The sequence below is a fragment of the Artibeus jamaicensis genome, unplaced genomic scaffold, assembly GCF_021234435.1.
Source record: "Artibeus jamaicensis isolate MK-2021 breed Jamaican fruit bat unplaced genomic scaffold, CSHL_Jam_final contig_373, whole genome shotgun sequence".
Classification (NCBI taxonomy): domain Eukaryota; kingdom Metazoa; phylum Chordata; class Mammalia; order Chiroptera; family Phyllostomidae; genus Artibeus; species Artibeus jamaicensis.
Window position 1 is genome coordinate 8,993,987 of NW_026521807.1, and position 144,179 is coordinate 9,138,165.

Consider the following 144,179-nt stretch of genomic DNA (forward strand, 5'->3'; position numbering starts at 1 on the left):
ATACATGTTTTGACCACAATACACATATGACAAAGATTCACACAGACATCAGTAGAATCCTTTCTGGCTTCCCGTCTTCCCTAATTCCTTGACTAAACAATGAGTTCACATGTCCTTGTCATGATCTGGAGAAAATATGATGTGGAACACATTTCCTCTGAGAGGCTCCATGACACTTCCAATACAAAAACCATCACGAGAACCAGGACTAATGAGCCATATTTTGAGAAGACTCAGCAGAATTCATGCATATAGAAGGCAAACCATCTTTCTGTCTTCCTTTGATAATTGTCTATTCAGGTTTTTTGCCCATTTTTAATCAAACTAATTGTTTTCTTGCTACTGAGTTTTTTTGAGTTCCTAATATATTAGATATTAACTCCTTATTAGACATATGGTTTGCAAATATTTTCTCCCACCCTGTAGGTTGTCTTTAAACTCTGTTGATTGTTTCCTTTGTTGCACAGAAGTGTTTGCTCTGATGCAATTTTAATTCTCAATTTTTTAATTGTTGTTCAATTACAGTTGTCCCCAGTTCCCCCCATGACTCTCCCCTGCCCTACCCACCCCTACCTCCCACATTTACTGCTCCTTGGTTGTCTAGTGGTTAGGATTTGGCACTCTTTCATTTCTCTGTTTTTGATTTTGTTGCCTGTGCTTTTGGGATTATACCCCAAAATTCATTGCCCCAGTGAATATTAAGAAAACGTTTCCCTATGTTCCTGCCTAGTAGTTTTAAAGTTTGGGGTCTTATGTTTAAGTCTTTATCCATTTTTAAGTTAGTTTTGTATGTGACATAAGAGAAAGGTCCAATTTTATTCTTCTGTATGTGTATCTAATTTTCCCAACCCCATTTTTAAAATTTTATTTTAATTGCTCATTTTTTAAAAGACAGTTTTCTGTCTTTTACTCCCATCCCAGCCCACCCCCCCACAACCCTCCCCATGCCCCTCCCTCCCATTTCCACTCCCCTAGTTTTTGTCCATGTGTCCTTTATACCTGCTCCTGTAAATCCTTCCCCTTTTCCCCTGAAATTCCCTCTCCTCTCTCCTCTGGACACTGTCAGCCTGTTCTCTATTTCAGTGTCTTTGGTTATATTTTCCTTGTTTGTTTATTTTGTTGTTTAGGTTCCTGTTAAAGGTGAGATCATATGGTATTTGTCTTTCACCACCTGGCTTATTTCACTCAGCATAATGCTCTCCAGATCCATCCATGCTGTCACAAAGGGTAGGAGCTCCTTCTTTCTTTCTGCTTCATAGAATTCCATTGTGTAAATGTACCATAGTTTTTTTATCTACTTATTTACTGATGGGCACCTAGGTTGCTTTCAGCGCTTGGCTATTGTAAATTGTTTAAAGAGACTAGTTTCCTCATTTTATATTTCTGGCAATTTTATCATAGAGCAATTGACTATAAATGCATGGATTTATTTCTGGGTTCGTAATTCTGTTTCATTGATCTCTGTATAGTATCTGTTTTTTATGCCAATGCCAAACTCTTTTGATTACTAAAGCTTTTCAGTATATCTTGAAATCAGGTAGCATGCTACCTCCAAATTTGTTCCTTTGTTCAAGATTGCTTTTGACCATTCAGGGTCATGTGTCTTCCATGTGAATTTTAGGATTGTTTTTCCCTTGGCTATTGGAATTTTGATAAGGATCACATTAAATTTGTAGATTGCTTTGCATAGTATGGCCATTTTATCAGTATTAATTCTTCAAATTCATGAAGATAGAATATCTTTTCATTATTTGTATATTTTCTAATTCTTTACCAACGTTTTATAGTTTTCAGTGAGATGATCTTTGACCTCCTTGACTAAATTTATTGCTAAGTATTTAATTTTTTTCTTGAAGCTTTTGTAAGTTGGGTTGTTTGCTTATTTTTTTCCAGATAGTTTATTGCTAGTGTATAGAAATGCTACTAATTTTTGTATATGTATCTCTTCTGAAATTTTACTGAATTCATTTATTGGTTCCAACAGTTTTTCATGGATTCCTTAGGGTTTTCTATATATAAGATCATGTTATCTACTGACAAAAGTACTTTCATACCTTTTTCCGATTTACATAACAGTTTTTTCTTGCACAATTTTTCTGGCTAGTACTTTCAGTAGTGTGTTGAGTATAAGTGGCAAGAGAGGACATCCTTGCCTTGTTTTATCTGGAAAAGCTTCCAGCTTTTTACCGCCGAGTATGACGCCAGCTATGGGATTGTCATGTATGACATTTCTTACATTGAGGTATATTCCTCATAACTCAATTTTACTAAAAGGTTTTATCATGAAAAATGTTGCATGTTTTTAAATGCTAACTTCTGCACCTATTATGGCAATTATATGATTTTTTTCTTTATTGATGTGGCATGTCACATTAATTGATTTGTAGATATCAAACCATCCTTTCATCCCATGATAAATCCCACTTGATTATGATGTAAGATCCCTAATGTATTGTTGAATTCACTTTTATAATACACATTTTGTTGGATATATTTGCATCTAAGTTCATCAGGGATATTGGCCTATAATTTTCTTTTCTTATGCTGTCCTTGACTGGTTTTGGTATCAGAGTGATGCTGGCCTCATAAGATGAGTTTTGGAGTATTCTTTCCTCTTCAATTTTTGGAAGAGTTTGAGAAGGATTTCTGTTAATTTTTACTTAAATGGTAGATAGAATTCACCAATGAAGCAATCAGATCCTGAGGTTTTCTTTGCTGGGAGTCTTTCAATCAATGATTCAGTCTCCTTCCTTGTTATTGGTCTGTTTAGGTTTTGTATTTCTTCATGATTCAGACATATAAGTGGCCAAAAAGTACATGAAAACATGTTCAACATTATTAATCCTAAGTAAAATGCAAATCAAAACCACAATGAGATATTACCTCATACCTGTTAGAATGGTTATTATCAAAAGATAGAGGATAGTTGTTGACCAGAACATGGAGAAAATGAAACCCTTCTACATTGTTTGTAGGAATATAAAGCAGTATGGCTGTTATAGGAAACCACATGGAGATTCCTCAAAAATTGAAAAAAATACCTTAAAGAATTACCATATATATGATCCAGCAATCCCACTTCTGGGTATATATCCAAAGGACATGAAATCAACATATGAAATAAATACCACACTTCCATATTCATTGCAGCATTAGTTACAATAGCCAAGATATGGAATCATCCTAAAAGTCCATCTAAGATAAAGAAAATGTTATATATATTATATATTGTATATGTGTGTGTACATACATGCAATGGAATATTTCATCCTTAAAAAATAAAAAATCCTGTCATTTGTGAGAATATGAATGAACCTGCAGGGCACTATGCTAAGTAAAATAAGCAAGACACAGCAAGACAAATACTGCATGATCTCACTTATTCATTTATGTGAAATCTAAAGAATTCCAACTCATGGAGGCAGATCATAGAATGTCAGGGTGGCAGAGGTTTGTGTGTGGTGGTAGAAGGGTAACGGGAAGATGCTGGCCAGGGGACACAAGTTTTCAGCCAAGCAGGATGAATACGTTCTGCAGATCTAAAGTGTACCACGATGACTACAGTTAATAACATTGTGTTGTACACTTAAAAGTTGCTTAGACTGTAAATCTCTAATGTTCTTACCACAAACCAAAAAATTAAGTATGTGATGTGATGGAATTGTTAATTAACTTACTCATGCAATCATTTAACTATATATATATATATATATATATATATATATATATATATCAAAACATCACATTGTATGCTCTTAATACATATAATTTTTATTTGCCAGCTATTCCTTGATAAAGCTGTGGGAAATTTTCTTTAAAAAGAAAAAATATTTAAAAATATGCATGCAGTCTATTTGGAAAGACATATTAGGGAGATTTTAAAAGATGCTTTAAAGTTACTTTCTTCAATGTTATAACTTACTTTATAATTTTCTTAAAGTTCTATAATGTGTCATACATTAGCTTTATAGTGAGTACACTACATAAAATAATCCTCAATCAAAAAAATTCTCTGTTGTTATTTTTCTTGATTTACTTCTCTCAATTAAACAGCATTAACAGGGGGGAAAATCCCAGGGAAGGAAGGAAGGAAAGAACAAAGGAAGAAAGGGAGGGAGAGAGAAAGGGAGGGAGACTGGCCAGAGTAGGGGTGAAGGTGAGGAAAGAAATGGGAAAAGTGGGAAAAGACCAGAGTTGGCCCGAAAGGGCAGGAGGGCCCTTGAGCCCATAGCTCACATTCCCACAGAGCTTCAAATGTATATATTTTAATGTTCTCTCCAAATGAAGTTTTAAATCAGACATCATATTTTTAAAATTAAAGTATTGACTTGATAAATAGAAATATTGAAAATATGCCATAGTCTCTAATGCATTTCAAAGTTTCTTGTGTTGTCCTTGTCCTCTTTCTCTTTCTTTTTTCTCCTTTTTTAAAACAGGAACCTAAAAAAAAAATGGAAGTGCTCAGGACCTGTTTTAACTTTACAGACTCTATATTTATAGCATAATGTACTAATGTTCTTAAGTAAATTTTTCCACATCATATATTGGCAAAAACTAAAACAAAATCAGAGCTTTGAAGAAATCTTCCATTTTTCTTCAGGTCTTCCATCAGCTCTGGAAAAACCGTATTAGAGAGTGGGACTAAGAGGTGGAGAAAATTAAGTAAATTACAACTTACATCAAGGAACCACACATAGTAATGAATAGTGTGGAGTTCAAATTGAGTGGGGGAAATAGCTGATTTACTATGTTTTAAGATATTAAGTTCAAAAAGAAGGCCCAACATAAACAAGAACATTTTGATATACCACTACACATTTCACCTTAACAAACTGATTTTGCACTTATTTACTATAATTTATCTGTTGCTTTTCATCATGGTCAGATAAAAAGAAAAGCTGGTCTGAAACTGATAAAAGAAAATGTTAGCAGATGTAGCGGCAGAGAGGCCTACATTTCAGAGTGAAAACCAAGTTTATACTATATCATAGCATTTCACCAGGGACACACAGATTTTCTCATTGCTTATAGCATGAAATCCTGTAACTTTAAAAAGAAACACAAAAACTTGTTTTATTTTTTTCCAAAGACAGTTACAGAAGTTTGCGTGTTTTGCATGTACCTCGTGTTGCGTCAAAGCAACATTTCTACACACAGAGCCTCCTGTCCTGATAGTATATAACCATGCAGTGCATGGCTGTGTATCTGCAGTGCAGTGTTGGTTCATCAGGTGACACTTTGTACACTCATCACTTTAAGCAACAAAATGATGAGTCAAACCAGAACTGTTTTTGTCAAGGCAATTTTTTTAAAATACGGACAGTGTTTTCATAAAAGAAATCTTAGGTGGTTTACATGTCTGTAAATGGTAATAGTAATATTTTCAAATAATGCTTTCCAGTGCTCCAACTGGGGTTAATTCAACTGGCTCCAGGAATGAGGATGGAGTTGCTCAACATGACTGTAAATTAGGGAAGATGCTGAAGTTATCAGGACTGAGAGTCCTCCCTGCTTCCCTAAGGACAAATGTCACAAGTATGCTTCTCTAGTAAAACTGAGCATAACTTGCTTTTAATTAATTTTGTTCAGTTTTGGTTTAGAGGTAACAACCCTTCCACTATTCATCCCTGGTCAAATATGTCAGGAAGCAGTATTTAGTTATGAATAAAGTTTTCAAAAATCGATGTGCTCTAGAAGCAAACATCGTTGATTTGGGATCAAATTGATTTGATTTGCCTTCCTGTTACACACTTTCCTGGCTTACAAGAATAGTAGAAATTGATCTTAGGCCTCAGCACAAGGATTAGGTTACATAATACTTAAAACTGATAAATTTTACCTATTTTCTTCAGATACATGAAAGCACAAATTTTGTCAAAAACTCATCTCTGACAACTAGAGCGCAGGTGGCAAACACAAGGCCCGCAGCCCAGTCTGGCCCTCCACCTTGTTTTTACCTCTCAGCAGCGCCGAGCTCTTGCTTAACTCCTAAGGAGTAGTCACATTTATACAGCTCGAAAATTACATTTGGCCCCTTGAAGGCAACCTCGAGGCTGATGTGGCCCCGGTGAAAATGGGTCTGACACCCTGAACTGGAGCAAACTGCTTAACAAGGTATTTTTGTGCATTAACCCTTAGCTTTAATTTACTTTCTCCCTTGCTTGCTTCTTACTCTAATTTTCTCATTTATTTTGTTATGTTAAAATAAAATACATTTTATTATTCAACAAATATATAGTGATTCAAAAAATTTATTCATACAGTAAGATCAAAGGTAGAAATAAAAAGACCCTTTCCCAACAAGCTTTCCAATCCTACCCCTAAGCAGTAATACTGTTCACCATTCTAATTTACCTCTCCAGAATTCATCTATGCATTTATAATATGTGTGTGTATAAAATATTTACTAACAATGGGATCACATAGTACATATTGTACTGTGATATGTTTTTATATTTATTAAGCATCTTCCAAATATTTATATTTCTATATCACTTTTTAAGTTAGCTACTTAGTCTTTTGTGGTATAGATAGACTATAATGTATTTAAGAAATCCCCATTCAAATATTACAGGTTTTTATTTTTCAAATAATTCTGCAGTGAGTATCTTTGTATTTAAGTTGTTATTTCAATTCTATAGTTATAGAATTCTACATTGAGATTTGGTTTACAGTGAGATTCTATATTAATAGCAGGAAGTAAAATAAAAGGAAGCTTTAGCCCGGAAAAACCAAGTGGTAAACATATAAGGAGGGAAAAATCAGGGTTTCTTTTTAGCTTCTATACTTGTTATTAATAACAGTGATGGCTCTCAAACTAGAAAAGGTAAAAATAAAGAAAATACATTGCAAAGGAATTCAATAAAATCTTTCTCCACATTTACTGGTTTTGATACTCAGAGAGCCAGTGACATTTTCAGCAAGTATCAGAAAAAGGATCTGAGGTGCAGGACTGAAAGCTCCGGTCAGAATTTGGAGTTTATAGATTCTTGACCCTTATTTCTCAAACGATTAAGACTGAAATTGCTTGTCGCCTTTTCATTTGATAATAAATGGAGGTCAATTTTGATTCCAAGTTTCTCTTTGGAGTTAATAAGCACAATAAATTTGAAAAACAGAATGGCAGAAATATATACTATTGATAAATGATTGTCTTAAATTAATCCATAAGAACTCCAAAAAATGCCTGCTCAAACTAAACTAAAAGCACTCGAAGCCCTAAAGATTCCATTGGTATAGTGCTGTTTTCTTTTACCTGGGGCCCTTTGCAAGGGCCCACTGGCATGCGAATCAATTGTCGGACCTCAGTCTTTCCTTCCCGATGATGAGGCTTTTTTCAGGTCTTTCCTAAAATTCAACTACCTGATGATGAGCCTTTTTTCTGGTACTGGTGTGCACTAAGTCCTTCCTTATTTGCCCTTTCTAAATCACCCAGTTTGGACTTTAGCAAACAAAAATACATGCACCTCATCATTTCGCCCATCCTACATGCTGCCATGTGCACTGCCCCAAATTGTAACGACTTCTGGAAAGAAGGGGGGAACCCCTCCAAAGGGCAATCATGATTTTGGTGTTTTGGCACTTTTTGATGGCCAAACGATTTTCAATTATTTGAATAAAACTGAAGGAGACCTAATAAAGTATTCAACTAATAGTTTATTAAAAAATAATTTCAGATGAGAAGCCACTATAGGATTAATGCATAGATATCCATTGGTTTATTTTTGATAACATTAAAACTATAAAACAAAAAAAACAGGAATAGAATTGCTTACTAATACTCATTAAAGGGAACAATATAAACTTTCTTACTATTGAAAGAAAGTCTGTATGTATTATGATTTCTCATCTACAAAATGAAGGAATGTAATTTCATATTAGATTTCGTGTACTATCTTCTACAAACACTGTTTATTTCCCTGAATGCATAGAGACATTTTGATTACATCATTATTGAAATAGCCAGTTCAGTAACTGTTCTAAACATGGAAATATAACTAATTAATATGATTTGACAGTAATAATAAAAATGTCACTGATTGAAAGCTTACTCCGTCAGCTGCTATATTTGATTCTACTTGCATTTTCATTTAATCACCAAGTTAAAGATATTACCTTAAACATATTTAAGGTAATATTATTAAACATAATTTCTTGTATTTTTCTCCCAGGACATTTCTTCCTTTCAGCAAGGATTCATCCAGGCTTTTGCTGTCTTTTTTTTAAATTTTTTTATTGATTATGCTGTTACAGTTGTTCTATTCCCCCTTTCATTCCCCTCCACCCTACCCCCCCATCTCCACCATTACCCCCCTTTAGTTTATGACCATGTGTCTCAAGTCCTTTAGATTCTATATTTCCCATGCTATTCTTGCCCCCCCATCTATTTTCTATCTACTGTCTATGCTACTTATTTTCTGTATCTTCTCCCCCCATCTCCTCCTCCCACTCCCCTGTTGCTAACCCTCCTTGAGACCTTCATTTCTATGTTTCCACTCCTGATCTAGCTGTCCTCAGGCTCTTGCTGTCTTACTTCAAGAGTATTGGTCGGTGTTGCAAGGGTTAAAGCAGAAGTTATTGAACAACAGCCTCATCTCTCCACCTGTTTCTAAAAAACTAATTCATGTAAAAGATTAAGCCAGTTCATTTCAGATAGGGATAGGAGAGAGACCAGTCTTTGGAAAGTAAAAGGAAATTTGGGGAGAATAGACAAAAATGCAGAGAGCTGTGAAAATAAAAGTTTCCTTCAGACTTTAGAAGAATGTGTGTACAAGATGGTGAGCGTTATGCTCCTGTGTGCAACCTAGGGAAAGAACAGGACTTCAGAAGGGGCGGCTGCAAGGTGCAGCCATGGAGGCTAGACAACTGGCCAAAGCTTTTAGCCCCACCTCCATCTGACGTTATCTCCAACAACCATGCCCAAGCTAAGCACTAAAATAGCAAGAAAAGCCTATTTTCTAATGGATCACATGGAAGTGGACAATTTTTTTGTAGTTGTGACCATGATATAGGGAAGACTGGAAAATCCAGCTTTACTTTCAAGGTATCTATAGGATGAAAGCGCTTTGGTGCGTTCTTGTGCAAATGTAATAAGATAAATGCTGCTCTCCTTCCAACCCCACCAAAATCAAGATGATCATTACATTACTACTCACCAGCTTGGGCATTGGTGCCCCTGGATTAGATTTAAATTAATTTAGAAAACAAAAGTACTATGGCATTTCATATAAAAAATACAAGATAGCTATTATAACAGATAGCTATATTATAGTTAGATAATATTACAAGAGATAACTACTACAATTTCTATTTTCCAGATAATATGGTAGCCTTCTGTACTTTTACTAGGTATTTTTTTATATTTATTTACCTTTAGAGGGGAAGGAGAGGTGGAGAGAAACATCAATGTATGGTTGCCTCTAGTGCGTCCCCTGCTGGGAACTGGCCTGCAGGGAATAGGCCTGCAACCCAGGCATGTGCCCTGACTGGGAATTGAACTGTGATTCTCTGGTTTGCAGGCCTGCGCTCAATCCACTGAGCTACACCAGCCAGGGGTAACTGGGTATTTTTTATTCTCCTCCTGAGTGTGGGGTAGGTTTCTACCTCCCTCCTCCGATAGGCATTGCCATGTGACTTGTTAGCCCAGTCACATGAGTGCAAAGGTATGCATCACTTCCAGGTGTAAGCTGTTATCGTGTTTACCATTCCCACAGAGTTTTCTCTCCTCTCTGCCCCTGTAATTGGCAACACTTCAGATGGTGTCTATTCTGAGGCTTGAGTTCTGGAGTGAGGACAGCATGGAGACGGTCCACCATCCCCCACAAAGACATGAAATGTGAACAAAATGTAAGTCATTTTGATTCAAAACTTCAAAATTTGGGGGCTTTCAATAGGGCATAAACTGGTTTGTTCTGACTAGTGCAACAATGAGCCTGAGAGTTAAGTAATTTGTGTATATTTCTTGGTGAATTCATGTTAATTTCAAATACAACTTTTCTTTCTATGTGGTCAGTTAAATATTGAATAAATATTTATTAGGTACCTACTAAGGACACACCCTGTTAAGGAACTTCAGAACTGGATGTTGAACGATTTAGATGGGTTCTTTCCATCAAGGAAGCTACTCACAGTCTGCTTAACCATTGTTCAAGAATTTGACCAAGAGCTTACACGAAGTTTATAATTTTTAGAGGGGATAACACTTGTTCATCTCTAGACTTTGGGGACTACTTTTTCCCCATGTTTCTTAGAGTTTAATCACAGCTGTTGCTTGATCACATCTGCAAGTTGTTTAAATACTCTGGGATATAATTTATCTGGGCCCGAAGGCGTGAATTAATTTAAAGCCGAAAAGTAGTCTCTCATTATCTCTGCACCTCTCTTGCACTTCAATTCCCTACTAATAATGTTTATTCTAGATTTGCCAGCTTGAAAATTATTTCCCTTGATGGAGAAAAAAGAAACAAAGCAGAATACGAATGAATCTACTCTCTCTGTGTTGTGGCTTAACATTACATATTTTGTCATAAATTGCAAAATTTTTGAGGGGTATGGGTTGTTTTGAGCAAATGTCTTCTGAAGTATAGCCAAGAAATGTTACTTATCTGGAATAAAGACCGGCTAATAACCAGTGAAGCTGAAACTAAAATTTTATACATAGGTGTTCAAATTGCCGAGCTAACTTGATGAGATTAATCTGTGTTTGGGAGAACTCAGTGGAGGAGCACCTGGGATGTTTTAAGTTCAGTTTAACACTCCAGCTAAATACAGTAGTTTTAGTCTGAGGCAGCCTCAGGTAGCACTTCCTCATTTTAATGAGCACAGAGTAACAAGTTTAGATAAAATCTATGAAGCACCTTTTCTGTGTTCAGCCCTGTTACTATATGGTTGCTATTACTCCAGCATGGAAACAATGGTTTAAAGTGTCTCCAGAATATGGTAGAATTCAGTGCTCTCTTTTATAAAAACGTTGTGTGCACTGTTTGGGCCAAGTAAAGCTTCATTCCTCTCAATGGATTGATTGATTTGTTGATTGATAACTTCATCAGATTTTTGTACAAGGTCCTCAGTGCTGGCCTTTGATTCTGCTTGATGTCCTTTCTTATTGTACTTAATCTATTTAAGAGCCCTTGTTATTTGGCATCAGAACTTTCAAATGTTCCAGGTCTTTGTAAACTTCCTTTGGCTTTTCTCCATCTTTGGTATTCTTGCATCTTCACAACTTTAACATGTGAGCGCAGGATACATTCAGCAATGAAGATTTTATCTTTGATTAACAAATTTGGTCAGGATATCACATTAAGTTTATAGTGAGTTAATCTCTGATTTTTTCTGACTATATTCCAGTATGTATTTGTGTGTGCATGTATGCATATATGTGTGCATTGGGTTGGCAAAAAAGACCATTCATTCTTTTTCCATACACTGGGTTAGTAGTGCTTAATTACATTTAATTTTATTTGACACAATTCTGGTAGATTGTGACAGTCGTCATATCAGAGTGCATTTAAAAATTCTTATCAAAATTGGTGAATTTTTGTATAGCCATTTTAATATTGAAGATGGAAGAAAATAAGCAATATTTTTAGCATATTATGCTTCATTATTTCAAGAAAGGTAAAAATACAGCTGAAATGTGGATAAAGACTTGTGCAGGGTATAGAGAAGATGCTGTGACTGATCAAACATGCCAGAAGTGGTGTATGAAGTTCATGCTGGAGATTTCTCACTGGACAATGCTCCATGATTGGGTGGACCAGTTGAAGTTGATAGCGATCAAACTGAGATATTAATTGAGAACAATCAACATTATACCATGCAAGAGACAGCCCACTTACTCAAAATACCCCATCAGTAAAGTTATTGGTGAAAATGAAAAACGTGTTTTTACAGAAAAAAATAAATTGATTTTTGAACAACATAATGTGTCTGTACGCATGTATTTATCTGATCCTCAACTAAGGATGTGTTTTTTAGTTGCTTTTAGAGAGAGAGGAAAGGTGAGAAGAAAGGAGAGACAGAATCAGTGATGTGAGAGAGAAACATTGATAGGTTGCCTTCTGTCTCCACGCAGACCAGGGTGAACCCACCACCTAGGTAGGCGCCCTGACTGGTAATTAAATTCACAGTCTTTCCATCACAAAATGACACTCCAACCCATGCAGTCACACCAGCAAGGGCACCGACCACATTCTTTACAGAACTTCTGACCCAATGTACAATCCCATCTATCTCGGAACTTTGAAAATGTTTTTATAATATAAGCATGGTGTTTGGCTTTTCTCTGACTTTCACTGCTAGCCTTTTATGAATTCTAAGATGACATGGTTACTATCTCCCATTGTTTCTTTGTTGCCTCTATGTTCTTAGCCCTTTCTTGTTAGACAATAAGAAGTAAGATCAAATTTTTTTTGCTTTTTTACCTTAGAAGTCTTTTATTCTCAATCTTTCATGTGTATTACAATTATTGTGCAAACATCTCAATCAAAATCACCTGCACTGGGTGTTTAAAAGGCAGGTATGCTCCGGAGTGCCCATTCCTAGAAACAGTTACATACCGAAGCAGGGCACAGTGCAAAATGAGAGTATGAAGCCCATCGCACAAAAGTCAGTGAAAAGTCTCAACATGGTGACAGCAGACCATTGCACTGAATGTGCTGCTCTCCTGCGCTGGTCCATGAAGCCAGTCCCAGAGATCATTTGGTTAAGTTTGGAACAGTGCTAGAAGGCTGCATTGCTAGCAAGGTCATTGGGTTTTCTGCTATAGGTTGGTCTGTAGACCCCTGTTTGAAAACTGTGCTGTATAATGACCACAGCCACATGCTATACAAATTAAGACAATAATCTAGGTTGCATGCTTTCGGAAGGCAAACATTTTACTGATAGATTTTGCCTTGGTGCATATTTTCTAAAATATTTTACAAAATCATTATTTGCATAATCTGACAGAGTTTGTAATATTATTACACATGGATATCCCATCTAGTCCTCTTCCTTTTTAATCAAACAAGTGCTCTTTTCAGATGGTTCAGTCCTCAGATTCTTGGCTATATATTTTTCCTTTTTGCATGGATATAGATGAATTGATGTGGAAACATGCTTATAGTTATGGAAATTTGTATTCACATACTCCAAATAGCATATACTTCTAGACTGTTCTTTTGAAAAAGGCAAAAGAAAACAATATATTACAAACAGGGAAATTGGGGGGGAAGGGTTAAAACAAATATTAAAATGTCTCTAATGAATATAGAAATCCTAAAATATTCTTTTTTTGCTCTACATGAGTATAAAATATTTGTTTACTTTTAAATCATAACATTTTTAAATTTAAAAACTATACATTTTTTAAATTTTTATGTTTGAAAACTATATGTTTTTAAATGTTAGATACATAGAGATATCTTGGTCAAGCATAAAATAAATATACGAATATGACCACCTATGAAATCATACTTACCAATACATACTAATAGTTTTCTTTTTTATTTTCAAAAATTTCAATACAACTGTTTAAAAATCTTTTACTGTTGGTTATAAATACATGGGAAAATTAAAAAGTAAGTAACACTGACATTTATTTATTACAATGCAATTTAAAACACTCAGATTCAAGCTTTCTTTGATCAAACTTTTATTGCTTCTAGATTTTATTTTTTATTTTTATTTTCCATTACAGTTTGCACTTAATATTATTTTTTATTAGTATCAGGTATATGGCCTCCTGGTTAGACAGTCATGTACTTGACAGAGTTGTCCCCCAGTGTGTCCAGGAACTGCCGGGCGCCATCCATAGTTACTACAATACTGTCGACTGCATTCCCTGTGCTGGACTGTGCATTCCCAGGAGGATCCTGTAACTCCCGATCTGTACTGCTCAGTCCCTTCACCTTTTTCACCCAGCCCATCAAACCTGTCCCCTCTGGCAGCCATTAGTCTGTTCTCTACATCTGTGACTTTGTTTCTATTTTGTTTGTTCATTTATTTTGTTCTTTATATTCTACATATATATAAAATCATAGGGTGTTTGTCTTGCTCTGTCTCATTTCATTTAACCTAATGCCCTCTAGGTACCTCCAATCTGTTACAAATGTGAGATTTCATTTCTTATGGCTTAGTGATATTCTGTTGTATGTATGTACTATAGCTTTTTTATCATCTCATGTATTGGTGGGTTCTTGAGTGTATGTTATTCATTAAGTGGACGTAATACAAATTGTAAGAGAGGCATCGTTGTTTGCTGTTTGTCACTGGATCATATTGCTTAAAATAGAGAAAACAAAAGCTCCTAGGTCCTCATTATTTAGTACAAGATTTAGAAAAACACTATTGGAGGATCAAGTCATAGGCTCATATCTGTTTACTTTATAAGATTACAAAAGTCAATGTGTCACCGACAACCTCTAACCTGGTCAATACCCCCTATTCAAACTTAGGAAAGAGACATTTGAACTCTGGGAATCTCACTGGCTATGAAGGTGTTATTGTCAATTTGGGGGCAATGTGTATTTTAAAAAATATACTATAATAATGGTCATTGTATTCCTGTGAAATCTACACCATTATAACTATAAAAGATATTGCAGACAATGTTGCTTCCTGAATGTAAATTCTGCAAGCATTGGGTTCATATCAGAAGTAATCATTTGGTTTAGCTAGGATTTTTTTATTAAATTCTATCTGATATACAATATTAGTTTCAGGTGTATAACAGTGGGTCTATACTTACATATACCTTATGACATGACCACCACGACAAGTCTAGTAACCATCTGTCACTGTAGAAAGTTATTAAGAAATTATTTCTAAAGGTTAAAAGTTATCTTACACTGCTATTATTTAAAGTAAATTACTACTGTATTTCCTGGACCAGCTTCAGGAACCTAACATTGTATTCTTTTAAATTTTACTTTTCACATAAAATAATAGACTCACTATTTCTCAGAAGCATGAAGAAGTTTTTCTTTCTAAATATAAAAATGAATTCACCAGTAAAACATTCTTTCTTTAAAGCGTGTTTTCTTTATTACTTCCACATTTAAGATGATATCATGGGAGGGACAGTTATTGCCTTGTTCATTTTGATTTATTTGGCTCCACACCTCCCTACCTTGCTAATGAAAAATAAACTGTTCTACATGGGTCATTTATGATGTGTTTTAATAAGATGCTTTTTGTATTTCCAGCCTGCAGCATAATATATTAGTTTAAAACCACCTCGTAGGAAAGAATTTGTCTTTTTTTTCAGTTCTGTATTTTAATCTAGTGGGTAACTTAAAACAAAGATATATTTATCAGCATTATAAGGACTGTAAGATTCAAAGGACAAATGATGGATAGTGTCAAAATACAACTTTTGCTTAGTGATGGTTTCCTACTTGCTAATTTCCCGTGAGTCCTGCTATGTGCATGAAATCTTACTCTTGCTCACTGTATCAAACTGTCCATATGTTCCCTGCTAGGGCAGACTAGTTACTCACCAGTAGGTCAGGTGACTACCTTATTTCAACAGAAATGTGTAAATGTGGGCACTTTCCCACTAAAGGAGCAGATGTCTATGAGCATAGATTTAAGACACCATGGAATTTTTGCACAGACAACTTCTATCACACAAAATATAAATTTATACTGAATGTCCTCCAAGAAAAGTAAAATGACATATTAGCCAATTAACAGGATCATTTTGTACCATGGTCTGTTGTTATCAATATGGATGAGGCCAGAAAATGGTTTCTCTGAATATGAATCTTGACTTTACATTGAATGGAAAAGGATACATAATAGTTTAGTGGCAAGACTTTATCATCCCCGTGGAGTTAGCTTTTATATAAGTAGCTCCATCTTCATCCTTAGGCCAAGAGTTGATTCTAGGCCCATAGTGGATGGCTCACTACCATCCTTTTTGTTCATATGTGAGCCAATATCGTTAGATGGAAAGACTGTCAGAGCAAAAACCAGAACACAGAGCCACACACTCCTGGGGCACAGGCTGCTTCAGGCCAGGCTGGGACCGAGGGCTGTGCATGGAAGGGAGATGTCGGGGCCTCTTGTCTCTCAGAGGATTACTGACAACCGCATCTAAAAACATGCCGGGACCATGTGAAAGACCAGGCAGTTGCTGGGTTTGTTTTGTGTTGGTTTTAGGTTTCTGCATCAAATGTGTGAAAATTTAAAAGACAAAATTGTGTGTGTTAGACAATATGATAATAAAGATGAAAGAGAAATATCAGGTTAATTGGTTAGAAGAAGGAGTCTTAGCTTTCTCTTTCTGAGTCAGTCTAGAACAGGCCTTGGCAAATTATTTTGTCAAATGTATTTTTATAGCCAAATTAAATGGGAGAAACTGATTTTTCACTTTCCAAAAGTCACACAACTTTCATTAGTGCCTGTTTTCGCTAACCAAAAGAAATCTAAAGAGGATTTTCACCTTTAGGAAGAAAAGCCTTTACAATACTAACACAGGTCCTTTGTAAAAGCAAAGTGGCATAATACAAACTTTTGGAAAGAGGGAAATATATATAACACAAAAATAGCACAAATACAATTTATATTCTTACACCAATTCACAGGAACTAATTACAGCTATTTTAACTTACATGGCTCATTTAATGTTTGTTTTATTTTAACTTTGTGTTTTTTTTCTTTATGTACATGCCATGCCCATTTTTAAAAGACATTGGTGCAGTCAAGGTCATAGACAACAAAAATATTTATATATATTAACTAAAGACTGTAGTAAGTCAGTCCTCATTTAACATTGTCAACAAGTTCTACGAATTTAAACAAAACAATAAATAACAAAACCAATTTTACCATAGGCTATTCATAAACAAGAGTTAAGTTTCTGTGGAATCTCATCAATGGTATAATGAAATGACATTGGATGAAATGAAGTTAGTCAAGTACCTGCTCATATGGTTTTTATTCCACTCTTTCTCTTTAGGCACACTTGTAGAAAATCTTTTTAAGCATTAGTAATTCAAAACTTAGTTTCAAGCAGTCTGCCTACTGTGTTCTGATTCCAGTAAATACAGATTCTATTTTTTCTTTCTTCCAAAGACCTACCAAAATAAACTTAAAGTTCATTGTTTTTTTTCCCAGATCACCCTCTCTTCCTAGGTTTTCATAGTTTCTGTACAGCTTTAAGACGTTTCACAAAGGCGAGAAACACAACAAATGAATACAAAGTATTATATGAAAAGAAAAGATATGCTCTCTCATTATTCATGAACTTTATAATTTTATTGAGAATGATTATTTGTAAAGGAGGGATTGCTTAAAGATACCCACATGAATACATGCACTATAGTTAAAATAATCTGTAATTATTTAACACTCTTTTGTAGCAAAGTGCCCCCCTCTCTGCTTTGTTGGGTTGCTATTCATTTGTCGATGTTATCAGTCGAAAGGCTCACAGATGGTCATTATAACCTGACATGCTCTGTTGTGGGAAAGCTTCATAAATTCATTAACCTTATATAAGAAGACGTAAAAAAACTAAATCACAAAATTTCCTTCTGGTCATTTTAGAAATCAATAATACCTCCCAGTAGTAATCCCTTTTGAGTATCTGACAAAAGCAGTACATATTCTGGGAATGAGTAGTCAGTTATAGGGAATTTAATACTCATGGTGATAAACAAGGAGAAAACTAAAAATCTGCTTATTTTAATTAGTATGGCAGCATTAGAGAAGGCCAGACCGCCAGAGCAGTGGAAAGAGCAGCCTTGACAGCAAATACTATGTGAAGGAGAACAGCTACATTTGTAAAGAATTCTCAGAATTGAAACTGTAAAAATCAATGGCAGCAGTAAACTAAAGAACTAACTCTAGCAATGCACAGCATGAAAAGACCTCTAAATACAAAAGCGAACAATGCTATCATGTTTGGAGAAGGATATCAGCTTTCTGATGTGCTCTCTCCTAGAGACAGTCTTCTTTTTTGTATCATAAAAGAGATTGTCCCCAAGCGCAAAGCAACACATATCCATAGTTTTGAATTGAGTCTGGGACTGATATTTTACCACTGTCTGTGAATTCAACATGCTTGATGACTGAGTGCATAGAAATAATCACGAGGAACCTGATAGTCTTGATCTTTGCTAATATGCAACCAACTCAATTCCTCAATATGTGATATAGAGAAACATAAGAGTATTGAGTTGACATAAAGTGCCTCAAAAGCAAAACAAGATCATCATGGCAAATTATTTATTTGAAAATAATGCTGGATGGAGAGGACACGTTTTACTTGGGGCCCCGTAGGTGATAAGCAAATGGTTGATTTGACTGTGACAATTGTGTCATTTTGCAAATACTTGAAAAATGTCTCAGGAATGTTATGAAAGGCTCTACATTTGTAGTTGCAGCAGGATCTTAATTTTAAGGCAAATTCTTTTTGAAATACAGTTTAATTTCTCAGTTTACCCCAACTCAGGATTATGCCAATTCTTAAACTGCTTCCTAATTTAAAAATAAATTAAAGTGAAATCAATATAAATGTATTTAAATATCTAGTAATTAAAAAAATTTAAGTAATCAGAATGAACAGATTTGAACTGAAAGAGAAAAAGAAGAGCAGGCATATATAGAGAGAGAGAAAGGACGAGGCGGGGAAACCAAGATTTCTTGAAAATACACACTCCATGAAGGCGGGCAGAGAAGAAGTGGTTATCTGGCAACTCACAGAAAACTTTCCTTGTTTTGATTTTGGCAAATATACAGGGATCCAGCTTGCTCTCCCCAGCCCCGGGTCTCACTCTCACCACATCTATGATTTGCCCTTGACCCTGGAGACTACCTCCCCTCATGCTTCTCAGCTTCATTCCCTTTTTGCTTTTCTCCATTTCTCCCTTATTGGTAGAAGACATTTCATGATATGTATACATGGAAACTTTGGCATCCTTCATCTGGCTCAGTGGCATATGCCGTTTTACATACCTTGCCAACATCATGGGACAGTGTTTGTTCTAAGAGCCATGTGCTGCCTTTCTGTTGGAGAAGCAGGAGCCAGCTTGTCTGCAAAGCTGAGTTCCAGTCTAGACTCTCATTGTCTTTAGCTCTTTGACCTTGGACCATCAAGTCTTCATTCCTTCTCTCTGAGGTGATTGTATTAGATTACGAAGCGAGCTCTATCCAATGAAAATTTAGTCCAACCTTCCCATTTTAGGGATAGGGAAGTTAAGCCATAAAGAGAGTTATCAACAGTCAACCATATTTATTTTGTAGAAGTGATTATTTGTGCTTATATTTGGGGCTTACACAAAATTGTTTCTATAGATTTTTATAAGTATAATATAAAACTATTGAGTATCCCCCTTTAAAAATAGCAAATATTAACCTTTTAAAACTATTATTTCAAATAATACCTATGTATACTATACTACCAACCCAAATCTTCTCAAGGTTGTTTTTCTTTTAGATTGGAGAATAAAATAAATAATTCAGTAGTATAATTTGGAGGCTTGGGGTTTTTACTGCAGATTGAGTTATCTGGGGAAACAGGAGTGGCTGGAATTGCAAACTTTCTGGCATAGGCAAACCAGGGGTAGTTCGGCCACTGTTATAAAATGACCATATATATATGTATTATATGCTTTGTTTATTTTGTTAATGGCAGGATAACAAAATCCCCAGGTTTGGAAATATTAGTTATTCTATTTTGTAGGATTCAATTTTATACACATGAAGTTAAATGCATATACACATTTACATTTATTCAGGTGTATTTATTCCCTAATAATTAACTTTATCAAATGTCATTTAGACATAAACTGGTGATGACTTTTTCTAGCACAAGTTTAATATTTAATTGCAAGAAGTTCTCTGTTAAGGGCTAGAAGAAACTCAAAATAGAAAAAGAGCTCTTGGAAAAAGAAGTACCACAGAGCCTGACTTATCTATGTTACCTATCCTCATTAACATAATTAAAAGGAGAAATTATTTTTGGTGAAGAAAAACAACCAAAGTTCATCATATGAGGAACTTTCAAAACTGCATTTTATTTTAAAAAAAGTTTCCTGAAGTTGAGACAGACATGGTAGAGGGTACTTTTGTCGACAAAAACTAACTTGCTATTATTATGATCTATGACTATATTTCATAATACAACCTGTGCTATTTGAGATTTGCCCTTTAGTATTTCTACATTGCACATATTGTGTGTGTGTGTGTGTGTGTGTGTGTGTGTGATGTTTGTGCAATGTTAGTGGCAGCTGGCAAATAAAAGCAATTTATATCTTAAATGTATGAGGTTCCCAGTTCATTTCCAAAGTACTGCCCTGCTGAATTTTCCTGGTAAATATCGCCCCCTTCAGTTCATTCCGAGGATGTTCATGGTAGTAAATAGAGAAGACAATCTCCCTGGGCTGTTAAACTTGGCCCTAGGAAGGCTCCCAGATCCCACAGCCAAATCCACAGGAAGCTGTCAGGACCTCATTACTCCCACGCACAGCGTGGTTCTTTCCCAAGCGTTATTTCCACATTAGAAAAGCCTTCGCTGTGTCCGAGGAAACCAGAACCAAAACCAATGTCCACATAAAGGAAATCTTTGACCATTAAATTGCCTTTAGTGACAGGGAATGATTTTGAAACTTGTGTAAACATTTTAAAGATATCATATGGGCCTATTTAAATTAATACAAATAAAAGAATTATATACATGGAAAATATAGAATATATAAATATCTTTCCCAAAGGCCATTTAAGGTAGAGGCTAAGATTGTGAGAATCCTATTGCTTTAGGGGCAGAGAGGTAGGTAAGACTGAGAGCATTGAACTCAGCCAGCCTTCATTATTGCCTTAATATGTTTAGTGACACTGAGTTATTTCCAAGTATTCTGTGTATCAAGGAAGCCAGGGTATTACAGAAACTACTTCTGGTTTGTAGGAGGGCTGAGTAGAACTCCTGAGAAAATTTCGGTTAAAAAAAAAACTGCTATTGTAAAGAATATATAATTGGGTATTTTGTTTTTAAAAACTATTAATCCTTTTTAACAACCAGAAAATACAATTGTAGGCATTTTGAAGTACTCTTTATAGGCCTAGGAAATTAGAGATTTCATAAAGCATTCCACAGACTTATACCAGCCTTGAAAGTAGTTTCCAGAAGGCTAAAGGCTCTCACACACACAATTTGTCACTAGGCAACATTGAATTGCATAAGCGCTAATTCCGTCAGCAGCTCTGCTGGTCTCTTCCTACAGAATTCAGTTTCAACAGACTAACAAAATATAAATGGTGCTCTATGTTTAATTCTAGAATTTTCCAACAAACACAGATTTTTCAAAGAAATAAAGCCAACACTGTAGACAGAGGATATTTAAATAATAGATGAATATATAGAAACTTTTATTTTTCACAACAGATACAGACAGTAGAAGGAAATGTTAAGCCACTTTGGCCTGTACCGCCTTCTATCGACTTCGATGACTTGATTATCTTTGATCACTGAGCTGGTTGCAGTTTGTCCACTGTTGCAAAATCTTTGTTATGGTGGTTTTTGTGAGGTTTTTTAAATAATAGAAAATGACAATGAATGTTCATATTATTTGTATCTGCATTTTTATTTAGGATAGCCCACAAAAGAAATATGACCTAAATTTAATATCAATGGCAATTTTTCTCTTTAAAAACCTCAATCACAAATTAATTACTTAAAAATTTATTGGAGCAACCAGAATATATAAAGAACTCACACAACTCCACTCCAGGCAGACAAAAAACCCAATTATAAAATGGGCAAAAGACTTGAACAGACACTTCTCCAAGGAGGACATACAGAGGGCCCAGAGACATATGAAAGGATGCTCAGCATCACTAGCCATCAGAGAGATGCAAATTAAAACCATAATGAGACTTCCAGCCAAGATGGAGGCGTAGGTAGACACACTGTGCCTCCTTGCACAACCAAAATTAAGGACAACAAAAATTTAGAAACAAAATAAACAACTAGAACTGACAGAAAATTGAATTGTACGGAAGTTCCAAAACCACTCATCCAGACTGGTAAGGGGAGTGGAGTCAGCAGCCAGCAAAGAGGGGTCTCAGCAAGAAAAAGTGGTGGCTGGTGGACCCGGGCATGTGGAGGCAACAAGCAGACCCAGTGAGGTGTGCAAGGCAGCTGGCTGACCATGGTCACACATTTGTGCACAGATAAACCAGACAAAAATAGGCAGAGAGACAGACCACACAACCTAGGGCACCAGCACTGGGAAATAAAGCCTAGAAGCACTGATTGAAAACATTTGTGGGGGTTGAGGTACCAGGAGAGACTTCCAGCCTCACAGGAGAGTTCTCGAAGAGACCCACGGGGTCCTAAAACATACACAAGCCCACCCACCTGGGAGCCAGCACCAGAAGGGCCCAATTTGCTTGTGGGAAGCAGCAGAAGGGACTGAAATCTGAGAGAGAATGGAGCAAGCACCATTGTTCTTTCTCTGACCCCACCCCAACATACAGCATCACAACCCAGCAACTGGGTTGCCCCCAACCCCTGTGAACACCTGAGGCTCCACCCCTCATACGTAACAGGCTTGTCCAGACAAAAACAATAGCTCAAACAGAAAAACAGATCAAAGGCCCAGAGCCAATACTTCTAAGAGACCAAGAGATAGCCAACCTATCTGATGCACAGTTCAAAACACTGGTGATCAGAATGCTCACAGAACTGGTTGATTTTGGTCACATACTAGATGAAGAAATGAAGGCTATGCTAAGTGAAATGAAGGAAAATGCACAGGGAACCAAGAGTGATGGAACGGAAACTGGGACTCAAATCAATGGAGTGGGCCAGAAGGAAGAAAGAAACAACCAATTAGAAAAGAATGAGAATCAAGAATTCAAAAAAAATGAGGAGAAGCTTAGGAACCTCCAGGACATCTTTAAATGTTCCAACATCCGAATTATAGGGGTACCAGAAGGGGAAGAAAAAGAGCATCAAGTGGAAAACTTATTTGAACAAATAATAAAGGAGAACTTCCCCAATCTGGCAAAGGAGATGGACTTCCAGGAAGTCCAGGAAGCTCAGAGAGTCCCAAAGAAGTTGGACCCAAGAAGGAACACACCAAGGCACATCATAGTTACATTAGCCAAACTTAAAATGAAGGAGCGAATTCTAGAAGCAGCAAGAGATAAGGGGACAGTCACCTACAAAGGAATTCCCATCAGACTGTCAGCTGATTTCTCAAAAGAGACCTTACAGACAAGAAGGGGCTGGAAAGAAGTATTCCAAATCATATAAGGCAAGGACCTACATCCAAGATTGCTTATCCAGCAAAGCTTTCATTTAGAATGGAAAGGCAGGAAAAGTGCTTCTCAGATAAGGTCAAGTTAAAGGAGTTTGTCATCACCAAGCCCTTATTATATGAATTGTTAAAGGGACTTATCTGAGAAAAAGGAGATAAAAAATATGAACAATAAAAAGACAGCAAACTCACAGTTATTAACAACCACACCAAAAACAAAAGCAAACAACTACAACAGGAACAGAATTACAGAAATGAAGATCACATGAAAGGTCAGCAACAGGGGAGTGGGAGGAGGAGAGAGAGGGAAAAGGTACAGAGAATAAGTAGCATAGACAGTAGGTAGAAAACAGACAGGGGGAGGGCAAGAGCAGTGTGAGAAATGTAGAAGCTAAAGAACTTATGACACATGGACATGAACTAAAGGAGGGGAATGTGGGTGGGAGGGGTGTGCAAGGTGGAGGGAAATGAAGGGGGGAATGGAACAACTATAATACCATAATCAATAAAATATGTATTTTAAAAAACTTCCAAAAAACCCCACAATGAGATACCACCTCACACTAGTCAGAATGGCCAACATAAACAAATCAACAAACAAGTGTTGGAGAGGATGGGGAGAAAAGAGAACCCTAGCGCATTGTTGATAGGAATGCAGACTGGTGCAGCCACTGTGGAAAACAGTATGGAATTTCCTCAGAAAACTAAAAATGGATCTGCCTTTTGACCCAGCAACTCTGTTCCTGGGATTACACCCTAAAAGCCCTGAAACACTAATGTAAAAGAACCTATGTACCCCAATATTCATAGCAGCACAATTTATAATAGCCAAGTGCTGGAAGTAACCTAAGTGCCCATCACCAAATGAGTGGATCAAAAAACGATAGTACATTTACACAATGGAATTCTATGCAGCAGAGAGAAGGAAGGAGTTCCTACCCTTTGCAACAGCAGGGATGGAACTGGAGAGCATTATGCTAAGTGAAATAAGCCAGGCAGTGAGGGACAAATACCGTATGATCTCACCTTTAACTGGAACATAATCAACAAAAGAAAAAAGCAAACAAAATATAACCAGAGTCATTGAAATTAAGAACAATCTAACATTAGCCAGAGGGGAGGGGGAGGGGGAGTGGAAAGAGGGTTCTTCAGGAACTACTGTAAAGAGCACTTGAACAAAACCAAGGGAAAGGGTGGAAGCAAGAAAAGGAGGTTGGTTTGGAGGGAGTTGAGGGGAGGAGTGGGGAGAAAATACGGACAACTGTAATTGAACAACAATAAAATAATTTTAGTTTTTTAAAAATATATATTTTCCATTAAAAAATTTATTGGAGCAAGTTCCACAATTTATTTTGGAATTTTTCTTCTCCTTTTTTCCTTTGTAGTTATGTGTACATGAATGAATGTGGTTTTTTTCCATTAAAACTAAGATATTCTGACTCTAAATATTTGGAGACTACAGGGAAGTAGACTAACAGGAAAGGAAAAAAATGGTTCACTTTTCCTATTTATATTCTACATTTTGCTTTATGCATGCCTTCTTGTTCTTTATTATATTTTATAAAAACTATGTCATGTCATATTTCTTGAATTCATAGCATTTAAGACACTTTGTCCCTAAATCTATTTACTCAGAAGAAAAGTGTTCATTCTAAACAAATGTTAGGTCTGTAAGTCTCTGCCTAATCATGGTCCACCTCACTATCCACATCCGTTCTGCTCCCTCAGCAGGCTCCAGATGCAGGGTCTTGATTCAGTCTCTCAAATGCTCTTTCATACTCCACAGTATTTAAACTCATTGCACAGCTATCTCCTCATTCTGCAAATTTTGGTTTGACACCTCCTTAGAGAGGGCAGTCACTTGACTTGGATCCTGTTTCTTAAAATTTTTCTCTTAAGACTTGTGCTTCAAAGATAATTGATAATTTTTCTAAGATAATCTTAAAATCTTATTTAAAATGAACAATACCAGAGTGCGATTATCACTATTTTTTATTATTGTAATAATAATAGCCAGCAATGTACAGACCATGAACATTTTTTGTACTGTAACTGTATAATTAGTGGCTTCCACCATTAAAAACAAGGGTAAGTCATGTAAGAGCCATTAAGGATGGCTGAAATAAACACCCATACACCCTGTACTCTCCCAGGCTGATTGACAGGCAACCTTAGCCAACTCCAACTCATAACTGTATGCCTCAGACCTCATGTTGCCTTTAAGTGACATCACTTCCCTTATTTCCTGTCAGACGTTGTTCATCTTAAACTGTATTCGTGTTAAAATGGGCATAAGAACAAAGGACCTCACTGCGAAATCCATAATATGATACTTTCTAAGTCCCACCTTCCCATCAAAAGGACTTTCTAGGAATGTATTTTAAAAATGAATAACTTCTCAGAATGAAGCAGAAAAACAGATTGAACAGTGACATGCTGAATTTTTCATCATAAAACTGGCATCTTGGAATAGAAATCTGTCAGCAGTGAGAATTTACTATTTTCTCAATTTTAGGCCAAATGGCTAGGTTAGGTTACATATATATACACATACACATATTTATGTATTCATATGTTATGTACATATTATGTATTATGTACATTATGTACATACACATGTACATATTATACATATTTATATGCACATATGTGTATACTCACACAGCAATCTTGATGGCTTTTTAAAAATTGTTGTTCAAATACAGTTGTCTTCTTTTCTCCCCACTACTCCCCCCTCACCCCAGCCATCTCCACTTCCCACCCTTGATCTTACCCCTTTTGGTTTTGTCCATGTGTCCTCTATATATGTTCCGGAAAACCCTTCCTCCTTTTCCCTCCTGCTATCCCCTCCTACCTCCCCTCTGCCTATTGTCTCAAGAGATCAACTGTTACATCAGAATGAGTACTCCAGAACTCTGGTTGGTGTAGCTCAGTGGATTAAGCAAGGGCCAGCAAGCTAAGGGATCATGGTTCGATTCCCAGTCAGGGCACATGCCTGGGTTGCAGGCCAGTTTCCAGTGGGGGACCCACAGGAGGCAACCACACATTGATATTTCTCTCCCTCTATCCTTCCCTTCCCCTCTAAAGATAAATGAATAAAGTCTTTAAAAAAAGAATGAGGACTCCAGATGACTTCTCAACTACTGATCCTCCCAGAACGTCACTAGAGAAATGACCTATTCCACCACCCAAGGGGTACAGTATCTTAGGGAAAAGGCAGAGCCTTTGAGATTAGGTCCACCTGGAAGCAAACAGCAACTACATCACTCATTACCTAGTAAACTTGGACAGATTACTTACCCTTTTGAAGTTAAGACCTTTAACAGTATATTAAAGATCACAATATTTATAGCATTTCCAAAGAATGGTACTAACATGAAGTGATATATGTATAGACAACTGTGCATAGTTATGCTTCTAGATATTATTATTAGGAACTAAAGATTGTCATGAGGCATCATGGTGTCTACTGGTTTAAAGTATAAGCTTCGGAGCCAGATTTTCAAACTAGGTTTGAACCCTAGTTCTGCTACTATCTGGCTGTTCAAACTTAGGCAAGTTACTTAACTGGTTTAAGCATTATTTGTTTGTTTTTTAATAAAATGGAGATATGTATTACCTTATAGTCTTGTTATTATATTTATAGTAATGCTTATAAATAAGTTAACCCCTGGTTGGCTTTAAGTGGTTTATAAATAGTAATTACTGTAACTTTAGTTTCTCCTACCAGTGACCAGGCTACCACAAGACAGGCCATTAGTAAAAGAATAACTCTTTGAAGTATATATTGGGAAGTTAAAATTATTTTGGACCAGTTGGAAAACTAGCCATAATTTAAAAGATGGAATTAAATAGAGATAACTATAAAGTTCTACCTTTAGGTTTACCAAAAAAATGTTTAAAACATAAAGTGAGAGAATAAGCCTTGTAAACATCATGCTGTGTGAAAGGGATTAATCACAAAAGACTACATATTATATGATTCCATTTGTATAAAATTTTGAGAATAGGCATATTAATAGAGACAGAAAGTAGGTTAGTGAATGCTTAGGGCTCACGGGGAGACAGGTAGAAGAAATGGGAACTGACTGGGAATGGATGCCTGGGTTCTTTCCCGGTACAGAAGCATCCTAAAATCACAGAGCAGCGATAGTTGCACAACCCCGGGGCTTTGCCAAAAATACTGAATTTTTTACTTTAAGCAATAAATTGTATGCTATGTGGATTATATATCAAGAAAGCAGTTAAAAGGAGGTTTAGATAGAGGCCGTTTATCGAAAAATATATAGAGAAAGATATTTAATTTTACAGCAAGTCCAACAAGAGGCATTGTTCAATCCTCCTGAAATTTAGGGCTGTTCAAAGATGTAATGTGTTGCACAGGCTCGAATGAGTTTCCTGTCATAGGAAGCTTTCAACCCCAGACCCGCTGCCTGGCAGGGGTATCAACAGGGGATTTGAGCATAGGATGAGTGTTTGGTTTAGATGGCCTTCAAGATTACATTAAACCCCAAGATTCTGACTCAGCAATTCAGTGTTCAGTACTACAAGACTGACAGAAAAGCCAATGGAATCCAGCCTGTAAGCAGTGAAAGTGAAGTGTTCAATCCAAGGAGGTAAAATCTCATTGTAATATTTCTGTTCAGACTTCACTGAGTCCAGAGAGCAGGATGGATCTAGAATCTAGGGTGTGTAGAGTCTAAAACGTATACAATTTGCAGAGCATCTTTAAAAATTACAAAATTAATGTGAAATTAAATATAAAAGTTAATGGTTAGTTGAAAGAAAGAAAGAGATCACAAAATGATGAAAAGCTGACAAATGTCACAAATTTCACAAATCTAAAATGTGTGGTTACTCCAGAGGCCTTAGATCACCTTTTTATATAACAGCAGTTTTATAATGTCTTCTGTAGAGGAAAGAAATAATTCAATCTTCTAGCATGGTTCTTATTACTGATTGCTTTAAAACATTTTTCTATCTTCATTCTAATTGGTAATGTGACATAAATGTTTAGGATTATTGCTAACTTCAGGAAAACCATTCTCAAGTTTCTTTCATGTCTTAGTTATAGCATTTCAAGATCATTGCAAATTTTCTTAGGCATTTATTTTAAATACCCTTTGAACTTATGATACTCAGTAACCAGGTTATCTTCAATTTCCTCAAATTAGGATGCCAGGAATTGGCACAGAAGATAGAGAAAAATTCTTGCAAGCCATTCCTGGGGCAGCTAGTGTGATTACTTAGCAGTCATAGAGTGACAGCAAGCCCACAGGTCTGTCTCACTAACCCAGTGCAGGATACCCCCAACTAGCTACACCCAGAAATGCCTGTGGCTGATCCAGAGCCAACTGGCATTTCCACCTGAAGTCTGAAAAGTCAGAACAGTCTTTATGCATTGAGATTTAAATATATTGCTTTTACAAGATTTATAAAACATATTGCTATATAAACACATTGTTCAGTGCCCTGCAGAGGCTATCGAAGGGGCCCGTGCAGGTGAAGCCTTGAAGCTCTTACTTAGCTTCATATTAAATCCACCTCTGTCAGAAGATGATTTTTAAAGACAAACTGGCTACTAGAAAGCTAAAACCATACAGCATGAGAAATGTTTGCAGGAACTAGGGATTTTTAGCTCAGAGCACAAAAGACCCATAGGGACAATTACTGCCTTCAACTGTTCGAAGGACTTTCCTGTCAACATCTGTCCAGCCAGTCACTCCGAGTGGCTCTAGAGGACTAAACTACGAACAATGGGAAGAAATTGCAAGAAAGGATATTTAACAAGCTCTAAGAAAGCACTTTTTAACAATTAATGTTCCTAAAAAAATTGAGGGGGGTTGACTTACATTGCATTAGGCTCCCTGTCACTTGAAATGTTCTACAGAGGCCAAATGATTACCTGTCAAGAGGGGTCTATATCACTTCATCAGGTATAGTAAATGTCTAAGCACTGTGTTGTACACCTGAAACTAACATAATATTGTATGTTGACTGTAATTGAAAAATAAATTTTGAAAAAGAATGGTTCTTTGGTTAACATTTCTATAATGTAGAAAAGTTCAAGCTAAATGACTTCCAGGTTACACTTCAGTACATTTTGAATGTACTCAAAAGGTTAGATTATCAGGACAAAAATGAGCCTTTAATGTATCCATGATCAGATTAGCTTTTCAGCAAATTTCAAATTGAATATTGTACAATCAAGTCCAAGCTCACTACATGTGTGAGCAAGTTATTTAGCCTTTCTGCATCCCCAGTTCCTTGAGATATATAGAATTAACAGTTACATAAAATGAAGATAATACATATCCACCAGATTGCCATGAATATAAATGAGTTAAGGCCTATGAAAATGTCTGGCACATATAAATGCTCTGTAAATATTGCTATTATTATAAATATATGACATGCAGAACAGCTTTCTCAGTGTTGTAAGTTGTAAGAGACTTTAAAAATAATAAGCTATATCCCTGGCCTGGTGGCTCAGTTGGTTGGAGCATGAACCCATATACCAAAAGGCTGTGTGTTCTAGAGAAGCGGGCAAAGTAGCTTATGTTGACTTTTTCCAAACCTAGTATCATATACATATTTACAGGAGGCACTGACCAACCAGAATTGTATCCATTGTCTCAAATACAACCTTGGCATACTGAATTGGTCATCATTTGATTCAACTATAAAAATATACCCAGATCTATTTTTTAAAAAGTAGTCTAGAGAACTGGCAAATTAAGCATACACTGAGCTCAAAAATGCTAAGTGTGTGTGCGTGTGTGTGCACACACACGCACACACACTCACTGGTGTTCTGTTTTTAGGTATCTGTGGCTCAAGTGCTCCCATCAAGATCACAAAGTGTGTCTTGGAGTCTTGTCAGGAGTTGAGGACAAAGTTACTTTAGTGGAGAATAGAGAATATATTTGAAAATAATTTATGAATAAGTCAATAGCAAAAGCAGGATAACAAATGAAAACTTCCATGCACATGTAGATGCCATTTCCACTAGTTTTTGTATTTACATGTGGGACATGAGAACAAACAGCAATATCCCTGAGGACATGCAGACACACAGTTACAGCAACTACAGGTAAGTGCTGGCATCTCTGAGAGCAGTTTATTAGAGCACAGTCTTCCTGGACCGTCACCAGTGCTTCACTGTGGACTAAACCAACAACTGTAAATGAAAAATGAGGGAAGGTCACTTAGGAATAGATGAGTGGAATCGGGAGAAAAGGAAAAGAATGAAAATAATTAATTTTTTTAATGAAACCCAAATTTTGTTATGGGTTTCTATCTTGTCACACTTTTTCATGTTTCTCAGTTTTAACCAGTTTAGAGAAAAACAAATTTTTAAAGCTTTGTTTGAGGAATTGACATGATCAGAAAGAAATTACTAGTTTTTATATATTCTCAAGCCTTCCCAATACAACTGAAATCAGAGCATCTAATCCAGTCATTTTTCAATCATTTTAGGTGAATCATGCATTTACAATAGACTTTAACAGCTGACTGTCCCTAAAGATAAGAGCACAGGCATAATCATGATGTTTGCAAACACTGTTGTGATGAAAAGTCTTACTTAATTGCATGAATGCTTTCAGTTATTTCTTTTTTTCAAGGAGTTTTCTGACCCTATTCTAATTCTCCTCAGTTTTCTAGCTCTTTATAAGCAGTCAGAGCTTATCAGAGTAGACAAGCATGTAAACAATGCTATGTAGTAATAATTCACTGATGCCAGAAAGTTTGTTGCTTGATTTCCACATAGCACTGCTAGCCCTTCAGGTCCTGATTTTCCTTCAGTGGGATGTTGTCAAGAGTTTGTAATATTTTGAACTAACTAATTTTAGTTTCATGAACAAGTAAATGAATTTGTCATTTTTTCTAATATTGGCGAGGGAGGATTACATAATAATTGCTTAAGCAAAGAAAAACAGCTTTATTTTAGTTTATCTTAAACCTTCTAGAAACATGTTTTTTTAACTTTTTGTTCATTAGTTTCTTTACCAAAACTCCCTCTGATATCAGCCCAACTGTAGGTTCTAATGGCTTTTTGAATGGTTTGCAGTATTTGTGCGCATCACCAAGGAAATGATTATTTGGGGGATTTAGCCACATATTTTTTTTGGCAATTTTTTCAAACATTTTTTGCACAATGATTCCAGTCATGCAAGTGACTCAAATCTGTTGACAACGTTCAAGTTACCAGGGCAAACGTTTCCAAATCTCCTGTGGAAAAGTCACACAGGCTATCTTCCTGAGAGCCCCTGAGAATATGCTTTATGGTGCCTGAAACTCCCCAGGAATATGTCTGTTTTAATGAGACTTTCTCTTTGTTGGTCTCTAGACTCTCAAAGAATTGACAGTCTGTATTCCTTATATAAGTAAGTTGTTGAGACCACTTGATTTTGATATAGCAATTTAAATTTTGGTGTAAATGTTATACTTGAAATAAGAGTCTGATAGGCTTTGACATTGTCTGTTATCATAGCTGCCTGACCATTGAATGCCAGTCCAATCATTACAAGGATTATACCTGGCAGGGCCCCTAAACAGAAAGGCTGGGTAACTACAAGGTATGGGAGATATTTCACCCCACCCTCAGTTTCAAACTCTATCTGAAGTCATACAATCCATAATTCCTACTCTTTTTTCTACTCTTGATCAGAGAGCTTTTCTGTTCTTTTCATGGGGTCTCAGGAGGACCCACCTCAGCATTTGGATTTTTATTTTTCCCATTGTCAGTGTATAAAGATCCATGTCTTTAAATAAAAAAATAAGAAGAAAATGTCATGTACCTCTGTTTTTAAACCTCAAAAATTAACCTTTAGTCATACTAGTATATAGACACACAGCCTATTACTCTTATTAAGTAGTTTTCTTAAATTATGTTTTTTTTAATATTCACAATCCTAAAAATCTGGTATTTTCTTAGTAGATCATCATACAACAGAATTTGGCTCATAGTTACTCATGCACTATTGTGTTTACCAAATCTCCCAGGTAGACTGTGAGACTGAGAACTGGGATTTTATGTTGTGAGGCAAAATACACACACATAAACAGAAATATTAAACTTTATGACTCCTTTGAAACTATTAGAAACCATAGGAGAAAGGGATGAATCAAGTTCCAAAATGATGCTATAGAAGTGAATGAAATTGTGGCAGGAGAAACGAAACAGTTGGAAATAAGAGTATGTTTTAAAGAAAATTAAGTTTGGTACAAACAGCCCTGGCTGGAGTTACTCAGTAGATTGAGTGGGAGCCTGTGAACCAAAGGGCGGCTGGTTCAATTCCCACTCAGGGCACATGCCTGGGTTGTGGGCCAGGTCCCTGGCTGGGGGTGAGTGAGAGGCAACCACGAATTGATGTTTTTCTCCCTCTCTTTCCTCTCCTTTCCCCTCTCTCTAAAAATAAATAAAATCTTTAAAAAAAGGTTGACCTCTTGGATCAGAAAGAATGACATTAAACTTTGTTACCATTCACAAGTTGAATAATGGCAGTTAGCTCTTAAACTGGGTGACAATGTCCTAGTATTTTAAATCGTAAAGTACTAGTACCTACCTCAAACACTATTATAAAACAGATGTAATTTAAAAGGTACAATTAAAACATTGGCCTATGAAATGTGCTTTATAAAAAGTAGTCATGACTGTTATAATTATTGGCTAAACTGAAAGTCAGGAGGACAGTTATTTTCAAGGAATACAGGAATGTTCAGTGGTAAAGGGAAAGTGTGAGAAATAGCACCATCAAAAATCTTTTAGATATAGTGTTTGGCCATTGGTAACCAAAAAAGGTCAATTTGAATAAAGATGCAGTTATATTGTTAATTTTTCTAAATTCTTATCCAGGGATATTTTTTAATGGCTTTTGAGAGAGAGAGTAACAGACAGACAGACAGAAAGACTTCAGTGTGAGAGAGAAACACCAATTGGCTGCCTTCTCATATGTGCCCTCAGAGAGGATTGAACCCATAGCCTGGGTATGTGCCCTGACCAGGAAGTCAGACCTGTGACCTTTTGGTCTATGGGGCTTCTCCAACCAATGAAGGTATACTGGCCAGGGCAAGTTGTATTGTTAGTTTTAGAAAAGAAAACTTTTGTTTTTAACCTGGTAAATATTTTGAAAAGAGTGAGAGAACTTTTAAGTGTGTTGTGTGAAGTAATACGGGTTTCTATATTTCATCTCTGCTGATAAATATTTACCTCAACATTATTAATGATCCTAAAGGATATGTTTTTACAAACAATGTGCTGCTTGTATGTTCAACTATCTGAACAACAAGACTTTGAAATAGTGGAGAGTTTTATACAGCCAAAGCTAATATCCAAAGTCATCAGAACTCATGAGTTTTTCAGCTCATAATTAATTTCCAGCATATTCATATTTCACCCACAATGATTCATTTAGAAAAATTAGGCATCTGAAAGTGCAGTTTAAAAAATATCCACACCTATCATTTCCCCTCAAATACATTTTATATGGTTAGCCTTTATGGGCCATTGTGTTTGATCACTGATTCAGAGGCAATTAAGTAAGAGTTAATGGAGGAAGAAAGCTAATAACTCTGTATAATGCATAGAAAAGAATGACCTAAAATTATCTTCTCTTGTTATTTATTTTGATTCATGTGAGTCATTCAGGTTTTTCCTAACAGTATTTTAAAATCCTCAAGATCAGAGTACAGAATAGAAAATGTGCTTTGGCTTCTGTGACCTTAGTGGTGCCTAATTCAAAATTGTCCTTCAAAATTCACTTATTAATTCAAGATATTCCTCATCCTTTATATGGACCTCTTGGAACATGGAGCGGTGCCAGTTCTGCAAAGGCTAAAGGTACTGGGTCAGTCACGCACTGCATCATGGCACTTCAGTCATAATGGGCTGCCTGTACAACATGCAAGGGTGTTCTCACTGGAGTATAACAGAACTGAAAAATTTCTTATTACCTAGTGACTCTGTAGCCATCATGACATCATAGCACAATGCAGTACGTGTTTGTGGTGATGCTGACGTAAACATACCTACTGTGCTGCCCGGCATATAAAAGTATAAAAGTACTTTTCTACTCTGCACATGTAGTTATGTATACAGCACATACTACTTGACAATGATAATAAACAACTGTTATTGGTTTGTGTGTTTACTTTACTATATTTTTATTGTTATTTTAGAATTTACTCTTTCTACTTATAGTTTACTGTAACACCCTGCACTGTGTTACACCAGCAGCAGCCTCATACATCTCATGTTTACCGCATCTCCTTTGCACCATTTTATCCTGTGTTTGATTTAATCTCACATTGTTTGTACAGTAGCATGCTGTACAGGCTTGTGGCCTAGGAGAAATGGGCTGTACTATATAGCCTAGGTGGTTAATAAGCTAAAGAATGTAGATTTCTGTAGGTGCACTCTTTGGTGTCTGTGCAATAAGAAAACCACCTAACAATGCATTTCTCAGAATGTACCACTATTAAGCAGAGATAACTGTGTAACATATATCATATGTTGTGCTTAACCCTGTTTGTGCCCTATAAATGTCATATTCAATGTTCCTTTTCTGTATCTTCTCCTTTCTGCTTATAAGATGACTGCTTCACTTCAAGCACTCACTACTGTTAAACTTTCTCCATTACAAAGCCTACCTTCTTGAAAAGATGTACTTCCAGTCATTTTTCACCACAGTATGAATATACATCATTTTTTGCATTCCCAGAGGTATCTGCTTTACATATCTTATCTCCAATGACAGAATTAAAGAATTTTATCTTCTGTCAAAGATCCTTTTTAGTATTGAAGAGCAAGAAGATATGGGTTAGGTAAAGTACAAATCTCTGGCTCCATAAAATCACACCATGCTATAGACTCAAATGTTTGTACCCTCCCCCACCCCCAAATTCATGTTAAATCCTAACTCTCAATAGTATTGCATTGGGAGGTGGGTCCTTCGGGAAGAGGTTAGTTTATGAAAGCAAAGGCGATGTCACCATGATTAGTGACCTTATAAAGAGACCCCACTGAGCTCATTTGCCCCTTCTGGTACTTGAGGACACAGTCCTCTAAGAACCAGAAAGAGGGTCCTCACCAGACACCAAGTCTGTCAGGGCCTTGATCTTGGATTTTGCAAAGTTGTGAGAAATAAACACTTGCTATTTATAAGCCACCCAGACTATGCTAATTTATGACAGAACCCAAATGGACTAAGATGGACCACAAGTGCACATGGAAATATCTGTAGATGATGTGGACCCTGGTGTCGCTCACTTAGTCCTTTTACCTGCACTGTGCAGGTACTACATGATTATGAGCATGGAGAACAGACCTCAGGAGACTGTTTCCCCTAGTTTTATCATAAAATATTTAAATGTCAGTAGAAAGTCATACCAATTTAGATGTCAAAGGTTAGTTTTTGAAAAATAACCATGGAACAAATAAGCACTTATTAACTCTGTCTTTGGAGGGATCGATATATATATACAAAGATTTCAAAACTTCTATGAAAATAGAACACTACTTGTTTTATTAGAAGTCATTAGCCTATACTTGACCTCATTGAGATGCCTTCTGAGGCTTCCTTGCCCCATACAAGCACACTGGACATTTCAGTGTTTATACATCCTAGATGCCTTTCTCTCAACTCCTACTGGAAAGAAAATCAAATTTGCTCTCTGTCCAATATTTAAGAATTAAAGCAGATATTCTTGGCCACAATGAATTATGTAAAAAAGAACATCTTGTTATGTAGCTATGTTAGAAATGTCTGTGATGTGAAATTGCTTTCAAGGGGAAATAGGTTAATATGAGATCTTTAATACTGACTTAGCCAAAAAGTCTGTTAATCTTTTTTCAGTAAAATAAAAAACACATTTTTTTCTTTATTTTTACAACTTCCTCAATTGGGTATTTTGAGTATGTCAGCTATCTTCTGCATGGTATAATGTTGATTGTTCTGAACTGATGTCTTCATTCGATCACTGTCAACTTCAACTGGTCTACCGGACCAGGGAGCAAGGTCCAGCGAGAAATCTCCAACACGAAACTTTGCAAACCACTTTAGACTCATTCTATTAATCACAGCACCTTCTCCATACACTGCACAAATTTTTGTTTGTTTGCTTGTTTGTTTCAGTTTTCTTTTTACCTTTCTTGAAATAATAAAGCACAATAAGCCAAAAAGTTGCATATTTTCTTTCATCTTCAATGTTAAAATGGCCACACAAAAATTAACCAATTTTGATGTTTTTTAAATATATGCTGATATGACATCTGTCACAATACAATCTAATAAAATTGCTTCAAATGAAGTTAAAGACAACTAGAGCTACTAGAGCCATCTTATGGGGGGGAGTGAACTTTTTGACCAAACCAATACATATTAGTAACTGAGTTCTCTTTTGGATACAACCCAATTTATCATCGCCTTCTGTTGAATGTCACACATAATCAACAAACTTATACAGTGAAATCTCATTGAAATGTGGCCTAATTTAAAAATGACCCCTGTAATACAAAATTTGATCAGTCATTTAGGCTTTAAAGTTAGAATGCTATAAAAATTAAAACTAATTTAAAAAAGCTTAAATGGAAAAAATGTCAAATAACCAATAAAATAATCTAAGCAGCACATTGGATGTAATAATGCAAATACAGATTGTTAAAGATTTATTTAATCTTTGGGTACTTCTCCCAAATACTTTCATTTAACACCTTCACAGATTTATATTAATTTGTAATAAATTAGATAAAAATAAAACCTTTTTTTAGTTGTTCTATAATACTAGAAAAAAATTCTGTGGTATTGATAAATTTTTCCTTCAATGATCTTTTTTAGTGTTCGAACATTTGGCAATTCAATAAAAATGGTCTCAGGAAGGAGTTTATGAGGACAGTATATGGATTCATCTATCAACTGCTTCATGTGGACATATAAGTAATAAAGGCATAAAGATTAGAATCTGTTTTTAATAACAGTCATATATTTAACTAAAGAGAAGATCCAAAGAGTGGACATGTTCATTTACAGCTTTGGAAAGTACTATGAAAAAACAATTCATGTACCTTAATTATGCCAAGGAAGAGAGAAAATTTACTCCTTCTTCATAAATGACACTTAGAATTTAATTTTAGGTGTTCTGCTTGGTGGGTATTTGAAAATAAAGTTAGACAAAACTTATGGCTTGAAATTCACTCTAATCTTCCTGTGACCTATGTCTTGAAAATAAAAGTGAAAAGTACATTCCTATTCTCTTTTAGCTTGAGGGAGTAAGTGGCACATTTAGGAGCAACAGGAAATGAAAAAAAATTTAACCCACTCGGAATAGATGTGCTATGTTATCAATAATGACTTTGTCTGATTAAAGTAAAATGTATATTTTTGCAAGCTCTAAGGCTGAATGTGTGATTTTCATTTTAACCTAGTCTTAGAAAAACCTTTTAAAACAATTAAATGTCTCGATCTAAACAACTTTTTTTGTTCAGAACACTAACAGAAATCCTGTGTCTACAGATAACTCTACTCAGTTTTTAGTCTGCCCAATATTGTCATGCAGTGTAAAACATTATCAGTAATGTTCAGAATACAAGCAAACATTTTCTCAAGATGACAGTTCCACCCCTAGTTTAGAGAAGATGGTTATTAGAAACTCACTAGGAAAAGACCTGAAGGAGCAAGGTGACTTAAATAAGTACTTTGAAATAAAACTTGGAAATTCGAAAGCTGACTTATATAGCAACTTTTCAGAATCCTTTAACACACAATCAGACATTTTTATTTTTTTCTTCACATTCCTCATTGTGATATTCTCTGCAATTTAGAAAGCAAATCAGATGTAAGACACAAAGCCTGAATCAGACTAGGGTTAAGGTGACACTGTGCCATTGTCACAGGTATAGAGTCAGTGATTTCAGCATTTACCAAAACGCTGAAAGTAGGAAGTTACAAAATTACCAGATTCCTTTAACCCATACTTTTCTTAAGGACTTTGGCAAACCAAAGTTAAGAGAAACCTGGCAATTTCTGTCTTTTTGGGGGGGCGTGGCTGCGGGGAACAGAGTAGCTAGCAGTTTCTCTTTGATACAAAGAGAAAATGTGAAACACACAGTAACTTTTGAGACAACCCAACATGCTCTAATGAGTTTGTGCTCATTATATGGATCTTGGCTAGACCTTAAATGGTGAGTGCCTCATTATAGCTCTTCAGTAAAACTCCTGAAGAAGGATGTTCAGCGGCAGACTCTGCTGGCTCTGCAGAGTTCCAGGGCTGACATTAACTCTGTGGCTTTCTGGAGTATGTTCTGAAGTGACACGTTCACTGAGTAAACATAGGAGCACAGTACAATCGACAGGGCTTCTCTCTGCTGTAATATTACATCGAAAATAAAATTCTCTTGCTTTTTCTTGACTTAAGGTTTCTAGCCTAGAAAAGAGAAATGCATGTCTTAGATATAATCAACAAGACATTTGTGTAATTACTTCTGACAATGACTGGGAGTACTACTTAGAGAATTCAGAAGGTGGTTCTCTTAGTGAAAATTAACCCCAGAATTTTCTATAAAGCTTGCCCCATAAAAACACTAAGTCCTATAACTTGGCTGGGAAAGACTTATTGATTTATTAAAAAGTCCCTGATTCTGACACATTTAAAGTATCAGAAGGAGTTGGCTTGGAGGGTAATTGTTTTTTGTGGGCGGGATCAGTTTTGCTTCATAGTGTTTTCTGTATTGAGATTCTCGGGTTCCACAAGACAGGAATTCAGAGGACACCCCAAAGAAATTTTCAGACAGATTTTACTAAGCTTATGCTTGAGTACAAGGGAGACAGTGTAGAGGAAAGGAAGGTCCTCTGAACTGGCTAGGGGGCTGGCTGTGCTTCGCCACTTTTATAAGCTGAGGACAAAGTGGGCTTGCATGGAAGGGTAGGCTTGTTTGGTTACAGCGGCAGAGGTCAGGGTGACTTTCCCCTTTTTCCTGGTTGCTTATCAGCTATCCCCTCACCTGTGCTCTGGGAGTAAGATGGAGGTGTTGCTCATATCACCACCCTAGGAAAGTCATAATAGCAGCCACATTTTGATCAACTGTGCATGTAGAACTGTGGTTTCAACATCTGCTAGCGAGTAGGTGGTTAGAAGGGAAATAAGATCAGCCATGTCTTCATTTTTAGAAGGGAGTGGAAGGATGGTAATGTTCTTGAGGTTAGCTTATCTGGCATTAATTCTGACTACCTGGCCTTAACTTGGGTTTCTGGCCACCTGGCACTTCCTGTCCCAGGCCCAAGTGTCTATACTGTCTCAGGAGTGTCACCGATGTATCTCACTGTTAAATAGCCCAACCACACACATAATTGGTATTTATTGAGACAATTGGTACAGCATCTTCTTCACTTCTGACTTGCTATTTCATGGGAAGGTAAAACATAAAAGGATCTAGAAAGCAATGAAAATAGCATAGCTTTCAAGGACTTTTTTAGAAAAGGACAAAAAAGTCAGTTTAGGATAATCTAGAAGAGTTGACAAAGGTTCAGGAAATATCAGAGCTAGAGTCATCTCAAAGGTTGAATAGAATTTGAATAAAATAAAAAGTGGAAACAGAAGGAAAAAAATTAAAGTGGGAGAGTAGTATGAGTTTTAACTATACAAATAAACATGCCAGAAGAGGTAGAGAAGGTCATGAAGAAACTGGCCTAAGTGGACAGTCCAAATTGATTGCATGGATAATATGGGGCCAGTTTGGAAGTCTGAGGCTTGCAGTAGTTCCAGAATTTAGAATTGACACCATAAGAGGTGGAAGGTATTATAGATCCCTGAGCTATGGAATAACATCCCCTACTTATTTGTATTCTTGTCATCTTCTCCCCTAGCCTCAAGTAGTGGATAGATAGGTGGAGCAGAAAATAAATCTTAGATTGAATAAGTTGGCTCTACCTAGTAGATAGAAGACTGTGGGAGAACTCCATCCCTCAGAGCTCCCCCTGGCCACCGCAGATGAGAATAAGTCATCCCAGACACAATCTTGTTGTTCCAGCGGGGAAGGGGATGGCGATTCCCTCTAGTGGAGAATGCCCTGAGCCCTTCTCCCAATTGGCTTTTATTGGGAATGGTATGTGCGGGTGTATACAGCATACATGCATAGCCCATCAATCAGTGTCAAAAGGCTATAGTCGTACAAAAACAGGTATTATCTACAAATAACAATTGAAGGAACACAGAGATTTGTCATAGGTCAGGGTCTGTTAGCCATGCTGACACCAGAGGGTCTTTAAGATGTGTTTCATGAGATAAAGAGTTTACTCCTTAAGCCTTGAACTTAACATCTGGTTTATATCAACAGGGTTATGCTGGGCATAGCAGGCTTCAAAGGACAAAACATTTCAGGACTGATTCCTATTGGAACCCTCAGTGTTAGAGTTGAGTCATGCCTGCCACCTGCATTTTTGCCTGGTTTCCCAGGGAGACTTACTAGCCCCTCTCAGGGCTTACTCTCATGGGGCTATGGTCTCTAAACCATACAGAGCAGTCCCCAACAAAAGAGGTAACAAGTTCTGCAGTCAAATACAAAAAAAGCAGGGGGGGGATGGGGTTGGGGAGAGGAAGCACAATATAAGAGATAGGGTGTTAGAGGGAGACAGGCATTAGTTCCTATTCCAACTTGAACATTTTCTGTCTGTGTACTGGGAAAGAGGAGACCAAACTTTCCTGTATCTCAATTTCCTTTTAAGTGGAAATAAAAACTCTTAGATTTTGATAAGAATATTAAAAATTACCCTGGCTTGTGTAGCTCAGTGGATTGAGCGCGGGCCTGCAAACCAAAGGATTGCATTTTGATTCCCAGTCAGGGCACATGCCTGGGTTGCAGGCCAGTTCCCAGCAGGGGACACATAAGAGGCAACCATACATTGATATTCCTCTCCCTCTCTCCTTCCCTTCTCCTCTGAGGATAAATAAATAAAATCTTAAAAAAGAATAATAAAAAATTATGCAAGAAACCTGTTCTAGTGCCTGGACTCAAGCACACATAAATATTTATTATAATGATTGGTTTCTTTTCTAAACATCTCTCTCTTACATTTGCTGGTCTTCAAGATTGTATATGAGAAAGATAGTATTCTTGGCTGGACTAAGGCTATACTACATCACAAAGACCATGTAAGATAAAAATCTCATAAAAGTACTGAAGGGAGGGATGGAAGGGAGTTAGAGAAAATTGATTTATAACTGGCCTAGGATGGGCCTTTAAAACAGGATTGGGAAATGAGGTATTAACTGTGTCTGCTCCTTTTCTCAAGGTCTTAGTTCATTGAAGTCAAGAATTCATCTTTACTTTACAATTGAATTCTCTGCTAGAAAGTCATACAGAAAGCCCTGAGAACTTTAATTTTCTCATTCAGTCTGAGTATATTCTCCCACTGCATCTTACCCTTCCACTGATAAAGATTAGATCTATTTCTCACCCTCTATTGAGGATTTTGTCTTCAAAATTTCCTCTGGTCTGAGAAGACTGTGAAGGTAACAGATGGCCAGAACCACTTCTCACCTGAGTTTCCACCATTGAAGTCTTTCTCATATTTCCCATAGGAATACAGTAAAATCTCTGTCTCATTCATTTATTTATTCTTGGCAATGTGGAATCTGAGCCAACTCATTTCTTATCTAAACAGTTCATGATTTTGAAATGAAGAATTGCTATTGATTAATGTCTGCACTTCCTTTGTTTTAAAGATTGGAGGGTTAGGGTTAGGTTTTGGACAGTAGGGAGAAAGTTTGTGGGCTCACAGTAACTTTTTGTTGATTAACTGAGATTCCCTCAAGTATTCATTTAAATGTTTCCCTAATTCAAAATCTTGATTTGAGATGAAGCCTGGGAGTTCTGTCAAATTGTTGTAAAGCATTAAGGCTATGGTCTGAATATAATCACAACTAAATGTCCTTATGTAAGAAACTTCTTTTAGTGAGTTTCAAAGCTGCTTACCCTTCAGGATTCATTGTCAGGTTATTTTATGGCCCATCTTTTTATGAAAGAGATTTACTTGTGGGCAATACTGAAACAGATTGAGAAACAGTAAAGATTAGATTATTCAGATTTTTATTCTGCAAGTTTCTATTGATACCTTCCTGCCCCCCCCCTAGCTTTTTTTTCTATAGAACTCAATTGACAAATTACAAACATGAATTTGAAATTCACGGATTCTGTGAAGGTATAAGTATTTGATTTGTCTTCCATTTGTAAAACTAGCTTAATTCTCAATTCTCTTCTAGAAACTGCTCCTCTACTAACATTTGGTTTCTCTTTCATACTCTTGCTTCACATGATAAATATAAGACGAACTCAGTTTGAAGAATGCAACACTTTAGAATCACATATTTAATGCCAAATAACTCAGTTTACACATGGAGAAGCTGATTTAGAGACAATGTACGTGATACGCTGGAAATGTCAAATCAGTTTTTTGCCAAGTTTGACTATGGATGTCAGTCCTCTTGAATACTTTGGGTTCAGTGCATCTTCCCATCTCACTGTTTTTTTTCCCTCTTTAGGCAATGCAACTAAAAATATATATAATGCCAGTCTATAGAGGAATTATTTTAGTATGTGGCATTGAAAGCTACTGTAGGATATGAGGATTTCTCTACTCCCAAATATCTGTTTTATAATGCATCTCTTCATTTGAGATTCTACTAGTAAAGATTCACCCCTTAAAACATACCACATGAAAGATGCTTTTAAAATGCCAATATTCCCTTTAAAAACAACTAAAATTCTAGCACCTTGGCAAGAATTAGCTTGTTGCATTTGACCACTGTCCCAAGAAATACCGTAAGGAAATGAAATGTTGTCTTTGAAGGAAGATACCTGTGAGAAGTCATTTCAGAGCATGGGGGCATGTCTGCAGTGGGGAGGTGTGGTGTGTGCAAGTGTGTGCATGTGTGTGTGATTATAGTAGTGGTAATGGTACATTATCGTGAATATTGAGGAGAGGATTAGGGCATGGGAAACATTTAGAGTAGAGGGCTGCAGGTCTTATAAGTGCAGGTAGTATTTGCTAGATGCCTAGTTACTGTGACAGCTACAAGGGGAAGATTATGGAAGAATTTCTATAAGTATTACCTTAAATGCATCTGTGTGCATACATAATAACACTGGTATCGTGTAACTACAGATAAATAGCTAGAGATGGTTTAAAAATACTCTGAATTCTGACAGTTTTTCAAAGTTTAAAAATATACATCAGATTCTGAATTCTGTGATACATGCCCAAATTCACAAATGTAAATATGAACACAGATATGATGGAGGACAGAGAACTTCTTCTGAGAACATTCCCACATCAACGCCAGTGACTGCATTTCCAATGACATAACATGGACGTGGCACCACGAGCTGTAAGATGGCAATGGTCAGAGCCTAAAAGAACTTATTCAAGAACTTTGAGGAATCCCACATGCCTGCAAAAACCTGGATTTTTTGTAGCACATAGATTCTGCTGCCAGAGAAGTATGGCATATGTAACCAGCAAATGTACTACTGAGATTCTAGCTTTTTCTTCAAGCTTTAGGTCATTAACTCACAGTTGCTGTTTGGGACTCAGGTGTTGTACAATGGAGGATTAGTGTTCTCTTCCTTGAGATGAGATATTTATGTTTCAGTGAGTTAAATGAGTCTGACTTAGTGTTGGAAAAAACAATTTTGGGGGCATAGGTTGGATAAAAGAGAATAAAGTAAACTAAATGTATCTGGGAAGGGAAGGAACATAGTAAGAATAAACTAGTGAAGTAGTGGAAAGAAAATGTGTGATGAGACTATTAAAATGTACTTTAACATTTCAAGGGCTCTGATTTGAACATATTTCTATAGCTGACATTAACTGAGAATAAAGCAATATAAGGAATGCTTCCTGAAATTAATCTAGTTTTTAATATTTCCCTCAAGCTCCCACTTCACGTATCCACACACAACCAAAATATTTTCTAAAAATAGACTTTTGACTTAACATTTACATAAAGTTAAAAGATTATTTAGCAGGAGCAATACCATTTCAAGCTAGCATATTTCTAAAGTTGAATAAACTTTCATTACCCCATCCCACTCACATCATTGCAAGACTGACCTTTAAAAGTTTCATCCTCATGCACCATTAATTTCAAATGTACCTTGTAAGATATTTCAAGTTCTTTAATATTGGAAACTATAGACAACACCTTTACTAAGTTCTATCTTATTTACCTCATTTATTTTGTATAACTAAGTTGGAATTTGCCTTAGAGACCTCAATCTCAGAGAGAAAACAGTATTTTATTACTTGTAGGTACATAAACACTTTCTTGAAATTCAACTGTTGTTAGCCCCTGTTGGGACAGAGAAATTGAAATTCTCTGTGTTTAATGCTTTAGCATTTGCAAGTGACTTCATCAGCACACATATTTCATTGCCTACTCATCTTAAATAAAAGTTACACTTTTTATAAGCCTTTTGCTACAATTTGAATAGTGATTCAGAAACTTCAGCTGGTCAGTATAACTTCATATTCTAGAGATTCTTATTGAAAAGACAATTGGATTTCTGCGTTCTAATGACACAATGTGATATGCAGTGTGCGTACTCTGCCAGCCTTCCTGATGTAGCCCAGAAGCAAAGCACTGTAGAAGTCCCAAGTCCTACAGAAATCGTTGCAAACAGATAGTGTTTAGTGGCTTTCAGTTTGATTCTTCTGCCTTGGGCAAAGTGCTTGAACTCTCATGCCCAACTTAATTAAATGAACTTAATTCATCAGTAAACATGTTTAATGATACCTAATTAATAGTGTTGCCGTGATGTTAGAATATAAAACTTTAGAGAAATGCCTGGCATGCAGTTCAAATTCAATTTGAAAAAGTAATTGTTATTTTAAGGTTATTAGCTTAGAGCTTTGGGTTTCAGGAAATACTTTGGCATGACCCCTAGAATAGGAGTAGCACTTTGCATAATGCTTAAGTTTCAGGGGAAAGACACTCTACAAATTCCTTGAACTTGTTCATTTTAAAGGATCCTATGAAAGAAGAACATTTGACATTTAACAAAGTGCATAAGTGCAAAACAAAATTCCATTTTTTTCTTTCAATTGTTTCTTCTCCTATTTTCTTTACCCTACTCTCACTCTGAGGATATAGAAAATATCTGTCTAATATCTTTTACCTGTTAGCTCCATATGTATGCATTTACATTATTGAATAACATCAGCTTTATCTTTAAGAGAAGTAACTCTATTTGATAATATTTTCTCTTAAATCTGATTTTTTTCATTTACAATTTATTTTTCTGCTTGTAACAGGGCGCAGCCAAGAGGGGGTCACCAGAAAAGGATTTGGAATGGGGTCCAGAGTTCAGAGTGTCCAGGAAATATTAAGATGTCCTCATCCCCCTCCAGATGTCACTTGGGGGAAGGGACAAATGAAACAGGGCCATTGAGAGTTGTTTTGCATAGCAGCAGTCTTGCAGCTAACCTCTGGAATGGTCATTTAACATATCTATAACCTTTAACTGGTTTCATAGATATGTTAAATAGCTGTGGCCATGCTTTGAGCCAGGAAGAAGGGAATGGCTTCTACCCAGGATGTAACTGGGGGGCAGGTCCCCTGAGTTACAGCGCCTATGTGAGAGCTTGGAGAAGATTGGCTCCATGTCATGGGGCCACACCTGCCCAGACTCACAATGGCAGCCTAGTAAACTTGTAATAATACAGGAGTCCTGGCAGGTGTAACCAATTGTGGGAGGAGTTGGAAATGGGGCTGCAGGGGTAGAACTGGCACAGGGATTTAAAGCCAGATGCAGCAGTCATGGAAGGGAAAACCATGTGGTCTGGGGCAGAGTGAGGACCCCTGCAGTCATGTAGGAGGGAGAGCCATGCTGTTTTGGAAGAGGGCAGACCCCTGCAGCCAGAAAAGGAGAACCATGTGGTTTTAGCAGAGTGAGGATCCCCTCTTGTCCAGGTGAAAGACAGAGCCACGCAGCTTTGCCAGAATGGAGGTCTCTGCAGCCAGGTGAAGAAAGCCACATGCATTTGGTGGAGTGCGGACCCCTGCAGCTTTGGTAGAAGAGGCCCATGTGGCTTTGGGGTACCCCTTAGGCTGCGTGGCCTGGGAAGCAGGAGAGACTTTGCCTAGAACTTGGTACAAAGAACTCTTGCCAGTGGAAGGTGCCGCATAACTTTGGATTAATTGGAGATCCTGCCTGGACATACCAGTGGTCTGGAAAAACGGACCTGTGCTCTTTTCCTGAGATACAGTACCCTGAATTAGGGCAGGGGGAGAAGGAAGTGCCGTGGGTGTCTGTGGTCATCCTAAAGGACTTTGATATTTTTATGGGGACATTGGGTCACTACTTTAAGTCTGTACAGCTTTAAATAAACCTTTCCTTTCCTTTTCACAAATCTCTGGCATTGAGAGATGTCTTTCCAATTGGCAGCAGACAAACGAGCCCAGTAGGTATTAGTATTACCGTCCTTGGGAAGGGCCCCTGTTGTTCTGTAGCAGTTTTTGGCATCCCTCAGTGGGCCAAGTATTGCTCCCCCTTGGACCTCTGTTCAGTAACATGCTGTCTCATTTCTTCCTCAAATCCACATTTTTCTTAGTTTATGGAAATAAAACTTGGATGGGGTCCTGAAGTATGGATCCAACCAATGCTAACTGTAACAGGAGACTTCCTTCTAGTTCCTCTTGTTAAAAGAGAAAACCACACGTTCAAAATGGCATCACTTGTGCTAAAGTCCATAATACCAAACCTAGATGTAATACCTGCCCTAACTGCCATTTCAACCTCTCCCAGAAACAGAACCGTGATTAGCCTGTCTGGAATTTTCTGGCTCAGCACCAGTCGGGTCATCTGTCTGTGAGCCTTCTCCATGCGTCACATAAAGAAGAGGCAATCTGCATGATAAAAACCAATCCCATTCTCTTCTTCCAAAGAAAAGATGTCCTGGCCCCCAAATAATTCTTTCTTCTCTTTTGTTAATAGCTCCCTTGCCCCACCCTTCTTCCTCTGAAAAACCTTCCATTTTGTAAAACCCTAGGAGCACCCCCATCTAACTGGGAGACAAGATGCTGCTTGATTTATAAATGGTTTAACAAAGCAAATTAGATCTTCAAAGTAACTCAGTTAAATTTTGGGCTTTTTAAACACTATATATTATAAATTATTTATCCAAATATTGTGTTTAAACAGCTTGATGTTGCATATATGAGAATAAAATGATCTTATGTTGAATGTGTGCATATCAGTCAATGCCCAGTTAGCATTTATAGGATAGGTGTTTTCCCTAAAGGTGCAAATGGTCTTAGCCAGTGTCTATAAAAATGTAATAAAGTGGCCAATTACTCAGCCCAACTATAGCTACACTGTGGAAGTTCTCAGTAAATAACTTGAAGCCCTCTACTATTGTAGTACATGTACCCCTGTAGAAACCCAATGCAACAAAATAAGCCTACCAGGAATGACTCAAGGATAATTTTACCATGTTGAAATCCTTTGGACTACCACGTGTGAGACAACTTACTGTGTACCAAGCTGGGTTTAGAATGAACTGTCATATATGCTCAAGAAATATCCATTCAACAAATAAGTGATTCAATGAACAAATGTATGTTTTGAATGGAGTATACCAGGTCTTTTAAATCTATAAGTGAAGAAGGTATTTCTGTGAGAGACTAAGAACTACACTTTATTAATATTTTTTTAAAAAACAATAAGGATTTCTTTGAGGGAGAGAATGCCATGCAGTACCTTTTTATATACATTCTCAGTTTGACCATGTCTTAATATTTTTGTCCCAATGCTTTTTCCCTGACATTTGACTTATAATATTATTCACCAGATATCTTGTAAAATAGTGGGGTCTGTAGCAGCACTAGAGTATTAACCTGGTCACTGAATTTTCTTACTCCTCCTCCTCCATCCTAATCTTAACATCATTTTAATACATATCTTTAAGTGTTAATGGTTCATTAAAGGAGAGTTTTGACCTGTACAACATTCCCTACAGACTTATTAAGTTCCACCATCTACATTTGTGTTTGTAGATTTACCTTATGTATCGAAAGTATTTGTGTGACTCCTTAGCTTGCATGTTCCTTGGGAGTCTAAACTCATTACAGGCGCAGTGTTTTCCCTGTAAACCAGGTCACACACTTCCAGTGGTGTCCACCTGGTGCCAAATGATGTGACTTCAAATTCAATTTGCTTTGCTTACTTGGTTTATTCCCATCATAGCATTCATTTAAAAATGGTATAATTTTATGCTTTTTATCTACTTATTTGTTCTTTCTATACGTTACTAGAAAACAAGTCACGTAGTAGCGGAGACTCTTTTTCTCCATCGGTGGCCAAGCACTCACAAAATAACCAGAAAATAGGTGGAGCTTAATAAACGTTCTAATGGATAGATCAGTGAAGGTCTCCCAATTAGATAATTTGTGTTACAAATAATGCATTTTGATTTGGATATTTTGTCCTTATTTTAATAAGGATTCTACTATTGAAGCCCCACTAATTGGCAACTGGGAACAAAAACATAGGCTACATCTACCTTATATATGAGAAAGCCTGATATATTAGGAGCTGCATAAATATGTATTACACCCAATGTCCAAACACTCTTTTGAAACAAATGTTTTCAAAATATTTTGTGCTGTATCATGGACCAAGGAAGATTATTTTACTATGGTTATCAGTTGCTGAAAATAATGTAGAAAGATTAGTAACTAGTTGTTTTAATCCATTTATTCTTACTCAGTGTAGTTACGTATCCCATCGAGCTTTGTGTTCATATTTTGATTTCTTGATTGCAAAGCTAAGAAAATTAAAGGGAGGCAAGAGATATTGGTTTTAGTAATTCTCCAACAAGAAATCTCTTTTTGATCAATGATGACTAGATTTAGATTTTATAATACGATTTTTTCTTCTAATCTGTGCAGAGTATTACCTAGATGCATTCATTATTGAAGATACACACACGCACAAATTCATACATCAGCCCCCTGTTTATTTCCCTCTGAGTCACCACCATCTCATCCTCCATATTGCAACTTGGACAGGTTATGTTGCTGGTACATAACATATCACCCAGTGCATCAGATATCCTCATTAACAATTTGGAAACTGGCATGAATAAGATAATTGATTAATTTACTCTTTTTACTTTATAATGTTGAGCTTCTGATTCAGTTTCTTTGTTTTTATTCTCTCTTGTCTAATATTTAACATGTTCTGACTAAATGACCAATAATCACTCATGATTTCTTAAATGATGCTGTTAAATTATTTGTACTATGGAAAAAACTATGTTATAGTGTTGGTTTACACAAAATTCTGGAAACGGAGTAACTTAAATGTTACTCCATTTTGTCACTCAGCATTCTTTTCTTGGATCCTAATCACTCCCAAATTCCACCTAATGTTTTAAACTGTAAGGCTGTAAACAAATATTTGGGGGGAAAAGTTAAATGTGAAAAGAATCACAAGATTTAAACTGATGGCATGTAAATGTAACACTTGTTTGAATTCTATTAGTGAAACAAATTCGTAAGTTTATTAGTGAAATAATTTATTTGACCAGGCAATTTATTCCAACAAGAGTTTGGTGAAAATATACATTATCTAAAATAGTTGAGGTAATATACTTTGTGTCTCAGGTCACTTTCTAAGACTAGAATTTGTAGGAATCCATGTGAGTTTATGACTATGGAATAAAAGTCAATTAAATCAGAATCTAATATCTCTAAACACTACACTTTCTATAAATTTCAAGAAATTGCTGTCTTACATAGAATGAATGTAACCGAACAAAAAAGTGGAAGATTGGCTGCCTGTTACCACAAAAGCCATACTCGTGAGTCAGATGCTGGTAGGAAAGGAAAGAGGTGTTATTCAGGTACTACATGATCAGGGAGAATGGTGGACTCTTGTCTCAAAGACCATCTTCTCAGCAGGACCAAGACAAAAGTCAATATCCAGAGTCCCTACTCCAAATTAAAGGACAGTCCTTCAGAGCCCACAGGTGACTGCTAAGTGGTCAAAATCCCCATCCAGGTAACTTACCTTGTTGCCAGATTCTGTTCACTTCAGGCTCCCTCCTGAAGCCTGTGTGTAGAGTCCACAGAGCCATGGACCATGGGCCATGCACCTGATAGGGCAGCAGGCCACATACTCCTGGAAGAGCTTGTGAATGCACCAGCAATTGCGTCACCAGGTGGGCGAGAGACATAGAGACTCCTTCCTGGAGGCCAGGAGCCACGTGGCCCATGGAGAGAACATACAAGGGCACTTTTCAAGTGCAGGTCATGAGCAAGTGAGAGATTTTTTTGTTCCCCTAAGATTATATTAGTTTGGTGTGGGACAGACCAGGTACTTTTTCAAAATTACCAATCAAATTCCCAAACTTTTACACATTTTGGGTGAATGTGCTTCCCAACTAATTCCTTCTTGAACCAGGCTAGACTGACAAGCCTCTTTGGTCCAGCAGCTCTGCCTGTGCCATTTTGACTTCCATGGCCATGTGCCAGCCTTTCCCTGATCCCACACCCAATCTGGTCAGGGGATGGGGGAGAAGGGAAGGGCTTTTTTTTCTATCCAATTATCCTGCTAGTTTTTGCATGCTCAATCTAAGAACCTCCCACTGCACTCTGACTGACTCTTTTCCAGTAACACTAACAGTAGTAGTTTCAGGCAGATGACTCATACATAAAGTGCACTCAAAACAAAAGCTTGCAATGCTTAAATTCATCAGCTCCTTTTAGTGATAAAATATGTTTGGATCAATATCCCTGAGTGTCAGCCTATAATAAATGTTGAAGAAACCTATTGAAATTGTACAAAGTACACACAAATCAAAGGCATTTTAAGGTTGTGGGGACAGTATTTTAAATGTGTAGTAGATGTTGTGTATCTGAAACAACTCTAGTCCACATTTCTTTTTGTTACCATCCACCACCTTTCTTAAATGGATATAGGGTTAATGCTCACAAATCTCCTGGATGACCAAAACATATGCTTCCTATGAAGTCAATATAATTCATAATGCATTTCTGTTTTATGTAATGGACTTCACCTTATCTAAAATTGAGTGAATCGCTTCTGGACAAGATGGCTTGCCTCCTTGCATAAGCACATCAAAATTACAACTAAAATATAAAACAACCATCACTCAGAACCATCAGAAATCAAATTGAATCAAAGTCTAACAACTATGGAATTAAAGAAACCACATCCATCAAGACTGGTAGGAAGAGTATAGATGCAGAATGGGCTGGTCCCTCACCCAGGTGTGGTGAATAAAAATTTGGAAGGTATATCTTGGGATCAGAAAGTCCCAGCCCACACCAGGCCATTGAGTCCAGGGTTTTAGTGCAAGGAAGGTGCATCCCCATAACTTCTGGCTGGAAAAATCAGGAAGTATTGAGTCAGTGGAAGAAACATCTGGAGTTCCAAGCAGTTCCTCTGAAAGAAACCACACAAGAACTTACTCAGACCAATTATCTATGAGCTCTAGTACCAGAATAGCAGCTTGAAGGCACCAGTGGCATACAGGAAGGAACCAAGGTATCTGGCATCAAGGCAAGAGCTGGGGGACTCCCAACAGAAAGGTGGACATAAGCCATTGTCCATTTTCTGAATATTCCACCTGACAAAGCAACAGAGTCGGCAAGCTGATACCATATTTGACACTTCATGAACCTGGCCAAAAGTGTTTGCCCTGCCCTAGAGATGCCACCCAACTTACAGCTGTTAACAGTGGCGTTCCATATGAATGGCTGGTCTTGGCCCATGCCTCACAACTTCCTAAATCATTTCAAATAAGCAACAGATGACCTCAATGGGCCTCCAGCCCCTATATCTCCTGCTACATGGCTGCAGTCATGGCACTAGCCATGGATTTCCAGTTTGGCTTAGTCTGGGAATCTTCAAGTTCCGCACAAGTATCAGCTTTCTATGATTGCTTTATAGATCAGGCAAGGTGGCCCTGGGAAAAACACAGTTGGAAGCTGACCTTGGCCTACACCACCCAGAAACCCCAGGGCCTATACACCCAGTGGACAGCTACAGACCATGTTGGAGCACCACCACACTGAGGATGGTGGTGAGTGGTCACAGCCAATCCTTACAGCTGACTGGCCTGAATAAATCCTTCCCATTGATCTGCCAATGCAACCAAAGCTCAACTAAAAGAGGAGGTTGTATTCAGCCCACATAAAGGGCACACTTAGAGCACCCAGCTTGGGTGACAGCAGAGCCTGTGCCACTGGACCCTATAAAACACCTACTACATTAGGCCATGGATACTAAGAGAGGGAGTCATAGCAGTTCTACTTAATACATAGAAACAAACACAGGGAGGCTGCCAAAATGGAGACACAAAGAAACATGGTCCAAATGGAACAATAGATCAAAGCTCCAGAAAAAGAACTAAATGAAAGTTCAAAACACTTGTTAGAAAGATGCTCAAAGAATGTAGTGAGGACCTCAACAGCATAAAAAAGATCCAGTCACAAATGAAGGGGTACACTAACTGGAATAAAGAACAATGTACAGGGAAACAACAATAGAGTGGGTGAAGCTGGGAATCAAATCAATGATTTGGCACATAAGGAAGCAAAAAACAACCAATCAGAAAAACAAGAACAAAAATGAATCCAAAAAATGAGAATAATATAAGCAACCTCTGGGATAACTTCAAGAGGTCCAACATTCACATCATAGGGGTGCCAGAAAAAGAACAGAAAAAGCAAGAAATTAGAAATTTATTTGAAAAAATAATAAAAAAAAAACCCTCCCTAATTTGGTGAAAGAAATAGACATGCAAGTCCAGGAAGCAAAGAGAGTCTCAAACAAAATGGATGCCAAGAGGTCCATGCCAAGACACATCATAATTAAAATGTCAAAGTTTAAAGATAAAGAGAGAATATTAAAAGCAGCAAAAGAAAAGTACTTAGTTACCTGTGGTGGAATTCCCATAAGACTCTCAGCTGATTTTTCTAAACAAACTTTGCAGACTATAAGGAATTGGCAAGAAATATTCAAAGTCATGAAAAGCTGGGACCTACTGCCAAGATTGCCTACCCAGCAAAGTTATCTTTTAGAATCAAAGGGCAGATAATGAGCTTCCCAGATAAGAGGAGAAGACTAAAGGAGTTCATCATCATCAAACCATTATTGTATGAAACATTAAAGGGACTTATTTAAGAAAAAGAAAATCAAAGCTATGAATAATAAAAGGCAACGAATACATACCTATCAACAACCAAATCTAAAAAACAAACTAAGCAAACAAGAAGAACAGAGACATGGATGTGGAGAGCATTTTGATGGTTGCCAGATAGGAGAGGGGTAAAGAGGTGAGGGGATTAAGAGGTACAAATAGGTAGTTACAGAATAGCCATAGGGATGGAAATGGAGTAGCCAAAGAACTTATATTCATGACTCCTGGACATGAACAATGGTGGAGGGATTGCTGAAGGAGTGGGGGGTGGTCAGTGGAAGGGAGCAAAGGGAGAAAAATTGGGATAACTGTGATAGCATAATCAATAAAATATGATTAAAAATAAAATAAATGGATGAATCATGTAAAAATTTAAGAATTAAAACTCATGCCCCAATTTACAAACATAGTCTTAACAATGATTAATTTCCAGTCAAAGACTGAGTCATATACATGGCGATGCTGCCAGCCCCTGGCATAATGCTTGGCTCAGAGGAGGTTCTCGGTGATACTTGGGAGTTTAGATTGAACAGCAAAAGGAGAGACACGTATATTAGAATGTGTTTTCCTGTTTTCCAGAGTACTTTGCTCACATTTCTATTGTGAAATGGGGTTTTTTAATTGTTTTTTTCTTAAATATTAATTTCTATACATGAGTTGAACTAAGTATTCATTAACTCAGATTAAAACATAACGAAAAAAATATAACACTTAACTGCATTGTCATCTGTTAATCAAAATTACACATACATATATTTAAAAACAAGGAATCATACATACATGAGAAGCGTTTATTCACTGTACTGGCAATGACTGATGAAATAGTCATGCCGGTGAGGAGGGAGCTTTCAAATATCAAATTCCATTCAGGTCATAGGCATCCATTGATGAAAAATATTTAGATTTTTCTCCGACCTTAACAGGAATATTTAGAACAGGCTGAAGAGAAAATCCTTGGATTTTGACATGAGATGGTGGGGGGCAGGGGGAAAAATACAGGGTTTGGCACAAATCACACCCCTTCTTTATTATAGAGTCTTTTATTACAAAATCATAAGCATGTAATTCTGTAATATAACAATATCACACTCAAGCACAGCATATGACATTTTAGGTGAAATGTTCAAATTAAAACTATAAATTATTGCACCCATAGTATTACCCTACCAACTACACTCAAGCAGGCCTTACTCCCGCCAGACCCTGCACTTTATCCAAGCTCTCTTACATCACTGTGCATTATGCGTGTGGCTAAGCAAGCTCAGTTGGAAAGAGTGGTGAACAAACTGAGAAAGTTTTTATTTATATTTGTATTTACATTATGAAAAAATGACCTCTTATATTTTAAGATGTTGTGTTTTGAATGAAGAAGTGACTTACATATGAATTTGTAGGCAGAGCATATTTCCTTTCTTAAAATACAAAACATGTGGTGAAATTCGAATACATATTTATTGCACATGGAGGCAGGCAGCTTTATTTAGGGCATGCTACTTCATTTGAAATATAAAGTAAAGCCCAATGTATACACATAAAGCCCAGTGTATAGAATGTGTGAACTTGACCTTGAGCATTGCCTCATTTTGTTTTTAAAATTCTGATAGTACAAAATCTTATCCATTGTTTAACCTAGAATTAACCAATATCTTCAAGTATTTTAATAATTTCAGAATACGTAAAGGTCTGCAGGTGTTTTGAGGGGAGCTGTTCCCCCTGACTCTATAAGCAGGAAAAGATTTCCTAAGATCCTTCTTAAAGCTTATATGCTATAAAATTTTTCTTGAGAGGACATAGTTGAATTGCAGTATTTGAAAATGCAGAAAGCAGTGTTTGATTCAAATATACCTGATTTTCTGCTAAATCCAGGGGAGACCACTCAGTATCAAACCAAAACTCACCCTCACCATGCAAGTCTATATATGTAATTTGACACTTCTGATTCTTAAGAGGCCAGGGTATGGGTAAAGTAGAGCTCATGGTAGTCAGAATAATGGTGCCTAGGGGTGGTATTTGCATAATGAATTTGGAGCTGACAGTACATTTCCTGTGGGTGGTAGAGCTGGCAGAGTAAACTAAATGAAATGTTGAGGTAACAGTAATAGATCATATTGCACAGTGTGCTGCAAACATTAAGCAATTTGAAAGGTTAATGAACAAAGCTGTAGTTCTCTATGAGGGCTTCCAGAAAATATTAGCGAACAACAAAATGAAACTGCCTAGAGCGTGAGAAAAGATCTATAGAATTCTCTTTCTTACTTTCTTTCCCAGTACTCTGCAGAGGGAACAATATCAACTTCCACATAAGGCCTGTGTTGAGAATTAATAACTCATCAGATTAATTGTTTTCAGCCTGGTCTCAAGCCAATCAGTCCTCCTAACTTGTCATAAATCCTCTAGAAATGCCCTGTACTGCAATTGCTTTTACCAATATCATGCTATTTTAAACAATATATAATAAATAAATCTTCCTATAACTTAAAGTCAATATTGGACAGGTTAGATACAAGACAAAAAATTTTCAAGAATAATGTATTATATATAGCTTGGAAATAAACTTTTTCTATCAGTCTCCCCCAGGAGGTCAGCAACCTTCTGTTTTTCTTCTAAAATATACTTTACTTCCTGGCTATTACATATTAACAGGAAGTAAAATGTATCTCCAATGGGCATTTGTTAAGATCTCGGACCAGCACTTCTCAAACTATAATGTGCATGTGAATCACCCTGGGATATTACATGTGGATTCTGATTCAATAGGTCTGAGGTGTCCAGACACTCTACCTATCCAATAAGTTCCCAGTGATGCCCATACTGCTGATATGGGGAACACGTAGGCAGTATTTACCCAGAGGAATTCCACAGGACATGGTAGAAAATTCTGTGTACTTGTGCTTTAAGAAAAGGAAGGGATAGGGCATAGGAGGGGTGGGGAGGGGGAGGTTTGAGGTGGGTGCTGGACTTGTTGCACTGGAAGGTTGGAAGGAGGAGGAGATGGTAAACTGTTAACTACTTATAACATTGTTACATTATACTAGGTTGGCCAAAAAGTACACATGGTTTATTGGCTTCAAGTGGGTAGAGGGCAGGAGTACTGGTAAACATCTTTCAGTGTATAAGACAGCCCCACAGCAAAGCCTTATAGCCAAACTGTCAATAGTACCGAGAAACTTTGCAGATCACTTTTGACACGTTCCATTTCTCATAGCATATTCTCCATGCACTGCATAAATCTTTTTGTGTGTTTCAGTTGTGTTTTTAACTTTCTTCAAACAATAAAGCATAATAGGCTGAATATGTTGCATATTTTCTTTCATCTTCGATATTAAAATGTCTACACAAAAATTCACCAATTTTAATTTTTTTACTGTATGCTAATATGACAGCTATCACAATACAATTTAACAAAACTATATTGAATGAAATTACAGACAGCTAAGCACTACGAGAGCCATCTTTGGAAAAAACTAAATGACCTTTTCAGCCCACTCAATGCTTGTACCCTCTAATGGGGTGAGAGGAGATTGTCCCGTTAACTGCAGCCTTTCAGGTGTTGCAGGACTTACTAGGGATACCGTGATAAACTGAAGACCATGTGGAATCCCACCCTTGTGGACCTTAAAGTCTGTGAAAGACCCTTTGTTTTTTTTCTCTCAGTATCTGCTGGGTGGGATAGTGGGATGAGTATGACAAAATAAAAATTGTGTTCTTTGGGTGTTTTTGAATAATTAGATGACAAGCTCTAGTTGCCCTCTTTTACTAGTTCTATAAAGTAGGGAAACTCATTTAGCCTGGCTCGGTCCATTGTTTCCCATGAATTTTTAAGGAAGGGGATTATCTTCAGGGTCTTTATCACCTTCAAAACTATATTCTTATAACTATAAACTATGTGACTCCGAAGCAATGACTGTATTTTTCTTATAAGACCAACTTTTTGAAAAAACATAAAATTTGTACTTGAAATTAGTCCTATTAGAAATCCACTGCACCAAATATTTTAGGAATTGCACTTTTGGAACTTCCTGCAGAGTTAGTTGCAGAGTCACCTAAAACAATCAGGGACATTATTTTTCTTATCCCACTTAACTGAGCCATAAAGCTGTCTGAGACACCTCTTCAAATGTTGGAGGAAAATCTAATCAAAGAAGTTTGAGCGGAAGTAAAATTCTTTCATATAGCCTCCATATCTACTTTACTTCTGTAATTTTCCAGCAAGATTTCCAAAACCCTGTTTATAAGGATCTCCTTCAGTGTGTACTAAAAATGCATATTTCTGGAGTATTTTCTAGCCTTGCTAAATAAAAATATCCAAGAGAATCCATGTTTTTCCTACAAAGGTGACTCTAGTGGTTGGGAAACTTTAGGTAAATTTTTCTACAATATTCACACCGTGTTTAGTATAGAGGAGTTGCTCAGCTAGTGAATGAGCAAAAGAAGAAAAAATGAGTGACCAAAATCTGTGACAAAAGTGGAAAAATGGCTATTTATGCAACTATAAACAAAATACATTAGTAACCCCATAACCTAAGACTCATTTTTCTGTGCCACTGTCTAAATCTTTTTTATCTGGGTTAAAAGCCCTAAATGAACCTTCCTGTACTACCCACATTTGGGTACATAAAGGCCAATAGCATGTATTCTACACTGTTACATGACCCAAAATAACAACTAACACCTAGTATATGCACATAAATATTTATTGACTTGAACTCAGCTGCAGTGCATAACTTACATGACAATCTGGCTAGTTTAAGTAGGACCTTGGCCATTATCTGAAATGTGTCCACTTAAGGTTTTTTTGTTTGTTTGTTTGTTTGTTTGTTTGTTTAACTCAGGATGTTTGGGTTTAATTACCAGGTCCCTAGATATTAACTGTACTTTTCTCTTGAAGAGCAAACTTGAACCCAGATCATGAAATTCTTTGACCCAATACCTCTCAAATTATTCATAAATCACCTGGAAACTGCTGTGTGTGCCTGTTCAGAGTCTGGATGTTATAACGTCCTTTTGGGGGAGTTACAAAAACACATGAGTCAGACACTCCCTAGTACTCTAGTCTTCCTGTTCCCACAGCAGAATTTGGTTCCATTCCCCTTGTTTTGACACTCTGCTGAGGGCACCGATTTTCCAAGCAGCTTTCCCCGTACTTGGTCTTTTTTTCCTTTCCTTCTTTCTCAATATCCTCCTTTTTTTCTTCTTCTCTTTTCTTCTTCCTGTATTTTCCCCATCCTTCCTTTCCCAAAGCTATGATGAGGCACATAGGAGGTAAGAGGAAACCATTCTACTTTGGGTGATCCATTTGCCCCCAAGGGAAAGGCCCTTCCTTTGTATCCGGATGAATACAAAAAAAGAGTGAATGAATAAATCAGTAAATGTTGTCCTGCTTTGCACCCATTTTTGGACAGAGGCAATAAAATCTGTTTCTGAATGCAATGTTTCAATAAGGATATTTTTTACTCTAAACCTTGTATTTTTTTCTGGCTATGTAAGTGTTCTTTAAGAATGGGTGTGGACGTCTTAGATAAAATTTATGTCACAAGCCTAAAAGCATATCATTTGTTATAGAACTTGATATACATATGTATTTTTTTCAATTTTCCCACACCAAGATTCTTGCACACTTTTCTTATGTAAATGAAATTTACTTAAAGGTCAGTGGGAAAAAAAGCTGACCTTGGCAACTATGCATTTTATATGCAGTCTAAATTGGGATACAAATTATGGCATACCTGTTTTTAAGAGTTTTTTAGGTGTCCCGGGGTTCTACTTTTAGCACAGTGATAGAAGGCATTTAAGTAATTCAATTATAATTTTAAAGTAGCACTAGGTCAGCATAAAACACAGGCTATGTTTATTTCACGGTGACTGGGTCAAGAGTGGTACAATTCAATCTCATAATGTTACTGTAGGTAGTTAACTAGTTATTAATAAGAAAGAGAGCAGAGGGAATTAGACATTGAACTTAATAAAGCATAAGCATGCTTACTTAGCTACAGCATTTATAGACTCTTTCACGCACTAATAGGACTTCTGCCAAGGAGACTTAACCCTTGGAGCACAGGAAATCTTCCCAAGAACACTGTCCGCCCTCTGCTACTGGATTGTTGAGGGGCACGAGGGGAGGTGCTTATCCATAGAGGACTGTCGGTCTACCCAGGTGGTGTGGACAAATCACAAGCCAGAAAACCTTGGGAAGTGGATTAGTTATTTTGAAAAAAGCTTCTGAACATTACCCCAGGGAAAGATAGAAATGCTCTCTCTTGTGCACGCCATGCTTGGTAACCCACATTCACCCCATTTCTTCATGTGCTCTCTCTCTCTCCTGAGAGCACGTGACCATGCAGATCTAGCAACTATTAGGGCCCATGGCAGGCTGTGTGGGCTCCAAAGGACTAAGTTTTAATATGAAACAGAAACTCTGGACACTGACCTTTGTACTTGTCCTGACTTTCTATGGCAGGATGGAGAGAAATGGACATGGGGGCATCCTTCCACCAAAATAAACCTTATTACAAGACTGCAGCTCAAGTACAGGTCCCTAGAATGCCTTCCTTGTGATACCACGAAAGAGCCTGATTTCTACCAGCAACATTAGGACCTTTGGAAAAATTTCTTTTCTCAATTGAATGCCAAGTAATTTATTTGGCTCAATATTCTTCTTCAAGCTATGTTAAAGTACTGTGGCCTTTCTAAGTTATTCAGGCAAAAGTTACTCTAATTATGCTTCTATTTTATAAGACTGTCAGTAATAATTTGTCAGTAAAATGCCAAGAGATTGTTCACAGGAGCAAAGGCCAGGGTCTCTAGAACCTGTATCACTCTGTTGCTGACCTAATTCATTATCTCCCAGCATATTACATTACCACAGGGTCCTCTTTTCTCTGTAGTTTGTTTCTTATCTTTTTAAATTAAATTTACTTGGGTGACATTGGATAACAAAATTATATAGGTTTTAAGCATACAGTTCTATAATACCTTACCTGTATATGGCATTGTATGTCTGCCATCCAAAATCAAGTCTCCTTCTAACACTACATATTTGGTTCCTCTTACCCTTTACTACCACCCCCCACCCAGCCCCCTTTCCTCTGATAACCACCGTAGTGTTGTCTGAGTCTATGAGTTTCTGTTCATTTATCCTGTTTGTTCATTTGTTTTCAGTTTTATATCCCACATTTGAGTGAAATCATAAGGTTGAATGTTTCTCTCTGACTTATTTTACATAACAGAATGTTCTCAATGTCTGTTTACGTTGTCACAAATGGCAATACTTCATTTTTTATTATGGCTGAGTAGTATTCATTGTATCTATGTACCACATCTTCTTTATACAACCATCTATCAACAGACACTTTGGTTGTTTCCATGTCTTGGCCACCATAAATAATGCTTCAGTGAACAGAGGGGTACATATATACAAGATCTGTCTTGGAAAAGTCTAGCCATTGTTAATATTATGAGAATGATTTGTGCAACATCAATGTAACCTGGCAGCCAAGCAGAGGGGACTGGAGTGCATGTGCATGAACAATGACAACTCCACTGTACTAGTCAGTGGGGGTGGTAGACACTGTTGAGTGAGCATGTGTACTGTGTGGCCCTTGCATTCAAAATGACTGAGTGAATAGAACAATGAATCTGCATCAAATTTTTCATTGAACTTGAATGTTTCTCCATGAAAACTATTTGAATGATTCAGAAGGCTCTCAGGGATGATGCAGTGAGTGCAGCACATATAAAACAGTGGTGTAAATGCTTCAAAGATGGTTGAGTATATTGAAATCAATCAACGTTCTGGAAGGCCTGCAATAAACAGAACATCTGAAAATGTTGAGTGTGCATGGGCTGCAATCAATAAAGATCAGTGACAGTGTGAGAACTAGAAGCTGATCTATGGATTCCAAAACTTCTGTGTCTGATATTTTGATGCAGGATATTGGCATGAACTGTGTCCTGGGAAAATTTGTTCTGTAGCTTCTACTACCAGAGCAGAAGGAACATTGTGCTGCAGTTGCTAATGATGATTCAAATTTCTATTAATGAACAAATTTCCTCAGGGAGGTCATAACTAAAAATGAATTGTGGGTCTGCAGCTTTCATACAGAAATGAAGGCTTAGTCATCCCAATGGAAGTCACCTGGTTTTCCCACATCTGTAGAAGGTATAGCAAAGTCACCGAAAGATCAAGACCATGTTAACTGTGTTTTTTGATTGAGAAGGTGTTGTCCATTACAAGTATGCCCCTCCAGGCCAAATTATTAATAAGGATTACTACCTCAGTGTTCTTCATTGGCTGAAGGATGGAATATGACGAAAATGGCTATAGCTATGGGCGACTGGAGATTGGCAGCTTTGTTATAACAACATGCCCGCTTGTGCATCACATCTCGTCCAGAGGTTTTGGCAAAACAGCAAATCACCCAGGTGACTCAGCCCCCCTAAAGCCCAGATTTGGCACCTCGTGACTTCTGCCTTTTCCCAAAACTAAAATCACCTTTGAAAGGGAAGAGATTTCACACTATCAATAAGATTTAGGAAAATACGACAGGGCAGCTGATGGCAATTCCAACAAAGGATTTTGCAGAGGGTTTTGAACAGTGGAACAGATGCTAGGAGAACTGTGTGAGGTCCCAAGATGCCTACTTTGAAGGGGACTGAGGCGTCATTGTCCTATGCACAATGTTTCTTGTATCTTCTGCAACAAATGTCTCTATTTTTTATATTACATGGCTGTATACTTTATCGACAGACCACATATTTATGAATAAATGTTTTCAAATTTTTTGGTATATACCCAAAAGAGGGGTCCCTGGGTCATGCGGTAACTCTATTCTTAATTTTTTGAGAAACCTCTATACTGTTTTCCATAGTAGCTGTAGCAGTTTATATTCCCACCAGCTGAGAACGAGGCTTCCTTTTTCTTCAAAGCTCTCCAACACGTGCTACAGTTACTTGTCTTATTGATGATAGCCACTCAAACAGGTATGAGGTGGTATCTTGTAGTTTTGATTTGCATTTACTAATCGCTAGTGAAGTTGAGCATCTTTTCATACATCTCTGACCATTTGTCTTTTGGGGAGAAATGTCAGTTTAGGTCAACTGCCCCTTTTTTAACTGGATTGTTTGTTATTGAGTTGTATGAGTTCTTTACATATTTCAGATATTAACCCCTTGTCAAGAGCTGTTGTTTGCAAATCTCTTCTCTTATTCAGTTGGTTGCCTTTTGCTTTATTGATAGTTTCTTTTCCTGTGCAGAAGTTGTTTTTTTTTTAGTTTCATATAGTCCCATTCATTTATTTTTGCTTTTGCTTCCCATGCCTGAAGGTCGGAAGTTTGGTACCTATGTTTTCTTCTATGTGATTTATTGTTAAGGCCTCACCTACATTTGAGTTAACTTTTGTCTATGGTGGCAAGGAGCAGTCTGGTTTCATTCTCTTGTATGTGGTTTTCAGTTTTCCCAGCAGCATTTATTGAAGAGTCTTTTTTCAACATTATAAGTTTTGGGTTCCTTTGCCAAGAATTATTTGCCCAAATGCATGTGGGTTTATTTGTGGATTCTCAGTTCTGTTTCATTGGTCTATATGTCTGTTTTCCTGCCAGTACCATGCTGTTCTTTTTTTCTCAGGATTGCTTTGGCTATTCACATCTTTTGTGGTTCCATACAATTATATTTTTGGTCTATTTCTTTAGAAAAGACCATTGGGATTTTTATGAGGATTGCATTAAATCTGTGTGTTGTTCTGGATAATATGCCCATATTAACTGTGTTGATTCATCCAGTCCATGAACACCAAATATCTTTATATTTCTTTGTATCTACTTCACTTCTTTTAATCTTATAGTTTTCAATGCATAGGTTTTTCATATCATTTGTTAAGTTCATTCCTAAGTATTATTTTTGTTGCCATTGCAAAAGGAATTGTTTTCCTCATTTCTTTTTCTGAAATTACAGTTAGTGTTTAAGAATGCAATGAATTGTTACACATTGATTTTGTATCTTGAAACTTTATTATATTTATTTATTGTTTCTAATGGTTTCTTTTTATATAAAGTAACTCAACAAAACAAAGACCATATGTAACAAATCTTCAGCTAACATAAGACTCAATGGTGAAACACTGAAAATTTTTTCTTTACAATCAGAAATAAGAAAAGGTGCTGATATTCAACATAGTACTGGAAGCCCTGGCCAGAGCAATCGGGAAAGAGAAAGATATAAAAGTCATTCAAGTTGGAAATGAAGAAGTAAAATTGTCACATTTTCAGATGATAGGTTTCTTATCTTCAAATACAAAAAAAGTACTGTTCTTGTGATTTTGGTGTTTCTAGAGGGACAAAAACCCTATTCAATAATTCCTTTAAAGTTTTTATGTCAGGCTGTGTGTTATCATCATAGATATGATAAGACCAGTCTTCAAAAAATATTCTGGTTTGTTTGCAAGAAAATGATGTAAGTAATTAACTAAAGGGTTAGGGGTCAATTATCAGAACACTTACAAGGAAGAAATACAAGGAAGAATGAAAGAAGTATAATTTACAAGATTTGCCTAAAGTCACAGGGTCAGGGAAGACCTTACTCCTATTCTCTCAAATTCAGGGGAAACGTTTAGATTAAAACTTCTTAGCTAAAGGAAATTCTAAATATTCCCACTTGACAAGTTTGAAGATGACCCCTTGGGAGATATTTAGGGGAGGGTGACTCCCCGATTACTTTGTTTTTTCTAGGCTTTGTGATCTAAGGTCTGTTTTAGCTTCTGAGGGCTGCTTTAACAGCGTACCACAAACTAAGCAGGTTAAAACAGCAGAAACTCATTGTCTCATAGTTCTGGAGGCCAGAATTCTGAAATCAAAGTGTCTGTGGGGCCATGTTCCCTCTGAAGGTACCATTAGAAGAATGACCCCATGCCTCTTTGGGAGCTCCCAGTAACTTCAGATGCTGTCTGGTTTGCAGATGCATCATTCCAATCCTTCGCCTTCATGTGGCGTTCTTCCTGTGTGTCTTCACATCACCTGCCCCTTGTGCATGCCGGTCCCTGGGTCTACATTTCCCTTTCCTGTAAGGACACCAGTCACACTGGATTGGAAAAAGTCACATTCCGAGGCACTGAGAGCACTGTCAATATATTTATTTTATTTTATTTTATTTTATTTTATTTTATTTTATTTTATTTTATTTTATTTTATTTTATTTTATTTTATTTTATTTTATTTTATTTTAGGAGCACAGTTCAACCTAAGTTAATTGGAGGCCATCAGAATAGGCCCTAATCCTATGTAACTAGTGTCTTTAACACAGTTCAACATATATTGGGGTCTACGTACACATTGTTGTTATTCTGCCTACAGATTCCTTGTAGCAGAAGTGGCACCAGTTGCCATGCCCTGTTCCTGTGACTGTGATGACCTCATGATGATGGGGGCCACAGGGATTTATGGGCTATGACCACCCCTGACATCCAGCAGGCCTCTTACCTCAAGTTGGGAGTCGCTTTGGGGTGAACTTTGCATTCCAGAGCTTCCACTTGGGCTCAGGCTGAAGCTAGTCTCCAGCTGAGATCACCACGTAGCTCTGTTCTTCAGCCCACCCTCATTCGCTTCCTCTTGTTCCACTGACAGCACTCTTCTGTTATATCTCCTGAAAACAAGCCCCATGACAGGCAGGAAAATGGACCCCAAGAAGCCCACATACTCACCCTCAGAATGTGTGAGTATGTAGGTTACATGGTAAAGCAGAAAATTTGAAGATGGGATTGAGATTGCTTATCAGCTGGCCTTAAATAAGGAGGTATCCTGGATTATCTGAGCAGAACTAGTGTAATCACAGTGGCCCCTAAAAGGGGAAGACAGGAGCAGAAGAGGAAGGGAAGTGTAGCTACAAGAGAATAATGTTTATAAAGATGCAAGTCACTGGTTTTAAAGATGGTGAAAGTGGGCAAGAAATGCAGGCACCTTCTAGAAGCTGGGAAAGGAAAGGAAACACTCTCTCCAAGATTGTCAAAGAAGAGACACCACCCATTTGAACATCTTGATTTAAGGGAGGCTATGTCAGACTTCTGAACTTGAAACCGTGAAATAACAAATTTGTGTCATCTTAAACCTAATTTTTGGTCATTTGTTTCAGTAGCAACAGGAAACCAATACAAATCCCCATTTAAGGCTCAGCTTTTAGGAAACCTGAACTCAGATACAGTCCTTCTTCCCAGTGGTGCCATTCTAAATGTCATAGTTATCCTACATTAAACAGGAAAGTAAGAAGAAGAAACAAAGAAAGAAACATACAAATAGCTTGCTGGCCACGCAGAAGCACGGTGATTGGTCTGAACTGTGTGTGCCAACAATCTGTACTCTAAGCCTCGCACCCTCACTCCCTGTGAGGGTGAGATACATTATGTTTGGCCCGCTTCTTTAGAGGGTTGCTGAGAGTCAATACATGTGAGATACCTAGAATTCAGGTGAATGTTCAGTCAGTTTTAGCCATCTTTATTTTCATTTGCTCTGCAATTTGCTTCTCTCTGAAGATAAGAAGCGACCGTGAAATAACACTACATCAACAGGACTTGGTGCACAAACATGCTCCAGTGTACAACTTGTATTTTACTACCCAGTGCACAAAATAGTTTTGTGTGGGGAAAAAAGACATTAGATAATTAGGGGAATGCAATCTTTCCAGTTTCATCATCAAAGCTTTGGCTATATGATGGAAACAAGGGAGATTTTGAATTCTTATGATTTATTTCAATGATGTTTAAGTCTGTTCCACAGAGAGTACCCAACAAAAAGTAGCATTTTTCAGAGTGTGCTCTTAGAGCCTAAAACAAAATTACTTGGAGCTATTGTTTAAGATGCAGATTCCTGAGGTCTCCCTCCCTCCCTTTGAGGATAAGGCCTACAGGGTAGTGTTCTCATGATTTCCTTGCTACTCTCCATCATTGTGAGAACAATCCTCAACTTACTAAGTGATTTTGTGCACCATAACTCAATTCTGCATGCCTCAGCTTCTCCATTCTTAACATTTGATAGTAACTTGTTAATTTAAGAAAGATTCTTAAATTATGTTTTTTATTTTCTGTATGTTTTTTCTTTTCATAAAATAAAAAAACTCTACCCTTGAAATACAATTAGAATTGATCACCCTGAATGATATAATTTGGATTTTAAGTGATTGAAGTGTCAGCAAATTTTTATGTCTTCAAGTTAAATCTTCACATTGTTCCTAAATCATTATTTGAATAAACATAAAAAGATACAATCATATTTTTATTGCTCAAAAAAGAATAGTGAGTATAAATACTTAATTTTAAAACTTTTAAAAATATATTCTTTTGTCCAAAAATTTTATTTGACTCAATTTTGTTTGAGTCAATTTTATTTGACTTCTGGCTGGTGTAGCTCAGTGGACTGAGCACAGGCTGTGAACCAAAGTGTCACTGGTTCTATTCCAAGTCAGGGCACATGCCTGGGTTGAAGGCCAGGTCTCCAGTGGGGGCCATGTGAGAGGCAACCACACATTGATATTTCTCTCCCTCTCATTCTCCCTTCCTTCCCCTCTCTCTAAAAACAAAATCTTTAATAAATAAATAAAAATTTTATTTGACTCAAGAATGACAAATGTTTCAAAACAAGACCAAGGAAACCAGACATCTAAAGGCAAACCACTATTAAAGAGCTAGTGAAAGGATCGGGGAGGAAATGGCATGGCTGAGGGAAGTGAGCAGGCAGAGAGATTGTTGGGTTCGTAATCAACTGACTTGTAAATATTGGTAATGTGGGCTTAGACAGGCAATCAACCATTATAATGTATAGTGGTGCTCTCTGTTTGGTCTTGTGCTTTTCTTATTCCCTTTTGCCATACAGTGTACTCAAATTGTGTAGAATAGCAAAGAAGTATAAGGAATGATTCCTGCCCTTAGAGATTTTAATGATTAATAATAGAAGTGAGAGCAATACATAAAAAAGGTATATATCGATCATGGTCTATCCAGAAAAAGTCCAGCCATTGTTAATATAATGAGCATAGTTTGTCACATCAGTGTAACCTGGCAGCCAAGGAGAGTGGACTGGAATGTGCATGTGTGAACAATGACAACTTCACTGTAATCAGTTAGTGGTTAGTCCTTGAGTGAGCATGTGTACTGTGTATCTGTCACATTCAAAATGACTGAGTGAGTAGAGCTAGAAATCTGCATCAAATTTTGTGAGAAGCTGAGATCTTTCTCCATGGAAACTATGTGGATGATTCAGAAGGCCACAGCTATGGGCAATGGGTGATTGGCAGCTTCATCACAACAATGCACCCGCTCATGCATCATGTCTCATGCAGTTTTTTAGTGAAACATTAAATCACCCAAGTAGCTGAGGCCCCCTAAAGCCCAGATTTGGTGACTTGTGACTTCTGGCTTTTCTCAAAACTAAAATCATCTTTGAAAAGGAAGAGATTTCAGACTGTTGATGAGATTCAGAAAAATAAGATGAGGCAACTGGTGGCGATTGGGAGAACTGTGTGAGGTCCCAAGGTGCCTACTTTGAAGGGGACTGAAGCATCATTCTCCTATGCACAACGTTTCCTGTATCTTCTTAAATAAAGGTCTCTATTTTTCATAGTACATAGCTGGATACCTTCTGGATGGAACTCATATACAGTGTATGTGTATAAATACATATTAGAGATATATATGTACATTTATATTTTGAATATATTGATATTTAAAATTTTGTGTTTATATATAATAATATTTAAGGAATAAAGAATGATTAAGTGTTATATTATATCATTGAGATACAATGTTACTGTAAAATTTCAGAGAGGAAAGATCAGCAAGAACAGAAATAATCAGAACCTATTTTAGGACTTAATTACCCATGCAGATCCTCTTCAGTATTTTAAACACTTTTAAGTCCGTGCATCTGTGGCATCTTTGGTTTGATAATAGATGGCTTGATGCTTGTCAGAGGCTGGGTATTCTTTTTTTTATTTAATTCTCATACTAACTTATTATTTACAATGACTAAGTGAAAAAAACACTTATTATGTAACTTTTTTTTTCAAAATGTACTTTAAAGAAAAAAATTATGTCCGTACTCAACTGACACAGAAGGGGCTTTGAAAACATTCATTTTTAAAATTTGTTCCTTGGAGGTAACCATTTTTTGTGCAGGAGCAAAATATGAATTTTCTGAAACACCAGAGCTAATATGGAATAGTTTGTAGCTCAATCTTTGCCCCAGGTACTGCAGCCACTTAGAGTATTTGTTAATTAGGACTTAGATTTTAAAATACCTGTAGCAATCTGCCTTTCAGAGATTTTTATCTCCTTGTATGTCTGAGGGGAATTGTTTTATTGGTTCTGAAAGAAATATAATCAAATGATGTCATCTAATAAAGACAATGCAACACTCTGAAAAGAACATATTATTTAAGTTGTGAAGTAATACATTTTTTATACTACAAATCAGCAACGTAACACTTCTTTTGTCTGTTTCAAAACATTCATTCACCGTTTAGGGAATTTCAATTTTGTATACTTAACTGGGGTTAGAAAGAAAGAAAATTCAAAGGATTAAGTCACTAAGTCACTAAATTAATTTAAATCTCTAAATTAATATTATATAGGAAAATTATAGAGCTAATCTTTGTTATACTTTAAAATTAATTTGATTTGTATATAGAATGGACAATATGTACATGTATATAAGATTTTAAAAGTATAAATCAATCATCTATTTCCAGGAGATAGCCCCAGTCAACACCATTCATGCTGTATCTGTTCAGAGAGGTACCTAAGCAGACATGCTTGATTGAATGCTCATTAGGCATTGCCATCAAATCTGAAAAATATTTGAATGTGCTATAATGCTTGAACACATACAAGTCAGAGAAACATGGCAGTGATCACTTTAACAAGTTAGAAATCCTTAAGGCTTGCTGATGGTGCCAATTACTTAGAGAAGTTTGGTTGGTTACCAGGCCAGGGATGGCAAGTAGGGCTGGACCAGTGAAAGATGGAGCTGAGTTAGAACTCAGTAAGGAGAATGACAGAGTTGGAAACATCACATTGTTTGACTACTCTTACAGCAGAAGCAGCTTGCACCCAAGTAATAGACATAATCCCTGTTTCTTAACTAGTCCAATCATTATTGCATCTATTAATCCTAAGAAACTATTTGTGTTTTATAAAATTGTATGCTGCAGAGTATTTCTCCACTAATGTCCCACAAGGGAGTGGTATTCAGACTTGACTATACTTCAGAATCACTCTGAAAGCTTACTAAAAATGCATTTTCTCATCCTGGCCAGTGGGGTTCAGTTGGTTGGGCATCTTCCCACAAACTGAAAGGTCACTGGTTCAATTCCCAGTTGGGGCACATGCCTGGATTATGTGTTTGGTTCCCCATCAGCATGCATAGGAAAGGCAGCCGTCAATGTTTCTCTCTCACATCAATATTTCTCTCCCTCTCTACCATTCTCTCTAAAATCAAATAATTTAATGGAAGGAAGGAAGGAAGGAAGGAAGGAAGGAAGGAAGGAAGGAAGGAAGGAAGGAAGGAAGGAAGGAAGGAAGAGAGAGAGAAAGAATGCATTTTCTCAGCCTCCACCCGCAAGGGATTTTGGCCCCAAATATGTTAGGTAAGGTCTAGTAGAGTCTGCATTTGTGATGGTGGCTCAGTGATCCTGCTTTTCCACCACATAATTGGAGAAAGACCAATAAGAAACACTGGCCTTGGAATTCTTTGAGTTGCCAGGCCCAATGTCAGGTATACACCAAATGAATGTTGACATTGGAGATTGCCTTCAGGGCCTTCCCTGATTTTTTCATGTTTGAAATCACTGCATAGCATCTCCAAAGCGAAATATTGAGACAATTTTAGTTTAAACTTGAAAATTGCCACCAAAAATTTCCTGTGCACTTTTTCCTTGCTGAATACAGCATGCAACCTAGTTTTACATGGGTAAATGAAAAAATTCATGTAAGCAATGTTAGAACCTGGTGGTAAAATTTAACCTCCTATGTCTAATGTTTTAACACAGAGGGTACTTTATTCATTCATATTAATCAGTATTCCTTTTTATTCCTATCACAGAAAATGTAGCTGTGATCTAGCTTTGCAGTAGGGATTTTCCTTTAATATCACTATATAAATTTCTTTAAAATGTTATATTAATTGAAACTTCACCTGAGAAAATTACATCAGCTGAAATTGGCCTTGGCACCACCAGCATTTCAAAATTTTAGGTTTAAATTTATTGTGCATGTATAATGTCATGCTGAGAGTCATTTCCCCAGAATATAGCCTACCTTTTGGTAGGCAACCAAAAGTTAAGCATTTGGAATTTTTTATTAATTTTTTAAAGTTGCCAGGACCAAGGTTAACATTTTTTAATGTATATTCAAGGCCATTCTGTATTCCCTGCTCATTCCTTAGGCTTAGTATTACTAGACTCAGATTCTACTTGTCCTTTACTCTTTGACCCCATGTGTGTTTAGTTAGCTATAGTGTCATTCATGGAGTTATAAACCCAGTAAATCCAAAACTCCTCTTTGGGTAACAGCTATTTCACTTGCCAACTAGTCCCCCTGCCCAAATTGCCATAGCAACCAAAAAGATTGCAGTTGCTTATGTTGCCATCATGTACTGAACAGATGTAATCATTTTACAAAATGGTGCTTTGGTGATTCTCTATGGTTCAAGCTGCAAACAGCATTACTCCTCCCTCAGAGATTTTAGGGCATCAAACCACGAATATCTATGATTTGCTATGATGAGGAACCAAGTGAAATGAAATGATAACTTGCTATGGAGGCACAGGAGCATGCATGCGTGTGCACACACACACACTCCGTCTCCTCTTCCTGACTCATTAAGCAACAGCAGCAGCAGCAAAAAAACAAAAAAAATGTATGTAACAAATGTCAAGGACCTTACATTTAGCACTGAGACACTGATCTGGTTGGAATATAACAGGAGAGAACAAGAGAGTAAAGGAGTTCTTTCTCCAGAAGGGCTCTTGTCTAAAAATAGAGATGGCCCATAACAAACATGATACAAAGCCTGTCGCTGGGCTCCCTGAACAAATACACAGTGCCAGAAATTCTTATCATTAATTAGCCTCTCCTTCAGAGTTAGGGACTGAAGAATTCCAACAGCTACAAACAGGTATCTCTTTGAAAAGGAAGTGACAAAAATATGGCATATTAATAAAACTGGTATGAATTAATTTTCAAGATTATTAGACATTAGATTTCAAGAGAGGTCATGTGGCAGTGAAAGGGGTAAAATGAATCTCCAAGTAGGTTATATTAGTTTGCTAGAAACCAGCTAATTTTCTTGCTTCTGTGACTCAGGAAGGTGTGTGTATGTGTGTGTGTGTGTGTGTGTGTGTGTGTGTGTGTGTGTGTGTATATGTATAATTTCCTAATGGCCTTCCAAATGAAATGGGAAATCTAGGCAAATATTTAGTCAAAAACTAGAACATTCTCCTTGTCATGTTTACTTTAATGATAGATTTGAAATTTCATTTCTTATACTCATGTTGTCTCTGATATCATCTAGCATATTTCAGCAGTGAAGACAGATTAGAGCTATAGGTATTAAAATTTTTAGACTTCTCACAGAATTCTCTCTCTTATTACCTTAAGCAAGCACAAAATAAAAGCTTAACATGAAATAAAGGAATTCACTGACCATGTCCTCAGTACTGCTGGCCGTATGTATAGAGCAAGGGATGAATGGATACTTAGGCTACTTGAAGCCAGTGAGTCTTACTCCTGGAAGAAAACATGAGAATATAAGTCTAAAAACTAAAACAAAGAATTTATCTAAGACAAAACCAATTTTCTTGAAGATAAATTGTATTAAATAATAGAACAAATAAGAAAAACAAAGCATGGAGTGGCTTTTTCTGCATATTTGTGTGTTGTCTGCCAGTCTTGAGGCTATTTTAGCTAATGTGCTTTGAGAAAGCAGAAAAGCTACTTTTCTTGAGTTTTCAGCCACAATGGAATAGCAAGATCCAGTGCTTGTACTTGATGTCATCTCACTTAGGCCTAGAAGCTTCCCATTCATATAAACTACCTGCAAGTTTATGGCAGCTTAAACTCACAATGATCAGCATGAAGAGGAAGGAAGAGCTGAGCCGAAAACAGACAACTTTCAGAGGATCTTTAAGAAATGTGATCAATTATGTATACCCGCCAAGCTTAACAAGCTTAATGACTTGAAACAACAATCATATATTCTTGTTTATGTGTCTAAGGATTAGCTAAATATTCCTACTGACCGAGGATCAGTGCTCATTCTGCCTGGGTTCATTCATGGTATACAGACAGATGGCAGCCACCTAGAGGCTGCCTGTTGACTGAGTCTCAGCTGGGATGGCTTCTCTCTGCTCTGTGTGTCTCCTACTCTCTACCAGAATGAGACTTGCTCACATGGTTGTTACAGGGACTCGAGGATGTCACCAGAAATGTGAAAAGCTTCCTGAAAGTCACATTTATATCTACATAACTTAATTTCCATTGTGTTCTCTTCACCAAAGCTAGTTGCAGGAGCAGTCCAAATTCAAGCAGGTAAAGAAATAGATCTCATATCATGTTAGGAGGTACTGTGAAGAACTGTGACAGTCTCCCACAGAAAGTATGTTCCCAGAGGATACTGTGGGAAGATAGGCCCTCTACCAACGTCCCAGAGGAGAAAACAGGTTTTATAACATTAGGCATTTTTTCACCATCTGACATTGTGGAGACAACTACTTTGAGCTGAAATACCTGCACCCCGCAGGTCAATCTATTTTAAACTAGCTATGACAGAATAGATTTCTTTCAGGCAAAGATGGAGACCCAAGCATATATTCAGCATAATCTGGGGTGCTCAGTAAATGTTACTGAACGGACTGGGAAGACACTAAAGATCTGAGAGAAAAGATGTTATTAGAAACCATCAATACCAAATATAAACTGGCTCAGGTTCTGAAAGTCAGTGAAGCATTCCCCGCCCCCTTGGCTCCATTGCTTTAGTTGATTTTCCCTCTGGCTACAAAAGTCTTTGTCTAGCAGAAATAGGCTGAAAAACTATATTGGACCTTTGACCTGGTCTGGAATGAAATCTTGGAACTTTAAGATCTAGAATCTTCTATTTTTACTATATAGAAAAATTGAGAAATGTTAATGCACATATGATACAATCCTCATTTTAATCAAAGTATTATTTGTAGACCATTGTTTAAACATTTTTGAAATGTATATTATAGAAAATTTGTCTTTGCAAGTAAATTTTAACTTTATGAGTCCCACATCCAGCTCCAAACTAGATTTAAAAAGCATTACAAGCAATATAAGTTAAACTCAATTTAAAATTAGTTTACAAGAAAAAAGATAAGAAAATAAGAATTAATCATGAATAAGGTTAGTGCACAAAAAACATGTCATAAATATGTGTACAGTTAGCAAATATCTGACTACAGTATTTCTGACAGATAATACAAAAAGGAGAACTGATCCAAGTTTCACAGTGTTGTAGGGTAGACTGTAGAAGCTACAGTTTTTTCTCCTTTCATGTTTTCACATTCTCCCTTTACCGAGCATCACACCCACTTTTGTACTCATGACTGGAATTATCAATTATGGTGAACATGGACTTAAATATTGAGTTGGTAGTTTGTGAACCAGTTAATCTAGTTTGTAAATTCCAAAGAATTTCTATCTTAAGTTTGTAAGTTCTCCACATAATTTATTTTCCTATCCACTGGAAATAAATGTTAATACCAATAGATATGACGTGTGTCTCCAGTTCAATGACTTTTTTTAAAGGAAAACATGTTTTCAACATTTTAATCTAGAAAGGAATTTGTCACTTAGAAGTCTGTAGGTTTATGTTTAGCTATATCCCATAACCTTACTTTAATCTTCCATCTGTAGAAAATTACCTTTGGTTTTACTGAGCCAGTGAAAGAATAATAGACTAGTCGAGAAACCCCAGCCTGAGGTTGGCATTTGGGGTCTGTGAGTCATGATGAGCAAGGACAACAGAAAAGTGAACAGTCAAAAGCTGAAGTCAAAGCAGGTCATAGAGTAATTTGAAAGGATTATTATTTTTACTCTAATATGGGCAACATAAAGAACTCGTGTGTTTCTTTAAAATTCCCTTTTTATTTTTTCATAGCAATGACTACAAAAAAGAAATATTGCTCTAGTTTCTTTTATCCTTTTTCTCTTTTTTTGTTCCTATAATAAAGAGAAATTTTGTTGCTACCAGAAAACAGCAAAATCTTTCTTGATTACACAATCCAAATGTTTTAGAATTACTTGCTGAGAAATTCCCCTGAGCATGAAGTAGTCTCCCTGCCCTTTCATCCGATGCAGACTTCTGGGCAGCAGGAGTCCTGCCCTTCTCATGGTGCAGACAGCCTTGTCTCAGTGGGGTTGCCGTTAACCAGCCACGCATTAAAAACAGTATATGGATTAGAGGGCAGGACACAGCAAAAAGACAGATATTTAAATATTGCTATTGTAAGAAGAGAGAATGTAATTAAGAGCACATTATTAGGGAATCACTAGTTTTGGAAAAGAAGCATTTTAGAATGGAGAATCCAGAATTATACACAGCAAGTGTGAAAGTTGGAATGTCTCTGTACTGCTCAGTCATGGATTTTTCAATACTTAATCTCTAAAGAATGAGCACATTGAGGTCTATGCTGTTTGACATTACTCCTTCAAACAAAACATCCTTCAGTTATTGTTGATGATGTGCATATTAAGAGCAGAAAACCTTGAAAAAATGTGGTCTTCCATAAATACCTTTTTAATCATGTGTTATTATTTATGTAATTGCAGATGCTCCTCAATTTACAGTGGGATTATGTCCCAATAAACCCATTGTAAAGTGAAAAATCTCAGAAAATTGAAAGTGCATTTGCTTTACTAAAATACAGTTAACACACCTAACTAAACATCAGAGCTTAGCCTAGCCTACTTTATACATGATCAGAACTATTGGCATACAACCTCATCATTAGTCAAGGAATATCTGTAGTTGACTTCCTCTCTCCTTCTAACTAGAAGTAGGAGAAGGAGGTGGGAGTTTTGTTGACAAAAACACAAAGCAAAATTGAAAAAAAACAACTCTGCCAACAAGCACACTGTAGAGTATCAGTTGTTTACCCTCCTCATCGTGTGGTTGACTGGGAATGGTGGTTTGCTATGGCTGGCCTACGTTGCAAGAGTGATACTGCGTATCACTAGCCCAGGAAAAGATCAAAACTCAAAGTGTGGTTTCTATTCAATGCTTATCACTTTCACACCATCAGGAAGTCAAAACATTGTAAGCCTCATCATAAGTCAGGACTGTCTGTATATAAAATCCAAGTTGGCACTATCTCCAATCAGTATTTCATCTGGTGTATAGTTACCAGAAAGAATAGAGTGACGATACTGAAAGAAGGACTAGAATCACAACTGAAAAAGTATGACCCTATAAGGAAACATGAGGGATATCTGAAATAGTGTCAACAATTAAAAATAATAATAAATGATAATAATTTTGTATTTTGCATCTATAACATAGGGCAAAGGCAATTATAATTGTTCGGAATCATCATTAGATTGCCAAACAACATTTTAACTTTAAAAATCCCTTTAAAAAGTAGAACAAATGATCATTTGGCACACCATAGTAAACATGCTGATTTGTGTGACCAAATTTCGAATTATCTCTCAATGCCCACAGAAAATGGCAGCTTGCCCAAGTTTTAAGTTTTAAACCAAATAATTTAAAAGAATCTACAGTGTACCCACTACCCATTCCCATCCAATGTGACATGAAATATTTTATTAAATCTTGATTCCAGACATGCCTCTTCCTGGCAGCATTCCATCCTGCCCTTCAAGCAGACACAGGCAACATAGTCCCAGCAAGGTCATGGTGTGGGGTGGTACAAGGTTAGCCAGATCAGTGAGACCATTCAAAACGAAATGCAGATTACAAGGCAGAATGCAGGGGAAGAGACCAGAGAACCAACCATGTGTATTCTGAAGAGGGATAACATGATTACAGGGTATAAATATCATAGAGATAGGAGCACAAAGTGAGAAAGGAAATTATATGGCAGTGACAGATGGCTTAAATTTTCTTCTCAAGGAGAAACAGTACAGCCAAAGTGACAATAATATTTTTTAAAGTTCTGAAAATAAAATAAGTTGGACCTGACACTAAAAAAATATTTCTGTATTGAGTTAATATTTAAAATCCCCATATATAAAATCAAAGTCATCTTTCATAAATTCTCCACCCCCTTTCTTTTTTTTAACTTTTCAGGACATCCCATTCTCCTAGATCAACATGCTGATAATATTTTTAATGCCTTCTCTACCTTTTTTCATTACATTTCTCACATTCAGCCAGTGAGTCCAGACACTTTCAGTCCTCATTGTTTCCTAAATTCTCCTTTTCTTTCATTTTCCACAGCCACTTCTCTAACTCAGTCCCTGGCTTCTAAATTCCACTCTGAAATTGTTCTTCCCTCTCCCACCAATTTTATAGCCTGCTGTCGAATGCCTCTTCCTAATGTGGAACTATAATTTTGTCATTTAGCTGACCATAAACAGTCAAGAAAGCCGCCACTCTACCAAGTAATGTGAGAATACTTATTCCTTGAAGTTTAACTTCTTCTTCATTATGATCCACCCTCCAACTTTATCTTGCATCTCTCCATACACTCAATACCCCAACTCCTTATACATATACTCCCAGCTTTCTTCCTTGTCTTTTGTTCTAGTAGTTCATACACATGTGCACCTACATTTCAAATGTCAGCTCAACAGCTACCCATCTATGAAGTTTCCATGACTCCCTAGAAGAAAGCAATCTCATCTTTAGGAACACTTGGACACTTTATTTCTAATTATACTGGTGCCTGTCTGATTTGTTTTAAAATAATTATGTAAGCCATTCAGAGGAAGACAAATGCCATATGACTTCACTCATCTGTGGAATCAAATGAACAAACTAAACTAACAAGCAAAATAGAGACAGACTCATAGAGAGAAGGTTGTAGAGAGCAGGCTGACAGCTTGGGGTAGGAGGGGTGTGGAGAAGTGCAGGTATCAAGCAAAAAAGAGAATGAACTCATGGATATGGACAACAGTGTGGTGACTGTGATGGGTGAAGAAAGAGGGAAGAAAGAGATAAAGAGTAACATAAAAAAGACAATAAAAATGTTAACTATTTTCAAATGAGGGAAAAAAAGAATGGTACACTTGTCACAACTCCCCCTGTTAGATTGTACACTCTTCAAGGGCAAGAACCCTGCCTGCTTATCTATTGTGTAACTAACTAGTTTATACAAAGTGTGAGTAAGTGCTTGAATGAATAAAATGTTAAGAATTAAAATTAGGAATTGATTTATTTAAACTTCATGTGAATAAACTTAAGAGTTTGCCATTTTTACCAAGAGTGGGTGAAAAGGAAAGCAAGCCACGTCCAATTTTATTCTAAATAAAGTGAGTAGCATGTGCTGCTTCTACCTGGAAAACAACCTCATCCCAACCATCATCATTTTGGGCACAGCTGTTTGCTTACCAAACTTCATAGCTAAGAAAACTATTATTATTAAAATACTAAAAGAAGATATAAAGTATGTTAATAATAGTTATCTTTGAAATATATTATTTGAATTAATATTTAATATTTTATGCATTTCTACTTTTCTACATTTATAGCCAGAATAACATTATTTAAAGTATTGGGTCTAACATTTTAAAGATGTAAATTTTGATGTAAATGACACAAAAATGACCCTTTATAGATGGAAGGTAATGATTTATATTTTGCAACAATAACTCTAAAGGCAACTTAAAAATATAATAAAGGAGGCAAAAAAAGTTGCAAATGTAACTGACCAAACCAGGGTTTGTCCATGTGGCACCCTGATGCATAACCTCACAATTAGAGGGGAAGGAAACAGACTTTTATTTACAGGATTCTAACCTTGGTGGGGGCTGCTAAGAGCACTCCTGCTTAGAACCCTGTTCTCCCTCAAGACCCAGCACTTCCCTTACCCCCACCAGGCTATAGGCCACAATCATGCCCAGAAGTTCCCCCGTATCCTTATTTGTTGTTAAGCTGGCTGCACAAACGGGTCTCTATCCTCTTTGGAAGGTGCTCTTGTGGGTTTTAGAGTCACCATCCTCTCAGCAGCTCTCTCCTTCAGGACCTGGGCTACGTTGTTCTCAGCCTCCATGTAGTAGTTCTAGGAAACACGTGTCATATTACACTGAATAACAGTGGAGTCCAGGGAGGCACATGTCCCAAGAGAACAACTTCTCTATACATTGGTCCTTCAGAGAAGCAGAAATCCAAAGCTCAGCATTCCCAGTCACAACTCAGTTGAGGTTCAAGCATCTCCCATGAATCTGTGCTTGGTTAGGCAGGTCCCAACACAGCCCCACAGTTCTTCCAAGTCCTTGCACAGCTCCATCAGCTCTCTCCTTACACCCTTTCCTCACATATAGCTTCTTCCTCATCTCTTTCCAGCCTCATGGTGGAATTCTCTCCCTTTCATCCCACCCTTGTTTTAAATGCTCAGCCAGGAACTTCCTATGTGACCTCATATCCAGCCCCTCCTATGATGTGCTACTTTTGTCAGTTCCCTCATGTCTTTTACTTTCTGCTGGCTGCCATCTTTAGTCAGGGCAAGAGTTCCCTATGACATAGAGGCATCTGCCTTCCCTGACTATATCACAAGTCACTACACTCTTCAAGTCACATACACACTTGCTCAGGGTGGCAGCATAGCTATTAACTTGCCGTTGTTATAAAAGTATCTTAATGTATCATCTACTTGTCCATTCCCCAATTAAGGTTTGTGGGGAATGTGCTCTATTTTGGGGGACTCCCACTCTATACCCAATTATATAAAGAGAACAAAGAGGCTGCTGTTATTACTGATACAGTCACTATGATAAAGATTTTAACTAAGATTGTAGCAGTGGGATGAGAGGAAAGTTCAAATCATAATCAATGACCTTTGATTAAAAGTTCAGTGAGGGGAATGATGGGCTGGGGAAGATCTTTCAATATTTCAACCTGATCAATAAATGAGGTTTTGCTTTTAATCTAAGTGCCAGTGGTTCAATGATCCAGAAGTTGGCTGACAAAATAAGCTACATAGATGGTTCTAATAGAAAGAGTCTTTAAAGGGTATGTAGTGAACAAAGAAAAGAAACCTGGTGTGTTAGCTTTTATCTTCATTAGCTCTGGTCAGCATGAGTTATAGTCAAGTTAGATAACAGAGCTTTCTGTTGAAATTATATATTTTTTAAGGAGAGATGCTGCCAAGAGCTGGCTCTCTAGGAAAAATAGTGACAACTTTCCCTGAAAAGAACAAGACCTAATTAGTTCTTAAAGGAAACATATGCCTCTAAAGTAAGAGTGGGGTACATTTTAACTTTGGGGTAAATGTTGTTGACATTTGGTAGTGGTATAGAATAAACTGGTTCAATTCATCAGTGATAGATATAAATTAACAGTAGAAAGACATCCATAGTTTGTACTGTATATTTTTGTCTTTATTTTATGACATACATTTCTTGGCATTTAGAATAACCACTATATCTACAACCATTTTAATATAAAAATTTATAGAAATGAAATATTAGCTTTATTTATTGGGAGGTAAATGACTGTTTTTTTTTATTTACTGGGAGACATTAGGTCATCAAGTTTCATAACTATAACTGAGCTTGTACCAACTACATAAAGTGCAATTGTAATTCCTGGGAGGAAGCAATCTTTATAAAGAAGGAGTCCCTACTTCAGCTACAGATGCTACTAAATCCTCCTGTAGTTACATCTTTCATCTTTTACTAAAATTCTAATCATTGTGCCATTTCACCTTTTATTTTTAGCTACAAACTTTACACTGGAATAGATGAGACAAGAGGAACTGAATCAATTCCATTCCAACATTGTCTTTATACTAAGACTCACCAAATGCCCATGGCAGAGGTTAGAACAGAGAAGAAAGAAACTATTCCAGTGATACCACCACAAATTAGCATTTTGGTCTTGGGAAAATTAAGGAACCTTTCTGCACCTCATTTTCATTATCTAGAATATGGACATTTTAGCTTCAAGGACTATTTTTTCACCTGGTATAATATCAACACTATGGCAAATCTAACAACTCACTCACAAAATTCTTGAGTATTTAATAATGAGCTCTGGTAGATTTGTCAAAATGGTATGAGCTACATCGAGCACACAATGGTCAGGAGGAGAAGATAACAAAGAAGTTTGGGAGGCAAGGGACTAAAGAGTAGAAACAGTAACTTAAAGACATTCAAATGAAATTTAAATCAGTCCAAGTCCAGATGTGAGATTTTTAACTTCCGAACCAGGGGTGTCCAACTCTCCGTGGGCTGCATGTGGCCAAGGATGGCTATGAATGTGGCCTGACACAAAATCATAAATTTACTCAAAACATTATGAGATTTTTTTTGTTTTTGTTATTTCACATATGGCCCAAGAAAACTGCTTTTTCCAGGGTAGCACAGAAACACCAGACATTTGGACACCCCTGTAACAAAACCATGAAATAAATAGTCATAACAATAGATAGAAAAGATATATAAAATGTAAAGCTTGGAAGATTGAACCACTGGAGAACAAGTGATGACAATATGTGAAGGATATGTCAATTTAGTTAAGACTGTAAGGGGCAGGGTTCTACAGAAAAAAATAACAAATGATCACTTATTAAAAGTTGATACTCAAAAATAATTACAGACATTGTAGACTGAATGTAGCTCACATGTACTAATCTGTCTACACTGACAGCCTGTTAAATACAGCCCAGAATATTATTAGATAGGATGGGCAACAAGACATACTCAGATTTTCCTGAAGGTGAAAATGAAATAAAATAATGAGATAGTTATCTAGTTCCAGATTTGTGTCTGTGCCATCACCTTCAGAATTTCCTAATTGTGAGTCTATTCCTACTTTCATACCAGCATTCTGCCTACTCCAGTTTCTAAAAATTTTTTTAACTGAAGTTTCGGCCGCACTCTTAATACCAAGAGTAATTTTGGGATACATCCCCAGCTATATTAAGAAATTCCTTTTTAATCCTCTGTATGCATCTCACCAAACTGGTCTTAAATCAATGATGCATTGATATATTGTGCCAATTAGAAACCATGTTTTCCAAAAAGCTGCTCTGCCCAAAGTCTAGACTTATACCGTGTCAGTCTTCCGTGGCTTTAGCCTTGGTGACTGTGCTTAGTGCTTTCTCTAAAATAAGTAAGCTGGGTTCTGTTCCCTAGATCTGCAGATTTCCGGCCACTATTGGCTGATTTATGAATGGAACCTTCTTGAATAGTTGCTGCTTGTTGAACAATACCTCTTAATACCGATTATTTTCTAAATTTTATCATAGATCTACCTATTTTTTTCATAAAATTTTGGACTGCGTAAGGCACTGTCTGTGGTTAGCTGCTATACTGAATCACCTTTCTCTAAGTCTGGCCTAGCTATCTCTCATGGTGTACTCCCTTGTGCCTCTATAAACACTGCCCCAGGCTGACGTCTAGTCGGGGAACTGCTTCATGCTATACCATACCCCAAACTATAGACACATTGTGTTTTCAGGTGGGAAGATAGAAAATTCACAGAGAATTATAAATCTATAAGACCCAAATGTCTTATTTTTTAAAGTGCTAAGGATAGTTAACTATAAAGAACATACTGAATAGATAAGTCAGAGTCTTCAGACAGGGGGTGGTGCTTTCAGTTAATACTCTATCACATCCTATAGAAAAACCTGTTACTTGCATCACAATACTGTACAAAGGGATATTTTATTTTGCCCCATAGGATGTGTTGATAATTACTCTCTAGAGAGAGGGAAAGTTAAATAATTTTTTTCAGATGCTTGCTAGTGACTAGAGAATAGGGGTCATTTCCTTCCTCATTCTGGATAGCTCAATATTACTTTAAAAAAAACCCACATATTCTAAATTTTCATCCAGATATAAGCAATTTTTTTAAATCAATGCAAAAACTATGCAGACACAGGGGACTGAAAACACAGTTGTCCCTTAGTCTAAGATTGTAATAAGTGCGAGCTTGGAAATGGGCAAGAAATAGCACTAAATTGCCTTTCAATAGCAAGCTGGCTATTGTCCAGTGGACCCTCCAAAAATTCTCTAGGAAAGTTCAATTTTGATTACTTTTTTTTTGACTAGTTTATAGTATGTTATGTAGGTCTAGTGATTATATCATACAAGTAAATTGCCTGTGGTTACTCTTTATGGCAATGCAAATGATTCCTTGCATAACTAGGCAAATAAATTTTATCCAGTAGAGGTAAAATTGAACTCCTCCTGGTTGAAACAATAACAGAAGCATTACAAATTATTGACCACTAAGATATTAGACAGTTTTGCTTCTTTCAAAAAATTCATTTTTCTCTTTTTTTACAATATATTTTGTTGATTATGCTATTACAGTTGTCCCATTCCCCCCCCTTATTCCCCTCTGCCCCCCACACCCCCTCCCACCTTCATTTCTCCCCATCACTAGTTCATGTCCATGGGTCATACATATAAGTCCTTTGGCTTCTCCATTTTACATATACATCTTCATTATAATCTCTAGCAAATATATATAAAATGTTATTTTCTACAAATTCTCTATGGAACATTATCATTTTCCTCATTTATGAACTAGTTACAGTCATTAGTGCATATTCATTTTATATTTACAGAAAACTCATTATTTTATCTTTTTACAAATTATTCTTTATGGCTAGCTAACCTGTACCTTTGTACCCTGCACAGAGGACCTCACTACCAGTATCATCAGGCTTGATCAGGCACTCCGGGGCCTGTAGAGTGCCTCGCATGAATGCTGCCTCCTTTCCTAATTCTATGTCTTATTTCCCCCCCAAAGTTAATCTCTTGAATACAAACCTTGCTTCTCTGAATATTCCCATGTCCACCATGTTCCTTCCTCCACAGCCCTGTACTTCTGTAATATCACAGCTCCCCGCCCTTAGAAGTTGTCTTGTACCAAAGTCCATACAACATTTAATTGGGCTACAATTGTATAGCCCAATCTCTGCTACTGGCTAAAGTGAAAGGTGGTTCTTAGCTTTGCGGGTAGAGAAAAAAAGCACATTGCAAATGTCCTAATCTTGACTATTGGTTTTTTCAAAGATAAAGAAAAACAAATAAAAACTAGACAAACAAACAAAAAAGATAGCACCGTGAGGATTAAATAACCCTGCCAAAAAGCTTAACCAGGGCTGTATAAGAGATTTGCATTCTCCCTCTTAACATATCTGTGATGAGATTGTGCTATGAATGCATCTCCCTTCCCCTTTTCCCCCACCTCAAATTCACCTCGAGTCACATTTTGAAGGCTCCCTCCATTAGTCCAAGAGCAAACAGCTCCTGCCAATCTCTTCTGTCTAATCCCTGATTTTTTTTCTGCAGATAGCAAAAAATCAGGGTCATTAAAGACTGATGGAGTAGAACTCCCTGGTGTGAGGGTGACTTCTCCTCGAGTCCCCCTGATGCCACAGACATGTGTGAAAGAATAAATATGGCCAAGACATGCTGAGATCTGCTTGGGGAGGAGGAGTGGGCTGTGGCCAGTTTCTCAGGGGAGACAAAGGCCAGCAGCAGCCAGTTGCTCTGAGAAGAAAAAGGCCCCGAGCGCCCTCTTCCATAGCCTTTAATTGGGATGTAATGCACAGGAATTCAGGGCAGCAAGGATCAAACAATAGATAACACTTCAAAGAAATCTGAGGGCTTCAAAGTCTGAGTCAGTTTCTGTCAGAAGAGAGTTGTAGAAACTTTGGGAGACATGTTCATTTTCTCTCGGACCCTTATCACATGAATGAAAGCACTCTTAGCAGATTTCACAGGTTTATCAGCAAGTCTTTGTGATGCCAGATTTTCCCCCAGGACACGCTCTAGCAAGGCAAGGAGCTTCACCCCTCCCCAACAGGTATTCAGGCTTAAGGGGATTGGAGCCAGGAGAAGCACTTCTCCCAGAGGACATGGGGACTTGGGCTTTGTCAAAGCCTGGGGGCGAGAGTCCATTGCTCTTTGTTGCAGCCCCCAAGTCCTTCCATGAAGGCCTCCCAAGTGATTGAGTCTGGCTTAGGTTGCCCCGCTGTGAAAGGTCTTACCCATCATTGACTTTCCACCAAGCTTTGGGGGCAGGGAGAGGAAACTGAGGCAGTGTTTGCTACCAGAGACAGACTTTGTCTCCTGCAGCTGACATTCCAAAGGTCGTTTCTCGCCCTTAGCCACAAAGGGTAGATACAATTTCTAAAACTAGGCAGAGTGGTCTACTACACCCTGGAAATGTAACCCTACCTCAAAAGAACTGAATCCAATGAAAATGTGAACCTATTTTTCCTACCGCAGTCTCTAGCACAGTCTCTTCTTTAGGGGTACCTGGCACACAACATGTATTTAATATCTGTTGAATGAGTAAAAGAAAATATATATATATATGTGAAATGGCATCATGAGGCCTTAAGAGACAAAGATACCATCTGTACTCTTATTCCATGTCCTTTGGCTCAGAAATCACTTGTGGGCATAAACATTTTTAATGAACTCAACTTCCAAGTGACAGTTAAAAGTGTCTCTTGAAGAAACTGAAGGAATCTTATACTTTATTTACCTTGCAGTCCTGTTTTAATTCTTTTACTTTATTACATCCTTGTTTTTTTTCTTTTACTTTATTACATCCTTGTTTTTTTCAATCAAAGAAAGTTTCTGGTATTTAATAACTAAAATCTCTTTTCCTGAGTCATGCTGCTATCTCCCATTATGTGTTCAGCTAGCATTGTGTCTGCCTCCTGAATTCCTTTTGACACCTTTGTTCTGCCAAAAAGCCTTCTGGTAAAAAGGAATTCACAGACAAGGGAATGAGTGGGTGGAAGGGAAAAACAACACACAAATACACACACTTCAAAATGAAAAATAAACCAAAGTTCAATCTTTATTGAATGGTGATGGGCTCAGGTTCAGACAATACCTGGCCCAATTTCTCTTCTGTAGAGATTTGTCAGTGATTCATCTTGAATGGAAAATTGTTACATCCTATCTGAACAAGGGTCTGCTGTTTGTTTTCCTTATTATCTGCTACTGATGCCAAACCTCATATATTTCAAGCACAGGTCAAAGATCTGTTATTGGCATTAACTGGGGAGAGTCTTGATGTTTCCCCTATGTGAGGTGGGCCTGAGGTCTGCATATCAGAATCTGACATGTGAATTCTTTGTTTTTACTTTTGGTTCTAGTACTTTCTTTCAGAGAAAATGCACTACTACTGTGGGTAGAAATCAAACTTCCTTGACAGAGCTTCCTTTATTTGCAAACTACTTTGAAGATAAAAAAACACATAGCCCATATTTTGCTGTGTATAACGTGCACCATTTTTAGCCCTAACTTGCAGAAAAAAAGATCTTGCTTTGTAGTTACACTTTGAACATACAAGCATAAATAAAACAATTAAAAACTTATAGATAGATACAGAGTTAGTACTATCTGTGTATAATGTGCATCCTTGCTTTTCCCTAAAATAATTGGGCAAAAAAATGCACATTATACATGGAAAAATACATAATTTTTTTCCAATCTACCACAGCAGTAACAAACCTAGACTGAGAGTAAACTCCAGTCATGCATGCCCCTTCCATAGGAATCCTGAAGCATCTTGGATTATTTCCTCATCACTCCCATCAAAAGTTACCATGGCCCTGGCTGGTGTAGCTCAGTGGATTGAGCGCGGGCCTGCGAACCAGACAATCGCGGTTCGATTCCCAGTCAGGGCACATGCCAGGGTTGCAGGCAGGTTCCCTGCAGGCCAGTTCCCAGCAGGGGACGCACGAAAGGCAACCATACATTGATGTTTCTCTCCCTCTCTCCTTCCCTTCCCCTCTAAAGATAAATAAATAAAATCTAAAAAAAAAAAATGTTAAAAAAAAAAAAAGTTACCATGGTAGGGACTTTGGAGGCTTCTGTGATACTGAAGCAGAAAAATCTCCAGATTGTTGGACAGGAAAGCAGGCCATAGAGCTACCCTCTTACCTTGTCATGGAATTTGCAGGGTAGTACCCCTATAATTATCTAGAACATGTTTCTAGGTTTAATGAAGCTATGATCACAATTATATGTTCCATTTTAGTTTTATTGCAAACTTTTCAAAGTGTTTTCAAATAATTTGGTTATCTGAAGTAACAAACTGCCTCTGAAGTAATAGGATTAATATTATTAGCATCCCTATTTTAGAAGGGAGGGAACACAGAAGTAACTTGCCCAAGACCATGTAACTTCCCACAGAGCCACGGGTGGGTAGGGCAGGGTTCTCCTGAGTCTTAGTCGACAGCTCTCTCACTGCACTTTCTTATCTTGGTTGCAGCCTAAATCCTCCCACTGGGCAAATATAGAAGACCTCCACAGGCAAAATGAGAACAAAAATGCTTCTCAGAGAACAATCATTTCTGGAAGCAATAGCATGAGGACGATCGGGGAAATACTCAGTCAGCTAAGAAAGGAAAAGAGAAAGAGAAAGGAAGAAGGGAGTGAACAGTGACTGAATTCCTACTTCAATGGCAGGCATTGAGTGAAGAGCTCAATTTTACAGCAGGATCTCATTTCATCCCCATAATAGCAATAGGCAGTAGATTAAATGACCACCCCAAGGTAGCAAGAAGCAGAGTGTCTTGCCTAGGGTCACACAACTTTGCAGAACTGAGTGTTGAAATCAGTCTATGTCCCAAATCTGTATTTATAATCCTAAGCATAAGTTGTAGAACCTGAAAGGTCAAAGAACATATCAGTAAACATCTGGAGAAAGTTCTGCAGATGCTCATTCAAAGATTTTAGGTGTACCACAGCATGACCAACAGGCAGCCTGGAGGTGTAACCTCCGTGGAAAAGTGTTTATGGAAGTCCATCAGTCATGGCTGTCCAGCCACACACAGGAGAGTGGTGATATCATAAGCAGCACTTTCTGAGCATGAAGTAAATATCAACATAATATCTGTGAAAGGACAGGGTAAATTGTTCAAGTACCATGCAAAATGAGAGGTAAAGCTGCCTCCTAGAAATAGCATGTATATCTTGGGTGTGCTTTAAATGCACGTTTCTCCAAAATGGGAGCAAACTTTTTTCTTCTAAAATTTTCCCCAAAAAAGATAAGAGATAAAAGGCCAGAAAGAAAAGCAACAGTGTGTCAATGTTAACTTCAGTTTTCTTAACCCACTAAGCAACCAATACTGTAACAACAACATCTTGGCTATTTTTTTATTTTGGCAGAGAAACTTTTGATTCCAATTTTTCCCACATTGTTTGGGACAACTGTAATTGAACAACTATATATACATATAGTTGTAAAAAAAAAAAATAATATATAACACACAAAAAACATATACATATATATACAATATATATATACACACATATATGTACACACAAAAACACAAAATGTGTGTGTATATGTATATATATACACACACATATATATATGTAATTTTTAAAGGATAACTAAAACTTCAGAAACTCTAATCAAGGGAGAAGGCAAAGACTTAAATCTGCATAACAAGCTTACCCTTGGTTACTGTGCGGTTCCTGGCAACCTCCCAGACCTGGCCTCCCCCTCACCCCACATCTTCTTTTGTCTCTAGGTGGACATGATATTTAAGGTGGTGGCTTGGGCCATTTGGGGGAATTACTCAGTTTTACTGGGTCTCCCAAGTATGTAAGAGGTATACATGTTATTAAACTTTCTTTGTTTGTTTGTTTACAAGAAGCTTTTGGTTCACAAAGATTTTTTATGGGATTATGCTTACTTTATTTTTTTAATGGAGATAACTGAAGTTCAATGAGGTTGAGAACAGGTCCAGGGTCCCACAGGTGTAAGTAGCAGAACCTGCACTTACTCCTCATGTACACCCAGGGTTTATTCCATGGGGCCAAACTTTGTGTTCCTTTCCAGTTGACAAAGGTAACTACTGTCTGTGTGGATTCCTGCCATGGTGAGAAATTCAGTGTATATGGGAATCCATATATACTGGGGATATATATTGACCCACTATGGAAGAGAAATTATGGAATAATGGAGTATTTTATATTAGACTTTTAATGAACTTTATTAACATTTTATAACATACGATCAACCCTCTAATAGATCTTAAATTAAATATTAGTAATGATGGTGCTTGTTTTGCCTCTGAGGCAACCAGCTAGCATTATTTGTTAACAAGGTAACATAGTTAAATAACTGCTCCTTATCCCTATTTAAATATAAGCACAGTTACTCAAATAAGCAATCTGAGACCTGAACAGTTTGTAAGACTGTGCAGAGTTAATGACAGAATAGCAGGAATAAACTTAAGGCATTAACTTTCTAACTAATTTAGTCTGGAAGGCAACATATTTATTATTTCTTGAGTGATGGAATACTGTCTCAGACCACAGCTCTTAAGTGAGTGGGAAGATAAGAGCTACAAAATATCTTTCATCTCTGATCAAGTTTTACCTTTTACATTCTGGCAGCAGGAATCTCCCGCCACCCTCCACCGCCCCATATTCCTGCTGGCAAACTCTATGTAGAAGTAGCCCTGTAGTGACCTAGAAAAAACCGTGAATTCATTTGCATAATCAGTGCACTCTTACTCTCCTTGTGGGTATTTATTTAGAAGGGCCACTTTCACAAGATGCTTTTGAAAAAACCCATATGCCCTTTCTTTTTAAGCCTTGGCAAGGCATACCACTCAGGAGGGGCTGTGGTTTCTTGCCAATTTGGGATTAATGCAGTATTTTACAAAGAAATGGATTAATTTATAAAATATCATTCAAAGAGAGGTTCCATTTGGGAAGTTTAGGTGCATTAAAACATATTTGAAAGTATTTATGAGTGCCAGGGCTACACATGACTGTTAAAAGGAGTTAGCATTAAATTTGCAGTCAATTATAGCAAGAATACACACTTCTGATCCTAGTGTGGCCAGTGATTAGTCATATTCTTTGGACATGTCAGTTAAATTTTACTGGCATCTATTTCTTCATTTGTAGAATAAAGGATTGAATTCAGATTTATGGTCACTGACTTATGTATGGTCCCTAAGTAGAATTTGGCCAATATAGATATTTTATTTGTTCCATTCAGTTTTTTAAAGAAATGTGAATATGAATGATATTTTTAATACTCCTTTGAATTTGCTAATATTTCATGTACCTTTCCTAGCATGGAAAGGAGCGAAGGCTTCTTCATTCTTCTCTGAAATACTACTTATGTTTTCTTTACTGCCCTTTCCTCAATTGTCAGGATGAATTTGAGGAGCAAATAAAGGGATTCCCCATTTGAGCTGACTCTCCCTGAGTTATGCAGATACCCAGGCTGCAGGTGGTAAAACAGGGCTGTGGAGCTCTGAGCTGTTGCACTCCTGGCACTATGGCTGCCTCTTGGAGCCTGCATGGTTGGCTGGAGCAGATAGGGCTGTACCCCTTCAGCACTAGAGCAGTCAGTAAAGGTTCCCAAGAAACGCCTAAAATCTGCATGGCAGCTCTGTAAGGTCCATCTTTATGGTATAGTTAGGGAAGACTCCAAATAGGATCAACTGTATAGGGAACATAATTTTTGTTTTATTTTTTTATTTTTATTTTTTAATATATTTTATTGATTATGCCATTACAGTTGTCCTACCCGCCCCTCCTTCATTCATAAAACATTAAGACAGTAGCAGCTAGGGGCAACTAACTTCTTCAGGTCTCAGTCTTAGGGGAAGTACTGGACACTGCTGCCTCTGCCTACATTTTGGGATCTAACCCTTTTTTTTTTATTCCTCTGCACAAGCCTGTGGGATGCAGGAGTTGTGAGGCTGCCCAATAGCTGGTGATATGTGAAACAAGGAAAACTAAAGAGTAAGTGTAAGTAAAATATGCATATGAATGGAAGCTAAACAGTTATGCCATAAAGAAACAGAGAAGAATATGAATGCTTTTATTTTATCATATGAGATTAATACTTACTAAATATTTCAAATAAACTATAGTTTATTTGAAATGAGTAACAATAAACTATAGGAAAAAAACATATATGTTAAATAAAAAGTTAGGTACTCACCCCGGTCATATGGCTCAGTCGGTTGGAGTGTCAACCCATACACCAAAAGGTTGCAGGCTCTATTCCCCATCAGGGCACATACCTAGGTTGCAGGTTCAATCCCTAGTCAGGGCACATATAGGAGGCAACAAATCAATGTTTCTCTCTCACATGGACGTTTCTCTCTCTCTCTCTCTCAAATCAATAAAACATGTCTTCAGGTCAGGATTTTAAAAAAATAAGTACTCAGTTTTTATTTTGCAGAAGTTGATAAAGAAAATTGAATGTGCACAAAACATTTTTGACATTTACCATCTACCACAGAAGTAATGTCGCCAACGGCATGAGAATGGGAACATGAACCCAATGAGCACTGGTGCGTTTCAGACTGGCTGTTTATTTAAGAAGACCGATCCCACAGACAAAACTTTGACAAACACTGATATTGTTACCGAACAAGAGGAGGTCCGAGGGAGGGGCAATACAATATTTGGCCCACCTAGGGATGCCCAAAACTGCTATACAACAGGGGCCCCTCCCGAAAACCGAAATACTAAAATCTACTGGGCCCTTCTGTCCGCCGCCAATTGGAAAGACATCTCTTAATGCCAGAGATTTGTGAAAAGGAAACAAAATGTTTATTTAATGCTATTCAGGCCTAATGCCACCACTAAAATATCAAAGTCCTTTAGGGTATACACCTACACCCACACAGCACTCCCTTCTCCCACTGTCCCAACTCCAGGTACCGTAAATCAGGAAAAGAGCACAGGTCTGTGTTGCAGGCTGCTGCCACCGTCAGCTGTGTCACTGTGCAGGATCTCGAGTTAATCCAAAGTACTGTGGTACCCTCTCATGGTCCACTGGCAAGAGTCCTTTGTACCCAGTTCCAGTCAAAGTCTCTCTTGCTTTTTCAGGCCCCGCAGGAAAGGGGGCACCCCAAAGCCGCGTGGGCCTCTTCTACCAAAGATGCAGGAGTCCGCACTCTACCAAAAGCATGTGGCTGTCTTCTTCACCTGGCTGCAGGGACCTCCATTCTGGCAAAGCTGCGTGGCTTTTCCCTTTCACCTGGGAAAGAGGGGGTCCACACCCTGCCAAAACCACATGGCTCCCTCTTTCACCTCACCAAGAGGGGGTCCTCACTCTGCTGAAACCGCGTGGCTCTCTCTCAATGGCTGCCGTGCCTGGCTCTTAAATCCCAGCACCCATCTTCCTCTGTCCCCCTATTTCCGACTCCTCCCAAGATCAGTTACACCTGCCAGTATTCTGTATTAATACAAGTTTACTGGGCTGCCATCGTTAGTCTGGGCATTAATCATCCCATGTCCTCAAGCCAATCTTCTCCAAGCCCCTACGCAGGCGCTGTAACTTGGGGGGACCTGCCCCCAGTTACATCTTGGGGGAAGTGACTTCATCCCCCTAGCTCCAAGCCTGGCCACAGCCATTTAACATATCCAAGTGAACGCGGTAGGCTATAGATATGTTAAAAGACAATGCCATGGATTAGCTGCAAGGCTGTGGCTGTGCAAAACTGTCCCTTCCCCCCCCAACTCAACACACCTGTGGGGGTGGGGTGAGGACATCTTATATGTCTCTCCATTATTCCCATACACTTTGAATTCTGGACACCATTCCAAATCTTTTTTGGGGGGGGCCCCCTTTGGCTGCACCCTGTATCAATATCAATGGCTTGTTCCAACTTAGTTTTCCATTCTAATCCCACATTTTATGTGAATATATAAATGGTAAGCTTAGAGCTTTTAACAGTTGTCTCCATGAACATAATATGAACTTCATAGTTACATGAGTCAATTCTATGAGTTTTCATCAGGTTTTTTCTAATGGGAGCAATTAAGTTATTTACAATAAGCATTTAAAGTTTTTATGCAGATAGTAAGTATTTTCAGCTTTCTAGACCTTATGGTCCATGTTGCAATAATTAAACTCTGATGCACAAAAACACCATAAATTACATGCAATGAATGGATGTGGCTGAGGTTTATACCTTTATTTCTAAAATATAAAATGTTCTTCCATAAGGAATTAAAAATATAAAAAATAATATGACAAACAATATGAAGTTTTTGTTTGCATAGATCTAAAACAGAATCTACAATTTCGTATTGTTCAAGCTGTTAAATTATATTAAGTCTATATATTGGGAATATTACTCAGGTATAAAATAAGAATGAGGAAACTATATACAATCTACAAAAATATCTAGTGTATATTCACTGAAAGAAATGTATAACTCTGTGTGTATAACGCACTGCCATTTATGCAAAATACAAGAAATACAATATTCATTTTTTAAATGTTTATTTTATTGCTTAAAACTTCTCTGAGAACATAAGGAAAAAAGGGGGTTAACAATGGTTACCTGCTTTGAGGGACGTGGGAGGGGTTAGACTGAACAGATAGGGAACTGGAAAGTCAAAGTAATAACTAAAAAAACATTTTTAAATAAAAGATGTATGCTTCCAACTTTACATATAATTTAAAATTAACCTGGATATATTTTATTTATGTATTTGTTCATGTTACTTTTACTTTGTAAAAGTGCTAAGACAAATATCACGATTGTTTATGGATCTGTCTCTTTCTCTTAAAAGTAAACACCTTTATAATATTTTTAAGTGGTTATTGTGTATTGAGAATTTATTGATATGTGTTAAGTTGAGGTTAGCTTTGCATGGATCATCTGTTTTTAGTCACCCCAATAATATGGTATCTGTCATCATTGCCTTTTTATTGTACTAAAAACATTTAATGTGAACTCTACTGTCCTAACACATTTTGAAGCATACGACACAGTATCGTTAACTATAGGCACAGCATTGTACAGCAGATCTCTAGAACTTACTCACATTCTATAAATAAAACTGTGTACAAGTTGAATAGAAACTCACCATTTCCCACTCCTCTTAGACCCTGGAAACCACCATTTTACTCTCCGCTCTGTGACTTTGACTAATCCACCTCATGTAAGTGTGGAAAATACAGTATTTATCCTTCTGTGACTGGCTTAATTTTACTTAGCATCATGTCCTCCTGGTTCATCTATGTGGTCACAAAGGCAGGATTTCTTTCTTTTTAGGGGTTAAAAATATTCCATTGTGTATACATACCATACTCTCTTTTTAAAAAAAAATTTAAATTTATTTTAATTCTTCAAGTACAGTTTTCTGTCTTTTACTCCCATCCCAGCCCACCCCCGCAGTGTTCCCCACCTCCCTCCCATTTCTACCCCTTTTAGTTGTTGTTCATGTGTCCTTTATATTTGTTCTTGTAAACCCTTCCCCCTTTTCCCTGAAATTCCCTCCCCTCTCCCCCTAGTCACTGTCCACCTGTTCTTTATTTCAGTGTCTTTGGTTATATTTTGCTTGCTTGTCTGTTTTGTTGTTTAGCTTCCTGTCAAAGGTGAGATCATATAGTATTTGTCTTTCACTGCCTGGCTTATTTCACTTAGCATAATGCTTTCCAGTTCCATCCATGCTGTTGCAAAGGGTAGAAACTCCTTTCTCTCTGCTGCATAAAATTCCATTGTGTATATGTACCATAGTTTTTTGATCCATTCATTTACTGATGGGCACCTAGGTTGCTTCCAACTCTTGGCTATTGTAAATTGTGCTGCTATGAACATTGGGGTGCATAGGTTCTTCTGGAATGGTGTTTCACAGTTCTTAGGATATAATCCTAGCAGTGAAATTGCTGGGTCAAAGGGCAGGTCCATTTTTAGTTTTCTTAGAAAATTCCATACTGTTATCCATAGTAGTTGTACAAGTCTGCAATCTCACCAACAGTGAACTAGGGTCCCCTTTTCTGCACAACCTCTCCAACACTTGTATTTTTCTTTGTTTATGATAGCCATCCTGACTGGTGTAAAGTGGTATCTCATGGTGGTTTTAATTTGCATCTCTCTGATAGCTAACGATATTGAACATCTTTTCATGTGTCTCTGGATCTTCTGTATGTCTTCCTTATAGAAGTGTCTGTTCAAGCCCATCACCCACTTTTTAATTGGGTTGCTTGTCTTCTTAGAGTGGGGTCATGTAAGTTCTTTGTATATTTTGGAGATTAAACCCTTGTCTGAGGTATCATTGGCAAATATGTTTTCCCATACAGTTGGATCTCTTTTTATTTTAATATAGTTTTCTTTAGCTATGCAGAAGCTTTTTATTTTGATGAGATCCCGTTTGTTTATTCTTTCCTTTATATTCCTTGCTCTAGGGGACATATCAGTAAAAAACTTGCTGCGTGAAATATCTGAGATTTTCTTGCTGATGTTCTCCTCTAGGACTTTAATGGTGTCCTGGCTTATATTTAAGTCTTTTATCCACCTTGAATTTATTTTTGTATATACCACGCTTTCTTTATCCATTCATCCTTTGATGACATTTATATTGTTTCCACATCATGAATAGTGTGAATAATGCTGCAATAAACATAGCAGTGCAAATATTTGTTCAATCTTGACTTCAACTTTTTTAGATAAATTTCCAGAAGTAGAATTGCTAGATTCATAGCAGCTTCACAATTTTATATTCCCACCAACAATGTACAGGGTTCCCATTATCTTTGCCTTTTTAAAAGGAAAGAGCTAAGATTCCAATAGGTTAAGCAATTTGTTCAAAATTACAACCCAAAAGTGGTGGACCTGAGATTCAAAACTTGGTCTGACACCAAATATCATTGTCTCCTCCTTTCTTCCCTCCATTCTTTCAGTTATTAGCCCTTATTTTATATAGTTAATAAATGGAAACTTTACAGAAAGCAAACTCTTTCACTATTATTCTATAAGTGCTTAATTATTATTAATAGGTGAATCTCCAAATTTTGCATGCAGGTCACAGCAGAATAATTTGTAACTGCCTTTCACCAACAAATTGACTTTTCTACCCAGAACACTATATATTCTTGGTATGGCTCTTGCTCGCCCAACAGATCTGAGTTCAGGCCTCATTTCTTCCAAGGAGCCCTCGTGGATAACCTAGGATCTCATATATGACTTCATAGTAGCAGCATATACTTCTACTTATTACAGACTTTTTTACTCTCAACTAATATCACCTATGCATTATATTAAACATAAAAAATTGCCAATATTCAGTCATTTTTAACTACCAATACAGATATTTCATATGATTCAATCTAAAGTTTGTTTCTTCCACCAAATTATAAACTCCTTGAAGGCAAGGATTGTGTTTTAATCACTAATAAATCTCCAGGGCTTACCACACTGCCTAAAATATAGCAGGCATTCAGCCCTGGCTGGTGTAGCTCAGTGGATTGAGCGCAGGCCTCCGGACCAAAGTATCGCAGTTCGATTCCCAGTCAGGGCACATGCCTGGGTTGCAGGCCAGTTCCTGGCAGGGAACATATGAGAGGCAACCATACATTGATATTTCTCTCCCTCTCTCCTTCCCTTCCCCTCTAAAGATAAATAAATATAAATCTTAAAAATAAAAAAAGAATTGCATTTTTAAAAAAATAAAAAATATAGCAGGCATTCAATGTAATTTTTATGTAAGTGAATAAATAAAATAACTGAGCAAATAAGTGAATGAACCAGCAGAGAGTGTCATAGACATTGTGAAAAAAAGTAAAGCCTAATTAATCTACTTCAAAATATCCAATTAGCTCCATCTCTGCTTATCCAAGGCTGTAATATAATTTATGATAGAAGCTATGTACAGGTTTCAAACTAATGCTTCTGCTTTATGCAATTTCTTTTATTATTGAGAAATAAAGCATAAAAATAGGAAATCAATAGGAGGATTTGTTGTTATTGCTGTTGCTGTTTTTCTGTGGTGTTATGTTTCCTTTTGTTTGGCTTTATGGAGTCCAAATGATTGTAACTGCCTTCAGTGTAAATAAACAAAGATATAACTTTCAAAACATACTCTTCTTAAGGTACATCTTCAAAGATTTTTAAAACTGATGCTGATTTGATAATCTTACCCAGTATGAGGTGGCTTATATGCGAAACTGGAGAACTGGTTTGTTCTATCTACTGATTGACACACAAAATAGAGTTGAGAAGATCACATACTTATTAAACTCTACATTAAACAGAATTTTATAAAAGACCAGGGCTGATATCCTTGAAGTCAGCAGGTATATCATCTATTTATACTCTTTCTAGATACTTAAGAGTGTAAATTACATAGCTTTCCAGGGACCCCTAAACCATTATTAGTGCTGTCTCGTAGAACTTTCTGAAATGATGGAAATGTTCCATATTGTCACTGTCCACCAATACAGTAACTATTATCCATATGAGGCTTCTGAGTACTTAAAATGTAGCTAGTATAACACAGACAGTGATTTTGAAATTCCATTATATTTAAACTTCAATAGCTTATATATAGCTTATATAGCTAGTGTCTACTATATTTGACAGCTCAAGAAACTTCCTTTAAAAAAACAAAAAGTTGTCTCAGTGTATTTTTAGCCCATTTTCTTTTTGTTCCTTGCACCTGACACCCCTTTTGTTGCTCTGTTGTATGTTTCCTTCTATGAATGCTTTGCTGGTTCTTTCAGTGAGTCTGTGTGGGTGGTAAAGTGTCTTTGTCTTCCTAAGCCAGAAAATATTCTGGTATGTTCACACTCTTGAATAGTCATTTGGCTAATACGAAGTTCTGTGCTGACAGTCTCCTGAATTTTGTTGTTCCATTATGTTTCAATAGCTATTGTTGCTGGTAAACAGTGGGCTGGAGTCTGTTTGAGTTTTTTCTTTCTCTTTCTAGTGGTGTTTTCTTTATTTTTGATATTCTGTAGCTTCACTATTATGAGTCTTGACATGAATTTAGTGCCAATCTGTTTGGTATTTGAAGTGTACTTTCAAGTTGAAGACTCATATGCTTCTTTACTTCTAGTAAACATTCACCTATCATGTCTAAAAATATGAAATTTCTGTCATTTTCTCTATTCTGGAAATTTTACAAGTGTCTCAATTTATTATATACAACTCTTCCTGTCTTATCTCTATATCTGACTAGAAAATTAGGGAGTTAAATGAGAGTTCTGATAAAATCCTAACCCAGTTCACTAGTTTGCTCTTAAACAACTGAACATTGTCCTATCCCAATCCACCTTTCCTTTTTTTAAAAAAAATTCTTTATTTATCTCTTTGATGTTTATCAACAAATGTATTTTAATATCTTTTTCATACTCTTACTTTATTTTAACATCAATAGAATCAGTCCTTATTTTGATTACTGATTGAGAGAATTTTTCTTTGAAATTTTGGAGTGCAATCTCACTTAAAGAGACAGTTCTCTCTTTCTTGCCCTACTTAGACGGACTGCCCAGACCCCTGAGGATCTAATGGGGTTTCTCTCCAAGTGATATGTTAGATTTCACAACTCTTGCTCCCTCACTAGCAGATGGCTTAGTTTGCTTCTACAGACTGTATCTATGTCCTCCTATGTCTTTAAGCGAGAATGGTAATTAAGCTATAATCCAGGGGATTATCTGCAGCAGATTTTTTTCATCCCCCTTTCAGAGCTGACTCACCTCGTCAGTGACACAGACCCAGTCTCCCCCATGTGGCACACTTTCAGTCTCTTTCTCCACAAGGGCCAAGCTCTCTGCTTCTGGACATGAAATCCATCAAGATCATAACCTCTGTCCTGTTCATGGCTATGTATTTCTGCCCAATTTATAAACCATAATGATGTCATTATCATGTTTTTATGTCTTCTTTACCATTATTTGTTTAAAAGAGAAAGGGAGTCCCCAGGCTCTGGCATTTTCCAGGGCAGAGGTGAGGGGTGGATATTTATGTATCAAGATGAACAGAGTAATAATCATCATGCTGAAGGTGGAAAAAAGGCCAGAATAATGACCCCAGAAAGGATGCTTTTAAGTGTAGACTTCAAATATCATCTTGAAAAGATATCTCCCCTGGCCCTAGCTGGATGGCTCAGTTGGTTGGAGTGTCATCCTGCATGCCAAAAATTTTATGAGTTCGATTCCCAGTCAGGGCATGTTTACCTGGGCTGGGGGTTCAATCTCTGGTCAGGGTGCCTGAGGGAGGCAACTGACTGATGTTCTGTACTGTGTTTAAGATAAAGTGGTACTACTCACTCTATTAGAATGGACAAGACAAGTCATACCATTGGTTGGATATGCTTTTCTTCCTTATATTCAAACACTTATTGACTTGACCTCATTTTAGCACATTGTATCTGAACTACTAGAATATTGCACATATACAAATGGCCTCTTTCTGAAAGCTATTTATAAGAAAGTGCTTCCTCTTTTTTAATATTCGAAGACTTGGTGGCTTAATGGAGTCTTTAAATCTTTTAAAATTTATTAACTATACTCATACATATCACACAAATGTAAATCTACACAGAGTGCTTGCTATGGCAATATAAAGTCTAGAACAAACAGACATGTTTGGTATGTTTATTGCACCTAAATCCAGTAAATAAATGGACTGTGGAAAATGAGGAAACTGGGCGGGCAGAGAAGACAAACCTGGACAAAGAAAAACTTTATGTTCCTTGGGGGCATATAAGAGATAAAAGGAAAATATAAATCAAACCGAGAAAATGCCTTTTGAGTGGCTTCCTGATGGAATGACACAATCACACATTGAGAGCATATGGGAAAGTTCAGACAGTTTCATATCTGAGCTCAGAGGGCAGAGAGGAGGCTGGCTGAGAGAACAATTTGTTTTGTTTCTCTGGAGGAAGGCAGAATGACTGATGTTTTGACAGTTCCTGCTGGCTAATCAGCTCTCTCCAATTTTTCTTAACCTCTTATAAGGGATAAGACCAGAAGGGCGGAGCCTGCGTAGAAGGTGATGACAGAGAACGACATTCAAAGTCAAAAGTGAGCCTGACACTTCAAGCACATCCTAGTCAGACACAGAAGTTCCAGTTGATTTGGCCATTTAGTTGGTTTTAGGTGGCAGCCTTTACCAAGCTCCACTCTTCAAACAAGAGACCCTTATGTTTCCATCGATGTTAGGAAAATGTTAAGTTTTTGATAAAAAAAATCGTGGTACCATTTCCTTTCTTCTTTTGCTGAAGAAAAAAAAAGATTGCACCTGACATTAGGCAGATACTTCTTTGAAGCCTAGAAGATGTTGAAGATCATTTTTCATTTTTCTTTTCTAAAAAGGCCAATGGCTACAAGAAAATATTTTCATTTTGGTTTAAAGCAAATATAAGCAAAATTGTGTGCAATATAAGACCTACATATTAGATAATTTCTGTTATCAGAAATGAAAGTGAATTCATTAGTAACCAGCAAAAAGTATACTAGAATTTCAAATTTAAAATACTTATTTTCAAAGATGTCAACAGAAGTAAAAGTTCAAAGTATTTGCATATGTAGTTGCCCTCTCAGATTAATCTGTCCTACCTAGAGACCTCTATGCAGACATAAATAAGGAGAAGGAGGAAAGAAAGGAAGGAGAGAAAAGGGGAAAAAGTGAGGGATGAAGATAAAAACTTATCATTAACGGCAAGCCACCATGCCGAGTTTTATTCTCCATCATTTATAATAAAGTAGCCTTCTTTGTGTTCATGGAGACCTTGGTTTTGTGGCTTGAGTTAACTTTTAGAGAATGTTTTCATACAACTAGTTGGAAAAATATCAGGCTATACAAAATTAAAAATATATTAACTTCAAATAAGTATCTTACTCACATTCTCTTCAGTAAATTATGCAAGTGCCAGTTTCCCCTAAGTCTTGCTAAAATAAACTAAAGTGTTAAAATTTTGATTTTTTTCTAATCTTATAGATGGTAGATGGTACCTCAGTGTGGGGTTTACTTATATTACTCTGTATAAAAATGTGAATCTTTTTATATGTTTAGAGGCCATTTATAAAATATGTATTTGTAAATTGTTAATATTTTTTCTATTTTTCTATTAAGTTTCTAACTTTCATTGCTCAATTTTAAGAATTTTTTTTAAAATGTGTGAGCAATACTAATCTTTGTTCTGTGGTAGATATTGACAGTATTTTCTTCCATATTATCATATATTTTTTTACTTTATGTGTATTTTTTGTCATGGAACAATTTTTTTTTTTTCAAATTTTTATTTTTATGTAGTCAAATTTACCAATTATTTTTATTTTCTCTGAGTTTTAGTCGTAGTTGAAAAGCCTTTCCTTCCCTACTGGTTAGAAAGGAATTCACCTATGTTTTCTTCTAATATTTGTATAGTTTCATTTTTTTACATTAGATCTCAAATTCATTTGGAATTTAGTCCTCTGAACTATGTGAAGTATGGGTCTAAATGTATGTTTTCTCCAAATGGCTACCCAGTGATCACAATACTGATGATTAAAGAGTCCATGTTTGTCCCTGTAATTTGAGATGCCACCATTATCATTACTAAATTTGCATATTACTTGGTTATATTTCTGGGCTTTCTATTCTATTCCACTGAAATATCTTTCTTTTCACATGTACCAGTATGATGTTTTAGAGTACCATGCTGTTTTGACTATAGAGGCTTTGTAGTGTGTTTTAATGTCTAATAAGGCTAGTCCCTCTCTCATAGTATTTTTTAATTTGTTTTTTATTTTTTTCCTGGCTATTCTGCCATGTTTGTTTTTTATTTATGAATGATAGTGTAAACTTATCTAATGCTATAATAAAGCTTGTCAGCATTTTTATTGGGATTTTTGCACAATTGATAAATTAACTTAGGTTGAACTCTCTGTTTTGGGGTATTGAGTCATCATATGCAAGAACAGGGGTGTCTTTCCATTTGATAAGTTCTACTTTTGTGATTTTTCAAGAAAATTTTAAAGTTTTACTCAAATATGTTTTGTACATTTCTTGTTGAGTTTATTCCTAGAAATTCAGTCTTCTTTGTTACTATCATAAATGAGGTTTGTTCTTCCATAATATCTTCTAACTATTGTTTCAAATAGTTTCATTAGTATTTTCCATGTATTATCTCATTTAATCCTCACAAAAACCATATGAGTTTCTTTTCAAATTTTTACGGCTAGTAGTCAGTAGTCGACAGAAAAGTAAGGTTTCTAGGCAGGGAATCCCTGATTTCAGCATGCTGAAATCTGCGAACTCCCACTAAAATAATTTATTTAGAAGTTGACTTATCTAAAATCATGAAAGACAATCTAATATATTTTTAATTCTCAAAGACAGTCAAAGCAGAGGGTTAATTCTGCACATTTTAACCTGAGAATTCTGACCATGTCGAGCAACTAAACTCCAAATAAGAAGGGACAGTATAAAAACGAGCAGTGTAAGGTCTTTCCCTCTTGAGAAAATATCTAGAAATAATTCCCCTCAGTTTCTGTCTTCAGCCCTGAAATAGCAAGAGGAGGCAGGATAAAGACCACAACTATCTGGACGTGGAAGAACACATCACTGCGTGTGTGTGTGTGTGTGTGTGTGTGTGTGTGTGTGAAGCAGGGGGCTAGATAAATCTCCTTGGGTGCTGCCCAAGGCAATAAAAATTAAGAGAAAAGTAGAAGCCATTGATACTAACATATGGAGTGAAGGGCTCAAAGCAGGTTCTTGGAAGAAGAGGCATCAGTAGAATAGAATAGAAAGGTTTGTTGTCCGAAGGTCCCAGGGGGCGGTGAGCTAAAGCCCTCTATCTGAGCAGGACCGCAAAGGCATGTGAATCAGGGCAGTTGCTACAAAAATGGTAGACATGAGCTCAGAGGACAAGGCAGCAAAGAAATGACAGTAATTTTAGTAATGGAGGAAAAGCCCAAGTGAGCATGAGTACCCTCAGCTTCGTCCCCCTCCAAACAACCAACAAAAACCTGGAGGGGTGCAGGGTGACTTCTGCAGTGACAGCAGCATGGCAGGAAGGAGAGGGTCCCTCTGACCAAATTTGGGTTTCAGAATTGATATTAGCACAGGCTCAGCTAAATGTTACTATTCTTGACACCCCATACCTTCTTTGTTCTTAAGACTGGTAGCCTAGAAAACTCTTTTAAAAAATTTTTAGGTGGGACTGATTTTCTCTGAAAATAATTTTTTTCAGCATAAGCGTGATTTATGTTGTATTGACCTATTATTTCCAGGTAATCAATACCAAACTGTGCCCTCTGGAGTCATTTATTTTTCCTTATCATGCACCATAGATCTATCCCTAATGCTATAGGGTTAATATATTTAGGGCAATATTTATGCTGTTCTCTCCCAGTTACCAAGTTAAGCACAAAGGCTGTTTATGATGCTTGCATCTACTTTTATTTATTTATTTTTGCCTCAATAAAAAGCATTTCTCTTCAAGAGAGTAAGTTTTTAAAAGGCGATTTCACACTTTGAGGAAGATCTTCAGTGGAATTTCTGGTGACGGGTTAAGAGCATTTGATATGACAGATTACCTACTCAGAAGACCGCAAGAAATAGACAACTGCAATTATGACTCTCAAGACTGTAACCCTTCCAGTTACCCAAACAACCACTGTGATGTTCAAATAAAGACATAAAAATACAATAATATTAATTAGAAATGGCAATGGAAAGTGACTTCAATTTGCCTAGGAGAGAGGTGGCTACTGGTGACATCTTACCTGTTCACTCAGCTGCCAGCATTAGTCACTTATAGCTATGGCTCTCAGCATTAACAAAGAGTTATTAATAACAAACAGGCCAGAGGAAAAAAGTTATTTGTAAGAGGGGATAGGAAGTCAGAGTTCCTCGTGTGGCAACGTATCTTAGAGAAGAAAGCTTTTACCTATATTTAATAAATTGGTGGGGGGGTGAGAGAGTTAACACAGAACAAGTTATATGTTTCCATTTTGTGTTTGTTTTTCAGCAGTTTGAGACTTCTGGGACTTCAGACTTTCCTAGCAGTAACTCTGATCACTATTACAGCATGTATAACCTTTGAAAAGCAATCGCAAGATGCTTGTTTGTATTCTGTTTGTGCAGTGAGGGGGCTGGAATCATTCTCTTCAACATCATTTACAACTCAATGTAATGAGTGCACGTAGTCAGTAAGGCTTTTAAAAGTTAATGAGAAATAGAAAACTTCAGGGGGTTATTTCTCAGCATGTTCAGTGTATACAACTAAGTCTGTGATTTAAAAAGAGCACTTCTGGCCATGCCATAGATTTTACTTTCAGGACAATGGAATGGGAGCAAACACATTCATCTTGCCTTTAATTAAGAAGGAGAAAGCAAAGAAGGAAGGAAAAAAGGGAAAGGAAGAAGACAGGGAAAGCACAGCACTGTTTATTGTTTGAGCATCTGCAGGACCCGGAAAATGATCTCATCCCCGGTATGAAAATACTATGCAACCAGCCCAGGCAACAGTGGGAAATTTGGAGGAAAGGCCAAAAGGGAAGAAAGCACAGGGGAGCAAAGTAAAATATCTTTTTTTTTCCTGAATAGTAATATTTTTTTTAAATTTCAAAAAAGGTGGAGGAGGAGAGGCCTTTATTAAAGGATTCATTGGAAAAATTAAACTTACTACACCAAAGCATGTTCAAGAAGAAGGGAGGTTCTACCCCAGTTAATTCATTAAAGGTAGAGAAATAGCACCAATAGTGAAGAGAACAATGAGTTAGAAACCTGGAACTTGTCTTGGCTGCACTGCTCATGGCTGCTATGGCCTTGACAATTTAATGAATTTCTCTAAGAATCTGTCTCATCATCTCTGAAAAGAAGCTCTGGGACAGAGGTAACTTCTACTTCCCAAAATTTAAATTTTAAATTCAATTTCACTACAGATACTGAAATCTGGTATTTTTTCCATTTTTTTAAAATAATGTGAAATAGCAGAGAAAATTTTGTGATTAAGCACTTTTTATCTGGTTATGTTTAGAAAACTTCATAAGTTTAATAATAATAATAATAATCTCACTGACTTTACTTTTTCAGTATTCTTAGTCCTTAAATATATTAATTCTAATAAAATATTGAGATCATTCTCTCTTACCTCAATTTTTATTCATTATTTCAGACAGTAACATTATTTTGAAAAGGACAAGAAATTGGGGAAATGGGCTAGATAAACACCAAAAAACCTCTGACAGTATGAAGGCAACTAACAATATTTTATGTATGTATCATCATCAACAAATTCATCACTTTCCATTTCAACACATTTGTAAACATCATTCTTTATATTACTATTCTGCAAGAAGTTTGCTCTTTCAGAAAATAATCAGTATATTTTCACTAATGAGACACAGCCATAGAAGCCCATGATTTACCCACTAAAATAGCATTACCATTCCATCCCTCAGGCATAAGAAAGTACAGGATATATTTTGAGCCACCTTTTACATTTAATTTTGGAGCTAGGCTCCAGAACAATATCTAACAGATAAAATGGGACTTAGACATAAGTAATAACCATGTAAAAAAAGCTATGCATATTTTGACAAGGTGTTTAGAACAACAAAACCAAACCAAAGTCTGTCCATTTGGGGGGTGCTTCCCTGAATCTTCAAAAGCAATCTCTTGGTCAACACGCAATGCAGTATACAGATGATATATTATAGAATTGTATACCTGAAAACCTATATAATTTTATTAACAAGTGTTACCCCAAAAAATTTCATAAAAAATACCCTTCGTGACAGCATGGATGGACCTGGAGAACATCATACTAAGTGAAATAAGCCAATACCATATGATTTCACTCATGTGTGGAATCTAATGAACAAACTGAACAAATGAGCAAAAGAGAGACAGACTCACAGATAAGGATCAGGCCTACAGCTCTGGAGGTGGGTGACCAGGTGGAGGGATGGAGCAAAAAGGAAAAGGGACTCGGGGACATGGACAACAGTGTGGTGATTGCAGAGGGGCGTGGAGCACAAGGTAATTGAAAAAACGCAGTAAAAACAAACACATTGGAAAAAATAAACTTCAAAAAAGTAATTTCTTCATGAGTCTAAGACCATGGAGATCCTGAATTGCTTCAAAGTTTGATGACTTTGTTAGTTTCCTGCTACACTTTCTGACTAAGAATCTTTCCTAAAGCTCCATTTCCTCCTTGCATATAAACCACCAGCCTCACAAAAGGCCAGGAATACCTTCACATGAAAGTTAAACACTGAATGGTTGACATTGTCAAAATTTTTTATCTTACACCTAGCAGTAGAGTTGAGGAGGACTGTCTCATAGATTACTGAATTTTAGAATTTTTAGAGCCCAAATGATCTAGTCCTCAAAAAGAGTCCAATACTCTTTTTTTACCTGATGCTCCATGATTTCCTTTATTTTTACTTTTTGATACATTTTTAAGTGAAATTTATTAGGGTAAGATTAGTTAATAAGATCATATAGGTTTCTAGTGTACATTCCTATGATACATGATCTGTATATTGCATTGTGTGCCCACCACCCAAAGATAAATCATCTCCCGTCACCAATCCTCTCAATTAGTGCCCAAGAGATTTTTTTCAAGGTCATGAAAGGAATTTGTTGTAGAGTTTAAATTAGAAGCCAGATTTTCTAGCTTCCAGCATAGTCTACTTTTCCTATACTTTCATTTCCAATTGCATTGCATGAGGAAAACAAGCAGTTTTCACGGGGAGTAAGTCCCCTGTCCATGCCAGGTGTTTTGGTGTGGAGAGAATCCATTTGAACCACACTCCTCACTTTTTTTTTTTTTTGCTACTTCACTTCCTCATACCCAGGGGAGGGGGGAAATCTAAGGATTGGTAAAATTGGTGGCAGGAATGGCTGGCATTGCCCCGCTCCTTTTTCTCCCCTCTCTCCTAGCCCCCCAGCAGGCATTCCAGGGAAGCAGGCCTCATGGTCAAGGCTGTGCCTGAGCAGTGAGGGCTGCTGTTTTCTAGAGCTGCCTGTGACCCCAGAGGCAAGCTTCTCTCAGCCCATTTGGTTAACTGATGTCTGATGTAGCCTTTATCATTAACAAAGATATTAATTTGACATCCATCTCTTGACCCTCTTTCTAGCCCCAGTTAATTGCAAACCTGCATGGAAAAAGTAATTTTATTTACTAAGTTGTCTAAAGTTCTAATGACTTGAGTCTGGCATATTCTAAAACTTCTGGATTTACTAATAATATTTATATTTTTTATTATTCATTAAAGATACTACTATGTAAGCAATACATGAGAATAAAACTTGTGTTAGACCTGGTCTCCACAATTAAGTAATTTAATCTTTAATAGGGAAAAGAATGTCTCTCTCCACTTACCAGTCCCCAACCTCTTCCTCTCTTGATGTCCTGACACTGGTCTCTCCAACAGAATTAGGTGTTACCAGCTGTGATGTCTTAGCCAAATAACTTTTCCCTGCAGTAGCCTCAATCCCCTCATCCAAAAGTGGTGATAATAGGTGTATTTGAGGGAATTTTACTGCACTGCAGAATGTTTAGGGTGCACTTCACTTTACTATTAATATTATTTTGATATTATTTTCATTAGATTCCATTGCTACTTCCTTAAGTAGTGTAAGCATGTCTCCACTCTGCTCATATTGTACTTGACACAGCGCTTCTCTGGAATTTTTCACAGTGCACTTTGTTTGCTTACACATTTGTGTTCTCAGTGGCTTGTGAGTTAGTCAAGAGCAAATACTGGGTCTTAATATGTCTGTATCCTCCACTCCCATCTGGACTCTGACACATAGTATAGTCTCAGTAAATGTTTGTTGAGTGATTAAATCAACCGGGAAAGATAAACAAATGAACCCTATTTTAAGTAGCTATGTGAAGATAACATATAACTGTTGTAAGCTAACGTCATATGGAAGGGCCTGTTTTCAAATGGATGGAATTGGGAAAATTGTTGTGGGTATTGGACATGGGATGAGGTTTGAAATTTCACAGATGGGCTTCCATAATTTTTTTAAAGTACCAGAGAAACATGCTAGTCTAAGAGAAAGGTGTAGGCAAACTCTAGAATAAGTAAGGTATAAACCATGTCAGATATGGGGAGCAGCCCAGAATGGCCAGACCTTGGATCTGGTATTAGAAAAATGTGGGAGATAAAAGAGCTAAGCTACAAACAAACTGTTTGGGGTTTTGGATGTGCAAACAAGGAACTAGTACTTTATTTGGTTTAAAAAATGAAGGACTCATTTAAAGTTTTAACACTGGGATTATTCTGGTCATAACATGTTAAAGGATTGAAGTGGCTGAATGTTGAATTTAGAGTAAAAGTTATAAGGAGTTGTGAACCTGGACTATAGAAGTTGAAATAAAAAGGAAAAGATGGATACAACATACACAATGCAAGTAAGAATAAAATCCTCCTCAAACCCTGGCTGGTGTGGTGCAGTAGACTGAGTGCTGGTCTACAAATCAAAGAGCTGTTGGTTCTATTCCCAGTCAGAGCATGTGCCTGGGTTGCCGGCCAGGTCCTTAGTGGAGGGTATATGAGAGGCAACCACACATTAATGTTTCTCTCCCTCTTTCTCTTTCTCTCCCTCTGTGTAAAAAATAAATAAATAAAGTCTTTTTAAAATAATCTTCCTCAAAACCCCATAAAAAGCAGACCTTAAAAATCTCTCATTCCAGTAGATTTATCAAAGGAGTGACAGGCAGCTACTTTCTTCTAAACTTTGAGCCAAGGACTTTGGCTACATACACAGTGAATAGTAACAATCTGACTTCCCTGAAATAAAGATTTATATTTTAGGTTGCCCTTTGGTCTTGGAAATGTACTTCTTCCCTTTATTCTTCCCACCATCACTTTATTCCAAGCTTTTCCCATCTCTTAAGAGTCACAGCTTTCCTCCTCCTCTAGATTCCTGAGCCCAAATACATGACTGGAATATACACACCAAGCAAACAGTTTTGTGGTAGCTTACCTGCTCAGTTTTTCTATTTATTCCTACTAAAGCCTTAGAGATCAGGACTCTATCCTTCTTAAACATTTACCAAATTACTCTTAAAACTGCCAAGTTTTTTGCCCATGTACCTCAATTTCCTCCCTTAAACTAGAATTTACCTGGTGACAAATAAAGTATTATCTGATATTTATGTGACTTGTTTTCCCAGAACAGTCACAGATCATTTCCAGCTATATTCCACTAGAAACAGGAAAATAATGAAAATATCTCTACTTTGCATTTGAGAAAACAGATAGGCAGGAAGGAAAAAAATGGCTGTAAGGATTCATGGAGAATCTGCCACAGAAGCAGGAAAAAAATAACGTAGCTCCTTGACTCTTTGGACCGTGGCCTATAGCTTCACTAAAAATAGATAAGGAAGATCATTACTGGGAGGCCTCAGGGGAAGAAGGAAACTCATCTCTCTGACCAGAAAGTGATGTCTTTGCAAGAGAAGGATCATGATCATAAATATAAAGCGTGTATGAAAAAATGAGCCTCTCCTTTGGCAATTCTTTAAACATAGCTGCTACTTTGCCCCAAATACCAAGTTAAAAGAGTCAAATTTTCTCCTAAGTTTACAGAAAGTAACAAACTAATGTGTGTCCAAATGTGAGAGCAACAATACTTCATTGCAGTGGTATATTTTTCTAAGACGGTATATACCTAAAGTTACCTGCATTCTGATTCATTAGGATTTATACATTCTTCATTTTGACAGGGAAAAGATTTTAGAGTGAATTTAGAAAATAATTTAACCTGAATAATTATATATTCAAAATTTCTTTCCCTCCATTGTCTGTTCAATTCTAACATAGCAAAATATGTATTTACATAATCTGGATGATTAAAATTTTTCAAGTCCATATTTTCCATTGTGCCTATGTGATATTTAATGCCCAGATACGCAGATAGATGCCAAAATATAGACCCATATGCCTTATTCAATCAGTTATGGTACTTTCTCCATACACTGCACTTTTTTTTTGCATTTCAGTTGCATTTTTACCTTTCTTGAAATAATAAACATAATGCACTGAAAGTATGTATTTTCTTTTATCTTCAATATTAAAATGACTACCAAAATTCACCAATTTTGATTTTTTTAATGCATGTTGATATGAAAGCTGTCACAATACAACCTAACAAAATCGTTTCGAATGAAGTTAAAGATAACTCAGCACTACTTAGGGCCATCTTATGGAAGAAACGAAATGAACTTTCTGGTCAACCCAATAGAATTATTCCCCATTAGAATAACTTCAACAGATCTTGGCTTGAGAGAGTGAGGCGAGTTTTATCTAACTCAAGCTTTTGCGTGTGTGTGTTGCTGAGTTCTCCCATAAAACAAAGGCCACTTCCCACACTTCCCTAGCAACACCATTACACAGGCCTCTGGCTGCAGAAACCTAGAATTTAGTTAACCAAAACCTACAATATATAAGCTACATATTTATACTCTTACCTTGGTTTTTAGTCAACATCAAACACCTTTTGAGTTTGTTTACTGGGAAGATGTCTTTCTTTATTACATGATAACTATTATTTATACTATTATTGATACTAATGAAATGACATTGAGAAAAATAGTCAAGTGAATGTGTGTGCAACTATTTAAAAGTCACCCCCCAAAACAATATGACACACAGGAGTGAGAGTTTGAGCCTTCATTCAATTTTTGGCCCTCAAGACTTTAAAGTTTAACACGAAATATAGTTATTTATCTATTTTACTATGAAAAAGTTTTTTCTCATAATGCTCTTCACAGCAGCTTCTAGAACATACCTTCTGAAGCCTTCAGATAAATTGTTTTATCTTGAATGGTTTAAATGAGGCCTTCCTGTTAATAAGGTGCTACCTTAGATGAAAACTTTACTTACTACAGATTATCATTTTAAAACTTGCATTGCTGAGTGAGCTTATATGAGATAATGCAACACCACTCTCAGATCAAGTAAATCTATATGTAGCATTAATTGTTGCTGCATAACAAATTGATTCGAAATATAATCATGTCTATTATTCCCATTTTCTATAGGGTCAAGAGAAAGTAGTTTTAGGTGATTCTGTATTAGGGTTTTCATGAGGCTGCCATCAAACTGTCCACTGGGGTTGCCTGCTTCCAAGATGGTTCACTAAATGGCTGGCAAAGGTGGTGCTGGCTGTGAACAGGAGGCCTCAGTTCCTCACCACGTGGACTCTCCACAGGGCTGCCCGAGTGTTCTCACGACAGAGTGGCTGGACTCCCCCAGAGCAAGTGATACAAGGGAGTGCACTGGAGGTGTCCATGTTTTCCGTAACACAGTCCTGTAAATTCATCATTTTTACCAGATTTTATTGTATTGCACATGCAATGTCGGAAGGTCCTATACAGGGGCATGCATTTTGGGGTGTGGAGATAAATAGATCCATATCTGTGTACCTATATCCATCCCTGTGTGTATATCCCATATGTATTAAGTGCATGTGTTAACATTTTCACAATGAAATTATTAAAAGTATGATAAAAAATAATCTTCGCCATGTATAATTACAGGGGATTCAATTCATACAGTTTAAGACAACCCTTTTGTTTAAATTAAGGCATTCTAATTATTATCCTTCTAAATTTCTACACCATGATCGCAGAAATTAGCAGGTTAATGACACTAAAATTATTTTAATTGTCTAGATCTGAGTCTACAGCTTAATTCAAATGACCCCATAGCTTCAACCTAGAATATAATTTGTCAGTATAATTAATTCTTTCAGCCTAGACCTTCACTACATTAAACAAAATGCTAGTAAACCAGTTTAATTCATGCTCAAAAGATGCCTAATTGACTTGTAAAAGGTGGCTTGGAAAGCAGACTGGGGCTCAGTAAATGAGTTGCTCTGTGCTCTCTACCAGAACTTCTCAAATTAGTTGGGAACACTGTTAAAATACAGGTCTGGGTCATTAGATCCAGAGTAGGGCCTGAGAGTCTGCATTTCTAACAAAATCCACAGGGCTGATGTTACTGTTCCTCTTACCACAGTGGTAATGCTCTAGGCAGTCAGTGTTCCTTTGAAACGATTTACATTGTAACAATATTTGCTTGTTATACAGCATTGAGAATATCAGTGTTTCCTAACTGAGCCTTACATTTAGTCCATTCCACAGAAAAAAATAATTGTTTTCTGTATATCTCCCATAAGAAATTTCAACCACCCTCTGCTCTTAAATAATTCTTCCCAAATCTAATTTGTTTGGGTGTGACTTCCTGTTTTTAACCCTACCTTCTATTGTTAAGAGAAAAGAAAAGCAACTTCATAGTGTTAGACATGTGTTGGATCTTTAATGAATATATTTGAGTTATAACATAATGATTGCATGTACATGTTTTGATTTAACCCTTACTTTTTCCTCTTCAGGTTGAAATACCAGAGAAGCCAATTATTGCATTTTTTCCACTACTATGTATTCACCCTTTGACTCATGTGTCATTCCTGCCTCTATCATGTCATGGGTCAGACTATTGTCAAGGTCATTTATATATTTTCTAAATGCCTGAAGCAGTTCTTGTTCTATAACATACTCCAATTCTTTTTACCCACAGCCTGGTTCTTATGGACATGATTCTGTTTGGATCCATTACTAGGAGATGACATTATATCTCAGGGAATTCACTTGCCTTTAAACACAATTATGAGTCACTTTCTAAATTTAAATCATTCTAGGGAGTCAGGATCCATGATTATAGGCAGCAAAATATGTCTGCCTACCTAAGGGGGGAAAAAGTTTATTGGAAAGATTTGAGCAACTCACTGAATCTGAGAGGAAGACTTTGGCCTACATAAAGCTGAATGGCTTTTAACTATCCCTAGAATTCTATGTGACCTGTTGAGAAACCAAAGCTCTCAAATGACAGAATTGAAGTCACATACCTGCCCCTCTGACTTCTCATGGCAACGAAAAGGACTGTGGCGCTGGGCACGGCCTCCGTCAGGTTTATAACTTCAGTGGAGAAATGCTCTCATAGAGGGAAAGCAAGGCGCTAATGGAAAGAGGCACAAAAATAGTTGAAGTTGAAGTTTTTTAAAAAAATGTAAAATGTTCACTACTTCAAGTTAGAACCTTAAAATGGCAGTTTTATTGTGCTCCTGCTTTCAGATTTTCTTGGGTTCCCTCTTAACACAGGGAGAACAACTGACAGAACACCAGCCTCAGATACCTTGCTTCTCTCAACGTACTGCCTTTCTGGAAAAAAATAAAATAAAAAATAAACCTTGTCTCCTGAAGGCAGAATAGGAAAATGGGCAGCACAAGCAGCTCAGATTAAAAAAGAAAGATGCTACAGAGCACTCGAGTCCCATTAGGATTTTCTGTACCCAAAGGAGGTCACAATCTTCAAACCAACATTCTCGTATGTAATAAGTCATAGATTACCATTCTGGGAAAAAAGAATGAATGCAAAGCTAAACTTAGAAGAGGTATTCATAGACAAGTGTCTCTAATAGCTAAGGAAAATATGGAAGAGAATTATATGTTGATTTTGAGGAAAAAATCCAAATATCTACTAAGGTATGTTTAAACTAATTTGAATATGGGCTTTCTGTCTGACATGTTGCAATGAGCTTGTAAAAGTCCAGGTTAAAGGGATAGCCCTTCACAAATTTGCCTTCACTTCAGAAGCTAGCCACAAGTGTGGGGGTCAGTTGGCCCGTCAGTTGGTCAGTCAGTCCAAATTCAGGAGTTCTCACCCTTTCACTGGTTTGATCATTGGCTAGAATAAATCACAGGACTCAGGAAAATGCTATATTTATAACTTCATTGTATTACATACAGCAAGAGGATATAAATCAGAACCAGCCAAACAGGGAGACAGGTAGGGTGAAGTCTGGGAGAGCACCAAACACAAAGCTTCTGTCCTCAGGGAACAGCAATCTCATAGCACATTGATGGATGACAGTACTCCAGAGTACGGCCCACCAGGATAGCTCACCTGGGCGTTCTCATTTAGCTTTCATTGGGTCTCATTGTTAGGCGCAGTTGATTGAGCGTTGGCCATGTGGCCAGCGGATTGAGATGGAGCTCAATCTGCTGCCTCTTCCCCTCCCCATAGGCTAAGTTGATATCATGTAGTTGAAAGCTTCTGGTCACATGCTTTGTCTTTCTGACATGGCCCACCCCTCATCCTGATTCATCCGTCAGTAACAGTAGCCATGGTAGTGCAAACTATGGAGGAGCCCACCAGGAGTCAGCTGGTTACTGTAAATTATCAGGTGTTGTTCTAGGGGACCGCCATGTAACAACGACAGCCCAATCACTCAGGAAATTCCTCCTATGAACCAGGGACAAAGGCCAGCCAAATTATTCATTATACATGTCTGTGGCTATTTTAACACAGACGATATTTCCCTAATTTAAACCAGAGCTCAGATGCTCTGGAAGGGGCAAGAACTTCAGCAGAATAGTTGAATGGGTCTCAGGAATGCCTACCTGGAGGTTTATATTAACTATTAACTGTTAAGACATCTTTCAATAATGAAGGAAAACAGCTAAGATTACCCCTAATAGCACTCTGTACACATAATTGAACAAAAAAATGTCTGTTTTCGTTTTCTGTAAAATAAATAAATGCAAAATGCTACTCTGCTTCCTAAAAATTCAGATGGGCCAGGAGCAAACATGAACTGTGTAACTTACTGAGGAACCATCTAGAATACTCTAGAAACCAGCAGTAGCATCTTGTATGATGAAGACAGTAAACAGGAGATTTTTGCTGCATAATAAAAAGTATCAGTTACTGAAAATCCTGTCATAGTCTGAGAAGAGAAATTTGGGTAAAGTGGGATAATGGCAAATATTTTAACTTTTTAATCTTGTTTTTTAAAAACCTGGAAGCAACTCTGTAAGTAGTCATTTTTCTTATCTCCAAAAATAAATATAGCTTAAGCCTAAATGTCAAATTTTCAAATCTTGGGGTTAATAAGAATTCAGAGAAGGTGTACTTATTTTGTTCTGAAGTCACACTGTCACCTAGTGGTTTCTCACACACAAAATTTAAGCAAAACTAATGACTTTATTTCAGTATTTTATTCTCTCATGTCTACAAAAGAGTTAAAGAAAGGACTACTTTGTCTTTTAATATCCAAAGGACATTTTATACCTTTATGTAATTCATATGGGTTTGGGTATCATTATAACTAACTCAAATTATTTCTATTGAGAGTATGGCTTCTTCTCACAGACACACGCAGAATATGAAAAAGGGTTAATAACGGGCAATTCTTGACATTACAGTGGAATATTTGGTGAATTTACCTGGTTTTCCTAAATGTTACTGGAGTGATTATATAAGCCAACTCCAATGATAGTGCCAAAGTTTTCTATTTGCCTTAACAAAATAACTAGTATTCTATAACTAACAACCTCTTAGTTCTCCTCCGCTGTTTTTCTGATTTCAGCTGGCTTTACTTTGTTCCTTCCTCCAAAATGAATGCAGGCACCTAAGTGTCGTGCATTAAATGGAATCTTTATATCATTTGCTTTTCTAATTGTTGATCAATAGTCATAGGAAGTTTAAAACATAGGTTAAAACCAGATATCTGCAATATCAGATTCATTACAGAGTACTGGCTCCAAGCAGAACTGTGAGGTCAGTGAAGATCCATGTGGTAAGTCTTCCAGCCCAGTCACAACTCTTGCCTCACACCCTGTGAGTTCCTTCTGCCCCACACCTGCAATTTCTCATTCCAGTCTCCCTTCCTCCTTTCCCTTGAGCCCCAAACTCAAGTATATGGAAGAGGAGTTACCCTGTATTTCATTCTCTAAGTGAGAACTGGTTAACCGGCTAATCTAAAGAACTCTTCTAAATGGGCAACTGCTAGAGATATTCTGGCAGAGAAAATTTTAACTCAGGATTTGGGGGAGCATAGCATATCAGCATCAGTGGTAAACTGGTAGAACATAAGGCTTCATTAAAATACAAGCACAGTTGATTCATGGTTATTAGTCTCTGTTGTTTATAAAATTACCATAATTTCATTGTTATACCATAGTTTCTAATTCTTCTTCTGTAAAATTCCACAAAAAAATGTAAGCTTAGATTTATGGAAAAATACAGTGAATAACATAAAAAAATCAAAAGAAATTATGATAATTCTTTCAATATCAGAATAACTAGTTGAAATAAAAGTGGTCCTTGACTCAATGTCACAACCCTGAACTCAGAGAATAGTAATTAAAATTAGTATTTTTCTACAAATAAATCAAGAAATTTGTTTCTCTCTGAACAGTTTTTATCAAACCCACAAGAAAAACCCATTAATTTTAAGTTCCATTCAGAGAAGAAATACTAAATTTAATTTTTATATCAATTAGATGGCTCTTTTCATTTCCTCTTGTGTTTAAAATGAGAATTCAGGAAAAACCTGCAGAGGACTTTGGTGTACAAAGCCTGCTGTTTTAAAGTAGCTTGTAGAATTCCTTGGCTTATTGGGAGAATCAGAACATACCTTAGTATAGTGAATTCTAAGTCAACTTTAAAAATAGATCAAAATATACCTATAACTTCCTGTAGTGTTCATGGAAAGCAATTTATCTACAGGGTGATTGCCTAAGGATTTGCTGTATCTGGACACCTCTGTCTGATAATTGGAAGAAATGCTTTTCATGTAACTAAACAACTGAGAAAATGTCAGTAGATGACAGAGAACACATAGCAGGACACATAAACTCTATTTTCCAATGAAGTCTATGTTCTGACACTTAATGGAATTCTAGAAAAAACTCACAGTTGTGGAGAAGGTGGTAAATACAACATGGGATCAATTAGGAAGCCTTGATTTCAGAGTTCCATGGTGTCTGTCTCAAACATTCAAAACATGTCAGGAGTCCAGCTGATTCGGACTTGATCTAAATGTGAAGGGAGAAGTGAATGTTATAGGATTCAGAAACTCTTCCCTCGAAAAAAAAATATATATTTCACCACGAATACAAGTTAAACAAATGCATATCAAGTGAGCATTAAAAAAGTAGCATTTTTTATGGAAAAAATAGATTTTTGAATGGAAAGTTAAAGAGATCACTTTTGCTCAGAGTACATTTAATAGCACCTGCATACACACTACTCTCAGATAAACCTAAAAAATTAACAGAAATTCTCACTGGTCTCTGAGAATACAGGTCTCCTAAGATCTTGGGGAAAAAAGTACAAAAACTTGGTACTTTCTCGTACAGAAGTATGCCAAACATTTAGGTGCTCTGTGTATTGAAAGAGAATATGAATATCTTCTCTGAGGTATGGTATTACAATTTTTAAATAGTGACTAATCCCACATATTATCCAGGAAAATGTTGACTTTTTAAAATTCTAATTAAATAAAATATCCAGTGAGTTATGATGGTAAGAGCAGATCTTGCACTTCAAAAAAAATCAGAAATGTGCCCTGGCTGGTGTAGCTCAGTGGATTGAGTGCGGGCCTGCAAACCAAAAGATCGCAGTCGGATTCCCAGTCAGGGCACATGCCTGGGTTGCAGGTCAGTTCCCAGCAGGGGGCACATGAGAAGCAACCATACATCGATATTTCTCTCCCTCTCTCCTTCCCTTCCCTTCCCTTCTAAAGATAAATAAATAAAAATTTTTAAAAATCAGAAATGTGTGCTAAAGAAAACAGTATTAAATTAGCAAGACAACCAACTGTATGGGAAAACATATTTGCCAATGATACCTCAGACAAAGGTTTAATCTCCAAAATATACAAAGAACTTACACGACTCCACTCTAAGAAGACACCCAACCCAATTAGAAAATGGGAAAAGGACTTGAACAAACACTTCTCCAAGGAGGACATACAGAACATTCAGAGACACATGAAGAGATGCTCAATATCGTTAGCTATCAGTGAGATGCAAATTAAAACCACAATGAGATACCACTTTACACCAGTCAGGATGGCTATCATAAACAAAGCAACAAACAACAAATGTTGGAGAGGTTGTGGGGAAAAGGGGTCCTTAGTTCACTGTTGGTGGGAGTGCAGACTGGTACAACCATTATGGAAAACAGTATGGAATTTTCTCAGAAAATAAAAATGGACCTGCCTTTTGACCCAGCAATTCCACTGCTGGGATTATATCCTAAGAATCCTAAAACATCAATATCAAAGAACCTATGCACCACAATGTTCATAGCAGCACAATTTACAATAGCCAAGAGTTGGAAGCAACCTAGGTGCCCATCAGTAAATGAATGGATCCAAAAATTGTGGTACATATACACAATGGAATTCTATGCAGCAGAGAGAAAGAAGGAGCTCCTACCATTTGCAACAACATGGATGGAACTGGAAAGCATTATGCTGAGTGAAATAGGCCAGGTGCTGAAAGACAAATACCATATGATCTCACCTTTAACAGGAAGCTAAACAACAAAACAAACAAGCAAGCAGAAAAAAAAAACAAAGACACTGAAATAGAGAACAAGGGGATAGTGACCAGAGGGGAGAAAGAAGGGAAGTTAAGGGGAAAAAGGGGGAGGGATTTGGAGGAACAAATAGGAAGGACACAGGGACGAGAACTAAGGGGGGTGGAAATGGGAGGGAGGTGGGGAGCAAGGGGGGGGGGGAGGCTGGGATGGGAAAAATAGACAAAAAACTGTACTTGAAAAATAACTAAATAAAATTTTTAAAAAATTAGAAATGTGAAATATGATTATTTTGTAGGAATAAATCACACAAACGATAATATACCAACCCCTCCCTAATGAGATATGAATAAAAATATTCAGAGTATGCTTATACCAGGTCATTGCAAGTTCGATGGACATGGGGTTGAGTGGCATACTCCTGTTTAGTACTGCAAACTGGACAGCAGTGAAGATGTAAGACAGGAAGCTTGCTCATTGCTCACAGAGACTTCTCCCCATCAGAACTGCGAAAACAGAGCTCTGTAAGGATGAGTATTTGTCGTCGAATGAGTGCTGGGAGATAAAATGTAGCAAATATAGGATTGCAACAGATTTTTACAGCATGTGTCTACCTACTTACAGAACAGTAATATTTTATCTTTTATTTGATCTTATGTTATTTACATTAGGTGTAAGCATCTGTGTGTATACCCACAGCCAGGCACTGTTCTAAATGTTTTCCAAATGATAATGCACTTTAGACAAGTACGTGTACTTTCATAATGCACCACAAATAATTGCTACCAAAATTTCATCAACCAGGAAACTTGAGTGTTCTGCCCTGATTGTCACAAACTGCAGGTTGTGCTACCAGGACCCTGATTATGACTATAATGACAGCCTTAATGTAGTACAACATGCACTGTGTCAAGTATTTAATCTCTCTATCAGTTGGGGTCCAGTCAGAAACCACTTGTTATTTTAACAGAACATTTTAATGCAAATACGTTTTAACTAAGTCTTGCAGATAGAAAGAAGGACAAGCAAGAATACACTAACATATGAAAAACAATGCAGGAAGCAGCTCCCCCTTCGGGCTACAGGAACAAATAGTAGTGAGAATTGAAACTTAAAGCTCAGACCTCTTCAGTGCTGCCAGCTAGTGCTATGACTTTAAAAGCCAGACATGAGGCTGGCTTTTTAAAGTGGCAGAGAACAGACACTCGGAATTGCTGCTGCCAGGGTGAAGTATGGTTGAGGTGACACAGTTAAAGTGAAGAAAAGAGCAAGACAGCAAAAACCTAGGCAGGGACAGTCCCTCCCTTCTCCAGTCTCCCAGGTTCCTTTTAGAACCCCTTACAGATGGGCAAAGGGGAAAGCTGTTTTCTGTGTCCTAGCCCTAAAATCACAGTGCAAAGGACAGTGGATTTGAAACTGAGAAATAATACCTTCCTAACCAGCACAGTGTCTTTTAACCCGAGAGAGCCTTCACCTCTCCCTAACTTGGGTCTCTTACATTAAATTTAACCCCCATGTGTTCAGATTCACTTCTCTGAGAAGAGGCAAAGAACTTCCTTACTGTTGTCACATGAATCAATCCCTGGGAACATGAATTAATGTGTGCTTGGCGCCAGTTAAGATTAACTGGCGCTTTTCTTGTCACTTGCATAGCAAGTGTCATGTTAGTAACATATACTAGTTGAATGAATGAATGAATTAAAGAAAGTGCATTCTCAGCATAACTCCAGCTCAACTGTCTTTAAACAATAAACTTTTTATCTCATTTTGATCAGCGAGCTACAATGTAAATATTGTACCCTAGAAACTATAACGCCTCAGAAATATAAATTCCAAATGTTGCAAGCTCTTCTACTTCGTTAAGACAGTTAATATAGATTTTGATTGTTCGTGTCCTAAGCCCTAGAGGTATACAAAGAAAGAAATTAAAACTCTCCTTTCATTTTCTCCTACATGAACTCCACTTTTCTAAAACCCCAGTGGCTTCACCCTACTCTTTAGATTCTCTGTTTTGAGCAAAAGATATGTGTGTGCTAGACAGCCTTTGTATTAAGAGAATTTATATGTTCATTTTTCTTATTTCTGGCTTCATGCTCCTCAATTCATCCTGAGTCTCCCTTAGGTGCTATAGTTCTATCTACGTACAAGGTACTCAACCATGTGCTGTAAATGAGCAATTTTATGGATAGTCCTACTAAAGTATCTTTAAAAAGATAAGATCTAATATGTATAAAATTTATTTACCTAGTTACATATTTTGTTTTCAACTAAGAGTAACTGTATCACTACTGAATACTAGATTGGCAAAAGTAGGTTTATAGTTGTTCCTATGGAAAAAAAACATGCAGATTATGATATTATAATAGCTTCATTAATTCAAAGAATGTCACAGTGTAACTGTAAACTGACTTTTACCCACCCCTGTATTTATTCTTTACCATAAGCAGAGGATACAAACTTGAGTATGAAATAAGAGAACTGAGTCATTGAAAGAGTGGCCTTTAAACACCCTCTATTTTTCTGAAAACACTTGAAAGGATGGTGTAAAATCCACTGTCTTCATGGCCATTATCCAAATTCTCCAAGTCTTTCTTTGATTTATTTGAGAATATTATTTTGTAGAAACTTTTGCAGTTGGGATCTTTTTGTAGGAAATACCTTTATGTTAGAAACATATGTTAGAAAAACAATCCATCTCTGAAGAACAATATGCTCTTCACATTTTAATGCGTTATGTAGTCAATCTAATGTTTAAACACAGTCATCCATTTCATTTTACAAACCATGTGTTTTACTGTTCTTCTTGACAGTATTTGTGTTCTTAGGAGACTATGGAGGAGTGTATCTGTCATTTTTTATGATCTTTCAGGGGGCTCATCAGAAGTGTGCTTGTGCAATAGAGACCGGTTCCTGCTCAGCAGACTGTTTGAGTATAAGAAGACATGGAAGTAACAAGTTGTGATAGGATAATCCCATGGGCAGTCTCTTGATTTTCCATACAAAGTAGATTCACTTTAAACAAGGTATTGTGCCCTTAGGATTTTAAAAGCAAAGCAAAAATTTATCTTTAAAATCTGGCACTGATTCTAAATCAATGCTGTCCTGTGCAGCAGGACACCCTAACTCTAGGATGTTAGTAGCTTCCCTGCTTTTAGCCACCAGATCCTACTTGCAACTCCCAAGTTGTCACATCAAAAAAATGTATTCTGAGGAGCAACCTGCAGCCCCACACACTGAGAACCACTGCCTCAGATACTGACTATTTCCTTTCCATTTTTTACCATGTTTCTTGTCCCTCCTTTGGGGCCCATTATAGTATATAGAGAGCAGATAATCTTTCTAAATTATTCATTAGGTTGATTCGTCTGGAAGACTGACTTGAGTTAATCACAGGAACACCTAGTTTAGAGACAGAAGTAGCTCTCAGTGGAAATGATGGTTGCCCAGCTATTAGAATTATGCTAGCCTTTTTAAAAATTTTTATTTAATTGTTGTTCAAGTACAGTTTTCTGTATTTTATTCTCATCCCAGTCCGCCCACCTAGTGCTCCCCACCTCCCTCCCATTTCCACCCCCCTTAGTTGCTGTCCCTGTGTCCTTCATACTTGTTCCTATAAATCCTTCCCCTTTTTCCCCTGAAATTCCCTTCCCTCTCCCCTCTGGTCACTGTCCCCTTGTTCTCTATTTCAGTGTCTTTGTTTTTATTTTGCTTGCTTGTTTGTTTTGTTGTTTAGCTTCCTGTTAAAGGTGATATCATATGGTATTTGTCTTTCACTGCCTGGCTTATTTCACTCAGCATAATGCTTTCTAGTTCCATATGTTGTAGCAAAGAGTAGTTCCTTCTTTCTTTCTGCTGCATAAAATTTCATTGTGTAAATGTACCATAGTTTTTCGATCCATTCATTTACTGATGGGCACCTAGGTTGCTTCCAACTCTTGTCTATTGTAAATTGTGCTGCTATGAACATTGGGGTGCATAGGTTCTTTTGGATTGGTGTTTCAGGGTTCTTAGGATATACTCCTAACAGTGGAATTGCTGGGTCAAAAGGCAGGTCCATTTTTATTTTTCTGAGAAAATTCCATACTGTTTTCCATAGTGGTTGTACCAATCTGCAATCCCACCGAAAATAGATTAGGGTCCCCTTTTCTCCACACCCTCTTCAACACTTGTTGTTTGTTGCTTTGTTTATGATGGCCATTCTGACTGGTGTACAGTGGTATCTCACTGTGGTTTTAATTTGCATCTCTCTGATAGCTAGTGATATTGAGCATCTTTTCATGTGTCTCTGGATTTTCTGTATGTCCTCCTTGGAGAAGTGTCTGTTCAAGTCCTTTGCCCACTTCTTAATTGGGTTGCTTCTCTTCTTAGCGTGGAGCGATGTAAGTTCTTTGTATATTTTGGAGATTAAACCCTTGTCTGAGGTATCATTGGCAAACATATTTTTTCATACAGTTCTCTTTTTATTTTAATACTGTTTTCTTTAGCTGTGCAAAAGTTTTTAATCTTGATGAGACCTTATTTGTTTATTCTTTCCTTTATGTCCCTTGCTCTAGGGGACATATCAGTAAAAATGTTGCTGTGTGAAATATCTGCGATTTTCCTGCCAGTGTTCTCCTCTAGGACTTTAATGGTGTCACGGCTTATATTTAAGTCTTTTATCCACCTTGAATTTATTTTGGTGTATGGTGTAAGTTGGTACTTGAGTTTCATTTTTTTGCACGTAGCTGTCCAGTTCTCCCAACTGGACAGCTATGCTAGCCTTTCATATGAGGGCAATACCAAGGAGGCACTGCATTAAACATCTGGTACTTAGAGCTGCTTGTTGTGAGGATGATGATGGAACGAACCAAATTATTTAGCAAATGTTGTGAATTTTCACTATAATCTTTTATTTTTATTTTTTAAAAGATTTTATTTATTTATTTTTAGACAGAAAAGGAGGGAGAAAGAGAGGAACAGAAACATCAGTGTGTGGTTGCTATTCATGTGCCCCCTACTGAGAACCTGGCCTGCAACCCAGGCATTTGCCCTGACTGGGAATCGAGCTGGCAACGCTTTGGTTCACAGGCCGGTGCTCAATCCACTGAGCCACCCCAGCCAGGGCTATAATCTTTTATTGTTATAAAATTAATATTTTGCTAATGATTAAATTTGTGTCTGTCATGCAACTACTTACTATTTAATAGTACAGTATAATAATTTAAAAATATAATAATATATAATTTATATTTAGTTATATAATTGTATAACAATATAATTAATAAAATACTAAAAAATCTGAGTTAACATTACATTTATTAATTTTGAGTCAATATTATAAAATATCAAATATATATGGACCCCCCTGGTTTACATAGCTGATATATGGAATTATAATTTAGTCATGTGGATGTAAATTCTTAAGAACTCATGATGTTATTGCTGCATGAGGTATCAAAACACAGGGATGTCAGGTTCGAGTGGACAAAAGTGCATGATTGCAGAAGTGACAATGAGGCTAGCAAAACCCTGATGCACTTTCAGAACTCTACACAGGACAGCAATCCTCCTTTGAGCTAGTGGTGTAGACGAGAATAGAAGGATCACTGAACGTAAACATGCAGTCATTGATTAACAACTTTTCTAATATTCTGGATCAACCAAATTATGACTAAGAAATGAAAAAATAATCAGGTAAAAAGAGATAAGTAGATAAGTGCTTATCATGATCAGCAAAAGAAAATTCATTTAGGAGAAAAAATTAGGGAATTTCAATACTAAAAATAATTAGTTCCGTTATATTAGGAAGATACACAATCTTTAATAACCAGAAGCTCATTAATTCTCATATAAATGGGTAACAGTTGATAAACACAACTGTGACCCCACCTTGAAAACTGAACCTTCAGATCTTTGATTTTGTTAATATATAAAACAAAACAAAATTGAACTCTAAAAGCAATTTATTTGTTGTAGATAAGAAAGTCTGGGGGCTTCCAGTAGAAAAGAAGTGAAAACAAATTTTATAAAAGTGCTAATCCAAACTGTTTGTAAATTCTTTGTTTTCTGTTTTTTAACTTCATGTTTCTTTTTTATTGTTTTAATTTATTATTGTTCAATTACAGTTGTCTCACCTTTTTCCTTTTTGCTTACCCAAGGTCACCCCTCACTCCCACAGTCAGTCCCCCTATTGTCTGTGCCCATGAATCCTCTATTCAAGTCCATTGCTTGCCCCCTCCCTTCCCCATAACCCTCTTCCTCCTCCCCCATCCCCACTGGTCACTGTCAGTTTGTTTTCTGTTTTTTGTCACCAAATCTTTTTAAAGCAAGAGCTGTGATGTTTGGTGAGTAATATGACTTACAAATCAGGGAAAAGTGGCAGACAGAATGTCAGGGGGCAACTTTGCCCGCAAGTCCCCCTGTCGGCCACAGATGAAAGTAACACTCTGAAGACATAATCAGCTTGGGAAAGAGAGGTGACCAATTTCTCAGAGGAGAAAGGCCAAGAGCCCCTTCCTCAACAGCTTTTATCTAGTTGTAATACACAGGAATACAGGAGGTAAGGACCAAACAGTAGATAACATTTCAAAGAAATCTGAGGGCTTAGTCTGAGTCAGTGGCTGTCAGGTAAGGGGGTTGCAGAAACTTTGTGAGACATACTCATTTCCTGCTTGGACCCTTATCATATGAATGAAAGCACTCTTAGCAAATCAGGCTTCACAGGACTTTGTGAATTCTTTTTTATGCCCGATAACCCCAGATCCTGCTCTAGCTGGGCAAGGGGCTGCACCACCTCCCCCACCACAGGTTTTCAGGCTTAAGTGGATTAGAGCCAGGAAGCGCTACTCCCAGAGGACATGAGAACTTGGGCTATGTCAGAATAGCTGAGGGGTGAGGGTCCATCACTCCCTCTTTGTTGCAGCCCCCCAAGTCCTTCCATGAAGGCCTACCAAGTGATCGTGTCTGACTTAGGTCACCCCTCCTCTGAGGGGTCTTACCTGTCATCAACCATCAACCATGCTTTGGAGGCAGGGGAATGAAGTAGAAGCAGAGACAAGCTTTGTCTCCTTAAGTGGCTCACATTCTGGAGGCCACTCACTCATCCTTAGCCATGGGAGGCAGTTACAACTCCTGAAATCAGGCAGAGCAGTTCCCAACAAGAATGTAGCCAGAACTGATAAGGCATAAGGCAAGATAACACACAATACATTGTCAGAGTAATTTTCAAATATATTAGTAACTGTTGGAACCATTTTGACTAAGATGCTGACTAATTAATTGATAATAACTTGGAGGCAATTATCAGATGTCATGTAACAGTACCTAGCCCTGTCCTGTTTAATACTTACATCAACAACTTACATAAAAACCTTGAGGGCACGTTTTGAAAATGTGCCAAGGATGTGAAGCCCAGATGGATAGAGGATACAATAATGTCAAAATCTGAATTCAAAAGGATAATAAAGTAAATAAAATAAGGAAAATCAAGCAATATGAATTTTGACAGGAATTATTAGAGGCCCTGCACTATAATCCAAAGATACAACTTGGATCAACGTAGAACAAAGAAAATTGGTGTAGAGGCAGCATGCACCGGGAAGAATTATAGGATTAGTTAACTGCAAATTCGATGACTCAACCATGTGATTTGTTAGCTAAGAAACTAATATGATCTGAAGGCATATTCATGGTAACATTTATAATACTTTAATACCTAGAATGACATTGGTGATAATATTTTTATATTAAAATTGGTTCCTACCAGAATAATTTTGAAAGCTGAAGAACAGCAAAGAAAACATCACATCGCATCATTTGAGGAATGGTTGAGGATACCCATCATGTCAGTGGAAATATGACTGCTACTCTCAGATATTTGAGATGTTATATGGATGGGATTTGATTTATTCTGTGAAGGTCACTCCCAAGGTTAGGCTCACTAGCTATAAGTATTCCACCTAATTTCAGTCTAATTTTTTACTAAAAAAATATATATAAACCTAGACTTCTTAAACACAAATGAAAACCTAGACAAACACTAACAGGAAATTACATAACTCTTCTGTTTTTAGTCACCATAGAAGCACCGTCACCTTGTAGAGAAGTCCTTTCAGAGTGATCTAGAATAGTTTACAGTACTGTGACACTTTCTTCTACCCCTTATGTTAGGCACAGAAATCTGTTATAGGCTCAACTGGGTTAACTCAATGCAAAATTTGCTAACCTTTCATGTGTACCTTAAGTCTCTCATAAGCCTCAGAATTATTGGAAATGGACTATTGAAAAGTCATGTAATAGATTTCCAGTGGAGAGAAGGCTGAAGATTACTCCTGTGTTTTTATTTTCACATTAAGCTTTAAAATTTGATATAATTTTGCAAGAAATAGATACTCTTCTTTAAGAGATAACCAAAAAACTCCATTCTTTAAAAAATATATGACTTTATTTTGTTAAGTAATGGACCTATAGGAAATTTTATATTGCTATTTTAATACAGACAGTGAGAGCAGCTATAGGTTAACTATTTCAGAATTAATGCCATCATTTTTGGTAGACATCTCTCAGCTTTAAACTATTTTATAGATGACAGTTCAAGTCAACAAATCTTAGTCATCTGAAGGTACTTTGAAGCAACTGAAGGAAACATACAGGAAAGCAGTTTATCTTTGAAGAAACTGAAATCCTATCATTTTTCTTTTCCCCTCTAACAATAAATCTTCCCCAGTTTGTTCTTATTTGGGGTGGAGTGTGGTGTTTTCTATCTTGGTCATCCATAACAGTCATTCACATGATGAGATTACACATTTTAAGGGAAAAATGAATGAAATTTATGAATTCATGTTTGTCTTCCCCATAATGTCGTTCATAAGATACATAGTCATTATATATTTCTTCAGTAAAGGGAGCTTTCACTTAAATAACTGGTATCAGGAAAAATGTTAAACCATAAATTTAGATGAGAACTTAAGTTTTATTCCACAAAGAGCAACTTATTCTCCCACAAAATGAGAAGAAACAATAAATTCCCCAAATCAAAAAGCAGGCAAATCTTCTGGTTTTCTCAAAAGAGTAGAACCACACAGCGGATGAGAAGCTGTCTTTCAGAAGTGAACCATTTATCTAAAGCATATTTATCTAACTCCTTCCTGGTCCACCTGGATTTTATTTTGTGGAAGTTTTAGGCTGAAAACGGGAAAACAAAGTCCAAAATGACTTGACCTTAGCCGGGTCCCATCACTGCTGAGCAGTTTCTTCTGCTCTGGCTGTTACAAAACAGTTTAAACATGAAACACTGAAAAGAGATTCATCTTTTCATCTGGGGATTAGGGAAATATACAAGAAAGCAACAAATGACAAATGTCATCATTGCTTAGGGGTATTATTATTTCTAACGTGACAGGTCAAATCTGGAAGCTTCAAATAAACTAAGCAAGCATTCACTCTGCTAAATAACATGAACCAAGTAAGTGCTTGCTTTTTTTCAAAGTTCAATGAAAAGTCAACTGTTAGAACAAAGTGATTTCAGCTCTGTTATTGAACAATAAATGTGCTCATCGAAGCTTTACTGGATTTCTGTTATTCTTTTCTATGCCACCCAACACAGAACAAAGATCAACTATCGGGCACGAGGGACTTTTGGGGCTCTGAATAGGCACTGCTGTAGAGAAAGAGATTTTCTGACTACTTTGACAATTTTTTCCCCTCAGATCACTGTTCTATTCTTTTGAGAGTAGCGTCCTTAGGCCAAAAGGTGTGGGTTGTAGACATGTGTCCACCATTTTCAAGTCATAGCACGCTGCAAAGAGCACTGGCGCCTCAGGGCCGTGTGTGTAGAGAAGTGGGGGTAACAGCACTTTGTGTCGTCCCTCTCACAGGCTGTCTATGTAGAACACGTCACGTGAAAGAAACTGACAAATCAGCACATCATGGTTTTGAATGTTAATAATCATATTCTCTATATATACAATTGGAGAGAGCTATAAAAACAGAACTATCTTCATTTGCATTCCTACTATTATCAAAAACATCTTTGAATATCACTGTAGTATCCACTGCATAGTGCTTTCCTACTTTCTTGAATTTCTTTATTCTTAAGATTTTACTTATTTATTTTTAGAGGGGAAGGGAGGGAGAAAGAGAGGGAGAAAAACACTGATGTGCTGGAGAAACACTGATTGGCTGCCTTTCCCACACCCCAACCTGGAATCTGGCTGCAAGCCAGGCGTGTGCCCCAACTGGGAATTGAACTGGTGACCCTTTGGTTCCCAGGATGATGCCCAGTCCACTGAGCCACCCCAGGCATGGCCTTCTGTGAATTTCTGAAGGAAATGGCATTCTTGTTTTAAAGTCATTTGACATTGAAAAATTCAAGTGAAATTGCCACCATATCTGTGGTAGGTATAGTAATGTCTCTGCTCATGGACTGGTCCATGCCCAGTGGAAAGTGCTAATCAAAGAAGGAAGATTCCACAGCAGAAACTGCGTGGCCTCTGTCAGCCGTTTTAGAGTAGTAGACACAGCAGACAGTTAAATCAAGATTGTCTGGGCACAAGTCATAGCTTTCCTCCTTATTAGCTCTGTGATCGTAGACAACATACCAACTTTGTGATGCTTCCTCAACTGAAAAAAAAATTAATCCCTTTCTTATGGGGCAGTTAGTTGTGAGGATTAAAAGATTAAATGGCCACAGCTGGCACTTTAGAAAATAAAGCAAAATAAGTATTTTTATGATTAGTAGAGTTGTATAAAAACATTAATTTTTTTTACAAAATTTTGTATAATCTTCTTCTAGTATAAAATAAAACAAAAATAAATAATGGGGATCCATCATGCCTGGAATTATATTAGTAAAATTTACCCTTAAGAATCTTCATAAAATTCTCTGTATGTATATGTAGTTAAAATTTTCCAGCCTTTAATTATGCTGATATTCTCTATTTTAAAGCATACAAGTAAATTATTCTTTGGATTTTCACAGCATCTTTCTTTTAAAAAAGTATCCCACAGCCCTGGCTGGTGTGGCTCAGTGGGTGGAGCACAGGCCTGCAAACCATGGGGTCACTGGTTCGATTCCAGGTCAGGACACATGCCTGGGTTGTGGGCCAGGTCCCTAGTTGGGGGGCCACGTGAGAGGCAACCACACACTGATGTTTCTTTCCCTCTCTTTCTCCTGTCCCCTATTACTATAAATAAAATCTTTAAGAAAAATTATCTCACACTATTTTTAACTCATTTATTCTCAAAACTTTGCTCACTGAATATAACATATATAGTCAGTACTGAAATTTTAACAGTGTTTCTTCTAAATGTCTTTATCTATATCAATGTCTAATTAGGTATTCATTTCTGGGTGAAGTCATACAGCAAACAGTAGAAATATGAGCTGACCATGTCCAGGTACTGCTTTCTGCTCCGATGTAAGGACCGCAATGCGATTACAATGATCAGAGAACCTGTGCGCTAAGAGGAGTGACTGGGATCCAGTAGAAACCTGTGACTACTGGTGAGTTCTTACAGGAAGCTCACTGGTGACATAATACTAAAATGGAACATTATGATTAAGAAATCAAATTTTCTGATTATTAGAAGTGTGCTACATATAAAAACACGAGTGACCCATTTATAAAGAAGTAAAAATAATAAAAAACGTATTCACAGAAAAACTACTGAAATGCATGATTTTCAATCTGATATCCAAAGGAGAACTTGGCATCTTTCAGTGGCACAGTCACAGTGTATTAAACTGTTGTCAAAGAACCTAGCAAGGGGTGCAAGAAATTTTCTGGTTTACACATGAAGACTTGGACTGGAAGAGGGAGTTTTCTCTGGTTCTTTTAATTGGACTTATGGCTTTGCTTTCACAGTGTATATAATGCACTGTCTTTGGGAACTGAGATGGATGCTGAAGTGTAGGAACTGAGGGCTCTGTGATTAGTAATTTCTGGTTAGGAGATAACTAATGAGGATCTCCACATTCCATCCTCTTGCTCTCCGTGAAAACTGCCAGTTTTTTAGTTTGGGACCTTATCGCCTCTCATTTGGACTTTGTTTCAACAGCCTTCTAAGCCAGTTTTTCTGCCTCCAGAGAAGCCCATTCTCAGTCCATCTTCCAGTTGTCATAATTATTCTAAAATGCCTGTTGGCAAAGGACTTTTAATATCTATGCTTTAGAAAGAGCTCTTACAGACTGATTAAAAATAGTTCTAGCCCTGGCTGGTGTGGCTCAGTGGATTGAGTGCTGGCCTGTGAATCAAAGGGTTGCCAGCTCGATTCTCAGTCTAGGGCACATGCTTGCGTTGTGAGCCAGGTTCCCAGTAAGGGGTGTGCAAGAGGCAACCACACATTGATGTTTCTCTCCCTCTTTTTCCCCTCTCTCTAAAAATAAATAATATCTTTAAAAAACAAGTCTATACGATGATAGGCAAATAATATCAATAGGCAATTGACATAATATCAAATAATATCAATAGGCAGATGAGCAATTCAAACACTCAGTGCATATATAAAATGATGCCTAATTCGACTGGCAAAGAAAAGCAAATTGAAGGAATGATAAGATGCTATTTCTCATTTAACAGATTGGCAAAATCTGAAAAAGATTGATAATACCTATGTTTTCCAAATATGTGAGGAAAAGGTATTCATACATTTCTGGTATAAAAGTAAATTACTACAGCCATTTCTAGATAGAAGTCTGGCAATACCTATTAAATAAAAAATAAACTTATGCTTTAATTCATTAATTTCTCTCTTGAGAATCTACTCTAAAAAACACCAATCAATATAGTTAGACTTCCAAGGAAGTTTACTGTATAATAGTTGACAGTATCAAAATCTGTAGACACATTAAATGCCTATCAATAGGTAAATGGTTGAATAAATTGTGGTACATGCACATAACAGGATATTATGCAGCCATTAAACAGATTGAACTAGTTCTATACCAGCTGGTGTGTGGATTTTCACAATGTATTAAGTGGAAAAAGCTAAATGAAGAAGTAGTATATGATATGAATTCATTTTCCTCAAATAATGGTAAAAATTATATCTATACATAATTATTAACATGTAATAGCATATTAATATTATTTATGTGGGAATTAAGGAGAAGGGCCAAGAAATAGATAAGTTAAAATAGGAGGAAGAGCAATAGAGAGAGTGAAAAACATTTACACAATACAAATGGAATGTATTATCCGAGTCTGATTCAGTTTACATAAAATGTGTCGCGCATCTGTGGGTACACACACAGAAATGCATGAAAAGATAGTCACCAAAATGTTAACGATGGTATATGTAAGGTAGTGAACATTTTAAAACCTTACTTTGAGTCTCTTATACCATTTTTCTTTACATTTTTCTGTCTTGTTTTGGAATTACACAATGAATGTGTACAAAAAAAGAAATGGTAAACTCTCGTTTGTGAAAACAGGTATACATCTTGCTACTTTTTTGCTTGAACCTAAATAGATTCTCCATGATCTAGAGGATGAAGCCCATATAAATATAATGTAAAGCTTTCTGCCACCTGACCGTGGACAATTTTTTCAATTGTATTTCCAATATACATGCTTCCTCAACTATTCTGAATTGTGGGAAATCTTCTGAATACCGCAGTGTTTTAGTCATTCTATCTTTGGACTCACTCTCTCTTTCTCCAAGTGTTTTTCACACTTACCTTGCCTGCCTGTAAGTGCTTTTCTAGGTGTCGACCATCTAAGATGCCTTCCTTGCATCCCTCAAGATAAATTTGTCAGCAACGACTAGGCAAATGTTAACCGAGCACCTATGTACCTAGCATTATGTGCTTATTTAATAATGGTGAGTATTAGTGATCTTTATTACCAAAAACACCATGCAATCTCTCTGGAAAAGATGACCTAGAAAGATAACAATTACAGCTTAGTTGGATTAGTAGTATAATGATGAAAGCATGACGTGACATGGGCTGAGGGAGGGGGGAAGGGAGGATCGAAATCACTGAAGGACATCATGGATAGCTTGGCAGCATGGATGAAATTTGCCTTAAGTCTTGAAGAATTTAGGTTAGTGGAAGTTAGCTCTTCTGAAAGTAAGTTTGTTTACTCCTAGCCGAGGTAGCCACCTGTAAGAAGGCATGTGCGCAAACAGCCATGTTTAATCTATAGTGGTACTCTACAGCTTGGAAAATATCCATCAACAGACTAGCTTGAGCTTGTTTTTCCCCCATTAGGTGTAAATGCTTTCACAAGAGCTGTCTGATTCATCACTGTGCTTTTGCAGCAGGTAGCGCAATGCCTGATGCAGAATGGGTGTTCTGTAACTGCAGGTTGCCCTGGACTCAATTGAATCCTGTCCCTGTAGTTCTTATAAAGATCCTCACTCAACATAGTCATTTATATAATACAGGAATTTTTCTAACTACTTTTATTCATTTTAATTCAAATCAAGGTCTTGAACCCTTTGTGCAATTTTGTTGCTTTGAAGCAAAGCATTTTCCTTTCAGTACTTCATCTATATTCCATTTAGTGTGAAATTTTAATTTTATTATTATCATCTTGTCTATCTTTTATCTTTTTTTCCAGAGGAGAACAGCAAAATTGCCTGCATACTTCAGTGGCTCCCAGGAACCACTGCAATAGACTAGAGGCTTTTATCCCTTCCTCCCACTTAGGGGAGCAAAAGCTTTCAATTCCCCAAGACAGCATTACTATCCTGCCTGTTATTTTTCACCTTTTATCTTACTCAAATTAATTTTACACTTAGCAAAAAAATACATGTGTATGGCTTTAAAGTTTTTTCTGTGGTACCAAAAGACTTAAAACGATTATCAGTGGTTGTTTTTTGCCCACTCCACGTACACCCACCCCTCAATCTCTAGGGCATAACCATTTTCAATTCTTTTAGCTCTTTTTCTGATATTTACAGTCAACTTTCTAAACAACATCCTTATGTCTCTAGTACTTTTTTTCATTTTAGAAGTTCATCTGTTGGTTTTTATGTCTTTATCTATAGTACTTTAAAATATCTCAGCATAGAATGAGACATGTATGTGTTGGGTTAATATATCCTGTGTGTGGTCACTTACTCTAATCATACCTTAGTCACAGTCACCTTGAATTCTAATCAGAAAACCTACCCTCCAGAAGCATCATTACAAATACTTCTCTGCCTTGTTTTTCCCCCTACTTTCCCACAGGACTTGATCATTAGAACCGTGAATGTATAAAATGGCTTTCCAGAGTAAATTAGCAGCTTGTAAATGGAAGTTTCCATGAACTCTCATTGTAAAATTAGCAAATTCAAGATATGTGAAGTGGCTGCAATATTTTAGAGATGCCCTCACCCATACTCAGAAATAATCTACAGAAGCTTAGAGCCTTAGGGTTGATCTTGAACTCAAATGCTAGCGAGTCCTCTGAACAAACAAAGTTTTGAACAAACAAATTTGAGAGGACTCTAGTATTCCTGATCACAAGGTTAAATGCCTTAAAAGGGTTTTCCTGTTTGTCCTCAGTGAACTCCTCACAGTGGTGTTGTTGGAACACCTAAAAGGATGAGAACAGAGACCTCCTGAGTTGTATAACTGTTTACATGCCCCCTTGCTTGTTTATATGATAGGTAAAAATGTATGTGACTTAATTGGTTCTGAGACTGGCTTTTTTTCATTAAAGCCTGATTTGAAGACATTGAATAGTAGCTGAACTTCACACTCTTCCATTTTCTTGGGATGCTTCTGTATTAACAAAAAGAATCTAAGAGTTGATCAGAACTCAACTGACTTGAGTTGGTTTGCAACAAATACTATTATATTAAATTATTCAGCCCCCATCACACTTTCTCCCACATCTAATCTTTCGTATAAAGTATTTAATAATTTCTGGCTAAATTAATATTTGGTGTTTTCCTTAATATAATTGCAAAAATACTGTTCATTCCCAAAATAGTGTATTATGACTATGTTTCTTTTATAGGTCTTTTTTTCATTTCTCTAGCATTAGTACCTCATTTTTTCATTTATTTTATTTTCTCTATTATTTCTTACAGCACACTCCAATGGTCTTAACGAAGTTTGCCATCTATTAAATTTATCACATAATCTATCAGTTGCAAATTTTTCCTCTACCACCTTTCTAACCCAGTCTTGACTGGTTGCTCTTTGTATACCTGCTGCTTCCCCAAGATTTTTTTTTAATACACTCTTCCTGGCTCTTCCGTGTATTCCCTTTTTTTCTAGGCCATTTTTTTTTACCTCATGGTTTATGTTCTTAGTACACTGAAGAATATATCCTACTACTTTCCTGAAAAATAATGTATGTGAGGCAAAACTTGTGAGTCCTTGAATATCTGAAATATGAATGGCTGGGTCATATAATAAATCCATGTTTAACTTTTGAAGCAATTGATGAACTGTTTTCCAAAGTAGTTGGATCATGTTATATTCTTCCCATCAGTGTGTGCCCATTCCAGTTCCTCCCTACCCTCACCAAACCCTGGTATGGTCAGTCATTTAAATTTTAGTAATGCTAATAGGTTTGTAGTATTTTCTCATTGAAGTTTTAATTTGTACTTCTCTAATGGCCAGTGAGGTAGGGGATCATTTTATGTGCTTATTTGCCATGCATATATTTTCTTTGGAAATGTTTCTGTTCAAATCTTTTGCCATGTTTTCTTCAAATTATTTTCTTATGTCTTTGGAGATTTCTTCATAGATTATGAGTACAAGTCCTTTAAAATATGTGTGATTTGCAAATATTTCCTCTCAGTCAGTGGCTTGTCCTCTCATTCTCTTAACAATGTCTTTTAGCTGTGGCTGGTGAAGCTTAGTGGACTGAATGTGGGCCTGCGAACCACACGATCATGGTTCGATTCCCAGTCAGGGCATATGCCTGGGTTGCAGGCCAGTTCCCAGCAGGGGACACATGAGAGGCAACCATACATTGATATTTCTCTCCTTCTCTCCTTCCCTTCCCCTCTAAAGATAAGTAAATAAAATATTTTTTTAAAACTATGTCTTTTAAAGAACATAGTTCTAATTATGATGGATTCCAATTATCATTGTTTTTCTTTTTTTGGGCCACGTTTTTGGAGCTTTGCCTTACCCACAGTGACATATATTTTCTTTTTTTTTAGAAGTCATATAGTTTATGCTTTGCATTTAGATCTATGATCTATTACAATTAATGTTTTATGAAGTAATGTATAAATCCAAGTTCATTTTTCCCATATGGATATTCAAATTTTCCACCATGATGACAGCATTGAGGAGACTGTTTTATTTCTCACTGAATTGGCCTTTGTTAAAAATCATTTCACTATGTAAGAATGGATCTTTTTCAGAACTCTTTATTCTATTCTATTGTTATATGTGTCTGTCTTCATGCCAATGCCACAATGTCTTGATTAACTGTGGTTTTATAAGGTCTTGAATCAGATAGTTTGTCTTCCAAATTTGTTATTGTTTCTCAAGACTCCTTGGCTATTCTAGATCCTTTGCATTTTCATATGAATTTTAGACCAGCTTGTAAATTTCTCCAAAAAATGTCTCCTTGGATTTTGATAGGGATTACATATATATCCCTAAATCACACTGGGGAGAATTAAAACATTTTGTTCTCCCGACTTTTATGTATATAGTATTTGTCTCCATTTATTTGTCTTTAATTCTAGTAGAGTTTTTTACTTTTTAGTACAGGAATCACATATATTTTGTCAGATTTATCTTGAAGCATGTAAATAACTTGTTTGCAAATCTTTCAGTGAGCGTGATTATCTCTACTTCCTGTCAAAACCAAAACTTCCCCAAGCCATAGCAAACATAAAATAGGTCACCACTAATTTATAATAGTCTTAGAAGTATTAATTTTCAATTCTTTAGTTAAAAAGTGGTACCTCTCTTAATGTAGGAAGAAATTATAATAAAAAAAGCATTACGCCTAATGAGATGAGTAGAAAAGCAAAAATGCATAATAATAATACTATAACCAAAAAACCTTAAAGATAATATATTTTCAAGTCACAAGTCTTTTAAATTTTCGTTATTAATTTTACAAGTTTTATTATGTCCTGATGTCCATCCTTTAAATTTTATTTAATCTTTTACAGTGAAATTGTCTTTAGCTACAAAAATCCTCATGGCAAAGATGTTATATCAAACTTGCTTACTGTGAAAATATCAAGTAAAGATGATCAATAATTTTTTTCTGTAATTGAAAAAATGCATTGGACTTTCTATTATATGCTGGGCATTGTTCTTTGCTCTGTGGTCACACCAGTAAACAAGACAAATGAAGATCCCAGCTCCCACAGAGCTTACATTCTAGAGAAAGAAATAGATAGCAGTTGGATGGATGGGTGGAGGGATGGATGAAATAAATGAATGAATGGATGAATGAATGAATGAGTAAAAATAAATTTAATACATTTTAAAATAAATCAGATAAATAGAAAATAGTTTTACATGCAGCGTTAGGAGGTGAAGGGCTGTGAAGAAACAGATCAGATAAAGTAAGGTAAGAAAAGTGGGCAGAGGAGTGGGGTGGAGGGGAGGGATATTGCAGTTTAAAGTAAGGTGGCCTGCACAGGCCACTTTATGAAGGTAATGTTGATATTTATGGTATTAATAATTGCTTTTAAAAATTTTTTGATAGCCTTGCCTGGTGTGGCTTGGTGGATTGAGTGCTAGCCTGTGAACCAAAGGGTCGCCAGTTCAATTTCCAGTTAAAGCACATGCCTGGGTTGCAGGCCAGGTCCCCAGTGGGGGCTGTACAAGAGGCAACCACACATTGATGTTTCTCTCTTTCTCTCTCCCTTCCCTCCTATCTAAAAATAAATATATAAAACCTTTAAAAAATAATTTAAAAATTTGATATCATATTTGTAGATTTTTAAATCCTGCTTGTCATATTTTTCTGTGTCTTTGTAAACCTAGTGATTTTTAATTAGATGCAGATGTGAAGTTTATGTTTTTGAGTGAATTTTGTTGTCAGTCAGGAGAACTGGAGAGGATAATGGAGAGAAGAGGAGGAATATCTCATCCTATACATTTAAGTTACTTGGAATTACTTTGATCCTTTAAAATCTTCTTTTTAAACTTTGAGAGGAGAAACTCAGAGCTGCCTTTACTCCAGGGATATATTAACCTCAGTACCAAGGTGAGACCTTTGAGGACTCCAGTCAACATCTGTGTATTTTGAGACCTATTCCCCTCTATCATTTAGGAACACAAACTACTGTATTCTCTGCTCTATGTGACTTGGGTAGAATGTTTGACCTACTGCTCTAGTGGTTCTTTCCTCTGCCTCCAGGAGCTCCTCTTTGCCCAAGTGCAGATTCATGGTTATAGTCAATGCCAGGCTGGGGAGGACCTCCTCTCCCTATGAAGAGGAGGAGCTTCTTCTCTGTGCAGCCCTCTCTCTGCAGAATTCAGCCACACAGTCGAGCTGCCTAAGCTTTCCTCTACTCTCAATGCAGCAAGATCACCAGGATATTAGGGTTCCCTCTCCTCATTACCATACCCTGAAAACTGCCATCTGACAGTTGAAAGTTGGGCAGTCACAGGGCTCAGCTTTCCCTTCTCTCAGGAATCACATTCCTGTGCTGTCTAGAATCCAACATTTGAAAACAATTACATCTTATTTTTTTTCCCCTAGACTTATCATTTTTTAGGGCAGATGGGCAAGTCCTTTAGTAATGAATCCTTCCTGGGTGGAAGCAGAAGTCCTGCAGCATTTTAAGGTAGTAGGTAGAAGTTGTCACTATGATATATTGAAGCTTCTTAAACTACTGGAGATTGAAGCTACCCATTTTTTGGTCAGCATTTGATGACCTTTTCTTTAGCTCCTGATGAATTTTTCACCACAAGAGCACATAGCATCAGTGAGAAGGAATTTATTTTTATTTGCACTGAAATTGGATAAAAAATATCAATAGAAGTTCTACTGTGTGATTTTTAATGTGTTGTGCATTTCTTCATTTACATTCAAACATCAAAATCAGCTCAGAGGAAAAGCATTATGTTCCAAGCAAAAGGAAAAAAATGTAACTTTTCTCTAACTGTACACAGGTATCATAAGAAAGAAATAATATTTGAATAGCTGACTTTCTTTCTCATTAAACTTAAGAGAAATCCCACCCCAAGCTGCATAAGCATTTCCCTCACCTGGAGCTAAGGTGATCAGGTATTAACCGTGACTGGGTGTGCACTGCCTTGGTCATTGTGTCCCCATTTCAGAAGACTATAAAGTAAATTTCTTCATAGGGATGCAAATATTAGATATCAGGGCTTATGATTATCTTCTTAAAACCTCACACTGAAGAATTCTTTTCAGGTTGGTTCTTTTTTTTAATGTTTTTGTTTAAGAAAAAACAGATGACAAATAATTCCTACAACCTCTTCTGAACTTTAAAATAGCAGAGATTACAACACTCTATGAGGTGAGACACCAATTTGACCACAATTCTACCCTTTAACAATTGAGAGAAATTGATTCCCTGACTTATTTTTCCAGGCAAGGCCTTCCAGTGATATTATTCCACCCAGGCAGTGATGATAGACTGCATGTGAAATGAGAGCAGTGTTTCATGACAAACTAGGGAGAGAGTATATTAATCTGATAATGAGGAATAAAGTATCATTGGTATGTGTTACTTTTTAAGGATTATTTATTAGTATAATTCAGTTCTTGTCACACATGAAATGATTCTGAATACTATGGTCATTTCTGAGCTATTTTAAATTTCTACTTTATGTTAGGGAATTAAAATGAGGCTTATGGATGCCTATACAAATAAAGTAATGCAGACACACACATGAAATACTGCATTGGGTTCAAAATGGGTATTAAGGTATGTGCAAAAGTAGAGAAATTTAAAATGCTATTCTAGGGGGTACCCAGGGCTGCTGTGCCAAAGTATGTCACAAGCTAGGTCACTTAAAACAGCAGAAATGTATTGTCTCACTTCTGGAGGCCTGAAGTCTGCAGTCAAGCTGTGGGCAGGGTCGTGCCCCCTGAGAAACCTGTAGAAGAACCTTTTCTTCCCTATTCCAAGCTTTCAGTGATTTGCCACACAGTCCTTGGTTGGAGGTGCACCGCTCTAATCCTTGGTCTTCACGTTGCATGCTCCATGTATGTCTTCATGTCGTCTTCCCTCCGTGCACATCTGTCCCTGTGTCCACATTTCCCACCACCACTTCTGATAAAAACATATTGCATTAGGGCCTACACGAATGACCTCATTTTAATATGACTATCTCTTTATTAATCTCAAATCATTAATACTATTTGAAAAGACTCCATTTTCAATATGGTCACATTCTGAGATCCTAGGGGTTAGGACTCCAACATGTCCCTTCAAGAGACAAGTCAACTCATAACCACTATGAAGTCATGTAAGTGCATGTTCACACAGATACAAATACATGCTGCACCTTCATTGACTTTTTAAAGCAAGAAGACACTGAATGTGATCAGTAAAAGTAGGAGTAGGGGAGGAGAAGGAGCATGTTTATTATTATCCCAATGCTCTTCCATATTCCCCTTACTTTTATGGGAAATCACTTGAAACTGAGGCAGAGAGAAGTTAGTCAAATTCCCGCAGCTATTACGAGTGTAACTTGCTGAAAGTCACACAGCTATTGTGTGATAAAACTGAGAGTCAGATTAATATCCATGTTATTTAAGAACCCAAACTGTAACCACTGGTATTCCATCACTTATTTTGTACCATAGGGCCCTTTAGCAGTCTGACATGCCTATGATATACTTTTCAAAAAGTGGTTTTAAAGCATAAAACACATAAAATATAAAATATAGTAAAATATAGTTATCAAAAAATTTTAAGAACAAAATTATGCTATAGTAGGTTGAGTCATATAAAACTGTCATTTTTTAGGTAAAACATATACAAATATTGATAATTTCACATGGTTCATCCAACTATATATATTCTCCTGTGTTAATAAAGATCAAGTTATATACTTAATAACTACTATAATTTCAAAATAAGTATAACTGTTTCAATATCCTTGCCAGAACTGTGTGATATGAAAATATCTATGATTTCTATAGGTGAAAAATCATAGAAACTGCTAATACTGCTGTATTTTCTTTTCTAATTTAAGTCAATGATAAATTTCAGTTAGAGATTAGTGAAATAAAAGCTGTATATTTTTCCTATCAAAGCTCACAGACCCTTTGGGAGGGTGAGAGAGGGTTCATGTGCTCCGGGGTAACAATTCCTATCCTAAATTCTGGCGCTTACAGGATAGTTTAGTAATATTTAATAAAAATACTTAAAAATTATTTTAATTTGTCTTAAATTTGTTTACTTTTTAATATAAAATAAAATGTGTCTATGTCTTTGGAGAGCTCCTATCAGATGTTTTGCCTTACCATTTTGCGCGTGCCCTGTGGAAAGAGTGCTGCACGCAGATAGGCTTATGTTTAACTGACTATATACATGCAACTTAGAAGATTTAAGGTAAATAAAAGTACATAAGATAAATTTTAAACTCTTACTTATATGCTATATTTTAGTTTGTAAGTTTCTCTAAGACCTTTACTCAATAATATATGTGTACATATAGTAACTCATTTTCCAATGTAATATTTTTTATTTGCTAATGAGGTGGTAGATAGGTGATAACACAGAGAGACAAAGGTGAAGGGTTGTTAACAGAATGGGGGCAACATGACAATAGAGCATGGACTGCACATAGGGAAAAAAAAAGACTCTTATGTTAGGCATCCCTCGCCTCACTTCTCCATGGTGCTCACTAATACCCCTCTGACTTCCTTTGAGGTCCTGTCCTCATCCTTAGAGAAACCATCCTGCACAGTCCCTACCATGGTTGCCAAAAGGGAAATGAGCATCTTTTCAAGATGCAAATTCATGTCCTCCTATTAAATACATTACAATAAAGAATAAAAGTAACCTAATACCATTGATACAATTGCAAGAACAACCAACTGTACAATAAAGTGATTAAGCAAGCAGTTTGTAAATTTTCTTTTTACAACACTCCTGTTAAACTGATTTAATTGTCCTGCCTCCAGGAGCAGCTTAGAGAGGACACACTTTAAGTGATTACTCCTAAATAGGTTATTATTTTAAATGGACTCCTTAAGAGTCACATGTGTGGCATTTGGTTAATCCATTACATTTGCAATTACAAACCAGTGCTTTTTATGGCAGGCAAATTATTTTATATGCTCCACAGCTGCACTTAGGACAGAAAACTCTGCCCATGACATTCCTCCTGAAAAAAACATTAATGGAAGCACTATCTCTGCCCAGGGGTGATTAAGCTTCTTAAATCACTTCTGTATGTGACAGAAACAATCTCTTTTAATGCTATTTCTCTGAAAGACTAAACTGTATTCCACATGAGCTTGCAGGACTGAGCTTCTTTTTTGCTTCTACTCTTAACCCATATGTCTCATGTAATGACAACTGCTGATCAGTTGAGCAACCAACCTTTGACCTCTATTATACAGATAATTTACACAGCACCGATAGGATGTACTCTGAACTGGGTTTACAGTGTACATGTTACACTCAGATCTGATCTACTAATTTGACAATAGAAAAATCTAGCTTAATTGTGCTTTAAAACATACTACAAAAGATTTGACTTAATTCCAATTTGTATTTTGTTGCTTACTAGCTATATGACCTTGAATAAGTTGGGTAATTTCTCTAAACTTTAGTTTCCTCATAGGCAAAATGCAAATAATAGTTATCTCCTTTCAAGAATATGCAAAATGGATGAGATCCTCTATGTAAAATGATTAGCACTAAACCCAGCCCATAGTAAACACTCAATAAAAAACTACCACTACTACTATTATTAAAACATGTATATAAACCTACCCACTCTGCCCCTCAAAGAGGACTGCAGTGACCCTAGCCAGGATGCTGGCCAGAAATAGAGTAAAAGAATTTCCCCCAGATGCCCAAAAGAGAAATGGGTAGAGTTTAGATTCCATGATGAAATCCTTAGAGAATCCAAGTTAATCTAGAGAAATCAAAATCAAAAGGAGACGCTGGCAAGTCCAAAAGGAAAAACTAGACACAGCTATAAAGTTCAAGTTACAAGACTTGGTGGGATTAGAATATACCTGCAGTGAGTGATGCAGAGAAGGGTAATTTATGACTAGTAAGAAAGTCTCATAATTTGCTTTCATTGGCCGTCAGAGACTGCCAAGCGAGTCGGTCTGTCTGGCTCAGAGGTATAGGTGATAGTGTACCTAATCATGTATTTACTTTTAAGTGCCTATGAACATTCAGGTATTAAATCTTTTTTTAAATTTTATTTAGTTATTTTTCAAGTACAGTTTTTTGTCTATTTCTCCCATCCCAGCCCCCCCCCACCCGGTGCTCCCCACCTCCCTCCCATTTCCACCCCCTTAGTTCTTGTCCCTGTGTCCTTCATATTTGTTCCTCCAAATCCCTCCCTTTTTTCCCCCTTAAATTCCCTTCCCTCTCCCCTCTGGTCACTGTCCCCTTGTTCTCTATTTCAGTGTCTTTGTTTTTATTCTGCTTGTTTGTTTCGTTGTTTAGCTTCCTGTTAAAGGTGAGATCATATGGTATTTATCTTTCAACACCTGGCTTATTTCACTCAGCATAAAGCTTTCCAGTTCCATCCATGTTGTTGCAAAGGGTAGTAGCTCCTTATTTCTCTCTGCTGCATAGAATTCCATTGTGTACATGTACCACAGTTTTTTGATCCATTCATTTACTGATGGGCACCTAGGTTTCTTCCAGCTCTTGGCTATTGTGAATTGTGCTGCTATGAACATTGTGATGCATAGGTTCTTTGAAATTGATGTTTTAGGGTTCTTAGGATATAATTCTAGCAGTGGAATTGCTGAGTATTGTAGAGATTAATAGGTCCAAAGACATGGTTTTTGTTTTCAACTATTTTAGAAGAAGGCTGACATCTTATCTATAAAGTAAGAATAATTCCCAATTTTCTTGTTTAGGTGACAGAATGAATGATGATAAGTAAGTCATATAGGTAAGTCACACACTTAGAAGGGCAGGTTTAAGGGGAGAGAAAATGGACTATGTTCAGATATATTTAGTATAAGTTGCCTGTTGGTCATTCAGCACTTGTAAACAGATGGCTAAATATATAACTGGAACTTTGACAAGAGGCCTGAGTTTGTGGTCCATCTGCATAGGTATGGGAGTTACAGCCATGGGGTGGAGCATTAGTCTGCTCAGGCTACTATACATAATACCACTGACTAAATACCTTAAACAGCAGAAATTTGTTTTCTTAGAATTCTGGAGACTGGGAAGTACAAGATCAAGTGCTAGAAAATTCAGTTTCAGTCAAGGGCTTTTTGTGACTTAGAGACAGCCACCTTCTCCCTACGTCCTCGCTTGGCTGGCTCTTGCCCAGTGTGAGTGTAAATGGAGACTGAGTGAGTTCTCTCTGATGTCTCCTCTTGCAAGGGCACTAATCCCATCAGACCAGGGCCCCAGCCTTATAACACATTTAACCCTAATTACTACACTAGAGTAACCATCTTCAAATACAGCCACACTGAAAGTTAAGTCTCCAACATATGAGTTTGAGGGGCACACAAATTCAGTCCCCAACAGATGAGATAAGATTGCCAAGGACTGCATAGGGTGAGAATCGAAATTAAGTGTAGGAAGTTTGCATTAAAGGGTGGGTAGTGGAAGAGAAACTAGTAAAAGAACTGTGAAACAGTGGTCAGAGAGATGGGAGCAAACTCACAAAGAAAGTTGTAAAATTGGTGTAAGAAATTGAGAGGAGGGCATTTCAAGTAGTGAATAATCAATGTCAATGTGACAGAAAGGTCAAGTACAGTATGGTCAGAGATCCTCAGTTGTCCTACATTTCATTTGATATTGAGTTAGTAACATTTAGGAAAAAATAAATTTTTTTATTTTAAAAAATTAAAAATGAAAATACCTTTGAGTCTCATGTCTAGGAGAAGGTGGGGAGAGATATGTTAGTCTAACAAAATAGAGGGTCTGTTTTTTGTTTTTTTAATTTAAGGATTTTTTTAATATTTTTATTTATTTTTAGAGAGAGGGGAAAGGAAGGAGAAAGAGTGGGAGAGAAACATCAATGTGTGGTTGCCTCTCATGTGTCCCCTACTAGGGAACTGGCCTGCATCCTAGGCATGTGCCCTGACTGGGAATCACACCAGCGACCGTTTGCTTCATAGGCCTGTGCTCAATCCACTGAGCTACACCAGCCAAGGCTAGGGTCTGTTTTATTGAAAAGAATATAACTGAGATATTGGACATTGTTTAAGCTGTGGAAATAGTAATATCTGGGAATATTTGAAAAAGTTAGCACAGAAACATCTCTTAGACTCATAATACATTTTTGAGTATAGATACATTTATTCCCATAATATCCTGTAATGGAGATCTTTCTTTCAGCCAGTCATGTTTACAAATAAGAAAATGGGCTCAAGTA

At 36.9% G+C, this 144,179-nt stretch overlaps 1 long non-coding RNA gene across 1 annotated transcript; it reads right to left on the reverse strand.

Annotated features, from left to right (window-relative positions):
• Positions 1 to 4,008: 4,008 nt before the first annotated feature.
• LOC128627294 (uncharacterized) lies at positions 4,009 to 83,496 on the reverse strand. Its single transcript, XR_008391463.1, has 3 exons — positions 83,428 to 83,496; positions 72,146 to 72,228; positions 4,009 to 4,440 (listed from the first exon to the last, which is right to left on the reverse strand). It is a non-coding gene; the product is annotated as an uncharacterized LOC128627294 (long non-coding RNA).
• Between the last annotated feature and the right edge of the window lie 60,683 nt (positions 83,497 to 144,179).